The sequence below is a fragment of the Onychostoma macrolepis genome, chromosome 22 (genome assembly GCF_012432095.1).
Source record: "Onychostoma macrolepis isolate SWU-2019 chromosome 22, ASM1243209v1, whole genome shotgun sequence".
In the NCBI taxonomy this organism is placed as follows: Eukaryota; Metazoa; Chordata; class Actinopteri; order Cypriniformes; family Cyprinidae; genus Onychostoma; species Onychostoma macrolepis.
The window spans coordinates 23,538,888-23,683,066 of NC_081176.1; the positions used below are offsets into that span (position 1 = coordinate 23,538,888).

General features: G+C 36.2%; 9 protein-coding genes across 15 annotated transcripts in view; 8 read left to right on the plus strand and 1 right to left on the minus strand.

Moving 5' to 3' along the window:
• Positions 1-4,924: 4,924 nt before the first annotated feature.
• LOC131530030 (uncharacterized) lies at positions 4,925-10,631 on the plus strand. Of its 2 annotated transcripts, none has more exons than XM_058760079.1 (6): positions 4,925-5,003; positions 5,390-5,490; positions 6,375-6,719; positions 7,390-7,500; positions 8,250-8,375; positions 8,904-10,631. In XM_058760079.1, the coding sequence occupies exons 2-6, from the start codon at positions 5,448-5,450 to the stop codon at positions 8,915-8,917; spliced, it is 639 nt and encodes a 212-aa protein (XP_058616062.1). In that variant the 5' UTR covers positions 4,925-5,003; positions 5,390-5,447; the 3' UTR covers positions 8,918-10,631. The 2 variants fall into 2 exon arrangements, with proteins under 2 accessions (XP_058616062.1, XP_058616061.1); XM_058760078.1 differs by having other exon boundaries at positions 9,428-10,595.
• A 1,871-nt stretch (positions 10,632-12,502) lies between these two features.
• Positions 12,503-28,537, plus strand: wdr47b (WD repeat domain 47b). Its single transcript, XM_058760064.1, has 14 exons — positions 12,503-12,710; positions 14,096-14,265; positions 14,696-14,779; positions 14,866-14,950; positions 16,569-17,338; positions 19,015-19,120; positions 19,226-19,395; positions 22,117-22,344; positions 22,425-22,592; positions 22,973-23,142; positions 24,263-24,433; positions 24,517-24,648; positions 25,572-25,790; positions 26,819-28,537. The coding sequence occupies exons 2-14, from the start codon at positions 14,108-14,110 to the stop codon at positions 26,959-26,961; spliced, it is 2,604 nt and encodes an 867-aa protein (XP_058616047.1). The 5' UTR covers positions 12,503-12,710; positions 14,096-14,107; the 3' UTR covers positions 26,962-28,537.
• Positions 28,538-28,695: 158 nt separating this feature from the next.
• On the plus strand, positions 28,696-35,807 carry LOC131530024 (chloride channel CLIC-like protein 1). 3 transcript variants are annotated; one of them, XM_058760067.1, is made up of 11 exons: positions 28,696-28,902; positions 29,183-29,358; positions 30,029-30,148; positions 30,265-30,375; positions 30,463-30,687; positions 30,817-30,957; positions 31,090-31,189; positions 31,453-31,550; positions 33,365-33,511; positions 33,588-34,160; positions 34,916-35,807. In XM_058760067.1, the coding sequence occupies exons 2-11, from the start codon at positions 29,191-29,193 to the stop codon at positions 34,991-34,993; spliced, it is 1,761 nt and encodes a 586-aa protein (XP_058616050.1). In that variant the 5' UTR covers positions 28,696-28,902; positions 29,183-29,190; the 3' UTR covers positions 34,994-35,807. The 3 variants fall into 3 exon arrangements, with proteins under 3 accessions (XP_058616050.1, XP_058616051.1, XP_058616052.1); XM_058760068.1 differs by having other exon boundaries at positions 29,186-29,358; XM_058760069.1 differs by lacking the exon at positions 28,696-28,902 and having other exon boundaries at positions 28,911-29,358; positions 34,916-34,998; positions 35,393-35,807.
• A 7,025-nt stretch (positions 35,808-42,832) lies between these two features.
• Positions 42,833-53,830, plus strand: LOC131530028 (chloride channel CLIC-like protein 1). 2 transcript variants are annotated; one of them, XM_058760075.1, is made up of 11 exons: positions 42,833-42,881; positions 43,115-43,139; positions 43,273-43,442; positions 43,702-43,764; positions 43,963-44,073; positions 44,158-44,382; positions 44,760-44,900; positions 45,042-45,141; positions 45,343-45,440; positions 52,438-52,584; positions 52,661-53,830. In XM_058760075.1, the coding sequence occupies exons 3-11, from the start codon at positions 43,281-43,283 to the stop codon at positions 52,790-52,792; spliced, it is 1,179 nt and encodes a 392-aa protein (XP_058616058.1). In that variant the 5' UTR covers positions 42,833-42,881; positions 43,115-43,139; positions 43,273-43,280; the 3' UTR covers positions 52,793-53,830. The 2 variants fall into 2 exon arrangements, with proteins under 2 accessions (XP_058616058.1, XP_058616057.1); XM_058760074.1 differs by lacking the exons at positions 42,833-42,881; positions 43,115-43,139 and having other exon boundaries at positions 43,221-43,442.
• Positions 53,831-57,594: 3,764 nt separating this feature from the next.
• On the plus strand, positions 57,595-66,923 carry mcoln2 (mucolipin TRP cation channel 2). Its single transcript, XM_058760070.1, has 14 exons — positions 57,595-57,729; positions 58,804-58,963; positions 59,447-59,620; positions 59,982-60,135; positions 60,217-60,292; positions 60,381-60,477; positions 60,562-60,661; positions 60,778-60,890; positions 61,059-61,208; positions 62,857-62,958; positions 63,125-63,247; positions 63,854-64,060; positions 64,663-64,817; positions 66,130-66,923. The coding sequence occupies exons 1-14, from the start codon at positions 57,680-57,682 to the stop codon at positions 66,164-66,166; spliced, it is 1,698 nt and encodes a 565-aa protein (XP_058616053.1). The 5' UTR covers positions 57,595-57,679; the 3' UTR covers positions 66,167-66,923.
• A 738-nt stretch (positions 66,924-67,661) lies between these two features.
• Positions 67,662-78,452, plus strand: lpar3 (lysophosphatidic acid receptor 3). The gene is made up of 3 exons (XM_058760076.1): positions 67,662-67,809; positions 68,408-69,165; positions 74,324-78,452. The coding sequence occupies exons 2-3, from the start codon at positions 68,424-68,426 to the stop codon at positions 74,653-74,655; spliced, it is 1,074 nt and encodes a 357-aa protein (XP_058616059.1). The 5' UTR covers positions 67,662-67,809; positions 68,408-68,423; the 3' UTR covers positions 74,656-78,452.
• A 355-nt stretch (positions 78,453-78,807) lies between these two features.
• LOC131531017 (atrial natriuretic peptide receptor 1-like) lies at positions 78,808-99,702 on the plus strand. Its single transcript, XM_058761566.1, has 23 exons — positions 78,808-78,873; positions 80,057-80,153; positions 80,676-80,808; positions 80,990-81,113; positions 86,411-86,515; positions 87,260-87,362; positions 87,603-87,756; positions 89,082-89,149; positions 89,347-89,491; positions 90,052-90,138; positions 90,282-90,425; positions 90,514-90,635; positions 90,737-90,881; positions 91,533-91,581; positions 91,676-91,786; positions 91,971-92,090; positions 92,488-92,581; positions 94,341-94,428; positions 96,549-96,688; positions 96,781-96,933; positions 97,030-97,128; positions 97,367-97,458; positions 99,348-99,702. Exons 1-23 carry the CDS (start codon positions 78,835-78,837, stop codon positions 99,453-99,455), a joined length of 2,520 nt encoding a protein of 839 aa, XP_058617549.1. The 5' UTR covers positions 78,808-78,834; the 3' UTR covers positions 99,456-99,702.
• Positions 99,703-99,861: 159 nt separating this feature from the next.
• Positions 99,862-116,500, plus strand: LOC131530026 (afadin- and alpha-actinin-binding protein-like). 3 transcript variants are annotated; one of them, XM_058760071.1, is made up of 12 exons: positions 99,862-100,180; positions 102,184-102,330; positions 106,696-106,899; positions 106,973-107,083; positions 107,175-107,310; positions 109,064-109,139; positions 109,256-109,436; positions 109,547-109,694; positions 109,779-109,909; positions 112,363-112,536; positions 112,625-112,736; positions 112,831-116,500. In XM_058760071.1, the coding sequence occupies exons 2-12, from the start codon at positions 102,208-102,210 to the stop codon at positions 112,890-112,892; spliced, it is 1,458 nt and encodes a 485-aa protein (XP_058616054.1). In that variant the 5' UTR covers positions 99,862-100,180; positions 102,184-102,207; the 3' UTR covers positions 112,893-116,500. The 3 variants fall into 3 exon arrangements, with proteins under 3 accessions (XP_058616054.1, XP_058616055.1, XP_058616056.1); XM_058760072.1 differs by having other exon boundaries at positions 99,862-100,067; XM_058760073.1 differs by lacking the exon at positions 112,831-116,500 and having other exon boundaries at positions 112,625-112,744.
• A 25,231-nt stretch (positions 116,501-141,731) lies between these two features.
• The window catches only part of LOC131530021 (vitellogenin-like), a 6,726-nt gene continuing 4,278 nt past the window's right edge, over positions 141,732-144,179 (minus strand). Inside the window, exons 19-28 of the mRNA XM_058760063.1 lie at positions 143,958-144,143; positions 143,739-143,850; positions 143,448-143,637; positions 143,098-143,363; positions 142,958-143,002; positions 142,811-142,876; positions 142,516-142,722; positions 142,295-142,437; positions 142,064-142,202; positions 141,732-141,982 (exon numbers count right to left, since the gene is read on the minus strand). Coding sequence (XP_058616046.1) covers positions 141,863-141,982; positions 142,064-142,202; positions 142,295-142,437; positions 142,516-142,722; positions 142,811-142,876; positions 142,958-143,002; positions 143,098-143,363; positions 143,448-143,637; positions 143,739-143,850; positions 143,958-144,143 — 1,474 coding nt within the window. The 3' untranslated portion in view covers positions 141,732-141,862. The remainder of the gene's footprint in view (positions 141,983-142,063; positions 142,203-142,294; positions 142,438-142,515; positions 142,723-142,810; positions 142,877-142,957; positions 143,003-143,097; positions 143,364-143,447; positions 143,638-143,738; positions 143,851-143,957; positions 144,144-144,179) is intronic.

The window sequence follows — 144,179 nt, forward strand, 5'->3', positions numbered from 1 at the left end:
ACCACAACAGGAGGTTTAATCAGTGCACATGAAGAGGAAGAACTGAACGTGCATTTGGAACCAAAGTATGCTGAAGTTTGTGAAGGAGACTCAGTCACTATAAACTGGACTTTTCAGCCAAGTGGAAAGTACAAAGTGAGATGGCACTATAGACAGAATATTTTTGACTGCAACTGTGTAACTGACAGGATACTTGAAGAACAGCGTTTTTATACAGAAAATAATGACACTTGGGAAACCCTCAACATCAATTCCATTGCGACCAATGACAGCGGATGGTACTTCTGCAAAGTTACAAGAGACATTCCTGTTCTCGAAGAAAAATGCAGTAATGCAATACAAGTTCTGGTAACCAACACATGTAGGATCACAGCCTGCATAAACCCAAAAGTTATAGTTACAGGATTCGTGTCAATGCCTGTTTATTAATGATCAGAGTGTTTAATAGTTACATTTAATTACATTTAACATTTATTTTAATGTCTGTAATGCACAATGATTGCGTTTTTTTAATAAAGACTGAGATATACTTGCCCTTGCATTCTTTGTGATATATATACAGATCATGCAATCAAAAAGTATTACACTTATAGTTTCAGTTTGGGGATTATTGTGATGTTTTTATCAGCTGTTTGGACTCTAATTCTGACGGCACCCATTCACCGCAGTGAATCCATTGGTGAGGAAGTGATGTAATGCTAAATTTCTCCAAATCTGTTTAGATGAAAAAACAACAACAAAATCATGGCCTCAGGCTGAGTACATTTTCAGCAAATTTTCATTTTTGGGTGAACTATTCCTTTAAGGGTGGTATGTACTGTTTTGTTTGTTTGTTTGTTTAATCCATTATTTTACCAGTTACTAATCTTTTATGTTTCTATAATGCATTTTAAATATAATTAGCATTAGCATGAAGAGTTTATCACCTTACTTCACAATGCGGAGTTAAGTTATTTTCACTATAAAAAGTGATAAGTTGACTTAACTTAAAAACATTGAGGAAACCCGTTGCCTTAAAATTATTAAGTAACTAATCATTTTAAAAAAAAGTTAAGTGAACTTGACAATTCACTTAACTTACATTTTTTTAAGTTAAGTCAACTTATCACTTTTTACAGTGTACGTGAGACTTCAGATTCTGCTACAGGTAAATAACCTGAAGAATAACAAGTGCAGTAAGTGGCAAACTATTTGCAATGCATTCATAATTATGACAATACATTAAAATAACATATTAACAAATACCAGTTTGAGATATGAATTAGCATACAGGTAAAATAACTGAAAGCAGATGAAACTTGAAGTCTCGCACATTCAAGTTATAAATGGACGCACACTCTTAGTTTGAAAATATGGTTTCTAGTAGATCTCTTCTACAGGAAGAAGGCATCAGAAACTATTAATATAACACTTACATATATGCATGCCATGACCACACAGGAACCATCTAGACTTCAAAATCTTTAACCATCACGAGTGAACGAGAAAGCTTCAGGTGTTCTCCTTTAAAGACTCCAGGTGCTGCTGTTTTTGTTTGGAGTAGTTTGATAAAGTTGAATTAATCATTGACAGTAACTTCATCTTCTTGTTTGACTGTATTATTTAGACTCAGGGTGATTTATTATTCTGAACACATCTACCAACGTAGACATGGATCGATTCTGCAGTACAATCTTTCTTCTTTTCGTCAGAGGTAATTGAGATCCATGCAATTTTAAAAGTGTATTTATATACACACAGAGATATTTTGTGTTTAAACGTATTATTCAACTACTTTAACGTTAAATAGATGAAACCGTCATGTTCACAAGAAGCTCAAGATCATCAATATTACAATCATATGCTTACTGTTTGTGTTTAGCAGCAGATCATAAAATATCTATTCTTTTCATGACAACAACAGGTGCTTTGATCAGTAACACTCTTCAAGAGAAATGGCTGAACGTCCAGTTGGAACCAAAGTACATTAAAGTTTATGAAGGAGCTTCAGTCACAATCAACTGCACTTTTCAGCCGAGTGGAATGTACAAAGTGAGATGGTACTATAGCCAGACACCTATTTTAGACTGTAGATCAGCTTACAAGATACCTGAAGGACAGCGTTTTTTAAGAGAGAAAAATGAAGACTGGTCAACACTCAGCATTACTTTTATCAAAGCCAATGAGAGTGGATGGTACTTCTGCGAGGTTACACAAGATATTCCAACTCTCCTACAAAGCTGCAGTAATGGGATACAAGTTATGGTAATCAGCACAGCTTGCATAATCCCAAAAGACAATTAGTCCATCGGCTAAAGGTGGTGAAAGCACAGGGCTCACATCTCAACACATATTTAAGGATCAGAATTAATACATTTTTTGTACTGTGTGATATTTCATGGTTTATTTTGCTTTTTGACAGTTTGACAGAGAATTTCATTATTATTAGTAGTAGTAGTAGCAGTATTGTTTGCATATAAAACCTCAGTCCTTGTGTTACGTATCTCTGTGGAAAGTAGAAATGTGCTTTGCACACTTGCCTCAGCTCTTGCTGAATTTGTACAAGGACGATGACCACTTTTTCTCACTAATATTTACATTTACATTTAAGCCTGCTTATACTGTATGTAATGCATAATGTTTGCAAATGTGTTTTTAAAAATTTTTATTAAAGACTGAGATACACTCAATTCTTGCATTCTTTGTGATATACAGGTGCTGGTCATATAATTAGAATATCATCAAAAAGTTGATTTATTTCACTAATTCCATTCAAAAAGTGAAACTTGTATATTATATTCATTCATTACACACAGACTGATATATTTCAAATGTTTATTTCTTTTAATTTTGATGATTAGAGCTTACAGCTCATGAAAGTCAAAAATCAGCATCTCAAAATATTAGAATATTTACATTTGAGTTTGAATAAATGACCATCCCTACAGTACAAATTCCAGGTATCTCTTGTTCTTTGAAGCCACAATAATGGGGAAGACTGCTGACTTGGCAATGATCCAGAAGACGAACATTGACACCCTCCACAAAGAGGGTAAGTCACAGAAGGTCATTACTGAAAGGTGTGGCTGTTTACAGAGTGCTGTATCAAAGCATATTAAATGCAAAGTTGACTGGAAGGAAGAATTTGGGTAGGAAAAGGTGCACAAGCAACAGGGATGACCGCAAGCTTGAGAATACAGTCAAGCAAAGCTGATTCAAACACTTGGGAGAGCTTCACAAGCAGAGAACTGAAGCTGGAGTCAGTGCATCAAGAGTCACCACGCTCAGATGTCTTCAGGAAAAGGGCTACCAAGCCACTTCTGAACCAGAGACAACGTCAGAAGCATCTTAACTGGGCTGTGGAGAAAAGAACTGGACTGTTGCTCAGTGGTCCAAAGTCCTCTTTTCAGATGAAAGTAAATTTTACATTTCATTTGGAAATCAAGGTCCCAGAGTCTGAAGGAAGAGTGGAGAGGCACAGAATCCATGTTGCTTGAAGTCCAGTGTGAAGTTTCCACAGTCTGTGATGATTTGGGCTGCCATGTCATCTGCTGGTGTTGGTCCACTGTGTTTTCTGATGTCCACAGTCAACGCAGCCATCTACCAGGAAATTTTAGAGCACTTCATGCTTCCTTCTGTTGACAAGCTTTATGGAGATGCTGATTTCATTTTCCAGCAGGACTTGGCACCTGCCCACACTGCCAAAGGTACCAAAAGCTGGTTCAATGACCATAGTGTTACTGTGCTTGATTGGCCAGCAAACTCGCCTGACCTGAACCCCATAGAGAATCTGTGGAGTATTGTCAAGAGGAAGATGAGAGACACCAGACCCAACAATGCAGATGAGCTGAAGGCCACTATCAGAGCAACCTGGGCTCTCATAACACCTGAGCAGTGCCACAGACTGATCGACTCCATGCCACGCCGCATTGCTGCAGTAATTCAGGCAAAAGGAGCCCCAACTAAGTATTGAGTGCTGTACATGCTCATACTTTTCATTTTCATACTTTTCAGTTGGCCAAGATTTCTAAAAATCCTTTCTTTGTATTGGTCTTAAGTAATATTCTAATATTTTGAGATACTGATTTTTGACTTTCATGAGCTGTAAGATCTAATCATCAAAATGAAAAGAAATAAACATTTGAAATATATCAGTCTGTGTGTAATGAATGAATATAATATACAAGTTTCACTTTTTGAATGGAATCAGTGAAATAAATCAACTTTTTGATGATATTCTAATTATATGACCAGCACCTGTATATATACACAGATTATGTAATACAAACACATGCAAAATGTTTGGTCTGTGAAGAAAAAATGCCAGTGCTGCATTTTCTGTTTCAGTTTGATGCTTAGTTTGACTTTTAAACAGTGCTTTAGGCTTGCCTTTAAGTTTAATATTGAAACCACATCCAACCTACATCACAGTTCCCAGCAAGTCATGTATGAGATGTCAAAACAAAACTCCAATAAATGTACCAAATTTGGTACTCCAAATGCCTTGCATTACATATAAAATAATCAAGTCATAAATATTAGATACAATATATCAAGATGAAATATCGGTAAGTGTCATTTATTTGAATTATAAGTACAGGACAAACACAATCTAAGTGAAATATTTCCCCGAAATGTGTTTGTTGGGTTTCAAAGTACACAGAACTGGCTTAAAATATTCACTATAAATATCAATTGATTAAAAGTCATTGCACAAATGGTTCAGAAAAGTTCAATTAATTTTATGTGAAGCTATCCATCTAATGTAATGAAATATTTCGATGAAATACGACTGTGACTTTGTGGTCCAAAAGTGTTGAAATACATTCGATTTTTTAGCTGTGCTGTTTCTGCGTGTGAACAGAAAGTGTCTCTGGTGTTTTCCTGATACGTCTGATGTCAGGCGAGTGTTTTTGTGGTACTGATTTTCATTTCACGCTTTTGTCGCTGACCTGCTTTCACGCCTGTAAGCTTGAGAGTATTACTTCAAAGCAGCTCTCACATTTTCACCCACTTTAAGAGCGGTAAGCGTGTTGTTTACATCATTTTAAAACCATTACTTTTCCAGCTGCACATCTTTTGTTATATAATGCATTGTATCTTGTTTTTGTTATAGATTTCCATTTGTGAAAATCATTCTGCTTGCTTGAATAATATCTAATAGACCTAAGCTTCTACAGGAAGACAACTTATAATTCTTTTCATAAGCTATCAATAGATAGTTCTATTCATATACAGTATGCATGACCACACAGGAACCTGTCTAGATATCTCTGCCAGGCTTCAAGAGCTTTAGCTACCACCACGAGCGAGCGAGGAAGCTTCATGCGTCCTCATTTAAAGACACCAGGTGTTGTTTTCAATGAAGTTGGATCTATCATTTAAATTAGTCTTTTTTCTTCTTGTTTAGACCATTTTGCTCTGAGGGGGGTTTGTTATTCAAGACCCACTCTGTGGCCAACTTAGGCATGGATCGACCGTGCAGTATAATCGTTGTTCTTTTACTCACAGGTAAGTGAAATTCATGCTGTTTTAAAAGCCTAGTTTAAGAACAATGTTTGGATTTAGTCTACCACAAAGAGTTGTCAATATCTTGACACTTTATGACCAAAATATACCCTTGTCTAGTTGTCACAAAGGCTTTATCTCGGTAAATATTTGACTTTGAATCCAAGTCTGATTACACAAATGTGTGTTTCACTTATCAGTGCAATTTTATGTTAGTTTCAGCCATCTAGTTTAAAAAAAACCCTCTCTTAAATTGGCATAATTTTGTAAATTGCATGTTTTTTACATGTTACAACTATAATACATTTTTGCGGTTTCAAGAATTGTTTTGTGCTTCATGTTTAAATTTTGCTGAGAAGCTATTTAACAGCTTACACCATGTAATTTAATGGTAAATTCCCATTGTGACAACATGCCCCACTATTTACATACAAATTAAATTATCTGTAAGTTATTTCTTGGACACTAAATTGCATTTTCAATAAACCACACTTATTCAAGGCTTTATGATATTTGACAAAGAAATTGACTTTCAAAAATAAACATACCCTTTGAAATATTCACTGGACTAAAATAATAAGCCCTAAAATTGTTTGTTGAATAATTTGTATTTAAATAACTTGTAGTTGCATAGTTATGGACAAGTCATCGTAGTTATAGTGTAGTTATGGACAAACTATGTAAAAAGGACAAATAAAGTCATTGGATGATAGACCCAGAGTAGCTTGGATTGAGTGATTGAGTGAAGTTTAAATCCGCCAACTAGTAACAAGTAATGTTAAAAACTTCTTGCTTTTCACAACGTCAGTATTCTAATTATATATCTATTGTTTGTACTAAGCAACAGACAATAAATTATCTTTATTTTATTTTCATGACAACAACAGGTGCTTTGATCAGTAACACTCTTCAAGAGAAAAGCCTCAACGTCCAGTTGGAACCAAAGCAGATTCAAGTTTGTGAAGGAGCTTCAGTCGCAATCAACTGCACTTTTCAGCCGAGTGGAATGTACAAAGTGAGATGGTACTATAGCCAGACACCTATTTTAGACTGTAGATCAGCTTACAAGATACCTGAAGGACAGCGTTTTTTAAGAGAGAAAAATGAAGACTGGTCAACACTCAGCATTACTTTTATCAAAGCCAATGAGAGTGGATGGTACTTCTGCGAGGTTACACAAGATATTCCAACTCTCATACAAAGCTGCAGTAATGGGATACAAGTTATAGTCGGTGAGTAGAGAGGGACATTGCAATCTATGGTATACAATAACATTATAGAATATTTTATATCATGTATTCTACAAACACCTGCAATATATTGAGGTCCCAAAGTCTGAGACCACACTAAACATCTGGGAATCGAAATTGTATTTAAACCTGATAGTTAAAGGATTTTTGTAAAAATAAAAAAAAAAAACATATTAAAACATACAAAAAATATATTTAAGTTTCTGAACTAATTCTACATTACTAAACAGACAAGTATATCATGTGAACTCGCCAGCTGTAAAGTTCACGCAGTTTGAGTGCGGATGTCATTAAACAGACAAACCAAATTTATTCTGAAGATATTCTGAAAATTTAAAATTTAATATAGAATTGTTTTGCTGATAAAATAATTTGTAGAAAGTATTTTCATTAGTGGTTTCAGACAGTCACATCGCATTACACAGCACTGAATCACCTTATTGATTACAAATAGCTTCTATAAATATAAACTACTTTTAATAATAATCCAAAGAATCCACATTTTTTTGACAGTTTTCTTTTCTTCAACTTTCCAGCGTAAACCGTAATTTTAATTGCACATGTTTAGAATCCTTTATTGAAATGAATCCATGTAAAAACAGATTGTGTCACTATTGTAACAACATTCACCATTGATTTTTTGTCTTTATAGATGCACCCAGCACCAGCACCAGCACCAGAAACAGCACCAGAACCACAGAATCTCAGAATTGGACGCAAATTCAGACCACAGGAGATTTACCTACAACTTGCACGCCCAATGGTGAATCTAATAGTACATATTCTGCTTTTTACACTCAGTTATCCTAAAATACTCTGAATTCAACTCTTTGCATTTAAAATTTTTATTTAAAACTTTTTACATAAATGTATATTTTGGTCACATATTTGACCTCTGCAAGTACAGTAACCACAAAGTAATGAATTAGTACTTTACTACACCTACATGTATTAAATTGCAAGTGGTCAGTTTGTGGTTTCGTCTCAAATATTATAAACTTGTTCTCAAACAAAAGTCTTTAGGAAATGAAGTGTAATATACTAAAATTCAAAATGACATACTTTATAGCGAGTCCACTGGTTAAAATACTTTTTTTTTTTTTTTTTCTAATGTAATATTTTTTGTTATTACAAGTTATGATCCATGTTATCTAGCATAATTTGAGAATGACCGAAAGAGAATCATATGCTTCAATGGAAGCAAGAGCACTGCTCAAGGCAATGTCAGAAATTTGCTTATTTGATTAGAAATAAGAAAAAGTAAATTTTTAATTATAAGTAATAACATGTTTTTGTTTTACATTTTTTAAATCCTTTTTTTTTTAACATCCAGGTTTAAATTAAGTTTTGAATCCAAGACTTTCAGTCTTTTAGACCCCCCTGCACGAACGATAATACAATACATGTTTTCATGAATATACATCTAGCGTTAATACTGCAATAGAAGGAACCACATATTGGAAATAATAATCTAGTAATGTGCTATTTTTTGTATATTTTTGTGTGCTATAGTTACAACAATCCCCTCAACATCCTCGACATTTCCTCCGTGGTGGATATGGCTAGCGTTGGCAGTTGGATGCTTAGTACTTCTCGTGTTAATTGTTGTCATATGGATCATGTCACGCATACCTAAAGGTACATCTACAAATCTACGTTAATACTAAACTATTTTATTTAAAAAAATACATAATTTTGACCAAAGCTATAACATTGAGAACCTAAAGTTCATTGTCCGTCCCAGATGAAAGTTTTATACACTGAAAAAAAAAAATTACTAGTAAATTTTACAAATAATTTTTAAAAAATGGCAAGCAAGACATTGAATTGAACGTGGAATTTTGGAAGTAATTTTCTGTAAAACATACTCGTGTATGACTTGAATATTTTATTTATTTTTATTTTTTACAGTGTATGGCTAATTACACTGATGAGAATAATTTCAAATGCACTGTAAAAAAAAAAAAAAAAAATTGAGCCAACTTAAAATTTTAAGGTTTAAGATTTTAAAATTTTTGAGTTTTCTCAACTTGTCGTTTTAAGTTTATACAACAAAAATTTGAGAATCTCCCACAAAAATAAGTTGAGCAAACTCAAAAATCTGCTGAAGCTGGTAAAACATTTTTCTCTCAACAAAGTTCTCTCAACTTTTTTTTGTTTTTACAGTGTGGAGGACATAAGCATCATAAAGCATTACAATGTAACAGCACCATGACAATGTTCAAAGATTGTATATAACTTTACTCAAGCAACTCTCAAGTCAATACACATAATGCTAAAGCCTTGTGGTTCTGAATATTTACAGCCTATAATCAAATGTCTTTCTATAAACTGATGCAGGAATCAATATTATTTCTTGCTGTAATCAAAATTATGCCACAGCAATGCTTTAAAAGTCACACAGACTGACTAAGAAACAACAACGCATGCTCAGGAGTCTTTGTACAAGGTCAGACATTTCCTGGGTCGCAAACTAAGCGCTGAATGAGTGTGGGTGGTATGTGGTTAAGAGCTATGAGAGTGCGCTCCAGTTGATGACGATTAAACTGCTTCTCATTGTCTGTGGTTAGACTCGAGCAGATGGGTGCTGCATGCACAGAAAACCGTTTTCCTCCAGAACCTCAGTGTGGCCTGTGCTTTGTCCTGTTAACCATTTGATACAACACAACAGTAATGTTATGTGTTTTTAGAGACCATTTATGAGAACACCAAACCAATGGGCTCGAGCTACTGGAGGCGAAACCGGACTAAGATGGACATCTGCGACGTGCCTGCGTCCAAAAAAACTGACACCATTAAACCGCTAAGGAAGTACGACACCCTTTCAAGCAACAGAATCCGAAGGCCATAAGTCTTCCATATGAAAGAATTATCCTCTGAAAACTCATTAAATATATTAAATACCTTACTGTACACACATATTTAATTTTGTAATGTAGCATTTTCCGCTAGATGCGAAACTGTAAATATAAAGCTGTTTTTTTTTTCTTCAGAAAGAGATAGGCTACATGAGAAAACCTGATTTTTTTCCTTTAATGACTTTCAATTGTATCATACCGAAACATTCTGTGGTTACAAATAAATGTGAAAACCACCAAAAAGAAAAATCTTTTCCACTCACAATTAATAATACATTATCATTATTGTGACAGCACAAATAGTCCACCATGATTGGATAACAAACCACATACTGTGACAGCCGCAAATGAGGAAAGCAAATAAGGAATTGAGGTGTTTCATAGTTATGAATCATTAATTCTTATGTAGTCATTAAAGGAACTGGGATTTTTCTTTGAACGCATGTTATAACATAGGCCTACTGTAACTCACGTTAGTTATTGACATTAATCAGATCAGATGCCATCTGAAAACGAGGCTGTGAAGGATACAGTACGCACTATATGGTCATAACTTTAAACACTGTTCTATGGTGTTTTTGTCTACTGAAAGTTTTTGAACAATGATGTTGTTAAACAATAGGTGTATCTGTTGAACGCGCTGTACTTCTATCCCTCACAGCCTCGTAACAACAGTAGCTTTCCTCAGATCTTGAATATAACTTAAAGGAATCAAGAACTTTCAAACTGTGAACTCTATGTGAAAAAACAAGTGCATTCCATGACAAAGAATGCTGAAGTATTTTGAACAATAATAAAATTGTTTAAACTTCTGTACCGATTTCGATTCGAGTTCTTGCTGAGAGAGCGATAGGGCCCGCCCACACGCTCTTTTGATTGGCTGTAATTTATGATTGATTTTAATGCAATGAGAACGAGTCTGCTACTTATGCACTTAGGGTTGTTGTTGTTGACTTTTTTTCTTTTTTCTTTTTGTCTTCAGTATTAAAATCAATGTTTAAATACGTTTACATTTTGATGTTGATAATAATAAGGGATGTTTCTTGATAATCAAATCAGCAAATTATAATGATTTCTGAAGAGTCATGTGACACTGAGGACTAGCGTAATGATGCTAAAAGTTCAGCTTTGAAATCACTAGAATGATTTACATTTTAAAATACATGAAAATACAAAACAGTTATTTTAAATTGTATTAATATTTAACAATATTACTGTTTTTAATTGTATTTTTGATCAAATAAACTCATCCATTTAAAAAAATCTTACCATCCCCAAACCTTTTAACAGTAGTGTAAAAGATCGTTAGGTTGATGGTCATTAAGCAGCTACATAAAATGCAGAGGTAGGACAATTTTCAAAGAAACATTACACCGGTAGAAAGTGGGACACAGTCCTGCAGAGAACAACTCTGTCCCAGTTGCAGGTGCACCTAATGCATGAAAAAACAATGAAGGCCTTTGCCAAACAGGGTCATGCTCACTGATAGGAATTGATGGACACTTGGGTGCCCCAAAATATATCAGTTCACACGCTTCCTTCGTGACCTAGATTTAGCAAAAACTGAACAGCATGAAGACTCACAAAGATAGAATCAATTGCTGAACTGTAATTTGGACACTAATTCAATACTTTGTGAGATATTTGACATATACAGAATAAAATAGGCCTTAAAACTATTTTAAAAATTCACAAATGCTCACTGAAGGAGATGCTTTGCCTTCAGAAAAAGTTGACCTCATGAGGTTGACTATTAACATATAACAACCTTTGTTTTCTATTCATTTTCTTGCCTTTATCCAAATTTGAGAATGTATAAACATAACCCATATTTGTGTAACTTCACTACTTATAGCATTAAACATTAAATAAACATTAAATTAAAAAGAAAAATGTATACAATGTAAAGAAGAAGAAGAGAAAAAAGGTTCAGGGTTGCATTTAGTTTAAATCATACTGCAGAGGCTGGCAAGTCGGAGACCGAATGTTGGTTTGCAGTTAGCTAAATGTATAATTCCCATAAAAGTAAAGAAATGGTTTTAATCATTTTTACTTACAATAATCTAGATAGCAGTTTTGAATGGTTGAGCTGAGTCCAAAAAAAAAAAAAAAACCTCTGATGGATTTTGTTTAAAACTCACTACATTTGTTCCTAAAGGTTAATTTTATGTTAGAAGATAGTTTATAAACATGTATGTAATTCTCACAACAACTCAACTTTGCATTAGTTTACAGAGACATCTATTCAATGTACGTGTTTATATTTGGAAGACCTACTTTTTAGAATGTTTGCTCATCTGCAATACGCCTCTAAGTTGTTTCCTGTCCGATGTTACATAGACGTTTAGAACATGTTGTTAAGATGTTTATTTAAAACTGATTTTATAAAGACTTATTTCAGATGTTCATACGCAGCAGATGTTTTCCAGATGAAACGCTCTTTAACAAACATCTTGAAGACGTATGTGTGCTATTTAAAGTCATTTCAAATTAGCTTCTCTTTCAGCGCAACTATTCACCGATTAGGTCAGCAATGTTCTCATCGATGAGTTCCTGGTGAAATCAAAAACATGCTTTTGGATCAGTCTTGTGATTTCATAGTGCCATCAAGTGGTCATACAGCACAACAGCAGGGGTTTCTACTTTCTAAAAATAATGATAAAAAAAAAATCACACTACGATTATATATTGTTTCCTACGTTTTAAGGAATGTTAAATATTTTCAAATGAGGAAAAATAAAACATGTCCTATTTTGTCTTTTGTCTATTTTGTTCTGACCAAAATTATTTGAACCCACATAGGCTAATATCATAATTTAGATTCCCAAACTCATAATTTCTAAGAGAGCCTTTACAGTCCAATGATGACCAGCAATGCAGCGGCGCGCTGTGGGTGTGTCCGGAGCAGCGCGTCTCTCCGCCGGTAACCGGCGCTGCTGCTGCCGCTGCTGCCGCTGATGGAGAGAGGGAGACAGGCGGAAGGTGGGTGGGGACATCCGAGCCATTGTCGGGATAAACGCACCTCACGCTCGGGCGGCTGAACGCTGAGCTCGCGCTAATCCGCGCAGGAGAAGACTGAATAAACAATTCGGCTTTGGCCAAAGCTTGATTTAAGGTAAGGTTTTGGAAATGCTGCACGGATTTTTAACGTTGTCTTCCAAGCATGCAGAGAGTTAAAGCTTCATTGCGTTGCATTTGGGGCCAGACAGGACGTGCAGGCTGTTTATACATGTGAATGTCAGCGAAAATGACAGATTTGAGGTCGCATGCAGTGAAATAGGTCAGAAAATAAATTGGTCAGATCAGTAGCCTAATTAATGCCAATGCTGCTATCTCCATTGCACTAATGCACACTGAAATGCATGCTTCTCTTTGCTGACAGGACTGCATGGCACAAGTTGTCGCAGTACTTGCATGCAACTGTTTGTATGCATAATAAATCAAGTCTTTAAAAGGTTTCATTTTCTCTGAGTCACATGATTTATTCAAACGATGGTGCATTTGAAAGGGGCTTGAAATCAGTGACATGAATGAATGGTGCTTCACAATATTTGATGCTAATGCTTTGTTTATTATTATTATTATTATGTATTAGCTAAACAAGTACTGATTTACTAAATGACATTGCTCAGAAATCAGAACGGTTTGCTAAACCTAATTATTATTCATTTTTAGTATGGAGTTAAGGATAATTACTACAAGCGTGTTAATAACTCCTAAAACAGTCCTCCTGAAAATGTATTTATTGCATTTATTTATATATTATTTATTTTGTTTAATATACAGAGTTAATCTATCCCTAAACTTTAAACTTCATATTAATTATTTATAATGTTTAAATAAATGTATTTATTAAATTTATTTACAGTTCTTCAGTTTAAAATTTTGAGCTAATTATATTTTCTATCCCTTAATCCTAACCCTCACCTATTAATTAATTAATTTAAACATATTAATTACATTTATGAATTTATTATTTATTTTTTGATATACTTTAATAATTATATTTTTCTTAAATCCCACAGAATATTTATGTATTTGTTTGTTTTATGTATTTATTTACACATTATATGTTATCACTTTATTTATCTGTTTATTCATAATGTTTGAATAAATGTATTTTATGTAATTTAATATGCATCTCTCTCTCCACCCCTCTCTATCTCTCTCTCTCTCTCTCTCTCTCTCTATATATATATATATGTATGTGTGTATTTATAAATACTTTTTTTTGGACTATATATTATTAGTTAATGTTATTTTCTTTCCCTTAAGCCTCACTCCCACAGAATTATATTTATTTATTTGTTTTAGATTTTAATTGAGATGTTTTAAGTTAGTCTGGTCCTTCAATGTAGAACATTATCCTTGTGGGAATATTTGGTTCCCACAGTGTAGGCAAAACCACACACACACACACACACACACACACACACACACACACACACACAGCTCTTGCTGTCGTTGAGTACAGATAACCTTGTACCTCTGTCCCTTCAGGAATCTGACACCATGACTGCAGAGGAGATTATAAACATTAAAGAAGCAGAGATAATCAAGCTGATCCTGGACTTTCTGAACTCCAGAAAGCTCCACATCAGTATGCTGGCCCTGGAAAAAGAGAGCAGCATCATTAATGGGCTTTATTCAGATGATATGCTCTTCCTGAGGTCAGTAGTAAGCTGTGTCTTTGAAACCTAACAAACTAATGAATTCTCAGTGATTCTAATAGGCTACTGTTCAAAAGGTTGGACTCATTCATTTTTAGGTATAGGTTTTTGAAAGAAATTGATGTTAAGCAAAGCAGCATTTAATTGGTCCAAATTGCGGTAAAATGTAAATGATTATTATTATTATTATTTTAATTAAAAAGTATTTTTTGTTTTTCTACTTTTACTTACAGTAGCTATTTTAGTAGCCATTTACTGTAGTATATTTTGAAAAACTGTGTCATCCTTAATAAATGGTAGTGCTGCTTAATGAAGTCGTCAAGTATTGAGTACACTTGAATTTCTTTCAGTAACATAATTTTAATTTATGAAAGAATCTTGTTCAGTATTATTTAGAAAATGAACTCATTTTTGTTCTTTTTTTTCTTAGGCAACTTATATTAGACGGGCAATGGGAGGAAGTTTTGCAGTTCATCCAGCCTTTGGAGTGCCTGGATAAATTTGACAGAAAGAGGTAAGCACAGTCGGTTTTGAATCTTTTGCCAACATTCAGGTTTGTGTTGCTTGTTTCACAATCTTTTGGGCTTTTTAATCTTTAAGGTTTCGATATATCATCCTAAAACAGAAGTTTCTGGAAGCTCTGTGTGTAAACAACGCCATATCTGCGGCAGATGACCCTGAGAATGTGAGTGTTTGTAAGTGTGTGTGTGTGTGTGTGTGTGTGTGCAAAATGGCATCATGTTATTCTATAAAAGACCCACTTTGCATGTCTTTTATGTAAATTTAATACGTTAATTGTATATTGTATTAATATTAGTAGTAACAGTAGTAATGTTGTTACCTAGAAAATAGCCTTTAATTATTTAGTTAATTTAATTTAATTAATTGAAATTATTATTACTGTTGTTATAGTCATCATTGAAACTGATAAATACATAAATATTGTGTTTCATGCAAAATGTACATTATTATGATTATTATTATTTGGAATTCTACTTATTCCTTTTTGCATAAAAGAAGACAAGCATTATTTATTTATTGTTTGTTTGTTTATTAGTTGTGATGATGATAATAGTAAATTTGCATAAATTAAAATTTTATACAGATAGATAGATCATTTATAAATAAATAGATAATTGATAAATTATGCTAGTCTTTTATGCAACATGATCAACAAGAGTTTTCAATAGTATTATTATTTTTGTACCATAATATTTAATACAAATAAATAAATAAAGCTTATCTTTTGTGCAAAATAAAAGGCGTTTGTTTATTATTATTGTTATTATTATTTTTTTATAGCCTTTAATACTTAGTTGGAATAATAGTTGGAATAAATTACAATTTTATCCAAGCAAGCAAATAAATAAATAATGCTTGTTATTTATGCAAAATGGAAGAAGTGTGATTGTAACTTATGATTATTTTTGTTGTGCGTAACATGATAAATAAGTATCTGATACATACGTAAAGTACATAAATAATTCTCGTCTTATGCAAAATGGAAGTTTAATTGTATAAAATGGCCTTTAGTTCTTAGAATAAATCTTGAAAATGAATCTATGAAATAACATCTATGAAAATATAATTTAATACAGATGGATAGATAGATAGATAGATAGATAGATAGATAGATAGATAGATAGATTTTTTTAAAGATATTTTGGGCAATCTCACATTAAAGGGTTACTCAACCCCAAAATGAAAATTTTGTCATTAATCACTTACCCCCATGTTGTTCCAAACCCGTAAAAGCTTCTTTCGTCTTTGGAACACAATTTAAAATATTTTGGATAAAAAAATCGGGAGGCTTGTGACTGTCCCATTGACTGCCAAGTAAATAACACTGTCAATTATGTTTTGTACGTTTATTTACACTTTGATTTGAACGAAAACAGCATGTCCGTGTGGTGCGGCTGATACAGAACAGCGTACGCAGTTTGTGTGGCTCTAAAAGTATTCTCGTCGCTTCATTAAATCCAGCTTGAACCACTGATGGCAGATGGACTATTCTGACAATGTCTTTCATACTTTTCTGGGCCTCGACAGTGTTATTTACTTGGCAGTCAATGGGACAGTCACAAGCCTCCTGGTTTTCATCCAAAATATCTTAAATTGTGTTCCGAAGACGAACGAAGCTTTTACGGGTTTGGAGCGACATGGGGATAAGTGATTAATGGCAACATTTTCATCTTGGGGTGGAGTAACCCTTTAAACCTCATGAATCGTGACTCAAAATGTGTCAGAAAGAAGGTTTTATTCATGAACCATCCCATAATGACCGCTCTTTTTCCCATCTGCAGCTGGAGCTGACCATGCAAGATGCGGTGAAGTCCCTTCATTCCCTGGAAGAGCTCTGCCCAACCAAAGAAGACTACAGCAAACTCTGCCTGCTCCTCACGCTCCCGCGCCTCACCCACCACGCTGAATTCAAGGACTGGAACCCCAGCACGGCCCGTGTGCACTGCTTCGAGGAGGCCTGCTCCATGGTGGCCGAATTCATCCCTGCTGACCGCAAACTGAGCGAAGCTGGATTCAAAGCCAGCGGCGACCGTCTGTTCCAGCTCCTCATCAAGGGAATCCTGTACGAATGCTGCGTTGAGTTCTGCCAGAGCAAAGCCACTGGAGAGGAAATCAGCGAGGAGGAGGTTCTCCTCGCCGTCGACGTCCTGTGTGGGAACGGTTGCGAGGAACTGGACTTGAGTTTGTTGTCTTGGCTCCAAAACCTCTCGCCATCGGTCTTCTCTTGCGCGTTTGAGCAGAAGACCCTCAGCATCCAGGTAGACCGGCTCGTCAAACCGGTCCGGACTGGACATGCGGATCTTCTCACTCCTCTGCTCACCAAACTCTCGCCCTGCCCAGCATCGCCTCTGCGGCGGCCCCAATCGGCGGATACTTACATGTCCCGTTCTCTCAATCCCGCCCTAGACGGTCTGTCCCACGGCTTGGTGGGAAGAGAAAAGAAAAGCACGGAAGGTGACGGGAAAGTAACGGCCATGTCGCAGTCGTTCGCCAACTTTGGGTATCCTTCAGGAGGAAATGGAAGCAAAAACCCGCTGGATTCACCCGACAGGTGGGATAATTCACCCAAAATTACAGTTAGGTTATCATTTAATAATTCTGATGTCGATTCAAACTGGTATGACTTTCTGTGGAACACAAAAGAAGATATTTTGAAAATCTTTCTCAGTGTTTTTGTCAATGCTATAAAAGTCAATGAAGTTCATTGTTGTTGTTTTGGACTCCATTGACTTCCATTGTATAGTTCAAAACAGTTGAAAATGTTCTTAAATTTTGTGTTCTTTTGTGTTCCATGAGTTTGCAAAAATTAACCATGGTTTTATTATAATAAAAGTGTAGTAACCATGATTTTTGGCGCATTGATTTTGTATAACCACAGTTTTACTACAAATACCATGGTTAAACTACGGTTAGTGTAGCAAGACCATGGTTAATTTGTTGTTACCAAGGTTTAAATATATTAATCATGATTTTTTTTGTTTGTTTGTTTGTAATAAAACCAAGGGTAGACATCAGTCATAAACAAAACTGCACAAATCATTGTAAAGTATAAAATACTGTAGTAAAATCTAGCTTCTCAGAACTGGTTTCTGTGTTGGAAGGTGTTACTGCGAGCGGTGAAATGCAACATATGGTGGTCAAGCTTAACACTTCTAATCCTGTTAGATCCACTGAAATAAACCCTGGCAGCTTTACTAGTTAAGTCCAAACAAAATTCAGTGACAGTCAATATATTTTAGTGAACTTTTGTTGAATACTAGATTAAAAAGTGGCAGTAGAAACCATAATATTAATGTGCAGTTTTTGTCAAAAGGTAGAGATAATATTCTTAAAATTTTACTGTTTAAAAGTGTGGAGTTTTTTTTTAATGAAATAATAAATTAATACCTTTATTCAGCATTAATTTGATAGAAAGTGACAGTAAAGACATTTATAATGTTACAAAAAAAATGTATAGTTAAATGTTCTTTTGAACTTTCTATTCATTAAAGAAATTTGAAGTAAATTTCTTGGGTTTCCACAAAAATATGAAGCAGCACAACTGTTTCCAACATTGATAATAACAATAACAAATGTTTCTTAAGCATCAAATCGGTGTATTAAAATAATTTCTGAAGGATCATGTGACACTGAAGACTGGAGTAATGGTACTGCAAATTCAGCTTTTCATCACAGGAATAAATAAAATTTTAAAACGTATTAAAATAGAAAGCAGTTATTTTAAATTGTAATAATATTTCACAATATTACTGTTTTAACTGTATTTTTAATCAAATAAATACAGTCTTGGTAAGCATAAAAGACTTCTTACAAAAATATTTAAAAATCTTACTGGAACCAAGCTTTTAAATTATAATGTATATTGTATATTTAATTGTTCTTGCTTATTTCCTCTATTTTTTTACATTTGGATTACTTTTGCCGTCATCTAATGCTTATTTAAGGTTCATTTTATAATCTTAAATCTTTAACAATCTCATAATAAATATCTGTTTTCATACTTGTAGCATTTAAAATGATTTAATTTAGTTTTTAGTGTTTTATTTTCACTGTATTTAGATAAAACAATATGGAATTTCAATACTAGCCATTTATCAGTTATTGGACGGTACATAAAATGAACTATCAGCTTATCGTACGAGCCTGAATTTTATTATCCGTGCATCCACAGATATTAAGATGTTATCACGCTCATTTGTGTTGACTTGTGTTGTCCTGTTCCTCCAGAGCACCGGACGAGAAGATAAACGGCTCAGGAGGAGCGAACTCACTGCGTCCTCCACTGACTCCTGGCAGAGATGGTGGAGCCACGGGTTCAGCTGAGAAATCTGAGGTAAATAAAACCAGCTACATTTAGATTACATTGTGATTACATTTAGATTACATGTGCAAATGATGACAGAATCTTCATTGCTGGTGACTTTTGTTGTGTGTGCAGGAGCAGCTTCATGAGTTCCAGCGGCAGCGGCTGCGGGTGCAGCAGCATCTTGAGCAGAAGCAGCAGCAGAGGCAGCTGTACCATCAGATGCTGCTGGAGGGTGGAGTTCATCCCCCAGATCAGCCCACAGACACAGCCCAGCACAACCTCACACAGAAGTTCCTTAACAGGTCAGATCCAGACCTCTAAAATGCCCCAGAGGCATTTAGATGTTTTGGAAGTGCAGTGTTGTTGATTGATTATGTGGTTTCTGATGTCAAGGTGATGAGATTGGAAGTGCTGTAAATGCCTCTTGGACTGGAACTTGCTCACCACTAATTAACTGATTTGTTTCATTGTTTTTATCGATGTGCCATTAATTTCAGACAGGGTTAACAGAAATAGCATGTGCTCTATTCTATTCTTTTCTACTCTACTCTATTCTATTCTGTATTATTTTCTATATAGTGATAGAGATTAATCTGGAAATATTTGGCAGTTTTGAGACTATCTGCAAATTATTATATTATATTTACAACTTTTTTTGGTTCATCAATTTCCAGCAGTATTGTAAACTTATTATTAGGGATGCGCAATATTATCGGACCGATATCATAATCGGCCGATAATGGCTTTAAATGTAGAGTACAACGGGACTAAAGGTGCCCTGGGGTAAAAGGCGCCTTTGATATTATCTTCATCTAAACCACTAGATGGTACAAAAACACGGCGTAGCACTTTCCAAAACATTCGCTTTTCAAGATGCACGTGTATATTTGTCTGATCTTTGACGCGATCGCAGGCAGCATAGCAATGTTGATTCTGTGCTTACTTGATGTAATATTTTATGTTTTCTTCAATTTTATAGATTTAAGTAGCAAATGAGAATCACTAAAATTAATGCATATTGAGACAAAGGTCTTCTTTATGATTTTCAGTTTTGTTTAAGATAATTAAAGCAACAGTTTTTAATAATGAAAGAATATGTAAAAGTATTGTATTTGGGGTAAAAAGCGCCCCTGCTGTTGGGGCTAAAGGCGCACAGTAATTAAAGATAATTAAACGGATAATTAATAGATGGCTGACTTTTCCATTTGTTGACATGACATGGTTAGATTCAGATGGTAAATACCATATATAATGTTGGGTGTCCTTATTAGAGATAATCACCATGTTTAGAATGAAACCATCATATTTAAAAACATGATATTATTGGATCTCCTTCAATACTTTCAGAATCTTTACTTATTAAATTATTTTTTGTTTCTGTATTATAAAAAATATATTTTTTATATTAACATATTTTAATGACAGTATATTTATTGAACAAAATTAATTATTTTATTTTTCAAAATAAGCAGAAAATAGTAACTTTGCTAAAGTGATTGTTTTGAACAAGTAAAAACTTAAACATTATTTAATAAAACATTATTTTAGCTGAAGTATTTGTATCAATACTGTGTGCCTTTTACCCCCCTTGCCACCTCATACATTTATAAGATTTTTAAACAAATTAAACAACTTAAATGATTTATTTTCACACAAAATCTGTTGCTCCATTAATGTTCAATACAACGTATATATTTTTTCTCTGCAATTATACATTTTAGGCGCAGTGAATAGCACATTTTTTCTTAAGGTGGGCCTTTAGCCCCGTTGTACCCTACATATCGGCATCGGCCCGATATGAAAAATTATGCGGATATATCTTGCCGATAAGAGGAATACATTAACTCACATGTGTTCAGGGTGTGCTAGCGATTAGAAAGCTGTGATAGAGTGAACACTAATAGCTCGTGCAGCAGCAGCCTCCCCCGGGTCCTAATGCCTGCTCAGTAAGGAGTTTTAATTCAGTAGGGGGCGCTGTTGGCCTAATTTGAACAAAATTAAAGTAAAATACACAAAAAAACATTTAGACTGTGTTTCTGATTAAAGCAGTAATTGACGTCATAAAATCATGAGTGTTTTGATTTAAAGGTCAGAAGCTATATCTTACATGAATTTATGAAAATCACAAACACGACAATTTTATATATATACTGATTTATTCATTAATGTGTAATATATTATATTTTTAAACAAATTATGAGCTCTAAAGATTTTCAGAATTTTTACAACTCTTTTGCTTTTAGACCATCTACAAATGTTAAGTCTTAAAATAAAACATAAAGTTTACTATTGCATCTTTCTGGGGAAAAAAATGCAGCTATTGATATAGTTTATTTATAGTTATTTTCAAAGTTTCAATGTTCTGTCATTATAAAATAACTTCATTATTGTTTATTTAATTCTAACAAATAAGTTCTTGTTAAAAACTAACCAAAATTAAAAATAATTTGCTTATAATTTCCACACAGGAGAGACTTGGTGTTGTTTCCAAACAAAAGGAAATATATCAGTATCGGTATCGGCCAAAAAGAGTTGAAAAATATCGGCATATCAGATATCGGCAAAAATCCAATATCGTGCATCCCTACTTCTTATTGGCTCTCATTAAAGGGTTACTCCACCCCAAAATGAAAATGTGGTCATTAATCACTTACGCTCATGTCGTTCTAAACCTGCAAAAGCTTCGTTCGTCTTCGGAACACAATTTAAGATATTTTGGGTGAAAACCAGGAGGCTTGCGACTGTCCCATTGACTGCCAAGTAATTAACACTGTCAAGGCCCAGAAAAGTATGAAAGACATCGTCAAAATAGTCCATCTGCCATCAGTGGTTCAACTGTAATTTTACGAAGCTACGAGAATCCTTTTTGTGCGCAAAGAAAACAAAAATAACGACTTTATTCAACAATTTGTCTCCTAATAAAATATTATTTTATTAATATCAGCATTATATTAGGCCTTTAGTACCTTGATCTTGTACCTTGATATCACTATCAGCCATAGTTTTCTTGGTCATTCGTGTAGGTCCATTCAGAAACTGGAGGAGCTGAACGTGGGAATGGAGGACCTGGGTGAAGACGTCCAGGCTTTGGCCCAGCAGTGTAACGGTACGCCAGTGAGCGGAGCCGGTAAACAGACCCCAGAGACCGGCTCAAGCCAGAACAAGACTGCGGTGATCAGCAGCACCCCTCAGAAGGGAGGAGGCCGAGGCGTCCCATCTCTGGACGAGTCCCCAGTGCTGGTCAACCAGAGGTTTCTCACAACCTTCAACCCTAAAAAGATGAAATAACTCTGGTTTGTGAGCTGCTTCTAATGCTGATGTATCACGACAGTGTCTTTCAGGACGAGAAACCCAAATCCCCATTCGTTGCAGTGCAGACTCTGGAGGACACACAGGCTGTGCGCGCGGTCGCCTTCCACCCGTCCGGGGCCCTCTATGCAATCGGCTCCAACTCCAAAACACTGCGTGTCTGCACTTACCCACAATCCCTCAAAACCAGGTGTGTTCTTCTCAGTATTTCTCAGAATTTTGTGATATAAAGTATCAGTCTCCCCTCAGAAATGGACTTTATAATGAGAATAAAAGTCAGAATTGTGAAATATAAACTCACAATTGCAAGAAAAGTCAGAATTGCTAATTTATATCCCCCAAGTCTGACCAAGTCTATTACTCGCAATTGTGAGTTTATATCTCGCAATTCTGACTTTATATCTCGCAATTGCGAGTTTATATGCAACAATTCGGAGAAAAAAGTCAGAATTGCAAGATAAAAAGTCACTATTACCTTATTTATTTATTTTTTTATTCAATGGCAGAAATGGGCTTTCATACAAAACTGTCAGACAATATCTTCTAACATCCTCTTTTCTTCCTGTCTAGCGCTCAGGGTCCAGTAAAACAGCCTGAGATCTGCTTCAAGCGTATTAAACACCATAAAGGCTCTATTTACTGTGTGGCCTGGAGTCCCTGCGGGCAGCTTCTCGCCACGGGCTCCAATGACAAGTACGTCAAAGTTCTTCCATTCAATGCGGACACCTGCAATGCCACAGGTAACATGCCTTTCAAATAATGTCTGTCAAATACGTTTTGTGTAGTGTAAATATAGAATATTTTCTAACAGAATCATAAAGTGCATTGAAAGTAATTGTAACCTATGAAGATAAGTAAGGTCTTTTTTTTCTCTGAAAATAACTGTACATTATTCTTTATATCACTGCTAACTGCCAAATAATGGACAATAAATGCACATGAAATATGAAATATTGTATAATTATCTGTCTTTCTATAGCAATAACTGTGTATAACTATACAATACCATGTTAAGGTTTGAGTTGAGATATGATTTTTATAAGTATCTCAAGCTCATCAAGGCTGCATTTATATGATCAACAATACAGTAAAACAGTAATATTATAAAATATTAATACAATTTAAAATAAGTTTTCTTTGTGAATACAAATTTAAATGTAATTTATTCCAGTGATGGAAAGCTGAATTTTCGTCAGTGTCACATGATCCTTCATAAATCATTCTAATATGCTGATTTGCTGCTAAAGAAACATTGCTTATTATTATCTAATAATAAATATTATACATTTTATTAAATTATACTTTTGTTTTCAGGATTCCTTCCTATTTCTATAGCTCTAACTACGTTTAAGTATATTAAATAGGTGTAATAATAATAATGTAATATTTTATTTAATGTCTGTGACTACATCTTACAGTGCATTGTGAATCATTATATATTTTAAAATATTTAATTTACATTGTTGCATCTTTTTATTTATATGCAATTAATGTTATATATAATGATAATATTAGCATTATTAAACATTGTAGTAAAATTCAAAACCAATTCAGTGACAACAAATGTAAGTAATAAACAAAAATAAAAATATATAAATTATATTAAATATTATTTAAATATATTAAATTAATATAAATTCTGATATTAATATTAATATATTATTTATTCAATTAATATAATTTATACATTTTATTTAAAGTGTGTGACTTTATATATTGCATGGTTAACTATGGCAGTTAATGAAATATACTGTATAACTGATTTGTTGAAGCAGTGGTTAACAGGGTAGTGTGTGTGTGTGTGTGTGTGTGTGTGTGTGTGTGTGTGTGTGTGTGTGTGTGTGTGTGTTTGGACTGCAGGTCCAGATCTAGAGTTCAGCATGCATGATGGCACCATCAGAGACCTGGCGTTTATGGAGGGTCCCGAGAGCGGAGGGGCGATCCTGATCAGCGCTGGGGCTGGAGACTGTAACATCTACACCACTGACTGCCAGAGAGGACAAGGGCTGCACGCGCTCAGCGGACACACAGGTACACACACACTCTTCATGTATGTCCTCTGTGTCAATAACAGGATGTCATGTTGCGTTGTATGATCTGCCATGTTGTCGCAGGGCACATCCTGTCTCTGTACACGTGGAGCGGGTGGATGATCGCCTCCGGCTCTCAGGATAAGACGGTGAGGTTTTGGGACCTGCGTGTGCCCAGCTGTGTGAAGGTGGTTGGGACGGCCCTGCATGGAACAGGTGTGTTTTTCTTCTCAGCTCATCTATAAGCCTTTATTTAAGACATCAGTTTTTCCACATTTGTCCAATTTCCACATTTTTTTTTCATGACCTTCCAAGCTTTTTGTGATTGAGGGGATAAAGATGTCTAGAAATTGTTCAAACCAAATTTAGAGTGATTTGTGAATGAATCATTCAGACTATTTTGTAAATTACCAATTCATTGAAATTTAAAATTTTGTAGAAGAAGAAGAAGAAGAAGAAAGAATTATTATTTGATAAAAAATACAATTAAAATTACAAATAAGTATTTAGTTTTATTAAACACAATATTAAAATTCAAAACAAATTAAATGACAACAACCAATGTAAAACAAATAATAACAAAAACAATAATAATCAGAATAGTATTCATTTTATTATTATAGAATATTAATATTGAAAACCAATTCAGTGACAACCAATGCAAAAATTAAAATATATGATGATAATAATAATAATAATATCAATTGTTAGCATTAGTATTATCAAATAAAATATTAAAATAATAATTATATATAAATTATTAGATAATTAACAACAACAACAACAATAATAATAATAATAATAATAATAAAAATATTTTGTTATTAGTACTATTAAATACAAATAAATTAGTTGACAACAACCAATGCAAAAAGAATCAACACAATAACATAATACAGAAATAAAAATGTAAAAATATTTCTAGGCTAAAATTAATAACAATATGAATTATTATAATTACTAAACAATACTAATATTAAACAGTTCAGTGACAACAAGCAACAGCAATAAATAAATAAATAAACACATAACAACAACACTAACAATAATAATCAAAGGCCACCCATTATTTCATTTTGTTATTGAATCTGTCTTTGCACAGAGGTTTTGATCATATATATTATTGTGTCATGTGACAGGAAGTGCTGTGGCCTCGGTGGCAGTGGATCCCAGCGGGCGGCTCATGGCCACCGGATTGGAGGACTGTCGCTGCATGCTTTATGACATCAGAGGAGGTCGAAGCGTCCAGGCGTATCGGCCGCACACCAGCGACGTGCGTTCAGTGCGCTTTTCTCCTGGAGCCCACTATCTGCTCACCGGCTCCTACGACAACAAAGTCATGATCACTGATCTTCAAGGTAGGTCGTGCCACACATCATGTCATCATTATTTCTTCTTTCTCAGCCCTCTCTCCGCCCACCTGTCATAATCTAATCAATTCCTCTACAATTAGATTTTCACTCAAAATTACAGTAAATGTCATTTTACACAGAAATATGGCTTGTGAATGCAGTTTCATATTAGTTCTTTTTCAGTGAATTGGTTAATAATAATAACAATAATAATAAACTAATTAATTGACAAAACAGATATGACATAATATTCACAAGCCATAATCTGAAATGTGGCAAAAGAACAGTGGTATTTAATTGAATTTTATATTATTATTATTATTTACTATATTAATATTAAAAACCAACTATATAAATAATGTCAGTTATTTTCACAGAATTATTATTATTATTATTATTATATTTTTAAGAAAATGAAATACCTCTGTTCTTTTGCCACATTTCAGATTATAGCTTGTCATTTTTATATCTGTTTCATTTCAGTTAATTGTTTTATTATTATTATTATTTACTAAAGTAATTAATCAATTATTAAATAAATTAATTAAAATATTAATAAAAAATTATTTTAAACACCTCAATGTCACAGAATTAGCTTAGCAATATTTTAATATTGTGTGCATTAATAATAATAATAATTATCATTATTGTTATTATTATTTACTACATTAAAATTAATTAAAATATTAAAAACAATAAATAAATAATGCCAGTTATTTACATAATTAGCTTAGCAATGTTTTGATATTTGGTTTGTAGTAGTAGTAGTAGTAGTAGTAATAATAATAATTATTATTATTATTGTTGTTGTTGTTTTAATATTTTGTGTATAGTAATAATAATAATAATTATTATTATTATTATTATTATTATTATTTAACAACGATACATTTTGTTTTTATTGTTTTTGTTGTTTGTATTGGTTGTACAGTGGGAAAATTACAGTTATAATAATAATATTTAATTATTATTATAATTCCCATTGTACTTTTTATGTCACTTTATGCTAGTTAAATTCTCTTGTTTTTCTGCAGGGGATCTCACCAAAACGCTGCCGGTCACTGTGGTGGCTGAACACGCTGATAAAGTGATCCAGTGCCGCTGGCACACCAGAGACCTGTCCTTCCTGTCCTCCTCAGCCGATAAGACGGTCACACTGTGGGCACATCAGCCTTAACCACAGCAGAATCCAAACACAAGAGCACAGACAACACAGGAGTGAAAGAGTGTGTCTGTGTGTGTGTGTGTGTGTGTGTGTGTGTGTGTGTGTGTGTGTGTGTGTGTGTGTTTGTATTTCTTTGTAACTCACAGTACACTCACATAAGAAAAAAAACGACTGTTGATTCTCAGTCCTAGTCATGTCTACATCTGGAATTGCATGTCTACTGGAAGAAAAACAGCTTTATTGTCAAATATATTGCAGTTCAGAAAAAAAAACTAAAGACGTTCTTTCACTTACAAACACGAAAAAAGCCACGCGTAGCATTGCTTCTGTATTTTGCTATTTCAAGTGAACGAAACAGTCCTGAAAATGTGAGCTGAATTGTGCCTTGAGGTGATGTTCTCTGTAGTTACACTTCTTGAACTGAATGTCTTGTAAATATGAGCTTTTGTATAGGCTTAAATGCTAAGATCATTGTATAGCACACTGCACTACAGACTTCACTCATTCAACAACTGTTTATGCTGCATGAATAACCATGTCTTTATTTAACTAAATGTAAATGAAGCAACGCTCCGTAAATACTGAGGATACAAGTTTTGTGAAAGTCGTCTTCCTCAGTGTTGAACTGGTTTCATGCATTTTTAGGAATGCTTTTATTTTTTCGATTGTCATTTTCCTAACGCATATATTTATATGCATCACTTTTGCACATAAATTCAGCACCTTTTTGTGTTGATGCAGAGGACAGTTAGAGGACTCTCTCAATCACCTGATGTACAAAGTATGTATTAGTCATTTATTTGAACATGGAAATAAACACAGTTTTGAAACTATGGGATTTAGCCTGATGAACGCTTCACTGATTCTTCTACATTCATTTTTAAAACATTTTCATTTTGAAATTAATCTGTGATTGTCACTGTACTGCTGTGTACACAAATGTACCATTTCATTTATTTGATCAAAATTATATCGCTATAATATTTTAATCATCGATAATAACTGTTATTATTATTATTATTATATTGTGTTTATATTTCATAAATTAAAATTTATATAATCATAATTTCTGAAATATAAACTTAATATTATAATAATGAAAACAAAAAAAAAACAAATAATATATTTTCATTCAATGTACGAAATAAACACAAAGTAATAAACAACATATATGTGTGTGACCCTGGAGCACAAAACCAGTCTTAAGTCGCTGGGGTATATTTGTAGCAATAGCCAAAAATACATTGTATGGGTCAAAATTATCGATTTTTCTTTTATGCCAAAAATCATTAGGATATTAAGTAAAGATCATGTTCCATGAAGATATTTTGTAAATTTCTTACCGTAAATATATCAAAACTTAATTTTTGATTAGTAACATGCATTGATAAGAACTTCATTTGGACAACTTTAAAGGCGATTTTCTCAATATTTTTTTTTAATTTTTTTGCACCCTCAGATTCCAGATTTTCAAATAGTTGTATCTCAGCCAAATATCATAACAAACAATTTTCGAAAAATTGACACTTAAGACTGGTTTTGTGGTCCAGGGTCACATTTAGATTTTTTGATCAAAAAAGGAAAAACTTTTCATAAAAAAAAAAACAAACAACAAAAAAAAACTAACAAAAAACGAAGTCCTAACAATAGGAAAATGCTAAATAAAAACTGCATATACCTTTTTTTTTTTTTTAATACCACTATTATACGTTTTTTTTTTTTTTTAATACATTTTTCCTCTTTTTTTCTTTTTTGGCAATGATAACACTGCCCGCGTGAGGGCGATAAGTGCCATATGAAGTTATGGAGTTACTTCAACGAAGAAACGTCTTCTCAAATGACTGCACATAGATAGGACAACATAGAAGCCGTATTTGGCGGTTTGAACGATTACGGCTATAAATCTGGGTGTGTTTTTCTATGTGGCAGAACATGACAGCTCTCTTCCAACATGTAAGTTAAGGAAATGCTTGGTACCTAGTTGGATCTATTTTTAGTTATTCTATATTGTCATTATTTAGCCATCAATGTGTAACTTTTAGGAGGCCGATAGATTTTTAGTAACTGTTACATTTCATTTAGGGTAATGTAGGATAAACAGATGGTCTGGTTAACATATAATAAACAAAGTGTCCAAGAAAGCTGAATCTGAACTTTATATACACCATTTATAAGAATCGGATCAGTATTTGTTTTACCAGTACGTCTGAGTTCTCATTGTTTTCTGTTCCAGCAGAGATTATGAAGGTGCCAAGCTGGTCGTCGTTTGGGTTCTGGAGTTTGTGTATTTTTTGTAGTCTGTTTGTTATTGCAAATGCTAATATTCACGAGGATGATGATGCTTGGATCGATCCATATGACATGCTGAACTACGACCCAACGACAAAGCGCATGAGAAAACCCACAGAGGCAAGTTAAACACGTTAACCATTTAGTAACCATTAAGTTAAACCATTTGTCGGTTCTCTAATGTATTACAGTGCATGCAGAACATTTAAACCCCTCTTCTGTTTCTTAACATTGTTTTCAGTGGAAACAGACTGCATTCAAACTTAGCACTTGTACGTATTTTAAGGTTTTACAAACTTTTTAGTTAATACGAAATTTAAATAGTTCCTTCAAGTTCAGCCTCTAGGCTGTTACTTTCATTTTCAGAGCAAAAGTCCATATCGAGCTCGCGTAAACCTAAAATGAAATCTCTTTTAAATTATTTATCGAAAAACCTGTTTGTTACCTGTTGGTAACCTGAACCCGTTGCGAAATCTGCTTGTGGAAATCTTCAGCCCTCGCGCGATATTCCAAATCGGCTGAATTCCTATTGAAATTGCTGGTTTTAGCTCGCATACATTTGGAGAACAACAGTAAATGTAACTGAACGTTAACTCAGTTAAACGATTTCTTTTGCACAGTTCAATTCACCTGGCTTTAGCCAAGTCAACAACTCTCTGCCTCTCAACACAGTATACTTTGTCAACAAAGTGTGATTTCCTCTTTTATCACATTAAGTCTTGCAAGCAGTTTCATTTTTGCAGGAAACACAAATCTACATCATATTATAACTTTTGTTGTTGTTTTACAGTCTGCCAGTTACCCAAATGTTCCAACCAAGAGGAGGGAATTCAGCTCTGAATCCTGTGAAGCGCAGCAGTGTCCTGATGTGTCTGAGTGCACCAGTAAACTAGGGATTTTGCAAAAAGAGGTGAAAAATATGGAAATATACCTTTGTTTAGCAGGCCTCACTAACAAAATGTTACCTTGGTATGTTTTAAGTACTGAAGACTAGTGTTGTACAATTGCTGCCATCTCTTTTTTTAGTTTGATGAACAGAAAAAGAAGGGGACCATCACCTCTGTAAAGCCAGTATGTCTTCCAGTATTCAAGCGTTTTCTTACCAAGCTCCTTAAAGAAACTTCAAAACTTGGCCTGGTATGTGACTCTGTTTTCTCCAGGGAATTGACTTTTTAATCTACATTCGTGAAAGTTTTGCATCTTTTCCATTTTTAAAATCTTTAGCCTGATGATGGAAAGACATCCGTGCATTATGACGCTGAGGTGAAGCTGTCGAAGCAGTCGCTGGCGGAGATCCAGAAGCTTCTGAATGAAGAGAACGACTGGACCACTGGAGCCATGGATGAGGCTCTCAGTCAGATTCTGTTCAGATTCAAACTCCACAACCACAAAGCCTGGAAGTGGCGTTTCGAAGACACGTTTTATGTAGATGTCGATACCGCCCTGAAGGTCAGTTCTTGTAAAAGCATTCAAAGATAAATGATAAAATAACTGTTAAAATTATATTCAAAAGATTGGTCTTTTACAGCTATCTCAGAAATAATAACAAATTAATACGTGCTGTATTTTGTTCTACAGGTTTCTTTGATCGTTCTGATTGTTGTAGCCATAATCTGCACTGAGCTCTGGTCTGTGGTCTCCTGGTTGGTCCAGTTCTGGAGAATGTTTGCGGTTTGCTTTTTTATTAGCTTGATCTGGAACTGGTTCCATCTTTATATGGTAATTATTCTTGTGCTGTTGACTGTCTGTGACATGTTTGTTAAAGCAGTACCAAACAGATGACAGTGAAGGTGTGTTCACTGTATTGTACAATTAAGAGTTAAACTGGTTTAAATATTTCTCCTTGACTAGGTTGCCTTTGCAGAACACAAGAAGAACATTGTGGAGGTGGAGACCTTCAATGGCAAGTGCACTGGACTGAACCAACTGGACTGGAAGGACAGCTTATCAGGTGAGATGCTTAATGTAATAAGAATTTGTTAAAAACTTGAAAAATTTAATTATTTATTCACCTACATGTTATTCTAAACCTGTATCATGTGAAACTTCGAAATTTTGAAGAATCTTCTCAGACCTTTCAAGCTCCAAAAATATGATAGAAGTAACATTCTTCGAAATTCTGCTTTTGAGTCCCACTGAAAAGCCTACAGATTGTAAATGACATGAAGGTGAGTAAATGATTCAGAGATGAACAATTGTAACTCTTTGATTTAGAGTGGTACAGACGGACATGGACTCTTCAAGATGATCCTTGCAAAAAGTACTACGAGGTCCTGGTGGTGAACCCCATTTTGCTTGTGCCTCCAACAAAGGTTTGTATCTTTTCGTTTCTAACGACAGAAACTTGCGGTTGACTGATAATTTAATAGTGAAAATGTTCAATGTACAATAATCTGAACCTAAAGGCAAAAAAACAGTATGATGATCCATCTAGATTAAAAAAAACAGATACAGGTGCATCTCAATAAATTAGAATGTCGTGGAAAAGTTTAATTCAACTCAAATTGTGAAACTCGTGTATTAAATAAATTCAATGCACACAGACTGAAGTAGTTTAAGTCTTTGGTTCTTTTATTTGTGATTATTTTGGCTCCCATTTAACAAAAACACACCAATTCACTATCTCAACAAATTAGAATACTTCATAAGACCAATAAAAACAATTTTTTTAGTGATTTGTTGGCCTTCTGGAAAGTATGTTCATTTACTCAATACTTGGTAGGGGCTCCTTTTGCTTTAATTACTGCCTCAATTCGGCGTGGCATGGAGGTGATCAGTTTGTGGCACTGCTGAGGTGGTATGGAAGCCCAGGTTTCTTTGACAGTGGCCTTCAGCTCATCTGCATTTTTTGGTCCCTTGTTCCTCATTTTCCTCTTGACTGGTGAGTTTGCTGGCCAGTCAAGCACACCAACACCATGGTCATTTAACCAACTTTTGGTGCTTTTGGCAGTGTGGGCAGGTGCCTGCTGGAAAATAAAATCAGCATCTTTAAAAAGCTGGTCAGCAGAAGGAAGCATAAAGTGCTCCAAAATTTCTTGGTAAATTGGTGCAGTGACTTTGGTTTTCAAAAAACACAATGGACCAACACCAGCAGATGACATTGCACCCCAAATCATCACAGACTGTGGAAACTTAACACTGGACTTCAAGCAACTTGGGCTATGAGCCTCTCCACCTTTCCTCCAGACTCTAGGACCTTGGTTTCCAAATGAAATACAAAACTTGCTCTCATCTGAAAAGAGGACTTTGGACCACTGGGCAACAGTCCAGTTCTTCTTCTCCTTAGCCCAGGTAAGACGCCTCTGACGTTGTCTGTGGTTCAGGAGTGGCTTAACAAGAGGAATATAACAACTGTAGCCAAATTCTTTGACACGTCTGTGTGTGGTGGCTCTTGATGCCTTGACCCCAGCCTCAGTCCATTCCTTGTGAAGTTCACCCAAATTCTTGAATCGAGTTTGCTTGACAATCCTCATAAGGCTGCGGTTCTCTCGGTTGGTTCTGCATCTTTTTCTTCCACACTTTTTCCTTCCAATCAACTTTCTGTTAACATGCTTGGATACAGCACTCTGTGAACAGCCAGCTTCTTTGGCAATGAATGTTTGTGGCTTACCCTCCTTGTGAAAGGTGTCAATGATTGTCTTCTGGACAACTGTCAGATCAGCAGTCTTCCCCATGATTGTGTAGCCTAGTGAACCAAACTGAGAGACCATTTTGAAGGCTCAGGAAACCTTTGCAGGTGTTTTGAGTTAATTAGCTGATTGGCATGTCGCCATATTCTAATTTGTTGAGATAGTGAATTGGTGGGTTTTTTGTTAAATGTGAGCCAAAATCATCACAATTAAAAGAACCAAAGACGTACGTAAACTACTTCAGTCTGTGTGCATTGAATTTATTTAATACACAAGTTTTACAACTTAAGTTCAATTATTGAAATAAATGAACTTTTCCACGATATTCTAATTTATTGAGATGCACCTGTATGTCCACCTTGGACAACACTTCAGATAATATGTATCCAAATGAACACCATTAATGCATATACTTTTTTCCAGATATCTGATAAGCTGTTATGAGAGCTGTAACCAGAGATGAAATGTATTCATATTTTTGTTGGGTTTTATTCCAGGCTATCACCGTCACCATAACCAGTTTCATCACGGATCCCTTGAAGCAAATTGGGCAGGGAATTAGCGAGTTCCTCAGAGCCCTGCTGAAGGATCTTCCAGTTACTCTCCAGTTACCTGTGCTGCTTATCATTGCACTCGCCATCATTGTAAGAGTTGTGAACCACAAACATATTGTAGGATCATTTATTTGTTATCATGCTAAGTCAGCCTTGCTCCTCTCAGATGTTCATGTATGGAAGTGCTCAAGCAGCTATACATCAAGCAGTTCGCTTTCCCCGGCTCGGTGGGCGACGGGACCAGCCACCTCCTGCGGTAGGACGGCACCAAGCTCCTCAATTAAGGGAGCATGAGGAAGCTTGGGATAGAGGCGATGCTCCACAGCCACTACAGGACAACAGAAACAGAGTAAATCAAGCAGGAAACCAAGGTGACCAGGGCCTCAGGGCAGGAGATGCTCATGCCCCACAAAACAGGGAGGAGTACAGAAGCATGGGACTCCCACAGGAATTTTCCAGCGTTCCCAGAGGGACTCAGAGGGTAGAGACTGTGCGCGCTACAGGGAACATGTCCAGCGATGATGAGACTGATTTTCAGCAGCGGACAGAGGAGGTGGATCCTGGTACAAAGGAAAATGCAGAACCTGAAGTGAAAGCTGAGGAAAAGGAGAAAAATGCATCTACTGAGGACAAAAAGGAACAGAAAGACACACAGAGTCCAGACAGAAATGAGCCTGTAACCAATGTGCCTTCTGCTCAAACAGAGGTGAAAACACTTGGAGCTAATCAAGGGAATGGGGTAAGTGTTATTTTTTGAATCCCTCATTTAGATAATTTGCCCCCCAAAAAATGTTTTATATATATAAACAAATACAGTTACACTACCATGCAGAAATTTGTAGTCGGTATGTTTTTTTTTTTTTTATCTTCTTGAAAGAAGTCTTTTATGCTAATCTGTATTTATTTGATTAAATATACAGTAAAAAAAAAAAAGAGTAATGTGAAATATTATTACAATTTAAAATAACTGTCTATTTGAAAATATATTTTGTAAAATTTAATTTATTCCTGTGATGCATTTAAATGTGTTGCATTTTTATTAATTTTGTTGTTGTTGTTGTTGTTAATTTAAACATTGCAGCACTTTATGTGCACTAAAACGAGATCGGCTGCTCAAAATGACCTGAAGCTGCAGGTTACGTTTTGCAAGCTCAATATTGTATGTCTGTCATTACAGCTAATTATATGATAGTTGGTGTTGTATTAAATGGTCTGTGATTCTGTTGCATCTGTGTTAAGTTGTCTATTTGTCTGTTGTCAATAGTGCATGTACATTTGCATTATGCATTACATTGTGCTTGTACTGTAGGCTATATCCCATCAAGCCTGAAGCAATTTCATAGAATATTGCATGTCAAATACATAATATGCCATCTCTATCTACTAAACACTTTGCTCATACCCTCCACTATTGTATTTATATGTAATATATATGTAATGTGTTATGTTTATCCTGTATCATTTTGACCAGAAACCTGTGTTTTGTTTCTGCAGGGAGCATCAGCAGATCTTGCTGTCGAAGAAGGTGGTTATTCAAGCTTTAAAGCTCCAGTTCAAGAAACATATCATTAAAATGGTCTTTGAACTTTTTTGTATCAACATGGTTGTTTTTGGGTCATTCACTTTTAATTAAATGTTGGGAAAACTGATTATTTTTCCCCCCCTGAAATTTAAATATATTTTTGCCACTTTTTCTTTGTCTAATTTTTCTTTATTGTCTAATTTTGAAGTAAATCTCCTGAAGTATCATTCAGGTGTTATAAAGAGCCAATGAAAGGTGCAGGATTTTTGCTTACATTTAGCAGTCTCTATTCATTTTTATCATTGTTTTTGGACATTATACTGACACCTACTGGCCAGGATGTATGAGGTTTGTTTACTATCTGCTGCTGCTTCACACAAAATAGTTTATTTTATTTTCTCCATCTCATCACACACATTCATAATGAATATTCTTGGATTAAATCTTGTTTTTTTCCATCTGTGCATGTTGTAGGGTGTTTGAGCTGTTATGACTTATTGATGAGCTTGTTTCATCACCCCCCAACAGAGAATGGACATTTTTGCCAGTATTTCTAATTATACTCATACATTTTGGATCAGTTTGATAATGTTGACTCAGGCTACATTATTGTGTCAGTAATGTTTTGTTGTTATATTGTTTGATTTGCTTGTTTTGTTTACATGTATTTTTATGATTATGCTTTGTAAAGTGCCCTGAGCACTGTCTGAAAGCACTGTATAAATTAAATGTAATTAATATTATTATTGTTATTATTAACGCAGTCAATTTGCTTGACACAGCTGGAGATCATGTGATCTCAACACGGCGGTAACCCATAAGAGGGCAACCTGCTTTATGTAGAATAAAAGTCTTTGAAAGTGAGTGTGATTTTCTCAAAAGTGCTGTTCATTACTTTATGTAAACTTTTTGTACCTGGCTTTAAGGTGACCTTAGAAGTAATGCTCCAGCTTGGAAGCACTGCTAAAAAGTTAATGTTTAACTTACCTTGTCTACTTCACTCATTAAAAAGACACTTGCTGCATTAAACATAGCATGTGCTCTGTTTTTGTTTATTGAGACACCGTAGTTCTTCAGTTGACTCTTTGTGTCTCAGTGAGCAACTGAAAGAACTATTTATTTCGTACAGTGAGATCACATCCATCGGGAATCCATCCTGGTTGGTCGATGGGCGCTGTTGAATGAATGGCAACTGTGATGTCAAGGGTGAGGCTATCTGGTAATTTAGTGATCAAGGAATGCTTCTGGGTGGGAACTGCATTATGTCTTGGATAACAGGTTGCTTTTAATGAGGCAGTCGTGGCCTAATGGATAGAGAGTCGGACTTGTAACACAAGTCTCAGGTCCGGCAGGGATTGTAGGTGGGGGGAGTGAATGGCTCTCTCTACCTTCAATACCACGACTGAGGTGAGACCCTTGAGCAAGGCACCGAACCCCCAACTGCTCCCTGGGTGCCGCAGCATAAATGGCTGCCTACTGCTCTGGGTGTGTGTTCATGGTGTGTGTGTGTTGTGTGCACTTGGATGGGTTAAATGCAGAGATGAATTCCGAGTATGGGTCACCATACTTGGCTACACGTCATGACCTTTCCTTATTTGAGCAAAAGGTACGCAGTCACTGGTGAAATAGGAGTTGTTTGGAGGATCAGCTTTCTGGCTCTCAACTCTTTTAACTGTCATGCTCATCAATGCTTAGCTTAACAAGCATTCGGTTTGAAAGACATCGAGCTCACTCTCGATGGCAGTAGTTGTCTTCCAACATTTGGAGCCATACAAGTGTGATCTTGGTATTTGTATTTCATATGTATCTCCATATGGGTTTGAACATAGAATATGCTTGGTTTGCTTTGGTGATTCTGTTTATTTCTTGTAGTCACCATCAACTGTAATTTTGCTGCCAGTTAAGACAACCTGCTCCACTGTTTCAACTCTGGAGTTCATTTTCATTAGTGTACTTTTGCTGTTGACTTTGAGGCCAATGATTCTGTCTGTCTCTGAAGACTTTGACCTTCTGCTGTCTTGGTGTCTGCTTGAGAGAAACCAAATGTTGTCAGCATTGTTTTCCAACATCAACCAGGTTTTAAAACATCAATGTGAGTGTCCACTGGATTTCTTGATTTTTCCCTCATTGATTTACAGAATTAGACATTCAGACGTGCCAAAGTGAAAGGTAGTGATGAGAGGATGCAGCCTTGTTTAACAACAGTGTTTACCAGAAAAGCTTCAAATAACTGGTTCTGCTGGATGACACTGATTTGAAATTTTCTAATAATGATTTGGAAAAGGAAAGGAAAGGACGTGATGTGATGTGTGGCCAAGTATGGTGAAGTATGCTCATTTAACCCATCCAAGTGCACACACACAACAGTGAGTAGTGAGCAAACACACACACACACACACCCGGAGCAGTGGGCAGCCATTTATGCTGGGGGAAAAGTTGGGGGTTCGGTGCCTTTCTCAAGGGTCTCACCTCAGTCGTGGTATTGAGGGTGGAGAGAGCGCTGGACATTCACTCCCCCCACCTACAAGTCCGACTTTCTATCCATTAGGCATAAGTCCACAAATACATTGTAAAGTGTGCTGTTCATGAACAGCTGCTCCATTCATAGGATTGTTCAAGTATCTGTCATAGCACATCAATGCAGGATCTTCCTGTTCTAAACCTAGCCTGCTCTTGTCAAGAAATGGTATCTGCTTCAGTGGTTCATTGGATTGTACTGTTGTTTAACAACTCTTTGATTGTTCAGCTGATAAAAGACTTTGAACAGACTTTTGAAAAAAGAGTTGTGAAAATTACCTGATCTAGGACCTTTATACAGACAGCACATGCCATTTTAAGGATTGTAAGTCTATTCCTCACAGACTTGTTTTCACCAACGTTCCTTTTCTTTGGTATTTTAACTCTTGCACCAGTTTTCCACATGATGAGGATTTCATAGTTATCCCATATTTCTTGTAAGATGCCTAGAAGGATCTGTGGTGTTTCTTGACTGGGTGCTTTATCGTTTTTCAGCTTCTGAATAGATTCCTTAACTTCTCTAATGGTGATCGGGTCCATGTTGATCTGTAGATCTATAGAGGTTTGATATATTAAGGAGATCTAAAATGACTTGTCGACAACACAGCTTAATGCGCATTGTTTGATTTTGTAAATTTGATATCATGTTTTAATGTTTATAAATTATATGGGAATTTTCCCAAATACTCTGACAATGTGATCTCTCTATGGAATATGTGATTGTTGTCATACAGTGGTGGCCAAAATTCTTAAAACACTAGTATTTTCACCAGCTAAAAATGGTTTTAAGTCCATTATTTCTATCTTTTGCTGTAGTGTGTCAGTAGGAAATATCAGTTTACATTTCTAAACATTCATTTTGCCATTATTGTAATAATCAGTGAGATTTTTGTTTGCACAAGGAATCTGACAACAGCCAGTGCTCCACACAGAGATCAGATCTGATCATCATCCAGTCTGTCTGGAATGACATGAAGAAACAGAACAAACTGAGACAGACTAAATCTAGAAGAGCTGTGGCAATGTCTCCAAGATGCTTCAAGAGATCTACCTGCAAAGCAACCTGAAAAACTATTCGCAAGTGCACCTAGGGCAAAAGCTGCTTTAAATGTAAAGGATGGTCACACCAAATGTTGATTTAATTTAGTTAATAGAGGCTAACTGATAAAGAAAATCTATTTATGACATTATTTTTGACAGCATCCTCATTTTACAGCATTTTTACACAAGTGCCTAAAACTTTTAACAGTACTGTCTGTTATCTGCTATGGTTTCATCTTCGCTTCCTTCTCTTAAACAGTTTGCATTTCTTGACGCTAACAGTGCTACTGATACTTTCTGCTCCACTCTTAAATCTTGTTTAGACACTGCCTGCCCCTTGTCTTCCAGGCCAGCCCGTACCACCCCTTTGGCCCCTTGGCTCTCTGAGAACATCGTTCTAAGTTCAGGGCTGCTGAAAGGGTGTGGCGCAAATCAAAAAATCCTACTGAACTTAATGTGTATCAGTCACTCCTCTCTTCCTTCTCTGCTAATGTCTCCACTGCTAAAAGGACATACTATCATAACAAAATTAACAATTCATCTAACTCTCGCATGCTCTTTAAAACATTTTCCTCCCTCTTTTGTCCTCCTCCTCCCCCTCCTTCATCAACTCTAAGAGCTGACGACTTTGCCACGTTCTCCATTAATAAAATGAAAAACATCAGTGCACAGTTTCCCACACCACAATCTGTCAAGCACATCTTACCAGCAAACATACACTTGTTCACATCCTTCTCTCTCTGAGGCAGAAGTCTCCTAACTACTTTCTAATCATCCTACTACTTGTCCGCTTGATCCTATTCCATCTCATCTCCTCCAAACCATTTATCCTACAGTTGTACCTGCACTCACTCACATCATTAACTCATCCCTTCACACTGGTGTTTTTCCCTCAGCATTTAAACAGGCTCGTATATCCCCACTACTTTAGAAACCCACCCTTAACCCATCTCTATTAGAGAACTACAGACCGGTTTCCCTTCTTCCTTTCATTGCAAAAACACTTGAACGAGCTGTGTTCAACCAAGTCTCTGCCTTTCTCTCACAGAACAACCTCCTCGACAGCAACCAGTCTGGTTTCAGAAGTGGACATTCAACCGAGACTGCCTTGCTCTCAGTTGTTGAAGCCCTAAGCCTGGCAAGAACAGATTCCAAATCTTCTTTACTTATCTTGCTGGATCTGTCTGCTGCTTTTGACACGGTTAACCACCAGATCCTCCTGTCAACCCTATTGGCAAAGGGCATCTCAGGAACTGCACTCCAGTCTTTCCTATTTGAGTCTGGTTTGAGTCTTACCTATCAGATAGGTCCTTCAAGGTATCTTGGAGAGGTGAGGTGTCCAAGTCGCAACATCTAACTACTGGGGTGCCTCAGGGCTCAGTTCTTGGGCCACTTCTCTTTTCTGTCTACATGGCATCATTAGGTTCTGTCATTCAGAAACATGGCTTTTCATACCACTGGTATGCTGATGGCACTCATGATCCGACGATAGCTGCTCGCATCTCAGCTTGTCTAACAGACATTTCTTGCTGGATGAAGGACCATCACCTTCAACTCAACCTTGCCAAGACAGAACTGCTTGCGGTTCCATCAAACTCATCGTTTCATCACAATTTCACCTTCCAATTAGGCTCATCAACCATAACTCCTTCAAAAACAGCCAGAAACCTCGGAGTTATGATTGATGATCAGCTGGCTTTCTCAGACCACATTGCTAAAATTGCCCAGTACTGCAGATTTGCTTTATTCAACATCAAGAAGATCAGACCCTTTCTTTCGGAATATGCTTCACAACTCCTTGTTTAAGCTCTTGTTCTGTCCAGGCTGGACTATTGCAATGCTCTCTTGACAGGTCTTCCAGCCAGTTCTATCAAACCTTTACAATTAATCCAGAACACGGCAGCAAGATTAATTTTTAATGAGCCAAAAATAATGCATGTCACACCTCTGTTTATCAATTTGCACTGGCTACCAATAGCTGCTCGCATAAAATTCAAGGCACTGATGTTTGCCTACAAAACCACCACTAGCTCTGCACCCCTTTACATTTGATCATTTAGCAGACGCTTTTATCCAAAGCGACGTACAATATGAGAACAATAGAAGCAATGAGACCATCGAGAGTGCAGCAGTATACAAGTGCCATGACAAGTTTCAGTTAGCCCAGCACAGTACACGTAGCTAGGGTTTTTTTTTTTTTTTTTTTTTTTTTAATAGATAGAATAGGTAAGTGTTAGTATTAGTTGGTCAGATGCTGGTGAAAAAGATGCGTCTTTAGATGTTTCTTGAAAATGGATAAAGATTCATCTGTTCGAATTGTGATTGGGAGGTCATTCCACCAGCTGGGCACAGTCCAAGAAAAGGTCCTTGAGAGGGATTTGGTACCTCTTTGTGATGGCACCACAAGGCGTCGTTCACTTGCAGAACGCAAGCTTCTGGAGGGTGCATAAGTTTGAACTAGTGAGTTTAGATATATTGGTGCAGTGCTAGTTGTTGTCTTGTAGGCAAACATCAGTACCTTGAATTTGATGCGAGCGGCTATTGGTAGCCAGTGTAACGTGATGAAGAGAGGGGTAACGTGAGCTTTCTTTAGTTCATTAAAGACCACTCTGGCTGCTGCATTCTGGATCAGTTGCAGAGGCTTGATAGTACATGTGGGAAAGCCCGCCAAGAGAGCATTACAATAGTCCAGTCTGGAGAGAACAAGAGCTTGGACGAGGAGTTGTGCGGCATGCTCGGACAGTAAGGGTCTAATCTTCCTAATGTTGTATAAGGCGAATCTGCAGGAACGGGCCGTTGTAGCAATATGGTCTGTGAAGCTTTACCTGTGAAGCTTTACCTTTACCTAAATTCATTACTTCAGACGTATATGCCCTCTAGAAACTTGCGTTCTGCAAGTGAACGTCGCTTTATTGTGCCATCCCAAAGAGGCACAAAATCACTTTCACAGACTTTTAAGTTAAATGTTCCCTCCTGGAGGAATGACCTGCCCAACTCAATCCAAGTCCTTAGCCATCTTCAAGAATCAGCTAAAAATACATCTCTTCCATCTTTATTTGACCCTCTAACTCTAGGACTCTCTATTCTAATTCTATTCTTTAAAAAAAATCCCTTTTAGACTTGCACTCTATTCATTTACTGCTTGTTCTCTTTAAAAAACACTAGCTTTTCTAATCTTTTTGTATTCTATTTCTTTTTTTTATTATACAACTAACAAAAACAAAAAGGCCTCTATCACTACCTTAGTCTACTCTTTTTTTATTCTATCTGCTTTCTTTTTATTTATTATATAATTATAAAACAAAAAAGACAGCCTTGCTATGTGTACTGCGTTAAGCTAAATGAGACTTGTTATAGCACTTGCATATCATTGTTCTTTTGTTGATTTTGATTGCTTCCATCGTCCTCATTTGTAAGTCGCTTTGGCTAAAAGCATCTGCTAAATAGCTAAATGTAAATGTACTGTCGCTTTGCAGGTAGGTTTCTTGAAGCATTTTGGAGACGTTGGATTTAGTCTGTCTCAGTTTGTTCTGTTTCTTCATGTCATTCCAGACAGACTGGATGATGGTGAGATTAGATCTCTGTGTGGAGCACTGGCTGTTGTCAGACAAAAATCTCACTCGATTATTACAATTAATGGCAAAATGAATGTTTAGAAATGTGAACTTATATTTCCTACTGAAACACTACAGCAAAAGATAGAAATAACTGACTTAGCATTTTATGGCTGGTGAAATTACTAGTGTTCTAATAATTTTGGCCACCACTGTATTTATGAAAAAAAATCTAAAATAAGCCCTACATAAGTACATATCAATTTAAACATGTGCCTAAACTAGTATAGCAAGTTTCATCATGGCTGTCAGTGTACATTTGCAACATGTTGCAACCAGCTCAACATGTCGTCCCCTTAACACAATATTAATGTAAAAGCTTGCCTATATCATAACAAAATAGTCCTGTTTATTAGATTTATTTACAAAAAAAAAAAATATTATAAAAGCATATATTTAAAACTTTTGTTGGGGATTGTTTTATCGGTATTTGTTGTATGTATTTTGTTGGTGTACTTATATATGGATCATTTGGATGATTTGCAAATGTATTTGCTGTATTTTGTTATTTGTTTGAGATATATATATATATATATATATATATATATATATATATATATATACACATTTCGAAAGATGGTCTTTTGTATCTTTGTGATATTAGGTGTATTACGGTAATACGTGTTTCAATGAGCGCAGGTGTTTCTTGGTAGCACTTGGCACTGAGGAAGGGTTACCCGAAGACGTTCTGCACCTTTTTAAGATATATTTTTGTGACCTAAATGAGCAATAAATGAAATAAGCCGCTTTGGCTGAATCTGGACGAGTGAGGATCTCTTTCATCTTTATATTATCGAATATTTTGGATCTATTTACGCACCTTTTTATTTGCTTACTTTTTGGACGAGTGTTTGGCGTTACGACCTTTTCTAATTGTGGATCAAAAAAACAACAGAAATTAAATTACAACCAGTTTATTAGCAAACTGAATCACGAGAAGTGAGAACTGTTTTTTTTTCTTTCTTTCTTTTTTTTTTTTTTGCGTTTATGAATCAATAGGTGACAGTATCGTGATTCGTGACAGGTATGGTAGCTCTCTCCCATCATGTTTAGCCATCAATGTGTTTCCAAGAAAGCTGATTCTGAACTTTATATAGCTTACATCATATAACAATCGAGTTGTTTTACCAGTAAGTCTGTTTTCTCTTCTGTTCCAGCGGAGATTATGAAGGTGCCAGTCTGTTCATCGTTTGCATTCTGGAGTTTGTTTTGTAGTCTTTTTGTTATTGCAACTGCAAATATCGATGAGGAGGAGGATGCTTGGATTGATCCACATGACTTAATCAACTACGATCCAACGACAAAGCGCATGAGAAATCCTGCAATGGTAAAACGCCTGTTAAACCATATGGCAGTTTATTAGGCTAATGTATACGTGCTTGCAGGAGCCTCTTCTTTACATTTCTCCAGTGAAAATGGACTCCATTCAAACTTTGCATTGCAAATTATATTTAAGTATTTTAAGGTTTTATGAATTTTGTAATTTAAATAAAATTTAAAGGGATATTTCCTCCAAAAATGAGGAATCCAGCCAATGTTTAATCACTGTGTTGTTCTAATGCCGAATGACCTTATTTATTTTTCAGACCATGAAACAATGTCCTGATGCTTTAGAGTGGATCAATAAACTAGAGAGTTTGCAGAAAGAGGTGAAGAATATGTAAATACACCTGTGTTTAGTAGACCTCAATAACAAAATGGGACTGCAATGTTTTTTAGACATGGTACAATGAAATTGCCATGGTATTTTTGAAGACTAGTAGGATTGTAGGCTACCATTCAGCACTTTGAATAACTGAAAATATATTTTAATTATTATTATTTCTTGCTGCCATCTCTTTTTTTAGTTTGATGAACAGAAAAAGAAGGGGACCATCATCTCTATAAAGCCAGTATGTCTTCCAGTATTCAAGCGTTTTCTTACCAAGCTTCTTAAAGAAACCTCCAAACTTGGCCTGGTATGTGACTCCGTTTTCTCCAGGGAATTGAGTTAACATTACACTGGTTAAGGTTTTACAAATTTCCATTTTTAAAATCTTTAGCCTGATGATGGAAAGACATCCATGCATTATGACGCTGAGGTGAAGCTGTCGAAGCAGTCGCTGGCGGAGATCCAGAAGCTTCTGAATGAAGAGAACGACTGGACCACTGGAGCCATGGATGAGGCTCTCAGTCAGATTCTGTTCAGATTCAAACTCCACAACCACAAAGCCTGGAAGTGGCGTTTCGAAGACACATTTTATGTAGATGTCGATACCGCCCTGAAGGTCAGTTCTTGTAAAACCTTTCAGAGATAAAATTTTTTGTTTAAAATTATAATTTATTAATATTTGTACTGTCAAACGATTAATCGTATCCAAAATAAAAGTTTTTGTTTACATAATGTGTGTACTGTGTATACGTATAAATATATGCACATGCATGTATATATTTAAGAAAAATTGTATGTTTATGTATTAACTATTTATATATAATACAAATATATACATGTAAGTGGTTTCAAAATATATACTGCATGTGTGTGTATTTGCTTATACATAATATTCACAGTACACACACACACACCTAAACAAAAACTTTTATTTTGGATGCGATTAATCGTTTGACACCACTAAATTAATACGTGCTGTATTTTGTTCTACAGGTTTCTTTGATCGTTCTGATTGTTGTAGCCATAATCTGCACTGAGCTCTGGTCTGTGGTCTCCTGGTTGGTCCAGTTCAGGAGAATGTTTGCAGTTTGCTTTTTTATTAGCTCGATCTGGAACTGGTTCCATCTTTATCTGGTAATTATTCTTGTGCTGTTGACTGTCCGTGACATGTTTGTTAAAGCAGTACTGAACAGATGACAATGAAGAGTTGAAAGGTGTGTTCACTGTATTGTACAATTAAGAGTTAAACTGGTTTAAATATTTCTCCTTGACTAGGTTGCCTTTGCAGAACACAAGAAGAACATTGTGGAGGTGGAGACCTTCAATGCCAAATGCACTGGACTGAAACAAGTGGACTGGATGGATAATTTGGCAGGTGAGGTACTTAATGTTACACACATATTTGTCTTTCCAAACCAAATTTTAAGCTCCAAAAAGAACAAAAATGTATGAGAAAAGTAAAATGAAAAAGTAAAATCTTCCACTGAAGGGTCTACACATTTTAAATGACATGAAGATGAATAATTAAATGACAAATAATGATTTTGAGATGAACTGTTGTCACCATTTGATTTAGAGTGGTACAGACGGACATGGACTCTTCAAGATGATCCTTGCAAAAAGTACTATGAGGTCCTGGTGGTGAACCCCATTTTGCTTGTGCCTCCAACAAAGGTTTGTATCTTTTAGTTTCCAACAACAAATTTAAACTTGATCAACTTGCGTCTACCAGTTGAGTGATAATATGTATTATCTTCTTCACATATGTATGTGTATATATGTGTGCATATGTGTATGCATGTATGTATATATGTATATATATGTGTATGTGTATAGTAGAAACTTAATTTCCTGTAAAGCTGCTTTGCAAATAAACTTGAATTGAATTGAATTGAATTAATGGATACTGACTAATGACCTGATCATTTCAGTATGTTGAATTAAAATATTCAGTGAGAAATATAGTTTTTCCTCAATTGCTTACATATACAGGTGCTGGTCATATAATTAGAATATCATCAAAAAGTTGATTTATTTCACTAATTCCATTCAAAAAGTGAAACTTGTATATTATATTCATTCATTACACACAGACTGATATATTTCAAATGTTTATTTCTTTTAATTTTGATGATTAGAGCTTACAGCTCATGAAAGTCAAAAATCAGTATCTCAAAATATTAGAATATTTACATTTGAGTTTGAATAAATGACCATCCCTACATTATAAATTCTGGGTATCTCTTGTTCTTTGAAACCACAATAATGGGGAAGACTGCTGACATGGCAATGATCCAGAAGACAAACATTGACGCCCTCCACAAAGAGGGTAAGTCACAGAGGGTCATTACTGAAAGGTGTGGCTGTTTACAGAGTGCTGTATCAAAGCATATTAAATGCAAAGTTGACTGGAAGGAAGAATTTGGGTAGGAAAAGGTGCACAAGCAACAGGGATGACCGCAAGCTTGAGAATACAGTCAAGCAAAGCTGATTCAAACACTTGTGAGAGCTTCACAAGGAGAGAACTGAAGCTGGAGTCAGTGCATCAAGAGTCACCACGCTCAGATGTCTTCAGGAAAAGGGCTACCAAGCCACTTCTGAACCAGAGACAACGTCAGAAGCATCTTAACTGGGCTGTGGAGAAAAAGAACTGGACTGTTGCTCAGTGGTCCAAAGTCCTCTTTTCAGATGAAAGTAAATTTTACATTTCATTTGGAAATCAAGGTCCCAGAGTCTGAAGGAAGAGTGGAGAGGTACAGAATCCATGTTGCTTGAAGTCCAGTGTGAAGTTTTGACAGTCAGTGATGATTTGGGCTGCCATGTCATCTGCTGGTGTTGGTCCACTGTGTTTTCTGATGTCCACAGTCAACGCAGCCATCTACCAGGAAATTTTAGAGCACTTCATGCTTCCTTCTGTTGACAAGCTTTATGGAGATGCTGATTTCATTTTCCAGCAGGACTTGGCACCTGCCCACACTGCCAAAGGTACCAAAAGCTGGTTCAATGACCATAGTGTTATTGTGCTTGATTGGCCAGCAAACTCGCCTGACCTGAACCCCATAGAGAATCTGTGGAGTATTGTCAAGAGGAAGATGAGAGACACCAGACCCAACAATGCAGATGAGCTGAAGGCCACTATCAGAGCAACCTGGGCTCTCATAACACCTGAGCAGTGCCACAGACTGATCGACTCCATGCCACGCCGCGTTGCTGCAGTAATTCAGGCAAAAGGAGCCCCAACTAAGTATTGAGTGCTGTACATGCTCATACTTTTCATTTTCATACTTTTCAGTTGGCCAAGATTTCTAAAAAACCTTTCTTTGTATTGGTCTTAAGTAATATTCTAATATTTTGAGATACTGATTTTTGACTTTCGTGAGCTGTAAGCTCTAATCATCAAAATTAAAAGAAATAAACATTTGAAATATATCAGTCTGTGTGTAATGAATGAATATAATATATAAGTTTCACTTTTTGAATGTAATTAGTGAAATAAATAAACTTTTTGATGATATTCTAATTATATGACCAGCACATGTATTTGTCCACTCAGACATCACATTTTCAAAACTGTTAAAACACAGGCTGAAACTGAAGCTCAATGGCCAAAATGACTCATTTTGTTTGCAAAATGCTCCAACACTCACAAAACATAAAAAATATGCAACATAAGCAAATACATTCATCAAACACCACAACTTGTCAAATTAATTTCCTCTTTCAATCATTACACAATGGACAACAAAATACAAAACAGCTAATCAATATGAAATTACACTGTTCAGACTCAGAAGTGTTGAATATGGTTTAAGAAGAAGAAAAAAAAAGGAAACTTATGGGTGGGAATATCTAAAAAAATAAATAAGTTTAAATAGTCAGAACTTCACAATGGATGTTTTCCCTTGCAGTGCTGCAATGCTCTTACAGAAAAACCACATGAATTTCACATGTGCAAAAGCACATGTGGAAAACTTGTGAAATTCATGTGGTTTTTCTGTAAGGGTGCACCAATGGAAACACCTCTTTGCATGGCAAATCCATCAACAGCCCTCTTTCTTTAGGTGAAACCAGTCTTTCATTTAGTGCATCAAGAAATGTGAGGCATTCTGTATTGAACTGATAGTTTGTGGCAAAGGACACCATCATTGGAGATGGCAGCACACATGGTGATATTGGCACCCCTCTGACCTGGCACTGCAACAGTGACCCTCTGCCCAATAAACGTTCCTCCCACTTCTCCTTAAATTAATTTGTTATGTGCCCATTTAGCTTCAAGTACATTCTCTTTAAAAAATTACTCCAGTTGCATGTACAGTGGGGCAAAAAAGTATTTAGTCAGCCACCAATTGTGCAAGTTCTCCCACTTAAAAAGATGAGAGAGACCTGTAATTTTCATCATAGGTATACCTCAACTATGAAAAATCCAGAAAATCACATTGTAGGATTTTTAAAGAATTAATTGGTAAATTCCTCGGTAAAATAAGTATTTGGTCACCTACAAACAAGCAAGATTTCTGGCTCTCACAGACCTGTAACTTCTTCTTTAAGAGGCTCCTCTGTCCTCAACTCGTTACCTGTATTAATGGCATCTGTTTGAACTCGTTATCAGTATAAAAGACACCTGTCCACAACCTCAAACAGTCCAACTCCAAACTCCACCATGGCCAAGACCAAAGAGCTGTCAAAGGACACCAGAAACAAAACTGTAGACCTGCACCAGGCTGGGAAGACTGAATCTGCAATAGGTAAGCAGCTTGGTGTGAAGAAATCAACTGTGGAAGACATGTAGAAAATGGAAGACATACAAAACCACTGATAATCTCCCTCGATCTGGGGCTCCACGCAAGATCTCACCCCGTGGGGTCAAAATGATCACAAGAACTGTGAGCAAAAATCCCAGAACCACACGGGGGGACCTAGTGAATGACCTGCAGAGAGCTGGGACCAAAGTAACAAAGGCTACCATCAGTAACACACTGCGCCGCCAGGGACTCAAATCCTGCAGTGCCAGACGTGTCCCCCTGCTTAAGCCAGTACATGTCCGGGCCCGTCTGAAGTTTGCTAGAGAGCATTTGGATGATCATTGTGACAAAGCGCCTGTTTGTCACTGCTGAGGGAGCGGCACTGGCCTGAACACACACACACACACACACACACACACACACACATATACACTCCAATCACTCTCCATTCCCCCTCCCTTACCTGTTGTTTCCGCGTTCGGCAAAGCGAGTGCACGCGCTGAACCGATCGCCCACGGACATTTCTCCACATCACAGTTTCCACCGTCTCATACCCATTCGCCTCACACACACGTTATTTGCGTATTGTCTTTTGTCCTTGTGTTTCCGTTCGAGTGTTTGTTTGTTTGTCTGGAAGTAGTCGGTCTTCTGGCGGGTAAACGCTGCGTCGCCAAGCCGGGCAGACAGAGGGCGCCTGCTTTTAAAAGTACAGAGTGCGTCGCGCCGGCGCAGTGTCGCCAAAAGCCGGCAAAACCATTTTGTTTGTTTGTAACGGGGGTTATGTGTAAATTATGTGTTAATTATTTATGTATTTATGTGTTTATGTGTTTCAATAATGATGAATATGTGTAATTGAGTTATGACTGGTAGAGAAGTGTTATTCAATGATGGTTTATGTAATGAATGTTTGCAGTGTGGGGAATATAAAATGTTTTAACATACCTGAATACTTACTTTTTAGTGAGTGATGCCAAAGAAGGGGCGGAGTCTGGCCTATAAAAAGGGAGGCCAGACTCGCACTTAGGGGCTTGTTAACCAAGTCAGCGAGAGTGTTACAGTGGTACCTCAAGCAAACCCTTATTTTTTTTGTATATTGTGGATACGGTGTATAGTTGTAAAGACAGTTTTCAGCTTTATTTTCCTATTTTTTTTGTTTCTTTGGTACTTTGGTAAATTTTTGTGCACACCTGTATATAATCTTCACTGTGGACTGTCTGGATTATTGGCACTATAAATAAATTACACCCTGCACGGAAGTGCTGTGCGAGTGAGCCATCATTTTTTTATTTTCACGGACTTACGTTCCCTTTTCCCCTCCCCCTGAAGCGAGTCGGGGCACTTGCTTCATCACAATCATATGGTCAGATGAAACCAAAATAGAACTTTTTGGTAAAAACTCAACTTGTCGTGTTTGGAGGAGAAAGAATGCTGAGTTGCATCCAAAGAACACCATACCTACTGTGAAGCATGGGGGCGGAAACATCATGCTTTGGGGCTGTTTTTCTGCAAAGGGACCAGGACGACTGATCCGTGTAAACGAAAGAATGAATGGGGCCATGTATCGTGAGATTTTGAGTGAAAACCTCCTTCCATCAGCAAGGGCATTGAAGATGAAACGTGGCTGGGTCTTTCAGCATGACAATGATCCCAAACACACCGCCCGGGCAACGAAGGAGTGGCTTCTTAAGAAGCATTTCAAGTTCCTGGAGTGGCCTAGCCAGTCTCCAGATCTCAACCCCATCGAAAATCTTTGGAGGGAGTTGAAAGTCCGTGTTGCCCAGCAACAGCCCCAAAACATTACTGCTCTAGAGGAGATCTGCATGGAGGAATGGGCCAAAATACCAGCAACAGTGTGTGAAAACCTCGTGAAGACTTACAGAACACGTTTGACCTCTGTCATTGCCAACAAAGGGTATATAACAAAGTATTGAGATGAAATTTTGTTATTGACTAAATACTTATTTTCCACCATAATTTGCAAATAAATTCTTTAAAAATCCTACAATGTGATTTTTCTGGACTTTTTTTTTTCTCATTTTGTCTCTCATAGTTGAGGTATACCTATGATGAAAATTACAGGCCTCTCTCATCTTTTTAAGTGGGAGAACTTGCACAATTGGTGGCTGACTAAATACTTTTTTGCCCCACTGTAACTGTATCGTATAACAATGCATTACAATAAATTCAAACAGCATATTAAAGTTGACATTATGACAAACACATAAATGGGACTGATGAAACATCTGAAACAGTAATGCAACTCCTCCGCCATGTATGCCTTATCTTTCTCTGGCCCTTTGGCCTTTTTGATCCATACTTTCAAATAGCAGGACAGCGGTGGAATCTTTTGTAGAGGGATGAGGACTGATTGCTGATTGTGCAAACGAGTTTCACACAGGTGCATTAGAGATTCATAATTATGCAAGTACTTTCTATCAGCTGTGTTTTCCTTTTGTTCAACACAGTTAATACAATAGAGTTTGGGGTCTTTTAATGAGATCTGTGGTAACTGTTTTGAAAAAGGTTGTGAAAAATGTGTGAAACAAATGAAAATGTGTCAAGACATTTGCAAGAGAAGACTTCTGCTGTGCTAAGGTGATGATCAAGTGGATCCCAGTTTCATTAAGCATGTCTTAGCAAATGAGAAAAACTGTAAACTGAAACTAATTGCAAAAACAGGACTATAAACCATTTAGATCAATTTTAAAAAATCAAAACGAATAACACTTCAAATAACATGTATCCAAAATGAAAACAGGATAATTAATTTTTTCTTATTCTTAGTTTTCTTTTGTTTTTTTAAATCATTTTATGCAGCAAGGACGCGTTAAATTGTTTTGACAGTAGAGATGTTTATAATGTTAAAAAGATCCCTATTTCACATAAGTGCTTTCGATCTTTAAAAAAAAAATGTATGTCTGTTTTTACAAAAATATTAAGCAGCACAACTATTCTCAGAAATGATAATAAGAAATGTTTCTTGAGAAGCAAATCGGCATATTAGAATGACGTCTGAAGGATCATGTGACATTGAAGAAGCTAAAAATTCACAGGAATCAATTACATTTTTAAACAATTATTTTAAGTTGTAGTAATAAATCAATACATTACTGTATGTTTAAGCAAATAAATTCAACCTGAGTGAACAAAATATTTCCTTCAAAAACTCAAACTTCTGAACGATAGTGTATTACAAATATTTTAAGACAAAATAAATATTGTCCAATAAATAAAGTATGAGCAGTGGGTCATTAGCCAGCATTTGTCATAAATGCTCAGTTACATAATATAATTGTAACGTGGGAGTCATGACAACAGAGTTGGGGATCCAAATGCAAGGCTTTATTTACAAACGTGGTCAAAACAGGCAGGGTCGAACACCAGCAAACAGTATAACCCAAGGCAGAGGCAAGAGAGTAATCCACAAACAGGCAACGGTCAGGGCAGGCAGCAAACAATCAAAAAACAAGGAAACAATCCAAAGAACAAAAACACAGGGAAACTAGGAACAAGAAATTGCTATTCAATAATCAGTGTGAGAGTGTGAGTGTGTGTGCATCTTTTATGCTAGACAAGGAGAACACATGACAAAACCAACCAATGAGAACAAGACACATGCAGCCAAGGAACCAATCAGAACATAACGCACAGACAAGGGTAGCACATGACAAGATCACATGAGGGGCAAGGGACACATGGGAAATTGAGTCCGAGGTAGGGTGGCAAGAGTCTGGAATGGAGTGCCCTCTAGTGGACTTCATGGGCACTCCAGCTGGTGATCTTAACAACAATATTAATTTATTTATATTGTTTCTTTTTATATTGTATTGTTATTGTTTATCAGATATCTAATTGTTCCAAAATTGTTATGAGAGCTGTAACGAGAGATGAAATGCATTAATAATGCTTTTGTGGGGGCTTTATTCCAGGCTATCACAGTCACCATAACCAGTTTCATCACGGACCCCTTGAAGCAAATTGGGCAGGGCATTAATGAGTTCCTCAGAGCCCTGCTGAAGGACCTTCCAATCACTCTCCAGTTACCTGTGCTGTTTATCATTGCACTCGCCATCTTCGTAAGAGCTGTGAACAGCAAACATATTGTAGGATCTCTTATTTGTTGCCATTCTAAGGCATGTTTTCTCTTCTCAGGTGTTCATGTTTGAAGCTGCTCAAGCAGCTATACAACAAGCAGTTCGCTTGCTCCAACTCGGTTGGCAACCAAATCAGCCACCTCCTGCAGTAATACAGGGCCAAGCTCCTCAACTAGAAGAGCATGAGTAGGGATGGGCACCGAAACCCGGTTTTTAATGGGCCTCGGGGCTAAATTATAAAAGACCGGTGTATCGATAAGCTCTGAAGTTAACAACATTATCTTGCAAATCTCGCTAGAGTCGCCAGCTGTTTTTTTATGCAATAATATTCGGACATTAGAACATTTGTCTGTGATTGCATTGTTACTATTCGCAATTCATGAGGTAAAACTATTAAAAACTAGCCACGTTTCGTCTAGCGCAACTTCTTTCCCTTCACAGCGGTGCACATTCGTTTCTCCCCTAGAACCCAAACTTGACGTCAGAATAAGCGCAATCAGTGAATGTTGTAAAATGCAGTCTTTACTGTTGCTAAATTGTGGGACATGTTTGATAAAGCATTGAAAGCACATAATCTGTGTGAGAGATGCTGTTCTCCAGTCTGAACTGTGTGTGTGTACGTGCTCTAAAATGGACAAGCAAATTACAATTGGCAAAGGGAGCGATCTAATTTCCTCATAATCTTCAACTGGGATGTTCCCGTGATAACGTAGCATGGTGTGCGTCAGTAGATGTCGCTGTTTTAATGTCATATGTCTTTTTATTGTTGTTAGCATAACTGTTGCAAAGGAATATACATTTTATATTTTAAAACGTTTTTCAAGTTTTTTGCTATATAATATATAAAAACTAATATGTATACAACTCTTTAAAATATAAAATGTATTTTTTTTTTTAATGCCGGTGTCGGTCAGCGAATCTGCTGTGCTGCATGCCGTGCTGCGTTGTCATGGGAACATCCCAGCTGAAGATTATGATGAAATTAGATCGCTCTCTTTGCCAAGTGCATTTCAAACGACTAAATAATGGCTCGCACATGCCCTGTTCACTCCAAAGTTCCCACTCCAAGGGGATAGGGATGATCACTTCCATTTGGAATTTGCCCCGTGAACCGTACGGTTCCGTACGCGTACCGTGCCACCCCTATGTGTGTACTTTATTCTGCACTGGAAGATCCTATCATCAAGTCAAATTCTTTATGTGTGTACTTGGTAATAAAGCTCTTTCTGACTTCTGACTTCTTACAGTGCTTTTTTTCTTTACTTTTTTTTCAGTGAAAAAAGGCTCCGTTCAAACTTTGCATTGTAAAATGTCTTGGGCTACTCACGTAATCCACGATCTCTGAATAGGGAATGAAATGCAGCATAGCTGTGACGCAGTGGGAAAACCCTTTGGTGTGCCAATTGTCAGAAGCCCAAATGGAATCATGCCAACTCATTGGCTGATGGCACAGGCACCGCCCGACGTCACCACGTCGCCAAATCTAATACTAGTAAGCGCACCATCTGCTCATCGATAGAAGCTTGGCAGTTAACATGACATCTCGTTCCCTATTCGTTCCCTTTTTCATAGTTTCACGCAACACTGCATAGCTATGACGCAATGAGAACGATATACCACACCCGCCAAGCTAAGCGCTGCCATATCAGGCCTGATGCGAAACAGACCAGGTTAGCCACAAATGGCTGGTCAAGCAGAAAGAACCAGGAGCTGCATCTAAATCCAAACTATAAAACCTGATAAAAGTGTGAGGAGAGGACCATCCTGCTGCCACACAAATATCCGCCAGGGGAACTCTTCTAAAAAGAGTTTAAGAGGAGGCAATACTCCTGGTAGAATGAGCTTGAATGACTAGCGGTGAAGAGAGACTCTGCACCACATAATCAAGCGAGATGGCATCCCTCATTCAATGAGAAATACTAAGTTTTGATGCAGCGAGCCCTCTGCAGCCAGCACCAAAACACACCAACAAATGGGAGGACTTGTGCCACTGGCTAGAGTGGTCCACATAAAGCTTCAAAGCTCGAAAAGGGCAGAGCAGGTGAAGACAGCAAAAGGAGGAGGACAAAAGGAGTGAAGCATGACCACCTGTGAGCAAAATGATGTGGAGCGAAAAAAACCTTAGGGGCATAACCGGGTCTGGGCTGTAGGAAGGAACACTGACAGGGCTCGCTGGCCTGAAATGATGTCTAACTAGGGGGACTTTGTCCACATCCCTGCAAGCAGCAATAGCTGCAACATAAACTCTCAAGGTGGTAGCAACTACTCCAGCTCCGAACTTCTCCTGCAGAAACTCCAGCACTGAACCAATTGGGCAGCTGACTGGGTCTACTGCATGAGGCAAACACCACGACTCAAAAACCTTCCATTTGGAAGAATAAAGCCTCCTAGTAGAAGGAGCCCTAGTATTATCAATGGTCTCCTGAATGTCCGCAAGAAGACCAGAGGTCACGGCCATAGCTTCCAAATCTGAGGCCGAGGGTTCCAGATTCTGCCCTGCAGAATCTCCCATGGGGTGTGCTCTAGAAGGGAGACTAGTTCCAAAAACCACGTCTGGGACAGCCAGAATAGGTCTATCAACAGGAGGCTGAAGAAGCCGTGATTCACACATGAAGGAGAGACCTCTTCTATCACACCCTTGAGGAGGAGGAAGCGCTGCCATTTCTGTTGCATATGAGAAACATCAAACGACAAATGAAACAAAAGCGTGACGAAACCGTGATACTCATTTGAGCTGCGCAGCGCGGACCAGCTCGGACCAATAATTGAGCGCAGCGCAAGAAAACTGGTCTGAGCTCAAAGCAGCCTTACTCGGGAACCAATGCTGATCTCGAGACACTGTTACTGCACAGTGCTGTGAGATCCAGTGAGAAGCGTTTGAATTTGCAGCAGAATGAATAAAGATTGCTGCGAGATCTAGTGAGAAGCATTCAAATTTTGCACAGAATTCTGTTATAAACAGATCAGACAGCGCTGATGTAGAAAACCAGAAGTAGTAATGATAGCTATACCATGGTGTTGTGGCAGAAAGAGTCGTATGTTATTACATTATACATTTCAGGGTTTGTACAACCTTTTGAGAGAGAAATTCAAGCACTTTTCAATGACTTTCAAGTATTTCACACAACTATTTCCAGCACTTTAAAGCTCTAAAAATGATCAAATTTAAATGTTGATTTTTAATGGGATGACCAAAATATATTGTGTGGTAAAGAAAAACTTAAAATAAAATAAAATAAAATAAAAAGACATCAAATTACCACTATAACCACTAGATGGCAGCAGAGGAGCACTTATTGGCTTATTGATCATTCATTTCCCCTTTTTTGCTTTATATTTTGATATTATAAAATCACTAATATAAAATATCAAATCATCAAGAAATCAAATTTTGTCAAAGTTTTGCACTTTTCATGTGTATGAAGTAAGAAAATTCACAGTGCCTTGAAAAACAAACTTGTTCACTGAATCACTCAAAGTAAAGAGCATTCCTTTGAAAATCACTGAAGTTGTTGGTCACAAAAGAATAATGGTATTAATGAGAGTAGAATATATAATTTTTTTCCACATAAAAAATATATTTTGCTCGTTACTGTTTTGAATAAAAGTATATTTTGTATGCTTCCCAACTCAAGCGCAGTGCTTTACTGTCAAATGTGCATTACCAAGAAATAAATGTGTAATATTACTATTAACTGCACTTGTTAAAGCAAAACAATAGTATTTTTATGATTAAATGATCTTTGCTTTTATTAACCCCACACATAAGCTAAATCTGCTTCTTGTGCCACCAACTGTAGAACTTAATATATTTTTTGGTACTTTACACTGCTGAAAGACAGGGTCTTATTTGTCCAAATACTATTACTGTTTATGCACATTATACAGACACCTACTGGCCAGGATGTATGAAGTTTAATTAGCTGCTACTGTTTCACACAAAACTCCTTTTTCTTTTTCTTTTATTGTTATTATTATTTACGGTGGCCGAGAGAGCTCAACGCGCTGCAACTTCAGAAAACACACGCAGATAGAAAAAGCAGCAGCAAATCAAGAAAACATCTTCATCAATTTGACACCAGGTGCTGCAAATGCGCACAACACAAACAATTAAAGAAACGCACTGCAAATGCTCACAACACAACCAAATAAAGAATTTTATTTGCAGCGCGTTTCTTTTTTGGTTGTGTTGTGAGCATTTGCAGCGCGTGTGTTGTAAAATTGACGAAGTTTTCTTAATTTGCAGGTGTTTTTTTCTATTTGCAGCGTTGAGCTCTCTCGGCCACCGTAATTATATATATATATATATATATATATTATTTTTTTTAGTTTTCTCTCTCATTCATCATACATATTCATTATGAACAAATGTATTATTTTACCCAGTTAGACTCATTCATTCACACTCATTGTCATTCATTCACACTCACACTGTCATTAATATATTGTTATATTGTTTGGTTTGCTTGTTTTGTTTACGTGTACTTGCATGATTATGCTTTGACAAGTGCCTTGAGCTCTGTTGGAAAGCACTGTAACTTGACACAACTGTTTTTGACATATCAACATGGTGGAATCCTTAAGAGGGAGACCCACTCCGTGTAGAATAAAACATTTTCCTGGAAGACTAGTAATTCTGAAGTCCGCGTTGACTGTGAGTGTGATTTTACCTCAGAAGTGCTGTTCAAAAAACTTGCGCGTCACTTAAGAATGCTTCAGCTTGGAAGCATTGCCAAAAAGGACATATTTTACCTTGCCTTATTCATTTCACTCATTACAAGCATACTTGCTGTATTAAAATAGCGTGTGGTTTGTTTGTGTTTATATTGAGACTCTGTAGTTCCTCAATCGACTCTTTGTGCCGTTCCACAAGTCAGTGAGCAACTGAAAGAACGTTCTATTTCGTTTTACAGCGAGGCCACGCCCATCGGGAATCCTCCTCGCTTCTGATTGGTCGATGGGCGCTGTTGAACGTGTTCCAGCGGTGACGTCACGCGCGAGGTTATTTAGTAATTTAGCGATCAAGGAACGGAACGCTTGCGGCTGGAAACGCGTTTTGTCTTGGATAACAGGTGGCATGGAAATGTCTGATAGGTACTGCCAGGGCGCCAGAGTAGACGTGTCAAGGTAAGTTAGACAAGGTTTTACTTAATTCTTAATGTAAAATAATTATGCATGACAAATAAACAGTTAGAAATGCACAAGTAGCGTTAATTTAAGTTAGGTCTAATAAAATACACAACAGAAATGAAATACTCTGGCTCTGCAAACAGGTTAAAACTTGTAAACTTGCTTGTGTTTCCTTCGTGAATTAAATAAACACAGTATGTGTCAGTGCTGCTGAGCAGACAAGCACAGCCTTGGACTTGTACCTTTGGTAGTGTTTTTTTTAAGAGACATTTTTTTTTGCAATTATTCATAAAGGCTCAGTTAAAGTTTAAGAAATGCTTACTGAGCAACTAATTTTCCCTCCCTTTCCTTTTTTGTTCATTGACCCCTTCCATCTTCCTCATCCTAAAGAGCTCTGTCACATGGGTAATGTGTCACTCTAAGTTGATTTATCATCTGTTTGTACTCAAAATATATTTGTGTAACGTATCACAAATCACGCTTATCAGACTGTATTCATGAGAATATACAAGACCAAGTTTGGTCAATGGTAGACACACGTCTGAACAATAACTATTTACTGTAATTCTGTGCTGTTGTTGTTATTTAAATTTTTTAATTTTTTTTTATTATTGTTCCTCCCCTGCTAAATGCATAAATGTAATTATTGAAGATTCAGTATTTATTCAATATTACACAACAATAACAATTTGTTATTATGAATTTTATATTTTATGATTTATTATTGTTATTATTGGAGAATCAATGTTTATTATATTATATATAACAACAACAATAACAATTTACTTATTATTAAGAAGTAATAATAGGGTTTATTAAACACAATTTTTATTTTTCAATTTTTTTCACATTTTAGAATAATATTGAAGTAATTAAATGTACAAAATAAAACATCATGCAATGAAAAATAAAAATAAAAATTGAAACAAACCAAAACTAACATGTATTTGAGCTCCCCCCCCCCACAAACCCTTTTCCTAAACCTTACTAACCATCTGTTTCATATGTTTTAATACATTTCAAAATAATTCAAAATTCAATCCAAATCAGATAATGTATGTTTTGATACAGTGTCTCCACATCCATGGCCACTGATCCCATGACAGAAGAAATACTGAGAGATGACTTGCGGTTTTACTTCATGAGCCCTTGTGAGAAGTACAAAACCCGGCGACAGTTACCATGGAAATTAGCAGTGCAAATTTTGAAAATTTTCATGATTACACTTCAGGTATTTATTGGGTTATCTGTTTTTTTTTGTTTTTTTTTTTTAAATACTTTTGTAGCCCAGCTTAATATGCAAAGACTGCTAGTGTGATTGGGCTAAGTGTGATTTCCTGTTAAAAATGTGCCTCTTAGGTGTTATCAAAACATTTTTCTGTTTGTTTGAGAATCCCAACAAGCTTAGCACAGCAACAGTGGCTCAACCACTCAATTGTGGGGGGCGGGGTTTGTTTGGCCAATGGAAGGCAGGGGGAGTGGCCAGGAAACCTGTTTGAACACAGTTACTATTATTGACGTTTTATTTGGTGACTAGTGGGGCAGAAATTACACATTTCAGCATTATATGCAAACCCTTTCTGACTTCTTGAAAGATTTGTCATTATGTAATCATAATTGAATTTTCTAAAAGCTACAGTACACACTAAGCTGTAATGTTCCACCAGCCAGACTGAAAACATCAGTTTTTTGTTTTGTTTTGTTTTTTTCAAAGCTTATATTGTTTGGACTGAATAACCAGCTTGTGGTGTCCTACAAGGAGGAGAACCTCATGGCATTTAAGAGTTTGTTTCTGAAGGACTACAGTGGTGTGGATGAGGATGACTACAGCATTGCTGTCTACACCAAACAGAGTGTATATGATAGTTTACACTATGTTATAGATCAGGTTTGTATTCGTCTTTTATTTCTTGCTTTTTGTTCTCCACAACTTTTTCCTCCTCAGTTACTTTATTAGCATTACTTACACGTTACAGGCAATTTTGTTTGTCTTATACTGACACCTAGTGGTCAAATAAAAGCAAAAGCTTTCAGACTTATTTGTAAATTCTTTTTGTGTGAGAGAAAATGGCTGTTAATAGGAAGTTTAGTCTAATAACGTAAATGATATTTAGCTGGTCATGTGATTTCAAAACTGTCTGCTCCCATGTGAGTGGACGCAATTATGAACGCATTTATCGAAAGTGTTACTCTTTTCTTTAAGCGAGGAAAAAAGTTACAAATATAATATTTATCTATCTGTTCAACAGTATTCCCAATTAGGAAACCTGTCTGTGGGTCCTGTTAGTTACGCTGAAGAGAATGAAACGTTTTTGCCCTTGATCATCTGTAAGAAGAGCTACAAGAAAGGCAGCGTTGAACCATCTGAGGAAGCTTATGATATTGATGCCGAGCTTGAAACAGGTTACATGTTATTCAGAATATGTAAATATCAAATATTAATCATATGGTATTGCTGAAACTGAACTGTTTTTGTCTTTCCAGTTTGCTTGAGTCTTGATCCAGAGTCCACTAAAACATGGAGAATGAACACTTCATTTTTTGAGCTGGATTTTTATAGGTTTGTAAACCTAAACTGTATGACCAAATCATTTAAACAATACTCTTAATTTTCAAGTAATGCTGTCAATGTTTTGTTTGAAGTACAGGCTTGTCGATATTGAGATCACTTTCGCGCTCAAAGGAATCAATTTGCAAACTGTTCGTTCTCACGAGCTGCCAGACTGTTACACATTTTTTGTAACGGTAAGGTCCATTTTTGGGGATAAAAATCCATTTGCATCCATTTTAGCTTGTATTACTGAATAAATCCATTTTGATTTTTTGCAGATTCTCTTTGATAACAGTTGTCATAGCGGGAAGGTGAAATTGACCCTTGATTTTGACGCTGCTAGTTGTGTATGCAGAAACTGGAAGATTTCAGGAACTGGTCAGTGAAAAATCATCAACTATGAATGCTTATGGTCAATGATTAATTATAGTACGTTTTTAATGTTATGACGAAGGCATGTGCAATTTCGATGGTTCCGTTATTGTCTTTTTCAGCTCAGAAAAGCACTCACTACCTCCTGATCTTTGATGGCTTTGTTATTGTAGTCTGTCTGATCTCTGCAGTGCTCTGCACACGTTCCATTATACTCGCTGTGAGGTTACTTCAGGTAAACCTGCTTTAACGTCTGTCAGTATTACAGATATGTGAACATTTTTTAAATCTACATCAGTTATTTTTGATGTTCTGGCATAGTGACTCAATGTGAACTCATGCCATTCTGATAATTTTGTGGCCTGTCAGTGTTTCCTTCATGTGTCACTTCCTCTCTCTGCAGCGGTTTTCTAGCTTCTGTCTTGAGAATTATAATCAGAAAGTGTGTGAAGATGATCAGAGGGAGTTCTTGAATGGCTGGTACATCTTGGTGATTATCAGTGATGTTTTGGCCATCATTGGATCGATACTAAAAATGGAAATACAGGCTAAGGTGCTTTCTTTTTATGAAAACATTTTTGCTGATGCATTAGATATTTACACAATCTGAAAAATTGCAGAGGAAACTGTGGTTCCCTAAATTAAAAAAAAAAAAAATGCTGATTGTAACATGTTATTAGTCGGTCTATGAGAGAAATCCCTCCCACTCATAACAAAACAAAAAAAAAAATTCCCAATATAATGGTGATTCTCAATATATTTACATATTTTATTTAGTGCTGTCAAACGATTAATCGCATCCAAAATAAACGTTTTTGTTTACATAATATATGTGTGTGTACTTGTGTATATTTATTATGTATATATAAATACACACACATGCATGTATATATTTAAAATGTTATGTTAAAAATATGTTATGTTTATATATTACATATATTTATACATAATATAAAATACAAGAATATAAATATATAAATACATATACATGTAAATATTTTCAAAATATATGCTGTATGTGTGTGTATTTATATATACATAATAAATATACACAGTACACACATGTTATGTAAGCAAAAACTTTTATTTCGGAAGCGATTAATCGCGATTAATCGTTTGACAGCACTAATTTTATTTAATTCAACATATTAATAGCATATATTAAACACTTTATTACTATTTTTATATATATATATTTACATTTTGTTTATTGTTTAAAATTATTTATTGTGAAGTAATTGTGGAGGGAAAATATACTTATTTTTAATGAAAAGTGATTTTGAATGTGAAATATTAGTATTAGAAAAATAATTAATTAATTTATATTTTTGGTCATTTTAATTTTTTGAGAGAAATTGTGCTTAATTTGAACAGATATCATTTTATATTTGGAGGGAAATATTATAATTTTTAATTAATTCATTTAAATTTTATTTATGAATTTGTCCTTATTTTTGGTAAGGTAATCAAATGTACTTAATTAGAGGGACAATGTGCCTAATTTTCATTAAAATCATCAGATTTGACATTCTAAAGATAGTTGCAAAACAAACACTGTATACAGTTAATTTTTTTTATTGTTATGCATGTATTTATTTATTATATTAGTGTTTTTATTTTGTTCATTTTTTTTTTTGATAGGGTAATCTAAATTTGGAGGGAGAATGTGCTTAATTGTGTTAAGTTTCTAAAGTTAGTTGGAAATACACTTTATAAATGCAATTAAAAAAAATATTATTATTATTACAGTATGTTAGTGTTAGTGTTTTTGTTTTGTTTATTTAAATTATTTTTGGTAATCTAAATTTGGTGGGAACATGTGCTTAATTTTCATGAAAACAAGTTTATAAAGTTAGTTGGAAACAGAAACTATAAAATTAAACTTTATTGTCATGTATTGATTATATTAGTGTTTTTATTTCTTGTAATTATTTTTGAAAGGTAATTTAAATTTGTAGTAAAATGTACTAAATTATTTCTAAAGTTCACAGTTCATGTTCTTTTAAACAGCAGTTTTTCATGGCATTACGCAACTCTCTTACAGACACACACTGAGTAGTCTTTAGACTTTGGGCCTGTGCTGTAGGGTGATTTAAGGCATGACAATTAAACAGTTTTATGTAATGTTTACTTTGCACTCACATGGAAGAGCAAGTTTGGCCTACATTCAAAACACTAACAAAGTTCTTTTCTCCTCTCAGAGCATGACTAACTATGATGTCTGCAGCATCTTCCTGGGAACATCAACTCTAATGGTCTGGGTGGGCGTCATAAGGTATCTGGCATACTTCGAAAAATACAATGTAAGTCAAAATGCACAAAATCACATTAAGAAAATGAAAGTAAATGTACAGCAAGTTGGCCAAAGTGACGCACAAGTGTTTTATTGACCACTAGTCATATAACAGTATTAACTGCTTAAAGACTAATCATTTATTAGGGCCCTAAAATATTTTTATGACAACACAGGTGCTTATCCTCACTATGCGAGCAGCCTTACCAAAAGTCTTGCGCTTCTGCTGCTGCGCAGGAATGATCTACCTCGGCTACACCTTCTGTGGATGGATTGTTCTGGGACCCTACCATGAGAAGGTAAATAAAGTTGTCAAAAATAAATAAACAAACAAACTAGGTAAATGTTAGTGGTTTGTATTGTATACTATTGAAATATGGATGTACTGCAACATACTTCCTTGTTTTAATTTTGTAGTCTTTCTTATGTACAGTAGATGGCAGTATATGTTGAGTTATATTTATAAGAAGCCATCTATTGACTAAATAGAATAGAATAGAGCAGAACAGAATATAATACAATAGAATAGAATAATGGTACCTTTTGTATTTTAAAATAAAAATCATATATATATACACACACACACATACATATTACATGTTATATTTTGTATAACTTTATATATACCACACAATATATATTAATTTGATATACTATATATAATACATAATATCAATATAAGTTTTACACATTTTATATTATATAATTTATAAACATTTTAATTAAAACTTTACATCTATCTATCTAATCTGTATTCATATTTGCACACACACATAATTATATAGTGTTTTTAATGAATAAATAATGTATTTTTATACTGCCAGCTGTCAGTATTTCACACTGGTCTCATGCACACTTTCCCCACATGTTTTCTGCCATGCATTCACCGATATTCTGTGGGTCAGTTTGAAGGTCTGAGCCGTGTGGCAGAGTGCCTCTTCTCTCTAGTCAACGGGGACGACATGTTCCCTACATTTGCAGAGTTTAAGCAAAAGAACACAATGGTGTGGCTGTTCAGCCGAGCTTATCTCTACTCGTTCATCTCGCTCTTCATCTACATGGTGCTCAGTCTCTTCATCGCCCTCATCACAGATGCTTACGAGACCATTAAGGTACTATCAGCTTAACCTACTGTGACTAGTTTCCAGCATTACTTCATGGTTTAGTGTTTAGCACATGTTTCAACACATTGGACTGCAATGCTTACATGGATGCGAGTTTGAACCGGCTTACAAGCATCTCAAACTCTTGTTATCCCCCTTCATTCTATTATTTATATATATATATATATATATATATATATATATATCTTATTAGTTATATAATTTTTTTTTTGTTTGTTTGGGTTTTTAGTTTTGTGGTGTTCTGTTATTTTTTTTTTTCTTTGCTTTTGGTATATTTGTTTATTTTGTTTTTTGTGCGTTTGTTGTTTTGTTTGGGTTTTTAGTTCAGTTTTCTGTTTTTTTTGTTTGTATTTAGTTTTTCTTTTTTTCTTTTTGAAGAATTAATAATACAATTAATTGATAAATTGATTAATAAAATTAATATAAAATAAATAAATAGAGTCAGGACAACATCAGAATGAGTAAATGGTGGCATAATTTTCATTTCTAGATTAACTTTACTTGCAGGTTGAATAAAATTCAACAAATAGAAAGCTGTACAATACTGTACTTGTTTTTAGCGCTTCATATCAACTTCTCCTTTTTTCTAGGGTTACCAAACGACAGGCTTCCCCATGACAGAGGTCCAGCGGTTTCTGATGGTGCAGAAGGAGGGTTTCCCCCTCCAGGGGCAGGAGGGGGTCGGCACAGAGTGTGGTGAAGCCGAGTCCATCCACCCTTCAGTTATGCTGTGTTGCTGCAAAAGGTACAGTATATAATTGTAGACATCAGCTGCAGGGCAGCAGTGTTTCCTCCAGAGCTGAGGTCAGCCCACTATGGCATGAGAAATGGAATTAGTGGTGGGAGAGAAAGACGGACACACCCAGCAAAGTGCTGATTACAGAGAAATGTTCTCTGTGGGAAAAAAAATAAAAATTGAGAAGGCTTTCCCTTGCCTTGCAGGAACGATAAACAAACGAGAGTTTAGAAAAGAAAAAGTTGCCCCCATAATGATACCCATTATTGTTCTGAGCTTTTTTTCCCCTTTGGGGAATATTGCCAGAGCTTTTTGTCTTGTTAGTTTCTATCTGTTTTGGGTTGCAATGCGAGAAAACGTGAAACTGAACTCCGAATGGAGGACTCATTGTTTGCTTGAGTGTCAGATGCGATGGAAAGCCCGGCTATAATTTGATGCTGCGACTGAATATCAGGTTAAAAGCCACTTATGCTGCACTGACTGGATTTCAGCATGAATATTACAGTACTTTGGGATTAAATTGGGTTTTATGAGAATCTTCCATCATCTCTTCAGATTAGATCAACTGGTGTTCCTGCTCAACAAGTGGACCAGAATTATATTTCATTATCTTTCATTATCTGGCAGAAAGAGGAACTTGTTATTCCGTCTATATTGGCATTTTTTATCACCACTATTATACATTTTCAAAATTATTCTTTAAATAATTATTCTTTAAAACTATCTATCTATCTATCAATCTATCTATGTTTTTATCTTATTATTATTATTATTATTATTATTACTATTTTTTTGTAAGAAGTATATGCTCTCCAAGGCATGAAAATATTATATTTTCAAAAATATAAAGTCTTAGAGTAAAAACATTTAAAATTGTTAAATAGTAAAATTTAAATATTTTATATATTTACATTTAATTTATTTTTGTAACAACTGTAATCAATTTAATTCAATACTAATCCCAAACTATAGAATATAGCCAACTTTTTGCTTAACAAAAATACTTACAGGGACAGTTCGATTTGAGGAATTTACCCAGTTTGCAACGAAACTAACCTGCAAAGTTTTCAGGACTCAAAAGTTGAGTTTGTTTAGGAATGTTTTGTTTCACTTCCTTTGGAAATTGCAACCAACCACATTTATATAATGGCTGAAAGCTGTGCAACCAAAATCTGGACTTAAAAACCATCAGAATTTAAAATTGTACTGTAAGTTGGTTCAAAGACAACAGAAACTGTTTCTAAGGCTGGTTTCAGATCATCTATGTAAAAATATACAAAATGCCAACTCACAATATACCTAATTTGTGCTCTTTCTGCAGGGTTCCCAAAGACGACACCATCATTCTCATCAGTTGACCATTGCGACTGATTCAATGTTGAATCTACTGAAAACTGCAATGGATTTGCAGCTTAATAAGGGAAAGATTATGTGAACATGTTTACCGCTCCATGTGCATGGTTCATGTCCTACACAGGAAGCAAGATCTTCCTGTGAACATGCCAATTTCATTAGGAACCGGTAAGACCTACATTAGCAAACGGATAAATGCCAAATCATATCTGCCAAAGTGCACTACAATGCAATTAAGAGCAAAAAATGAGCGTTTTGTGGGTCAAATGGCAACCGCAGATGATGTTGGATGCATTTTGATGTGCAATCTGTAAAATTATCCCTGTTTAATGTTGGATAGTAGAGGAAATATCTTCTATGATATTATTTGTGTGGATTGTCTGTTCATGTTTTACATTAGAGAGTCGCTTCAAATTACACATTTGTGTTGATTTTTATATCAGCCCTTTGGTATGTTACCTCAAAGGTGTTAAGAAATATTTCAAAGATAAAGTGTCTTAATATTGTGCTTCAGATATCTGAAGTGTGTAAGGAATGACTGTAATGCGTATGTGCAACAGCGGAGTTCTAAAAATGCATTGCTCACTCAGCCGAGGCAACTTTTGTCTTGGTGGAGACGATCATGATATGAATCACGGCTCATTATCATCATCATCCCACAATTAACAGGGAAGGCAGACAAGTTCCTACGTGACTTGCTTTGTAAGCAATTGCTCACTGGGAGAAAGACCTTGGGTGAGGGAATGTAAGATAATAAAAATTATTTTGTATTTGCAAACTACAAGAGGCCCTTTGTGTGTGTGCTTTTTTTTGGGGGGGGGTTGCTTTGTTATTCAAAGCATTAAAATTAGATGATATGCTAAAATGCACTCTAGAAACTCGGTAACATGTTTTTAGGGGTTGTTTAAAGAGAGAGTTTTGAAAAAGGTGCTTTCTTGTTTTTAGAATGGAGGCTTCACTTCTTGTTTCTATAAGAAATGAAACTCAATCCTGAAATCTGTGATTTACCTGGTCTACCTGCCCCAACACTGATTTACTTTTATTTTATTGTTCATGGCATAGGCTACAATTAAACTTTTTTTTCTTTTCAGACCATCATCTACATTATATTTACAACCAGCCTATGTATTTAGGAGACTAAATCTCAATGTTTTATTGATCGAAATCTCCATATTTGGTAATGTTCAATGTTGTGGTTCCTCCTTTATCTCACACACCTGAGTAAAATTGCGTAACTTTACGAAATAGACGCTGACAAAGAAAAAGCCACTCATAAACATGTCATTTATCTACCAATGACACATTCATTGGTTTCGTTTGAAACTTAAACTGGTAAACCGTATACTTACACACTTAATTACCTGAGTTTTTCGGCTCGTGGTGAGATGAACTGCAAATTTTGCCTTATTTACTTTTCATAACGTTTTTATTTATTTTTATGAACTATTGAAAGCAGCAGCATAGGTTCGGTGACCACGCCCACAATTACAGTCTATCCCTCCCGCTCTCCTCCCTAAAACTCTCAAGATCAAACTTCCTCAGATATTTGGCTCAGAGTCGCCTTGTGTTTGTGGAGTCACGCCGGATTTGCGCGATACTTTGGACCGCTAATGGAGAGTGAACTGAGAACCTGACGAGTCTGTCACTGGTGAGAGCTTTATATATCACTTGGAATGGGTTTCTAAGGATAATATCGCCAAAACTTGATTTCACGTGAGATTTTGATTGACTTGGTTCGTTTTGGTAGTATCCCGCGGTATAATGTGCATGTAAATCTATTTGAAACAGCATTTTATGGCTCAGACTAAATTAGACACTACACTACCTGTCATAAACTGTTTAGAAATGTAAAAAAGATTAAAATGCCACAGTAAAAATTTAACATTTGAACTAAACATGTTATCCTTTAAAACATAATACATGTAATTTTATTCTAAAACACTGCAAAAATGTTTTGGGTGTAAAAAGCATAAACTATTTTACCTAAGTTTATAGTGTACTTTTATTTGGATTTTATTCAGAAAGTCAGTCTATCCATTATTAATTATGTACATTTGAGTGTTTATGTTGCATTCTTTGTTGTTTAGTTTATTACATTTTGTCATGTGTGTTACCCTGCTGGCGTTTTTGTCTTTTTGAATTATGTGTTTTCAGATAAATGACTCGTATGAAAAACAAACTGAAATAATTGAAGCTTTATAGTCCCAGACAATACACTTATGTGTTGTTTTTCTTTCCGGTTATAGTGGTTTTTATCCAAAGATGGCCAGTTCTAACGTTTGCTACCATGATCAGCCCATGGGCTTTTTCTACAACAACAGCAACATAACCTCAGATGAATGGGACCAAACACAGCTCATCCTGGTTCAGGTCGCTGGATCCATCTGCTGTTGCTTCATCCTAGTGGCCAATGCCATGATCATTGCGGCGGTGGTGACAAACAGAAGGTTTCACTACCCCTTCTACTATCTCCTCGCCAACCTTGCCGCCTCGGACTTTCTTGCCGGCATCGCTTACGTGTATCTCATGTTCAATACAGGGAAAATATCTCGTGATCTCACTGTTCAAGGCTACTTCTTTCGGCAGGGTTTGCTGGACACAAGTCTCTCTGCATCCCTGACCAACCTCCTGGTGATCGCCCTCGAACGTTACATCTCCATCATGAACTGGAAGGTTCACAGTAACCTCACCAAACGTCGGGTGACCCTGTTGATTGCCCTTGTGTGGGGTATATCGATATTCATGGGGGCCGTTCCTAGTTTGGGATGGAACTGTATCTGCACTCCGAACCTGTGCTCTAAACTGGCACCCATCTTTAGCCGGAGCTACCTGATCTTCTGGTCTGTGTCCAACCTGGTGCTCTTCCTCATCATGGTGGGCATATACTTGAGGATTTACATCTATGTGATGAGAAAGACTGTTGTCCTGAAGGCGCACACTTCTGGATCTATAAATCGAAAGAGGACGCCTGTCAAGCTCATCAAAACTGTGATGACCGTACTTGGTAAGTTCTGGAGATGTTCCTTTAGGTCTTGTCTTGCGCAATGGCTAGTTCACCCAAAAAACTTAAAATGTTCATGTCTTTCCAGACCTGTTTCAGTTTCTTTCTTTGTAACACAAAGAAGATATTTTGAAAGTCAATAGATTCGACAATAAAGTCAGTATGGTAGTGCCATATTTAATTTTTGACAGGAAAAAAAAAAAGCCCACCAATTATTTCATCCAAAACTAAAAATTAATTGTTTTTGGCAATTTCTGTTATACTATTAATGAACTGAAATTTTGGCAGTTTCAGACTTTTCCAATCGCAGAAATTTTGGTGCATCACCACAAACTGAAACTGAAACGGTGACATTTGATTCAAGCTTCTTCAAGGAAGTTAACATGTCAGCTGTGTGGTATAGTAGCAGTTAGTTAGTTCAACTTAAATATCGAAAGGCATCTTGTTTCTGAAGACCTTCACTACAACTACTTTAATTTATCACCAGAAAACACAACACCCTGAAAAAATTACCCAACTGCCCAAATTGAATCACCCAAACTAATTAAATTTGGGCAGTTGGGTAATATTCCTTGTGGTTCATCACTACTGATGACATAATGTTGAGTAAATGATTACAGAGTTTTCTTTCCTTCTTTTTTTTTGTTGTTGTTGAACTGTCTCTTACTATAGTAATACTAGATTACTATAAACAGCCTGACAAAATGGGAAGTGAATTCATTGCACAAATGCAGCACGTTGAACCACCGCATGCATTCTAGACTGTGATATGTATCAGACTGTATCATCACTCCTCAGTCACTCAAAGTTCAATGGCAATTACAGGATATGTTGGTTTATAGTTTTCCCACAAGCCTCCATAGCTCTGATGAGCTGTCCAAAGTCCACGCCTTTAGTCTGTAAGCATGATAAACGCTCCCAGACCGCTGAATATGTTAATTGAGCTCTCAATGGAGGCTTGTGGGGTCTCAAATGTTTCTTGCCAAACTTGTAACCCACTCAAGTGTGGGTGATATGGGACAGGGTGGGTAAATATTTCTGCAAATTTATTACAGACATGACAAATATTTAGATTGGAAGGATGTGATCTCATATCCTGTTAACCACGGGCAGGCATCTACTACATATACATATTTTTTGTAGATGTTAAACCTGATTGAGGGAGATGTAGACGAGAAGCTGAAAAGTTAACATACAATGAGATGCAAGAGTTAACAATGAAACACAAAACTCGAAACCTCCCACCCTTGCATTAGGTGATTGCTATCAGAAGTTCAAAGGTTGAATTTCTTTTTGTTGAAATTGTCTTTTTTTATGAATTGCGTGTTCAAACTATCTATCAGACATTTTGTCTGCAAACAGGCCAATGATAAATAAGAGTGTGTGTGTCTGTGTGATAAAGGGAAGGAAACCTCTTTTAAAATTTAAAGGAAAATACATTTGTATTTGTATTTATGTTGGTTTTAAAAACATACCATTTTTAGGAAAGGTTTACATTTAATAACTCTAAAAAAAAAAAAAAAAAGCCATGTGGTGTAACTATGAAGAAAAAAGTAGTAATACATATCACACCTTGAACACCATGTGAGTGTACACACCTTCATTATTTTTTAAAAGGTTTTAATGTAATTTAAGTTAAATCATATTTTAATATCATATCATAAATTAATTGATAACTAATTACTTCTCAGAGTTGCACCACATGACATTTTATAACCTGAACTAACATTCTGATATTTTAAGAAATTTAAAATATCTTAAGAGACTTTAAAATATTAAAATATCTCATGATTTTTATTTTATTTAATTTTTTAAATATATAAATAGGCAGTGAAGCATCTGAAGAATAATAAAAGATTGTGAGAATTGTCATTATTAAAACAATTTCTGATATTTTTGTATTGCTTTTTGACTTTATAGTCAAGTTTGACTTGACTCAAAAATTGCAAGTATGCTTTTTATTGGAAATGATGTATTCAATTCAGCATATTTTATATGTATCTTTAATAATAGATCTGGACCAAAAAATAAGCCTTATGTCATTTACATTAACATTTTTCAAGAATTGTTGTTTATAGACCCTGTTGAAAACCACCAGCTAGACAAGCACCAAACCAGTACTCACCATCACAAAGCTGGTTTATACTCGTCTAAGCAGGCCTTTTTGGAGAAATTCAGTAATCTTGTCAGACCATGTTGCAGAGAAGAAAAGCTGGTTTTATACCAGTTTTAGGAGTATCTATTACTGCTTCAAGTTGCAGATAGGGCCAAAGTGGAGGAGTCGTCTGTTCACTGCACAACAGGCTTCCTCCAGGCCTGTATAATTATCTTGCACAAGGTCGCTCTTTACACTGCCTGGCATCTGAATCAAACCATCAGCACGAGTGGCTTGTGGCCTTGGAGAAAAAGAGCATGAAACTCATACTAGATGCATGTCTGTCTTTCACGCCAATTGCTCACATGTGTGAAAATCCGTTGTTGGCCGGATTAGATCACTTTGTTTTCAGGAGGGATTGTTTTTGAAGTTAAAGAGAATGTGTCTGGGAGACTTTGTACAGTATAATGAAGATATGTGAAGATTCACAGCCCAATACTCATCAGTTATTTGTTGAATGAACTGCAGATAAAAGCAGATGCCTGGGTTTCAGAAGTACGCTGCATTCTTTGTTTGTTGTCTTGTGGCATGTTTGGTGGAAAATTACAAGCGTCGCAGGATAATTTAATGTAAAAAAAAAAAAATTTAATAAATAAAAAATTCCCCCATTAAAAAATCTGTTGAGAACTTTCTACAAAAACAAACACTGCCTTATAATATGACGCAATCACAGTCAGTAAGAAAATGTGTGATGTTTAATGTACAGTTATGAGAAGCAATAAAATTTCACAGAGGTCGGGGCTACCCGGTGTATAAAAAGAAATACTAGAAGTGGTCCTGGTTAGTTAAAACATACACTCAGAATTAATATATTTACATAGAATTACTAGATTGTATATTTATTAACCACCTCAATTAACTACCTTATTAGAATATTTATGCGATCAAAACATTAATTTAATAATCAACATCCATACAGTTGTTTATTTTTAACTGCTTCCTACAGAGTTATTGTGAAGGAAGATATGAGATTGGGGGAAGAAATAAATATATTTATATATAAAGGCTTCTGCAGTCTTTCCAAAAAAGTTGCCCAGATAAACTTTGTTCATCCACAAAACCTTCACATTCCCCCATGAAATTTTGCTTGCTTGCAAAACCTTTGTTTCCCCAAGAAACTTTTTGTTCGCAAAACCTTTGCATTCCCCAAGAAATTTGCACTCACAAAACCATTGCGTTTACCAAGCAACTTTGCGTTCACTCACAAAACCTTTTGCGTTTCTTAAGAAACTTTGCTCTTGCTCTCAAAACTTTGTTCCCACAAGGAACTTTGTGTTCTCTCACAAATCCTTTGCATTTGCCAAGAAATTTTGCACTCACTTGCAAAACATTCCTCTGAGAAACAGATTGCAAAATGCTCAAACGTTTTGCGAGCGAACACTACTTTGTTTAAGATTGGTTGTTGCTTAACTCTGCGTAACATTTCGTAACTGCGATAACTCGTTGTAGCAAAAAAAAAAAATATATATATACATATATATTTATTTTTTTTTTTTACAAATGAGTTTTAAAAAAATAATTGTTTATGCCTGAATGCTGTTCCATCTATAGCAGTGCTGCCATTATATGGTCCATTACAAAATTTAAAAACTTTCAAGGCCTTCTTTTAAAATAGTTGTGGCCCCTTTGAGGCTCTGTGGCCCTGCGGTATCCAACCCTCTCACCGCTTCTGTTCGTTATGCCATGTAATGAATGCATATATGCAAAGGGCTTTTACAACACTGTGCACATCTGCAGAAAACATGGTGCTCTTTCCTCCTCTACAACTGTTTAATACGATTAAAGGGAAAGGGTGTTCACTTAAATGGCGAACTTTCTAGAAACCACAAAGGAACCCCCATTTGATGAGGTTTAGTCATAACGTTAGTATGTCCTTCTAGTAAGCATTACTGGAGCCAAATAGACACATTAATCACACTTTTAACCTTACAAAACACTTTTAATCAGTAAGTGTCATGTTTTACAGTAAAACATCTAAACTTCTTTAAAACAAGTTTTAGAAACAAATCAAATTTGTCAGTATTTCTTAAGAATTTTTTAAAATATTTTCTACTGTTAAAAAGTACTGATTAAGAAAATGATTTTTAGTTGTGAAACAGGAGGTGGGTTTTGTGCGGTTCTTTCAGGAGAAGCTCCGGCATCTGAAAACAACCATCTCCTTTGTTCATTTTAGTGTTTATGAGTGTTTTCTAATCTTGAAAGACGTGCCGGTACATGTTCTTCACCTGAGATCTGTCCTGTTTGTCCGAGCTTGTTTTGCGGTGCAGGCAGGATTTCATATGAACTTGAAAGAATTAAGGTGAACTATGACTAAAAGCAGCTTTGTTGCTGTGAGTCACTCTATCAAGGCTCAAAAAAGGGTTATTGAACATGTTGGGACAGAAATGCAATCTCTAAGTGTAGTTAAAACAAACAAAATCACTCCTGCATCTACATCAGTGCAAAATGCAATATGTGTAAAAGGTTAATCTTAGAGGTGCAGCAGCAGCCATGTTTTTTTTTGTTTTTTTTTGGGAGATGAGACAAATTGTGGAACCTGCTTGCCACTGGGAACCAATGGCAACTTTCCCTGTTTTCATTTCCTTAAAAAAAAAAAAAAAAAAAAAAAATAGAAATATCAGCACCTTGCACCTTGAACACAAGGCTTGTAAGGTTAAACTGTCAATAATATATAACATTATGTATATATTTATATGTACACACAAACATGTTTAAATAAACATAAAAATGTATGTGTAATGTACGTTTATACATTTTTATAAGTATACTTTTTAAAGATAGAAAATATTTCTTACATGCTCACAGCAGCATGTTGTGGATGTATTGGCAGTAGCAAGTCTCGGTGCTTGCTCTGCCGCAGCAGCGTAGCAGATCTATTCCGCCAAAACCAAATACATTAACATTGTCATGTACATTACCATGCCAATCCCTCCGAGAGTTGTCATGACAGAAATATGGTTTTATCATTAAAAACAATTAAACCTAAATGTTTGTTTGTCTCTTTAGGAGCGTTTGTGATCTGTTGGACTCCTGGACTTGTGGTTCTGCTTCTGGATGGACTCAAGTGCGAACAATGCAATGTCCTGAAATTCAAACGCTGGCTGCTGCTCCTCGCCGTCCTCAACTCTGTCATGAACCCGATCATCTACTCCTACAGAGACGAGGAAATGTGGACCACCATCAAGAACCTGATGCGTTGCGTTTGCAGTGGGACGAGGCGGCAGAGGTCGTCCAAGGCCAACATTCAACGTGGCTCTGGTCGGGAGACAACCAGTAGCCTGAAAGAGAATACAGCAGAGGACAGCAAGGTCTCCACGCAGGAGATGCTGAAGTCTTGAAGGTGGGCCGGACTCATTTTTGACTCTGTGAAGACCATTTTTATCACCCTGATGTGCCATTGCTCCTGAACTCTCCTGAGGTGTGCTCTCAGAGACGAAAAGTTAGAGCAGAACTCAAAAGGAGTTTAATGACAGTACAAAGCAATGCACTCATTTTTACCATTTTCAGTGATAGTCGCCCTCATTAACGCCTGCGTGCAGCATGTCTGAGCATGTGCACTACCTGCCACACCACACATCTCCCACAGCAATGCACTTGTAAAGTTTCACTTTACCTCATTAATTCAGCTTTTGACCATTTCTCAAGATCCAAAACAGATTTCATTAGTACACTGTACTGTCGTAAAATGTGTGTGAATCTCTTAATTATTTTCTAAGTATCCTGTACTGTTTAAAATTAGTCTTTTTTTTTTTTTTATCTTAAAATGGATATGTAGTATGTAGATCATATGTAGACTTGATGTAGATATTAATGTAAGCATTTGAAAGATTTCATATGCATTTCATAGTCTTCATGTGTGAGAATAATTTTTACTGTGTATAGTCGAATATTATAATTATAATTATGTATTACATGATTAAGTGGTCAATTATGCCCATGTAAATACATATCGGTATCGCTAATTTGTTTTTGTGGTTTCATGTGTAAAAGATTCCCATTATTCAATATTACACAATTCAAATTCTATAAAATTTAGCTTATTTCATATATATGCACTCACTCACTGTGAGGGGGAGAAAGTAAAACAAAAAATTCTCTAAATATGAAAAATTAATTGGTCATGTTAACGGTGCGTTTCCACTACAGTGTCAAATCTGCGCTCAGTGTCGCTTGCAACGCTACAACGCCACTGCTTTGGGGCGTGTCAAATTTAGGACAGAGCACGCCTCTAAAAAAGATGTTTACACCCTGTTTGTGTTTCATCTTTCTCTTTTCACAGCCATTGGTTGTCGCCCAGGTTTTTTCACTCGATATTTGCATAAAGTCGGAGGAATGCTCAAACGTTTTGACGCTCTCGGCCGCTCTCCACGTTTTCTCTGCGCCGCTTTCAATCCCATAATGCACGGCACAAGCGTTTAAGCTCAACTTCCATAGGAATCAATTGAAAATGCTCGCTCCGCCGTGCTCGCTACGTGCCAGTGGAAACGCACTGTAACTGCAGTTACAATGTAAATGAGATTATCTGTATATATATATATATATGTAATTTCATTGTGTTCTTGAACTAAAATACAATGATATTTAAGAAAAATTAAACATGTTTTTTTGTATGATTTTTATGGAAGTTTTTTTTGTTGTTACTTTTTTACTAAATTGTGACTGTATTTCACAGAGCAGTGTGCTATTGTAACTAAAACTAACTATACAAATATTTTTCACTAATTAAAATAAAGCTGAACTAAAATAAAATATTAGATAAAAACATAAACTTAACCCTAAATGAAAATTAGAGTGGGCCTACTAAAACTGAAATAGAAAGTAATTTAAGCTAAATAGAAATATCTAATATAAACAATGCTGCTAAATTAAACAAAATGACTAAAACTTAAACTAAACTGAAAATAACAAAAATAAAATCAATTTCAACACTGGTTGAGGCATCAGATTTCAAAATGTAACTACTTCCTTTTTTCCTGAGGCTAAAAAACGACATTTCATAGCTTAACTTGATAAAAATTTAAGTAAATTCCTTATTCCTCTGGTTAACATCATTGGATCCTTATCTAAATTTTCATCCTAACAACCCCTCCCAATGTGCTTTAAGCTCGTAGGCTGAAATCTAAACTGCTAGGTCAGGGGTAGCCTACAGAATAAACCCTTTCTTCAGGTTTTGAAAAGGGCGAGATATTCCCCGTCTTGTGCAATTCTGATGCAACAAGCTGCTGCAGATCGCCTCACCTGAGCTCCAGTCATGCTCCTGGAGTTGCGACACTGCTTAATTACAGCATGACGAAACTACAACCGTGCTTCAGATTGTATATCCTGGGAAACCAGCTTTTCCTGTTGATACTTGGGCAAAAACGTTCTCAATGGCCACCTGCAGGTCCTCATGTTGGGTGTAGAGAGTGTCACGTATTCCAGCATAAACAGGATGATTTATTCTTCCAGTGTGGGCACTGATTTCATAAAGATAAACCACATTGGAATCATGTCACTTTGCTACCATAAACAGGAAATGTACACAAGGTCTATCCTGAGGCTTTTGTTTTATACGCGATGCGATAAGATTCCAGCAATTCCAGTAATTTGTCTGTCCACATGAGATGCGACAAAATCAATCAAAAATCACAGCCAATCAGAGGAGCGTGTGGGCGAAGTCTTCCTCTGAGAGCGTGCTTCACTCGCAATGAAATTGGATTAATCAAATTCATAAATATTAATCCATTTTAACATTATTAAAAATACACATGGAGTGGCTGATACAATCTGAATACACATTTTTTTTTGTTCACATTGCATTCACAGTTTGAACGTTTAAGTTTCTTCCTTTATTTTCAAGATACGAGATAAATTAATCGTTTTCAGTTGGGCTATAAAGACTGCACAAAATGATATTCAGACTTACATTAGAGAAATTTGACATTAAATAAAAGCAATCAGTATCTGGCTGAGATTGGCATTGTTTGTATGCAAGCTGTTATTCCAGCCGCGTTGTCGCAGAAATGTAATTTCTGAATCGCTCGTTGCAAACCTAGCCCTTACAAAAATTAGCCATGGTTTTATTGTAGCAAAAGTGTAGTAACCATGGTTTTTTGGCTTATTGATTTCCATTTGTATAACCACAGTATTACTACAAATACCATAGTTAAATATGGTTAGCTGTAAAAAAATAAAAAAAGTTGAGCGAACTTAAAATTTTTTTTACCAGCTTCAGCAGATTTTTGAGTTTGTTGTATAAACTTAAAATGACAAGTTGAGATAACTCAAAAATCTGCTGAAGCTGGTTGCCTTAATTTTAAGTTGGCTCAACTTTTTTTTTTTTTTTACAGTGTGGTTAATTTGTGGTTACCAAGGTTTAAGTATAGTAACCATGGTTTTTTTGGAAAAGGTGCTTTTATCGCATGTTGCTGAAGTAAGTTGCTGAATGTTGCTGAAGTAACAGCACTGAAATGTATGAAAAGCAACCAAATAAGTTTACATTTAAACGTGCCCCCTTCGATGATGAACTGTTTTTGCCCATACAGTGAAAGTCAGTGGAGTCCAATTTGGCCGGTCCAGTTGAGCCGCATCTTCTGCAGAATGTTTGTCGTCATCCACCCTAGTGCTACTCATGAAACTCGAATGATTTTTTTCATGAAATATAAAGAGTTATCAGAAAGTGAAAACTGTTCTTTTAATCAAAATGCAGTCACAATTTTGTTTAAAGTACATAGTTAATCATGTTTTAAAGTCCATTTGCTTGTTAAAAAAAAAGTACTATAATGTTTCACAATTGGATTTGTTTTTATATAATTTGCATTCAAAAATTGTTATTCAAAGACATTTTTTCAAAGGATTCAGTGAGAGTCTAGTTTATCAAAGCTGCATTTATTTGATCAAATGTAAAGTAAAACAGTGCTAAAAATGCAGCTTAATATTTTTTGTGGAAAATGTGCATTTTTTTCTTATATTTCACATTATATCTGAAATAAAATAAAGGGTCATTATATCCATTTTGATCAATGTAATGCATTCTTGCTCAATAAAAAAAAAAAAAAAACTGACCCCAGACTTTCCAACGATACTGTCGATGCTGTCATTTTTTTGTATGGCTGCACTATAATTTAGTGAATAAAAAATGAAAATAAAAAAAAACCCAGACAATAGTGGCCTCTGTTTATTTATTTATTTTTTTTAAAGAGCTAAATTTTCATCCCACCAGCTGATATTCACACTGATTACAAGCAAATATCTCATTTGACAGTATCAGACTGCATTTAAAATAAGTTGTTTTTATATTGGTTTTTGCATATGTGCCGACTACAAGTGGAGGCTGAAGGTGAGTTGGATCTCCTTGGGAGAGTGAAGGGGCAGAAAGCCACTGTGTTTATGATTAGCGCCAGCTCTCTGGCTGATTGAATAATTACCGGGCTATTGAGGCAACAAGGAAAGAAAGAAAGACAAAATAGAGGACAAGAGGCAGCCCCTTCTTACTAAGTCAGTCTGCACTGTGCATCCAAACCGACAAGCAAGACAATATGGGTCTGTGGGAAACCTGCTCTGTCCTTTTCCTTGTGGTAAGTGTATGATTTTATGACTTTATTTGGGATTTCTCAATATTTTCACGATGCTGGGGATTTATTTGATCATTTGGGATGGGTTTAAAAACATGATGGTGTTTCGTTTTTTAAGATACCCTGTTTTACAGTGATGGTGTAATCAGCTTCACTGCCAAAAAGCTGTCAGTGAATGGACTGGATCAGACATTGTCACCATGGCTTTTGTGTCTATGTCAGAAACACTTGTGGTCAGAATAAGGCAGTGAACGACAGACCTGTGAATTCACTTTATTTGCAATATATGCAATTTATTTATATGCAATTTATTTATTTACTTTCCCCCCCAGCATGTGGCTTGTTTTAAGTATTTATTTATTTATTTTATTTTTTTATTCCCATAATGTATGTGGAACATATTAACATATTTAAACCAAATAAATAATTATGTTATGTTTTTAAGTTATGTCCCAGCATGTATGTGGCACATATTAGCACTTGTTTAAATCAATTATTTAATTTAACTTAATTTTTTAAATTTTATTTATGTATTTATTTTTTATTGCCAAGCATATACATGGTACATATTAACACTTTTTGAAAAAAACACTAATTGCTTTTAAATTTTATTTCATGAAATTAATTTTATTTTATTTTACTTTATTTTTCCCAGCATGTACATGGTGCATATTAACACTTTTTAAAAACAATTAAATAGCTTAGTTAAGTTTAGTTTTTTTTGTTTTGTTTTCCCAGCATGTTCTTGGTACATATTAACACTCGTGTAAAGAAATTAAATATTAATTTAATTTAACTTTCTATATATACATAACTTTTTTATTATTTTTTTCCCAGCATGCACACGATGAAATAATATTTTGTTTTATATCCCAAAATGTATGTACATATTAGTGCTTGTTTAAAGCAATTAAATAATCATTTAATTTCATCACAAAAACTAGTTTAATTCAATTGAAAATTAAATTTTATTTTAATGTATTTTATTTTCATTTCTAACATGGCTATGCCAACTCTTTTACTAGCTGGATCAAATTTAGCAATATTACAGGTCAAAAGTATCCTACTTGATTTCAGTTTAAGGTGATTCAGGAAGTAAGACTGGTAAACATCCATTAGAGTTAGCATATGTTATCTTGGATAAAAACACCAATCCCGAATAACCATGATAATGAACTGGTTTCAGATTCTGACTGCTGAAGGCTGGCATGATCTGGACAACACTGAATATGACTGCTGGCCCATAGTAGAACCAAACGATTACAACATGATTAGCTGTGGCGGTAAGTGCTGCTTTTTAAGTAAATGCATCTAATTGGTCACATTCAGTAGCTTCCATTGTTGTTGCTAATTCCCTAAAGGGACAGTTCATCCAAAAATGTTTTTTTTTTGTCACTCATGCCGATCCAAAACAGCATGGCTTGAATATTTAAAAAAATATGGTCCAATTCATGAACAAACCGATTCGATTTTTTTGTGAATTGTTGATTCACTTCAAAACAAACCAAAACTGGCCTGAATGCTTCAGTTTTGAATCTGAGGGTGAATAAATAATGGCAACATTTTTTGGTGAACTCTCCCTTTAAGAATTGAAGACGAGGCCTTGAATGTACAAGTCAACAACTTAAAGGAAGTTTCCTAATCAGTAGGCCAACAATATAAGTGTTGTTTATTTGAAAGTTGATTTAAACTGAGTGTGTACCATCACAGGGGCATTTCCTTAAAGAAGACAAACATTTGCTTTGGTAGATCACTTGGAGATGTCCCTTAAATGCTTCACACCCACTTGTACTATGTTTTCACAGGCTTAGAAATGGCTTGGGTTCAACGTCCACCAGAAAAGGTCACGGATGGGGAGGAGTTCAACGTTACCTACTCTGTCACTGCCTCGGATTCCTTTTATGAATACGCCGTTAAAAACAAGATTTTCCAGTTCAGGTGAGCACACAATGCCGGCCTTCTCAAATGTGATTTATTGTGTGTAGAAAACACTTTTTATTTCACTGAATGTTCAACATACCACGTGAGATTTTCTCAAACCTGATATCATGTTCACAATGAATGAAATGTTGGCTTCACGTAACATCGGTTACACTATACGCTTCACTTTCTCCCACAGCAATGCCTCAGAGGCCAAAAGATTCTGCCTCGAGCACGAATGTCCCGCAAACTGGAACAACGCCAATGAAGACAACTGCTGCGTTTACCACGCCAACATTCACTCCTGTCCTCTTGCGCTCATGGTCAGTGCTGTTATGGTCGGTGTGAAGCCAATAGAAAGTGCTCTTGGATTTTGTCACAGTGCTGCTGAAATCTTTGAAATAAAAACTAGGTTAAACATGGCACATTTTGGCATGACATCAGAGACCTCAAAATGACAGTACTGAAGTATGAAGTATACCAGTTATCATTGTCGTAAATGCCCTGTGGTGGTTGCATGTATGAGCATGGGTGTGAGTCTGAATGTTTCTAAACTACTTATGCTTGGGGGACAAATTTGCTGAAATGATGTAGGCTAAATCTCAATCATGTTTTTATTTCAAATGTGGTTACAAAAAACAACAACAACAAACAATTAGCAGGTGAATTGAAATGAAATGGAATAATATAATTGAGTTTAATTAAATGCATTATTATATAAAAAATGTAATTAAAAGAATGGATAAAATCTAAATTAAATAATATAATTGAACTTAAATTCATTATTATTTAAAAATAAAAATAAAATCTAAATAAAATTAAATATTGAATTAAACTTGTTACTAAAAGAAATAAATCTAAATTAAATTACATTAAATATAATTGAATATACAGTGATTAAATTGTTTATAACTTAACTTAAAAATCTAAATTAAATAATATAATTGAATTTAATCAAATTGTTATTTAAATAAAAATGAAATAAAATTAGTTAAAATAAACTTAATTTATTCCTGTGATGCAAAGCTGAATTTTCAGCATCATTGCTCCAGTCTTCAGTGTCACATGATCCTTCAGAAATCATTCTAATATACTGATTTGCTGCTCAAGAAACATTTAAGATTATTATCATTGTTGAAAAATGATGCTTTTTATTCTTCGATGAACAGAACAATGTTTATTTAAAATATATAATTTTGTTACATTTGCCAAAAACTGAGTGTCTATTTACACTAACTCCGCCCACCAACGTGTGATTGGGAAAGTTAACATTACAAAAGACGGCTGTCAATCATCAGCTTTAGTGGTGCAGATTGTAAAGCTGTAGTGTTTTTGACGCGATCGACCCAAACTTTTGCCGAACTGTTTTTTTTTCTTCATTTTCAAATCTCATATAACATCGGAAAGGCAATTATTTTCAAAAAAAATGAAGGAAATAATCAAGTTGAAAATAAAGTATTGGGTAGGGTTAGGGTAGGTGTAGGGAGGGCTTTATTGTCCCAATAAGGTGGCATGACATCCATTTAATAATTTGAATTAAAATTATAATTTACACTCAAAACGCTATTATTGCATACTGTTTTATAATGTACTACAATACTGACGTGCACATAACTGCCACTATATGCAATAAGTAAGAAATCCTGCTAGTGTAAATAGAATCTATAGCTATTTGCATTGTGTAAATGGCATATTGCTATTACTACTATTTTCACTTAGTGTAAATAGCCTCTATCGCTAAGAAAATATGCTATTTTCACTTAGTGTAAATAGCATCTAATTGCTATTTACACTTAGTGCAAATAGCCGCTGCCAAAAAAAACAAACAAAAAAAAACATTTACTGTCACTTTGGAGCTATTTAATGCATCCTTGCTGAACAAAAGTATTAATTTCTTTTAAAAAACAATTACTGATCCTATTCTTTTGAACAGTAGTATAATTTTGGTTTAAATAAGCTTTATAACGTTCTAATTTTTGGTTTACAGTGCATCTGGAAAGTATTCACAGTGCTTTACTTTTTCCACATTTTGTTGTTACAGCCTTATTCCAAAATGGATTAAATTCATATCATATATACTTTATTTGTCCCCTTAAGGGAAATTTGTTTTGGACAATACAGGAAAAACTGCATAACAAAAGTACCCACATCAATAACATAAGCAATCACACAGTCACGTCCCTTGAGCTAGAATTTAACAGCCTTATGGCCATAAAGGCCAAATTCATTATTTTCCTCAAAATTTTACAAACAATACCCCATAATGACAACGTGAAAGAAGTTTGTTTGAAATCTTTGCAAATTAAAAAAATTAAAAATAAATTTAAAAAAATAAAAATCACATGTACATAATATTCACAGCCTTTGGTCAATACTTTATTGAAGCACCTTTGGCACCAATTACAGCCTCACATCTTTTTGGGTATGATGCGACAAGCTTTGCTCATCAGCATTTGGCAATTCTTCTGCCATTCTTCTCCTCATCTCTTCTCCTCTCAAGCTCTGTCATGTTGGAGGGGGGCAGACACACATTTTCAGGTTTCTCCAGAATTATTTGATTGGGTTCAATCCCAGGCTGTGTCTGGGCCACTCAAGCTGTGTGTTTAGGGTCATTGTCCTGCTGGAAGGTGAACCTTCTGCCCAGTCAGATGTTCTGAATGCTCTGGACTGGGTTTCATTAAAGCTATCTCAATATTTTGGTGCACTAAGCTTTTCTTCTACTCTGATGAGTCCCTCAGTCCCTGCCGCTGAAAAACAGCCCCACGGCATGAGGCTGTTACCAGCACACTTTACTTTTGGGACGGTACTCTGCAGGTGATGAGCAGAGCTGGTTTCCTTCAAACATGATGTTTACTGAGGTTCATCAGACCAGATAATCTTGTTTCTCAGAGTCTGATGGTCTTTAGGTGCTTTTTTGCAAATTCAAAGTGGGTTTCTCCCATCTGCACATATTGTATGATCATGGAGCTCAACTAGAGTGACCATCAGGTTCTTGGTCACCTGTCTAGACAAGGCCCTTCTCCATCAATTGCTTAGTTTAGCCAGGAGGCCAGCTAGGAAGAGTCCTGGTTGTTTCAAACTTCTTCTATTAAGGGTAACAAAGACTATATGCTTCTGTGAACCTTCAATGCTGCTGAAATTTTTGGTACCCTTCCCCAGACCTGTGCCTCGATGCAATCATGTCTCGGAGATCTATAGACAATCAAGTTGTGGAAACATCTCAAGGATGATCAGTGGAAACAGGATGCACCTGAGCTGAATTTTGAGTGTCATGGCAAAGGCTGTGAATACTTATGTACGTGTTTTTTTGTTTGTTTTTTTTGTTTTTATAAATTTGCAAAGATTTCAAACAAAACCTCTTTCACGTTGTTATTATGGGTTATTGTTTAATTTTGAGAAAAAATAATGAATTTAATCAATTTTGGAATAAGACTGTAACATACAACCTGAATTCCTGAAATTTTGGGATGTTTTTTAAAATTTGAATAAAACGAAAACTAAAAGACTTTCAAATCAATAGAACATAGATAACATAACAAATGTTTAAACTGAGAAATTGTACAATTGTATGCACAAAATGAGTTCAAATTTGTTGCCTGCTGCAGGTCTCAAAATAGCTGGTGCGGGGGCATGTTTACAATGGTGTAGCATGTCCTCTTCTTTTCGAAACAGTTTGAAGACATCTGGTCATCGAGGTTATGAGTTTTAGTGATGGAATTTGGTCCCATTCTTGCCTGATATAGGTTTCCAGCTGCTGAAGAGTTCGTGGTCGTCTTTGACGTATTTTTCGTTTAATGATACGCCAAATGTTCTCTATAGGTGAAAGATCTGGACCGCAGGCAGGCCAATTCAGTACCTGGACTCTTATACTAGGAAGCCATGCTGTTGTAATAGCTGCAGTATGTGGTTTTGCATTGTCCTCCTGAAATACACGTCATCTGGAGGGGAGCATATGTTGCTCTAAAACATTTATATACCTTTCAGCATTCATAGTGCCTTCCAAAACATGCAAGCTGCCCATACCGTATGCGCTTATGCACCCCCATACCATCAGAGATGCTGGCTTTTGAACTGAACGCTGATAACGCACTGGAAGGTCTCCCTCCTCTTTAGCCCGAAGGATACGGCATCCGTGATTTCCAACAAGAATGTCAAATTTGGACTCGTCTGACCATAGAACACCTTTCCACTTTGAAACAGAATCATGCCGATGAGTGATGCAGTGTCGTCTGAGGGCCCAAAGACCACGGGCATCCAACAAAGGTCTTCGGCCTTGTCCCTTACGCACAGAGATTTCTCCAGTTTCTCTGAATCTTTTAATGATGTTATGCACTGTAGATGATGAGATTTGCAAAGCCTTTGACATTGAGGAAGGTTGTTTTTAAAGTATTCCACAATCTTTTTATGCAATCTTACTGTTTGCAATGTTTGAAATATTGGAAAAAATATATAAGTATTAGGGTGAGGTAATATGAATGTATATCTAAAGGGAACTGACTGTCTTAACAAAAGTTCAGTGGACTTTTCTTTTCCTTAAACCTCCATATAATGCAAGTTAAAATAGTGTTTATAAGCGCAGCACTGCTTTGCGTACAGAGGTAACCAAGGAAATGGTATATCAATGCTGTTCTGTAATTGCCACCTGCCGTCAGAGAGTGAATTTGCGTTCTCATTCAGCCATCTGCTGTTTTGTGCAGACTTGTTTTATGCAGCATAATTTCACAAAAATAAAGACACCATTATATTTTTGCTTTAAATCTTGATTTATTTATTCTTGTTTGTAATTCAAATGCAGTGTTTGCCTATAATTTCAAATGGTTACAAATACTTTTATTGTTTTTTTATTAAGTATGTTTAGTTGTTGTAGAAGTAACTGTTTCATGGCCGGTAAAAAAATATTTATGGCCAGTAAAATTTCTCAAGTCACCGGCCATTGATGGGCGTGGCAAAAAGAGAATTAACATTTTTCTGGTCACGTGATCTCAACGAACTGATCCATGTCAAATAAAAACTACTTTATTTAGAACACTTCAAAAACTTTTTTGAGAAAGGAGGAGGCATCAAATTTGAAATGAGCTCATTTAGTGGATAAAAGTGTAAAATTTCTACTTTTAAACATTTGTTATATTCTCTATGTTGTATTGTGAATAAAATATTGGCTCATGTGATTTGAAAGTCTTTTAGTTTTCATTTTATTCAAATTTAAAAAACGTCCCAACATTTCCGGAATTTGGGTTGTACCAAAATGTGGAAAAAGTGAAGCGCTGTGAATACTTTCTGGATGCACTGTATACTGTATAAGCTTTATATAATATATAAAAACATCTGAAGGACCCTATATATAGCTACGTAAGTGTGTAAATGTATGGCTCTTTGTGTGTGTGTGTGTGTGTGTGTGTGTGTGTGTGTGTATAAGAGAGTGCAGAAAGGGGCGGAAGCTCATCAGTGAGAAGAGTGTCAGCCTTGATGAGCACTTATTCAGGTTCTATTTAAACTGATGCCATTAATTGTACAGTGTGGAAAGCTGTTATTATAATTTGTGACAGTCAATATTAGCCTTGATTGCTCCACAACCCATTAAACCCTTAACAGTCAGATGATTGTATTTTTGTCTGTTTAGAGAGGTGGAGGGATTTGTGGTCCCTGGATTCCAGATGATGGCGAAATTGTAACCCACACGGTATCCAAAGCTGGCAAGATGAGCCAACTGCTCTGGACATCAAAGGTTACAAGCAAATTCATTTTTAATTTAATTTAATTTAATTTTGTTTAATTTTATTTTATTAGTGCTGTCAAACGATTAATCGCATCCAAAATAAAAGTTTTTGTTTACATATGTATGTGTACTGTGTATATTTATTATGTGTATATATAAATACACACACATATACAATATATTTAGAAAATATTTACATGTATTTACATGTATATACTGTATTTATATTTATATAATTTATATTATATATAAATATATTTAATATAGAAATATAAAATATTTTTCTTATATATATATGCGTGTGTGTTTATATATACACAATACACACACACATGTTCGTTTTTGTGAAAAGTGGGGACATACCATAGGCGTAGTGGTTTTTATACTGTACTTACTGTATGTGCTCTACACCAATCCTACACCTAAACCTACCCCTTACAGGAGACTGTGCATTTCAAATTTCCCCCAAAAAACCTCACTCTGTATGATTTATAAACGTTTTGAAAAGTGGGGACATGGGTCAATGTCCTGAAAAGTCACCTTCACCTTGTAATACCTATGTCATACCTTTGTCATTATACAAATCTATGTCCTGACTTTTCACAAAAACATGCGCGCGCACACACACATGAATGCAATTAATCGCGATTAATCGTTTGACAGCACTAAATTGTATTTTTATTTACTTTATATATTTTTAAATTTTTATTTAATTTAATTTTATAAATGGTGATTTTAATAATTTTTACCCAGGTGGTGCTGGTCCATTTAGGAGTTACATCAGTCATTGCTCATATCAAAGTGGGACAGATGCATGCAGCACTAGAGTCCAAGGTGTTAGTAGTCAGCGCTCAAGGTTAGTATAACTTGTTAAACGCTTTAGGGATTTACGGAAAAGATATCTTCAAACAATTGGTACATCAAGGATATAGATGTTATTCAAAATAAACCTTGTGTTTGATTAAGCAAGGTTAATTGTTGACATATCCTAATACTGGTGTAGGAAATCATTGGTGTCTTATGAGAACAAAATTAAGCTTCGTCTAGGGATGTTTGTCTAGGTTATGTTGCACTTTCGTTTGTACTTGTGTGTCAGTGTGTGGCGATGACATCTGTGAGCTGGAGGAGAGCTGTCTGACGTGTCCCGCTGACTGTGGGGTTTGTCCTATGCCCACATCCATCAAAGTGGCCATTGGGCTTCCTGTGGCCTTGTTCTGCAGTGGTTTCATCTTGACGCTGGTGGTGAGAATGTCAGTTCAGTACTTGACAAATATTTGCAGATGATAAAATGGGACAAGAAACTTACACTGAAGGAAGGAATAGATTAAATGGATACTCTTTTGATTTGAACCAAGTAAGCAATCAACTCGCGTCTCAGCAGTCACGTTAGCAACATGCATAGCAATGCTCTAGCAATCACCAACAATACCCTATATGGGTTTTTCACAGGGAAGTGCCACTCACATTTTCAAAGAACCTCCAAAGAGACATAGTAATGATAAAGATACGAGATTTGAAAAGGAAAAAAAAAAAAAAAATAGATGAAAATGCTTCTGCATTCACTTGCAAAACTGTTGTGTTCTTATGAGAAACCTTGCATTTGTTTGCAAATTCTTTGCGTTTTCTTGCAAAAGTACTGTTCTCTCGTGAAACTTTGTTCTTTTACAAAAACAAAATGCATTTCTTTGAGAAGCTTTGCATTCACTTGCAAAACTTTTGCGTTCTTATGAAAAACTTTGCGTTCAGTTGCAAAACCTGCCCAGCAGGCACAGGACGTCAATATAACGTCAGGTTGACGTCTGGCAGACGTTGCATTTTGTTTGAGAATGAAAATCGGGTTGACGTTGACTTAACATTGGATTTTGGTTACACAACCTAAAAACAACAAATATCAACGTCAGCTGACGATGGTATTGAATATCAAATTAACATTGACCTGAGATGTTGAATTGACACTGAATCTTGGTCTCCTGACATCGCAACCGAAATTTAACCAAATATCATCATCTTATGACATTGTGTGCCTGCTGGGTGTGTTCCTCCGTGAAACTATGCGTTTACTTGGAAAACTTTTAAGTTCTCCTGAAAAATGTTTCATTTGCTCTCAATACTTTTGCGTTCCCCCAAGAGACTTTGTGTTTGCTTGCAAAACTGTTGTGTTTCTCAAAGAAACCATTTGCAATTTAGGTACATGGAAAACTTTTAATTTCTCCTGAGAAACTTTTCATTCACTCTCAGTACTTTTGCGTTTCCCGAAGAAACTTTGCATTTATTTTGTTATTATTTGCAACACTTTTGTGTTTCCCCAATGAAACGTTGCGATCACTTGCAAAACTTTTGCATTTCCCCAAGAAACTTTGTGTTTACTTTTGGTTTTGCTTGCAACATCTTTGTGTTTCCCCTAAGAAAATTTGTGTTTGCTTCCGTCTCATATTGTTTTCTATCACCACGTTCCTTTAGTGGCTAAAAAAACAGTCAGTAATGTATTATTCTGGCTAAGTTGTTACATTTGTTACAAACCATATTACTTGTGTTTTCCCATTATGAGTTGTTTTTTGTTTTGTTTTTTCCCTAGTGGCTGCAATACCAAAAACAGAAAATGTTTTGGGATGAGAGCTGGATCGTCAACTACAATAATATCATGTTTGGTAAGAGGTTTTAGTCTCATCCACTGTTACATTAAAAACATCATTGTTTGTATTATTTTATATGACAAAACAATTCCTAGTCAATTACATTTTTTTCTTACTGAACATCCTGTTTAATGCCAAAATAGAATTGGTTTCCTTGGTTATTAAATACTTTAGTATTTATGCTAGAATTGTTTTTGGGCCTTACAGGTAAAGTGTGCTACACAGGTTTTTGTAGCACCACAAGTCTTCAGACTGTAAAGAGGAACTCCAGTGTGAGTAGAGTCACAGATGTGACGGTCTGCACTGCAGTTAACACCAACTTCAAATCACGCTTCATTCAGGCCGGCATCTAGTGAGTGTTTCCAGTGATACTGCCTCTTGGGTATCTCTACTAATGCATTTTCTAAAACGAATGGTCTTGTCTTTGTTTGGTTTTGTCTATTTTTGTTTGTCGTCTTGTATTTTGTCTTGTCTTTGATTTGTTCTGTCCTTTTTTGTCTTGTCTTTGTTTTGTTTTTGTTTGTCTTGTCTTTTTGTTTACATTTTTGTCTTTGCTTTTTCATTTGCTTTTTTTTGTCTTGTTTTTTGTCCTTATGTCTTTTTTTTGTTTTGTCGTTTTTTGTCTTGTCTTTGTTTTGTATTTTTTTGTTTGTCTTTTCTTGTCTTGTTGTCTTTGTTTTTATGTTTTGCCTTTGTTTAGTTTTGTCTTAGATTTGTCTTTTTTGTTTGTCTTGTTTTTTTTTGTCTTTGCTTTTATATCTTGTCATTGTTTTGATTTTTGATTTTGTTTTTTGGTTTGTCTTGTTTTGTTTTTGTCTTTATCTTGTCTTTCTTGTTTTTGTTTTTTTGTGTGTTGTGTTGTCTTATATGTTAACTTTTTGTTTTGTTTTGTGTTTTCTTTTGTTTTTACAGCGATGGAAGGACTGTAGCTGTAAAACACATCCAGAAGAAACACTTTACTCTCACCAAAACAATCAGAAAAGAGGTCAAAGAGGTCAGGTGAGTAGATGTTGCATATGAAACTACACTGAAATCAGATGTACTTTTACTTGGACAAGTGACTTGTCCAGGTTTTTGTGATGGGTAATTTAAGGCAAATATTTGGAGAAGGAATAAAGACTGTTACTGTTTCTTTTTACCAGGGTGCTTGATCACCCAAACCTCTCCAAGTTCTTAGGAGGCTGCACTGAAGTTCCTTTCATAAGCATTATCACTGAATACTGTCCAAAGGGAAGCCTGGCAGATGTGCTGTTGAACGAGGATGTCCCCATCAATTGGGGTTTTCGGTAAATCTGTCTTGTGGCATTGTGGGAAAGCTCTTTAAAAGCTTCGTGATGGTACTTCATAAATAAAATTAACACTTAACGTTTACAGATTGTCTTTTGCTACTGATATTGCTCGAGGAATGGCTTACCTGCATCAGCACAAAATGTTCCACGGCCGTCTTCATTCACGCAACTGTGTGATTGATGACCGGTGGGTCTGCAAAATATCAGGTACATCATTTTAGATTTTCTAGAGGCACACTTCTTAGACATATTACAACATGAGAAAAATCTGAAATCTGAAATATGACATATAATATTTAATGATACAGATTACGGGCTGATGGCCTACAGAAAGGAGGACTTTGAGGACATGAGCACCAATTTCAAATGTCAAAACGTCTATCGCATTTACTGCGCACCTGAAGTACTGCTGAGAATCAGCAGTAGTTTCACAGCCGCGGCTGATGTGTACAGGTTGGAGAAATGCTTAAACCTTTTGTATTTTTAACCACCTATTTAAATTTTGATATTTTTTAGCAAATAAATACATATCTGAAATATTCTAAAGTTAAATTAAAAATCTTTAATATTTCTCAGTGAATCTGCTAAAATATTGATAAGAAATTAAAATATTTAAAATGCACATATTCACTTCTCTGTTCAATTAATTAAAATAAACAAATAAATGAATAAATACTCTGTCAAAAGTTTGGAATTAAGTTTTTTATTTTTTTATTTATTATTTATTTATTTATTTATAGTATTGTGAAATATTATTACAATTTAAAATAACTGATTTCTTTTTGAATATATTTTAAATGTAAGTTATTACATTTGATATAAAGCTGAATTTTTAGCATCATTACTCCAGTTTTCAGTGTCAAAAAAAAAAAAAAAAAAATTACAAATAAATAAAAAGCCATTAAACTAGAAAATGTTATTAAAGTTATTAAAGTCATGTGAAAATGTGCATCATGACAGGAATAACCCCGTTCTTTTCTTCAGATACATTAAAATGTTTTGTATATTTTATAGATGCATCCCAGAGCAGCGGTTTGTTCTCAAACAAAACTCAGTCTCTAAGAAGCATGAAACAAACATTTATCTTTTCTTTCTTTTCTCAAGCTACTCTATTATCTTGGTGGAAATCGCTACTCGCAGTGACCTCATTTCAGTAAGTATTCAAGGATCAGGAAGGTGTTGGGGTTTTTAGACTGTTTTTTTAGTGTATGAGGTGATGATAAGAAGTGCAATTGTTGTTTCATGAGCAGGAACAGGCAGATTCAGTGAAGCTTGATGTCATGTGGCGCCCATCGCTTCCCAGACTGAAGGCTGGGAAATCAGACAATGATTGCCCAGATCCTGATGATTACTGTGAGGTTTGTATGGACGTAATTGATGCATGCTATTTACTCAAGCACATTTCCTCTTGCAGCACGTTTAGTTGAAGATCAATTACTTCAATGAATTGCCATTGATGCAAATGTTTACCATACATGATTAAAAGATGATAACTGTGGATAAATGAAAAGCACTCAGTGTTCGTAGTCAAATTTCACGCAGCTGATAAAGAGATGCTGGAACCACAATGTGACCATGAGGCCGACGTTTGAGCAGGTGAAAAAGATTCTCGATAAAATGAACCCGCACAAGGTCAGCCCTGTGGATATGATGATGAACCTGGTATGTATCTCGTCTAATCAAAGTCTTTCTTTTACAGTTATTTAAATAATACAATTATTGAAAGCATAATAAGCATACAGTGACTGGACACAGAATAATTTGAGTGATTATATGCACCAGGTATTTATTTAATAGTATAATAATAGTATAAATTGTTACTTGACAGAATGCAAATAGCATATATATATATATATATATATATATATATATATATATATATATATACTTACATACATACACACACATTTTGTTCTTATACATATTGAATATTGTGTGTGTGTGTGTATATATATATATATACACACACACACACACACACACACCACACTCTAAAAAATGCTGGGTTAAATACAACCCAGCGATCGATATATATATATATACATTGTTTTTTTTCTAGATGGAAAAGTACAGTAAACATTTGGAATCCATTGTAGCCGAGAGAACACAGGATCTTCTTCAGGAGAAGCAGAAGACCGACCGTTTACTCTACAGTATGGAAGTGTATTTGAAGTGACAGTGTGAAAAGTGTTTATGACCTATCAAAGTTCAATATTCATAATCATTATTACATTAAAAAACACATTAAAACGTTACACATTAAAAAATACATTAAAAAGACACTCAATAAATGTTGTCCAAATGAAACTTGTATATTATATTCATTCATTACACACAGACTGATATTTCAAATGTTTATTTCTTTTAATTTTGATGATTAGAGCTTACAGCTCATGAAAATCAAAAATCAGTATATCAAAATATTAGAATATTACTTAAGACCAATACAAAGAAAGGATTTTTAGAAATCTTGGCCAACTGAAAAGTATGAAAATGAAAAGTATGAGCATGTACAGCACTCAATACTTAGTTGGGGCTCCTTTTGCCTGAATTACTGCAGCAATGCGGCGTGGCATGGAGTCGATCAGTCTGTGGCACTGCTCAGGTGTTATGAGAGCCCAGGTTGCTCTGATAGTGGCCTTCAACTCATCTGCATTGTTGGGTCTGGTGTCTCTCATCTTCCTCTTGTCAATACCCCATAGATTCTCTATGGGGTTCAGGTCAGGCGAGTTTGCTGGCCAATCAAGCACAGTAACACTATGGTCATTGAACCAGCTTTTGGTACCTTTGGCAGTGTGGGCAGGTGCCAAGTCCTGCTGGAAAATAAAATCAGCATCTCCATAAAGCTTGTCAACAGAAGGAAGCATGAAGTGCTCTAAAATTTCCTGGTAGATGGCTGCGTTGACTGTGGACTTGGAAAACACAGTGGACCAACACCAGCAGATGACATGGCAGCCCAAATCATCACAGACTGTGGAAACTTCACACTGGACTTCAAGCAACATGGATTCTGTGCCTCTCCACTCTTCCTTCAGACTCTGGGACCTTGATTTCCAAATGAAATGTAAAATTTACTTTCATCTGAAAAGAGGACTTTGGACCACTGAGCAACAGTCCAGTTCTTTTTCTCCACAGCCCAGTTAAGATGCTTCTGACGTTGTCTCTGGTTCAGAAGTGGCTTGGTAGCCCTTTTCCTGAAGACGTCTGAGCGTGGTGACTCTTGATGCACTGACTCCAGCTTCAGTTCTCTCCTTGTGAAGCTCTCCCAAGTGTTTGAATCGGCTTTGCTTGACTGTATTCTCAAGCTTGCGGTCATCCCTGTTGCTTGTGCACCTTTTCCTACCCAAATTCTTCCTTCCAGTCAACTTTGCATTTAATATGCTTTGATACAGCACTCTGTAAACAGCCACACCTTTCAGTAATGACCCTCTGTGACTTACCCTCTTTGTGGAGGGCGTCAATGTTCGTCTTCTGGATCATTATCAAGTCAGCAGTCTTCTCCATTATTGTGGTTTCAAAGAACAAGAGATACCCAGAATTTATACTGTAGGGATGGTCATTTATTCAAACTCAAATGTAAATATTCTAATATTTTGAGATACTGATTTTTGACTTTCATGAGCTGTAAGCTCTAATCATCAAAATCAAAAGAAATAAACATTTGAAATATATCAGTCTGTGTGTAATGAATGAATATAATATACAAGTTTCACTTTTGAATGGAATTAGTGAAATAAATCAACTTTTGATGATATTCTAATTATATGACCAGCACCTGTGTATGTATATATGTATGTGTATATATATATATATATATATATATATATATATATATATATATATATATATACATATATATATTTACATATGATTAATATATTTTTATTAATATATTATTTCTATTGGTGACAGGCATGTTACCAAAACCAGTGGCTGACGATCTTCGTCAGGGACATACATCAGAAGCACAAAGTTACTCCAATGCCACTGTATATTTCAGGCAAGCATGAAAATGATTGATATATTTGTAATAAATATTTGCTTTGCAAGTGATATTTGGTTACATAATATAATATTATATAATAGGTTAATAAGTACAGTAACTCAATACTTAGTTGGGGCTCCTTTTGCCTGAATTACTGCAGCAATGCGGCGTGGCATGGAGTCGATCAGTCTGTGGCACTGCTCAGGTGTTATGAGAGCCCAGGTTGCTCTGATAGTGGCCTTCAACTCATCTGCATTGTTGGGTCTGGTGTCTCTCATCTTCCTCTTGTCAATACCCCATAGATTCTCTATGGGGTTCAGGTCAAGCGAGTTTGCTGGCCAATCAAGCACAGTAACACTATGGTCATTGAACCAGCTTTTGGTACCTTTGGCAGTGTGGGCAGGTGCCAAGTCCTGCTGGAAAATGAAATCAGCATCTCCATAAAGCTTGTCAACAGAAGGAAGCATGAAGTGCTCTAAAATTTCCTGGTAGATGGCTGCGTTGACTGTGGACTTGGAAAACACAGTGGACCAACACCAGCAGATGACATGGCAGCCCAAATCATCACAGACTGTGGAAACTTCACACTGGACTTCAAGCAACATGGATTCTGTGCCTCTCCACTCTTCCTTCAGACTCTGGGACCTTGATTTCCAAATGAAATGTAAAATTTACTTTCATCTGAAAAGAGGACTTTGGACCACTGAGCAACAGTCCAGTTCTTTTTCTCCACAGCCCAGTTAAGATGCTTCTGACGTTGTCTCTGGTTCAGAAGTGGCTTGGTAGCCCTTTTCCTGAAGACGTCTGAGCGTGGTGACTCTTGATGCACTGACTCCAGCTTCAGTTCTCTCCTTGTGAAGCTCTCCCAAGTGTTTGAATCGGCTTTGCTTGACTGTATTCTCAAGCTTGCGGTCATCCCTGTTGCTTGTGCACCTTTTCCTACCCAAATTCTTCCTTCCAGTCAACTTTGCATTTAATATGCTTTGATACAGCACTCTGTAAACAGCCACACCTTTCAGTAATGACCCTCTGTGACTTACCCTCTTTGTGGAGGGCGTCAATGTTCGTCTTCTGGATCATTATCAAGTCAGCAGTCTTCTCCATTATTGTGGTTTCAAAGAACAAGAGATACCCAGAATTTATACTGTAGGGATGGTCATTTATTCAAACGCAAATGTAAATATTGTAATATTTTGAGATACAGATTTTTGACTTTCATGAGCTGTAAGCTCTAATCATCAAAATCAAAAGAAATAAACATTTGAAATATATCAGTCTGTGTGTAATGAATGAATATAATATACAAGTTTCACTTTTGAATGGAATTAGTGAAATAAATCAACTTTTGATGATATTCTAATTATATGACCAGCACCTGTGTATGTATATATGTATGTGTATATATATATATATATATATATATATATATATATATATATATATATATATATATATATATTTACATATGATTAATATATTTTTATTAATATATTATTTCTATTGGTGACAGGCATGTTACCAAAACCAGTGGCTGACGATCTTCGTCAGGGACATACATCAGAAGCACAAAGTTACTCCAATGCCACTGTATATTTCAGGCAAGCATGAAAATGATTGATATATTTGTAATAAATATTTGCTTTGCAAGTGATATTTGGTTACATAATATAATATTATATAATAGGTTAATAAGTACAGTAACTTTATATCTTTCATGCTCACTAAGGTTGGATTCACAGTGAAAATAGTAATCTATTTAAAATAACTGATCGATCTAAATGATCGATTTTAAATAGAACATTTTTGTAATTTTTTTTTTTTAGTTTTTTGTTATGTCTTTACTGTCACTTTTGATAATTTGAATGCATTATGCTGAATAAAAGTATCGCATTCTTGGAAAAAAATAAAATAAATAACTGACCCCAAATTTTTGAACTATGTATTGTTTCATACACAAAAAAGGGTTTAAAATTGTACCTTTTGGGGTACAACAGCTTGTCGCTGGAGCAGTACCCTTAAAAGGACATATTTGTACCTGTTTTACCCCTAATAGGTACCATTTTAAACCCTTTTTTTTCTGTGTGTGAATTATTATCTCAAATATTAATGAATTAATTTGTGTTTCTATTGGCCAGTGACATAGTGGGCTTCACCCAGCTGTCCGGCTCCAGCACCCCTCACCAGGTTGTGGATTTCCTCAACAAGCTTTACACCACATTTGATGACATCATCGACAACTACGATGTGTACAAAGTGGAAACTATAGGAGATGCTTGTGAGTGCGGTTACAGAGATCCAGCTGCCTTTGTTCGCCACACTTTTGCATCTAATTACACATAAATCAATGGAAAACCTCTCCCTCTTTAGATATGGTGGTCTCGGGAGTACCGAAAGAGAACGGGATCAATCACGCTGGGGAAATCGCCAGCATGGCGCTGGACTTGATCAGTGTCTGTCACACGTTTAAAATCCCACACAAACCCACCACACAGCTGAAGATACGAGCTGGCATTCATTCAGGTCAATATAGCTTCAATATAGCTTCAGTCCTTCATCTGTCCTGTACTTAGCATCAAGCTACGTCCTTTGAATGAGATGTATTTTATGTTATCTTAGGTCCCGTAGTAGCTGGCGTGGTTGGTACAAAAATGCCACGGTACTGCTTATTTGGTGACACTGTAAACACAGCGTCCCGTATGGAGTCCACCAGTGAAGGTATTTGGGCAAACGCAGCTGTTTGCACAGAGTCAATTAGTAACTGATCCTGTCCGCCATTTCTAGAGGAGTGGAATCTTGTAAATATTTGCACTGATTTATTGGTTAAAATGTAATAAAACTGAATGTTGGATCCAAATATTTCCCTTTCTTGAACTTCTGTAAAGCTCAAACGAAGCTAAAGCTTTCTATCGCATGTGCTTTTCTATGTTTAATCGTTGTTTTATGATGTTGACAGCTTTAAAGATCCAGTGCAGTGGCCCTACAGCAGATCTTCTACACACACTTGGTGGATATGTGTTGATGTGTCGTGGGTCTCTCAATGTGAAGGTAAAGCCTGAGATACACTGCACGATTTTAGCAATCCTATAAGATCATTTCATGTCACACTGTGCGACATGGATCTAATAAACTTGGCTACGACATCGACATGTGTGTAGACTGTACGGTGTTGACACCCATTCGCTCATACACTAAGCAGTTTTATGTTTTAGTGCCGTGTTGCGTTGATTTCATGTCGCATTTGTATTGGCTGGTCAACAGCAAACACACTGTGCGATGATCATGCTGTATCGTAGGCTATCTTTGGTCACAAAAGACTGTGACAATGGCCATCTTTGAACCTCTCTCACTGTACGACACAGGACCGATTAGGAGCCACGATCACAGAAATCGCCAATCTTTCGCCAATTGTGCAGTGTGTTTTGGGTTTAAGATGGTCAGTTCATTGTTTATACAGCAATTGTCTGTGCATGCAAAGAAGCCACCCACAGAGCTATTATTTTGCCTGTCATAAATTTAGCTTGGCAAAATAGTTCTGTTACTCACTATGGTTGCCATGGATAACTTCTCAATTCTCACAAACTCTGCATACCACAAATGAAATGGATGGACAATATATTTAAATGTTTTTGCATTGTCTTGCAAAACTATTGCGTTCCCCCTAGAAACTTTGCTTGCAAATCTTTTGTGTTGGAAATAATATGAGGTGGAAGGAAAAACTATATTTCACTGCTTTTGTGAGCGAAGTTTCTGAGGGAAAATGCACTAGTCTTGTGAGTGAAACAAAGTGAAAGTGACTGAAGGTCCTTTTAAGCAAAGTCATGTTACTTAGCGGCCATCTTTGAAAAGCCTCTTGGGTGTTTATTTCAGTCATGCAAGTATAGGAGACACAATACTTTTTAATAATGCACTAGTTTTGTGAGCAAATGCAAATTTTCTGTGGGCAATGCCAAAGTTTTGCAAGCAAACGCAATGATTTTGAAGAAAAGTTACTTTTTTGACAATGCTGAAGTTTTGCGAGCGCATGGAAATTTTCTCAGGGGGACACAATAGTTTTGAAAGCTAATGCTAAGTTTGGGTAATGTAATAATTTTTGCAAGAGAATGCAGCATTTCTTGAGGAAACATAACACTTTTTTGACATATCACAAATATTTGGTGAGAGATTATCAGAGGAACTCAATATTTTGCGAGAGAACACATTTTTCTGAGGGTTAGCCCATGCAAAAATTATGTTAGCAAATTCAGCGTTTCTTGAGGAAGAGCAACACTCTTTAAACAAACTCAAACTTTTTCTGGGGAATGTGATATTTTTGTGTGAGAATGCACATTTTCTCAGGGTTATGTAATTTTTTTCAAAAATGCAAACGTTTCACGAGAAAAATTGCTAAGTTTCTCTATATATTTGTGAGAGAACGCAAAAACGTTTTTTTTTTTTTAACATTGTATGAACTCTTGAAAATATGTAATTGCTAATGAGTACAGTGAGCGCTTCAAGGAGACATATTTGTTGAAATGATTTGTGTGGTCTTCCTCTATTATTTATTTGTAGTATTTATAATGTTTTTATTATCATAATATTTTATATTATTTATAATACGTTTTATCTTCTTATTCAGAAACTGATCTGGTATATTACAGACCTTTCTACCAAATCAATCTGCTATTGATCTTTTTCTTCCTGAGATGATGGTATGGTCTCCTGAGGCTGATCTGCAGACCTCAGCGCAGCTGTGATTTATCTCAATTAGGACTTGGCCTCAGCTGGCTTTTGTGTTTTCACTTAAGTGATGTCTGTTCATTATGCACAAGTGAATACACACCTCTGCTCTGTCGCTCTCCCCCCTCTTTCTATCTTTTGTATGATGCTGTCCTTCAGAGTATTGTGTTTAAGATACACCGGAGGAGATTTACTAATTGTGACTTTTTGTTGAACAGGGGAAAGGCGAAATGACAACTTGGTGGCTGGAGGCAAAAATAAGCCCCACAGACCCTTTGTTCAGTGAAGACGAACCTTTGGGTCTTCCTGTTCCTGTTAGCAGTTAACTTATGTGCTACAGTCATGACAGAAACCTTAACCAAGAAATAGACATGTTTAGCAGATATGCGAGCTGACTTAAGTGTATACTAAGATTGTTACATTTTAATGCTGCTATGTTGAAATATTGCTGCTGTTATTGATTCGTGTATTAGACAAGATGTTGTATATGTTGTGTTTGGAAGATTTAAAAATGTCTTTGTCATATGAAGGGCAAATGTGTTCGTAGAGACAACTTTTCATTAAATATTTATGGTTTATCTTCAGTGCATTGTTTGTATAGAGTAGATATGCTGGAATAAAATGTCCAAACTGATTTGTCTGATGTAAATGTTCTTATAAATATGTAGTTTTGCAGTGATAGACTATATTTTAGCACTAGTTACTAAACTATCACTATATCACAATAAATTACATAACTTTATTACTGTACTAACCTATAGTGTTTAGCTCCTGCATGGACTGCGACGACGCCTATTGGTGGATATTCTGCGGGGGTGCATGAGTTAAGCCAATGACACGCCCTCGTTTTCGTTGCATGGCAACGCATTCGCTTGTGAGTGTTTTCGTTCAAGGTTGTGCTGCAGAAGGCGCCTGCATCAATGTAACGACGTGCCACAGTAAGATACTTTATTACGCAAATTATCTGGAAAATATGTATCAATCCGTGTCGAATGTCGGGAAATGAAGCTGGCAAACCTCACGAGTGCTCTTGAATGCCAAAAGATACGCAGTAAGTGAACCGCTGATGGTTTGCAACTTAAAGTCCTCATTTGTTAACCACGACATCTGTATGTTATTCTGAAACGCTTTTATGGCGCATAATCATCATGCAATTTTGTGTAATTTCGGCGTCCTAGTGCAGAAATCCTTCTATTCACCTTAACCTACTTTAGATCTGATCATGGAGTGCTCTTGGTGTGTACTAGCTTTTCATGGATTTTTATATTAAGTCGTTTAGTGGAATAAGCATTCTGTCTCATCACATATATTTAGAATGAATTAAAGTTAATTAATTTTTTTTTTTCATTCATGCATTCATTCATTTATTTATTTATTGTATAGTTGTATAGTTTCATTGGAGTCTGCAATCTGCATGCACTGTCCTTTGGTAAACTGTCATATCAAATGTAATATAGTAAAACACCTGCAAAAAATAAATATGATACTAATATTAATACGGTACATTGTGCCCTATTTTTACTTTCTTTTCTTTTTTTAAATTAATTTTTATTTTTTATTTTCCCTCCACAGTCATGGAAATATCAGGGAATGAAATTTACATTTACATTTAGTTATTTAGCAGACAGTTTTATCCAAAAGGACTTACAAATGAGGACAATAGAAGCAATTTAGGGTTTTATTAAATGTTTTATAGTTTCCCATTCATGTAATAGTAAAATCTTATTTTTGAAAACAGTGGAAATAGCTATACACTATTAAAATAGAGTTTTTTTAAAATTGGCATTGATGGTTCCATGAAGAACCTTTAACATCCATGGAACATTTCCATTCCACAAAAAGTCTTTATAGTTGAAAAAGGTTCTTTTAGATTTTTTAAATGTTCTTCACACTAAGAACAGTTCTTTTAATTTTATGAACTGTTCACTGAAAGGTTATTAGGGGAACCAAAATGGTTCCTCTATGGCATCACAGCAAAAATAAATAAATAAATATAAAATAAAAAATGTGAAACTTTATTTTTAAGAGTGAAAAAGATATGGCTTGTGCATTATATTCCAAGTCTTTTGAAATCATAATATGATAATTTTGTGTGTCTTAATATGCTTCTGTATTATACGGTCTTAATATGCTTCTCTTTAACACATCATGTCACATTAGGTGTCACCATCATTAGTTCTCACATGCTTCATCACCAAAATGTTCGGAACTCAAACCTGATTTTTGGCACTATACTGTATTTTACTGTAGGGAATTTTGGTGTAGGGAACAATTTTAAATTCTTATCCTAAATTTCCATCTGTTTTTTAAAGAAATCTATCGCTGGGCTTCATAATTCAGACTTTGAATGTTGTGCAAAAGTCATATGGGCTACACTTTTAGGGTTTTCATTTAGTTAATTTCATTTAGTTTTTTCAATCAGCTATTAACAAGCCATTAACTATGACTTTTGCTTTAATAAACTCCTGATTTTCTGCTTATTAATAGTTAGTAAGGTAGTTGTTTAGGTATTGGGTGGGATTGGGGATGTAGAATATGGTCATGCAGAATATGTGCTTTATAAGTACTAATAAAGCGCCAATATGGTAATAATAGGCATGCTAATAAGAAACTATGTAACCCTAACCCTATGTAGTGAGAATTGGTCCCTAAACTAAAGTGTTACTGTTTTTTATCCTTGACAAATGTGGTAACAGCAGGTTTGGAGTGCTAAGGCTGAGTAAATAACAACATTATTTCTGGGCAAATCAGTTGCATTTGGCATATTATTCAAGTTTTCAGCACATAGGTGAGGAAAGTACGAGATTTTAGCCGGCGCTCCAGATAACCAAAGTCTCGTGAGGAAAGGGAAAGATTAGGCGACTCAAAATACTGTGGAAAGTTATTTTAAGGACAGGTTCCCCTCCTAACCTAATTTAGAGCAGTATTCGCATTCACTCAGAACCAGTACCGCATGTACATGAGACAAATCTTTACAATTAATAGTGCATTTTCTGACTATGCATTATTTTAAACAGCTAAATATTTATGTCTATGTTTCTCATTCTTTTCTAGAACATATAGGCATTATTGAATAGAATGTCTCCTTCAAGACTCTACACGGCATCGGTCATGCCTCCTCTGCCTTTAAGCTCTTTCAATGTCTCAAGCAATTTCTGCACGGAAGAAAATATCTCTGAGTGCATTCTATACATCAATCAGGTAGGCACAATTTTTTTTCTTTTTTGCAACTTGTCTTTTGAGTTTGAAGAAGAAGAATCTAGTTGAAGAATCTACAACCCGAGAACGTAGAGAACATACAGTGAGGAAAATAAGTATTTGAACACCCTGCTATTTTGCAAGTTCTCCCACTTAGAAATCATGGAGGGGTCTGAAATTGTCATCGTAGGTGCATGTCCACTGTGAGAGACATAATCTAAAAAAAAAAATCCAGAAATCACAATGTATGATTTTTTAACTATTTATTTGTATGATACAGCTGCAAATAAGTATTTGAACACCTGTCTATCAGCTAGAATTCTGACCCTCAAAGACCTGTTAGTCTGCCTTTAAAATGTCCACCTCCACCCCATTTATTATCCTAAATTAGATGCACCTGTTTGAGGTCGTTAGCTGCATAAAGACACCTGTCCACCCCATACAATCAGTAAGAATCCAACTACTAACATGGCCAAGACCAAAGAGCTGTCCAAAGACACTAGAGACAAAATTGTACACCTCCATAAGGCTGGAAAGGGCTACGGGAAATTGCCAAGCAGCTTGGTGAAAAAGGTCCACTGTTGGAGCAATCATTAGAAAATGGAAGAAGCTAAACATGACTGTCAATCTCCCTCGGACTGGGGCTCCATGCAAGATCTCACCTCGTGGGGTCTCAATGATCCTAAGAAAGGTGAGAAATCAGCCCAGAACTACACGGGAGGAGCTGGTCAATGACCTGAAAAGAGCTGGGACCACCGTTTCCAAGGTTACTGTTGGTAATACACTAAGATGTCATGGTTTGAAATCACGCATGGCACGGAAGGTTCCCCTGCTTAAACCAGCACATGTCCAGGCCCGACTTAAGTTTGCCAATGACCATTTGGATGATCCAGAGGAGTCATGGGAGAAAGTCATGTGGTCAGATGAGACCAAAATAGAACTTTTGGTCATAATTCCACTAAACGTGTTTGGAGGAAGAAGAATGATGAGTACCATCCCAAGAACACCATCCCTACTGTGAAGCATGGGGTGGTAGCATCATGCTTTGGGGTGTTTTTCTGCACATGGGACAGGGCGACTGCACTGTATTAAGGAGAGGATGACCGGGGCCATGTATTGCGAGATTTTGGGGAACAACCTCCTTCCCTCAGTTAGAGCATTGAAGATGGGTCGAGGCTGGGTCTTCCAACATGACAATGACCAAGCACACAGCCAGGATAACCAAGGAGTGGCTCTGTAAGAAGCATATCAAGGTTCTGGCGTGGCCTAGCCAGTCTCCAGACCTAAACCCAATAGAGAATCTTTGGAGGAGCTCAAACTCCGTGTTTCTCAGCGACAGGCCAGAAACCTGACTGATCTAGAGAAGATCTGTGTGGAGGTGGGCCAAAATCCCTCCTGCAGTGTGTGCAAACCTGGTGAAAAACTACAGGAAACGTTTGACCTCTGTAATTGCAAACAAAGGCTACTGTACCAAATATTAACATTGATTTTCTCAGGTGTTCAAATACTTATTTGCAGCTGTGTCATACAAATAAATAGTTAAAAAATCATACATTGTGATTTCTGGATTTTTTTTTTAGATTATGTCTCTCACAGTGGACATGCACCTACGATGACAATTTAAGACCCTCCATGATTTCTAAGTGGGAGAACTTGCAAAATAGCAGGGTGTTCAAATACTTATTTTCCTCACTGTAAATGTTTAAACTGAGAAATTTTACACTTTTATCCACTAAATGAGCTCATTTCAAATTTGATGCCTGCTACAGGTCTCAAAAAACTTGGCACGGGGGCAACAAAGGGCTGAAAAAGCAAGAAATTTTGAAAATATTCAGCTGGGAGAACATCTAGCAACTAATTAAGTTTCTTGACATCATGTCTGTAACATGATTAGCTATAAAAGGGATGTCTTAGAGAGGCAGAGTCTCTCAGAAGTAAAGATGGGCAAAGGCTCTCCAATCTGTGAAAGAGTGTGTAAAAAGATTGTGGAATACTTTAAAAACAACGCTCCTCAACATCAAATTGCAAAGGCTTTGCAAATCTCATCGTCTACAGTGCACAACATCATCAAAAGATTCAGAGAAACTGGAGAAAACTCTGTGCGTAAAGGACAAGGCCGAAGACCTTTGTTGGATGGCCGTGGTCTTCGGGCCCTCAGACGACGCTGCATCACTCGTCGGCATGATTCTGTCATTGACTTTACTAAATGGGCCCAGGAATACTTCCAGAAACCACTGTCGGTAAAAACAATCCGCCGTGCCATCTGCAGATGACAACTAAAGCTCTGTCATGCAAAAAGGAAGCCATATGTGAACATGGTCCAGAAGCACCGTCGTGTCCTGTGGGCCAAGGCTCATTTAAAATGGACTGTTTCAAAGTGGAAAAGTGTTCTATGGTCAGGGGTGCAAACTTGTCATTTTTCGGCGAAATTCGCCGTTTTCACCTTGAAATAGGTCATTCACATGAATCGTGTAGATCTGTAAAAAAAAAAAAAAAAATGGGGGGGTTGGTTCGTATCTGCGAGTCATCTGTGTCACGTCACCTGTGGTGTTTTTTTCCTCTGTTGTCAAAGGAATGGACCCGCCCTACTCTGCCTCTGATTAGCTTACCGTAATGTTCTCTCCCTCATCCAACCAATCTCACTCCTGAAGCCTAACTTTTAGACGCTGCAGGCAACTGTCCATATTTCCAGAGGCTACGTAAAATGTGAAGGAACAAGCTAACGGCAAGCAACTTAATTTTGAAGTAATTGGGCTATGCTGGTGGTTAGATTAGCCTGTTTGTAGCTAGCTAAATTAAGTTCACTGTAGAGCGGGACGGAATGTGTTTGTATCTGCTGTAAACTATGGTGTTCCAGTATAAATGGTGATTACCGCGTGAGGCTGCTGTTTTTTTATTTATTTTTTATTTATTTATTTATTTATTTTTTTTGCGTGAGGCTGCTGTTGCAATAGCTATGAAGATTGTAAGTTACGTTATTGCTACATTAGTTCGCTACCCTTTGCAAAATGCTCCTCAGTCTCGACCTTAACATTTGTCTCACATATCAGTAAGTTATTACTCTGACATGAAGTCGATTTGAGAACTGTTCGACCTACAAATAAAGCATACCGTTTAATGTACAGTAATATTAGTATCACTCAAGTGGAGGCAGCGCTAAGCTAGGGCTGGACAATAATTCAATATAAATATGTATCGCGATATAATTTTTTTCAATAACGGTGATATGATTTTTAAACACATTTCCGATATACATTACCAGTGTTTACCATACATTGATTTATTTGTGGCGTTTGACTTCGTTGAATAAACATGAGCACTGCACGTTTCAAAAAGCGGGTGATTTATATGAATGTATCTCTGAAGGGAACATACTGTCTTCAGAACAGTTTTGATGGCACTTTCATTTTATCTGATAAAGTAGCGTTCATGAGCGCAGCTGCTTAGATTACAGCCGTTATCTGGGAAACCGCTGGTTCTGCCGCTCTCAAAGCACCTCCTACTGGTTGGTTTGTCACCTTTTTCACCCCTGACGAGTTTTCACCCCTGATGGTCAGACGAGTCCAAATTTGACATTCTTGTTGGAAATCACGGACGCCGTGTCCTCCAGGCTAAACAGAGGGGAGACCTTCCAGCGTGTTATCAGCGTTCAGTTCAAAAGCCAGCATCTCTGATGGTATGGGGGTGTATAAGTGTATACTGTATGGGCAGCTTGCATGTTTTGGAAGGCACTATGAATGCTGAAAGGTATATAAAGGTTTTAGAGCAACATATGCTCCCCTCCAGATGGTGTTTATTTCAGCAGGACAATGCAAAACCACATACTGCAGCTATTACAACAGCATGGCTTCGTAGTAGAAGAGTCCGGGTGCTGAATTGGCCTGCCTGCAGTCCAGATCATTCACCTATAGAAAACATTTGGTGCATCATTAAACGAAAAATACGTCAAAGGCGACCACAAACTCTTCAGCAGCTGGAAACCAGAATGGGACCAAATTCCAACACCAAAACTTCAGAAACTCATAACCTCGATGCCCAGACGTCTTCAAACTGTTTTGAAAAGAAGAGGAGATGCTACACCATGGTAAACATGCCCCTGTCCCAACTATTTTGAGACCTGTAACAGGCATCAAATTTGAAATGAGCTCATTTTGTGCATAAAATTGTAAAATTTCTCAGTTTAAACATTTGTTATGTTATCTATGTTCTATTGTGAATAAAATATTGTCTCATGTGATTTGAAATTATTTTAGTTTTCATTTTATTCAAATTTAAAAAACGTCCCAACATTTCCGGAATTCAGGTTGTAAACAAGAACAAACTTGAATCTCGTATTGTTAATGGACTTGCCACTCTTTACATTCACAGGAGTTTTCGTCCCTGTGCTTTCCACCAATTTCCCAAAACTCAGACAGTATTCGTGATCTGGATGCTGTAGTTGCCCTAAACAACATATATGACTTGCTTCAGCTACACCGTCGTGCTGTTGGAATGATGGAGGACCTGGAGGTGGAGCAGCTCAAGTCCAGCAGTGACCTCCACTACCAACATCTCACCAACTCCAGGCTAAAGGTTTGGTCTTTTTTTTTTAATCACACATTTTATTTTACTTTTTATTTTACTATGAATTTTCACTGTTTTGTAGGACCAGCTTGAACTTTCGAAAAAGGAAAACATTCGCTTGCATGAGCGAGAGCGTCACCTGGAAACAAATTTAAAGACTTTGCAAAACTGCCTAAAAGATTCAAAAGAAGAGGTATGAAAAATGAACAAGAAAGCTGTGATGTCATGTACTGTTTTTTTTTGTTTTTGTTTTGTTTTATCAAATATGCTTTTTACTTGAATAGGTACAAAGGCTGCAGGGTATCATTGCAAGTCGTGCCACACAATACAACCATGACATTAAGAGAAGAGAAAGGGAGCACAACAGAGTAAAGGAGCGCCTCAATCAACTACTCATTGCCAAAAAGGAAAATAAACAAGGTAATATGTATTACTTAAAGGGGTCATGACATGAGAAATCAAATTTGCCTTGATCTTTTGGCATATAAGAGGTGTTCGTACCATTAAAACATCCTGGAAATTTCATATCTTAAAGCGTCGTCCTCATTATAAACAAAGCATTTATTTAGTCAAGCTCCAAAAACGGCTCATTTTGGATCTGAGGTGCAAGCTGACGTCACCCGAGCACAAACATTTGCATAAACACTGCCTCCAGAGCAACGCATCGATGAATAGTCATCTTCTCACCATAAGCCCCGCCCACTGGCATTCTGGTGCTTAAAGGTTTACTGCACCCCAAAATGAAAATTTTGTCATTAATCACTTACCCCCATGCTGTTCCAAACCCGTAAAAGCTTCGTTCGTCTTCGGAACACAAGATATTTTGGATGAAAACCTGGAGGCTGTCCCATTGACTGCCAAGTAAGTACCACTGTCGAGGCCCAGAAAGTATGAAATACATCATCAGAATAGTCCATCTGCCATCAGTGGTTCAATCTGGATTTAATGAAGCGACGAGAAAACTTTTTCTGCGCAAAGAAAACAAAAACAACGACTTTATTCAACAATTCAATGGCGTAGCGCCATTTTGGAGAATATCTGCTGGATGCAAATAGTGTACGCTGTTCTGTGTGATTAATGACAAAATTTTCATTTTGGGGTGGAGTAACCCTTTAATGACTTGATACTTGATTACACTGAATGCAAGTGTCGTGTCGTGTTGCGTCGTGTCAAAAGCAAATAGAAATTACATTCACTGCCGCTATCATGTCTACATTGGATACAGTATACAGATGCATGTTCACTTTCTGACATGGTCCACTCACTTGGGTCTGTTGTTAATAGGACAAATGAAGTGAAAGAATGTTCGCTTTGACACGTTTGGTTTAAACAGCGCATTCACATCTTTGTACAGATATCAGAAGGATCCTAGCGTAAGGAACAAGTGTATAGTTTATTTTTTGGTTTGATCGGAGCATTTTGTATTGTGAATGATGCACAGTGTTGTATTGTGAAGATGAAGCGGTACCAGATCTGACTGCAGCTGCCTCACAAACCATAGGTAAATTATTTCATAATGCTTTGTCTGGAAATGACAATGAATTTATTTTGATCATTCTGTCAAAACACTCAAATGCAATAGCGAGGAGGCATTGATACTGTTTCCTATGCAATGACGTTAACCAATCAAAACAGGTCGTTTCAGACAGAGGGTCTGATTATTTTGTGCACAAAACTTTATTGACATTATAAGTAAACATCAAGGAACATATTAAAATAATAAAAAATCCATGTCATGACCCCTGTAAAATACCTCTTAATAGAATAACAAACTGAATATACTGTGTTATTGGCATCTGTAAGACTTATACAGTAAAATAGTAATATTGTGAAAAAATAATACAATTTAAAATAACTTTTCTGTTTTAATATATTTTAAAAAGAACACTGAATTTTCAGCATTAGGCTTCAGTGTCACACGATACTTCAAAAATCATTCTAATATCATTCTAATAATAATACATTTTGTCTTTGGACTTTGATAATTATAAAGTTCACAGGAATAGCGTTCATGTGAATTTGCTCATGCTGATATACACTCAAAATCAGTGAAGTTCACTCACAACTTCATTTGCATAAAGAAACAATTCACCCAAAAATGAAAATTTGTAATTATTTAGTGGCCCTAATGTCATTTGAAAATCTTTTGAAAATAATTTTTGCTTTGTGTCAGGAATGGAAGTTTTGAATTATGTTGGAAGGTCGGATGGTAGGAGATGTCTTTGGAAAACTGGAAAAACTGAATCCAGGTAAAATACATAATCATTTTGGTTGTTTGTTGGTGTTTTAATCATTATATTTATAGTTCCCCTTCACTATAATATCATATGACAACTTTAGACATTTGTTATGTTTTTTTTTTTAGACATGAGGGAGATATGTACAAAACTCTTCTCAATGAATTTGATAACCGTCAGAGGGAGCTAATGGTGGAAAACATAGAGCTGAAGAAGGTGCTTCAGCAAATGAAACGAGAAATGGTGGGGGTTTTAAATTCAAAGAAGTTAAGCCAAAAGGAAGAGAAGCAAAGCAATGATATGGATCAGGTACAGTATGACTGTCATGTCCATAACAACCAGTTTACACTAAAAACTTCATGATACAGTTTGTGTTTGCTAATGGTATTTTGAAAAAAAAAAAAAAAATCATATTTCAGTCGACTCTGCAGACAAATTCTGATGACGATGAACATTTGAAAGGACCTCTTGATATGTCATGTGATCATGCTCGGGAGAAACTCACCAACAGCATTCGTCAGCAGTGGAGGAAACTCAAGCACCATGTTGAGAGATTAGACAGCCAAGGTAGAGGATACCATTCATTATTAGACACACAAACTTATTGTAAAAATAAAAATACAGTGAAAGGTGTTGTATTTTGTGTTGAAGCATTCATGGTGCAAGATGGAGACAGTGAAGAGATGATCTACAAACAACTCCATGAAGAGGAGATGGAGAGGCTCAAAATAGAAATCCAGCAGTGCAAAGAGTTTATTCAGACTCAACAGCAACTTCTCCAAGTAAGTAGAGGCACAGTTTCCTTAAGTCAGTGTCATTGATGCTTAAAGGGATGGTTCACCCAAAAATGAAAATTCGATCATTAATTACCTCCGTTCATCTTCGTACACAAATTAAGATATTTTTTATGAAATCCAAGAGCTCTCTGAGGGTACTACCACAGTGGTTCAACTGCAATTTTATGAAGCTACGAGAATACTTTTTATGTGCAAAGAAAACAAAAATAATGACTTTATTTAACAATTTCTTCTCTTTTGGGACAGACTGCTGCCATTATCGAGAGTACCGTGATGCATGCGCGTGCTACTGCTGACATAGAACATGCAAGGGAGGCAGTGTCTCCTCAAAAAAAAAATGGATGAGAAAATAATTGTTATTACAAAAATTAAACAATGCAAATTTGACTAAATATGACATTAAAAGTCTAAAAGTCACTCGTTTTTATAAAGTAACACTGTCCAACAGCAACACCCACAGGTAAAGTTACTGCGGAGGCTTGCCTCCCTTCATCCCATTGACTTACAGCAGAGACCCCATAGCATGCCGTGGGTTTAGTGGGGGGTAATTGAGAGTGAATGGGGGAAAGTCACGTGAGAGGAAGCAATGCCTCCATGACGCTATAATAAGATATGATTGGTTCATGCGATAAATTCCGCCTATTGTTTTCATGCGAGCTCTGGCTGAATGAAGAAAATGATGGCGTAATTGACTAAATATAAAGTAAGTAAACAATTCACTCGCTTAAGCCGGGCTCACACTACAGGAGTTTTAACATCCTAACCGATTATGAAATCTGGTTGCAGCACACACATAAGGAGAATCTTTGCAGATTATCTTACCTCAAATCTTAAACATGCACACACTACAAAATTTGAAATTCGTGGCGCATCACACACTACAAGATATTATTAAGATTATCATGCCAGAGGGAGCGCCTCACGTGATCTCACGCAGCAGCTTGTCAGCAATGTTTACATAATAGCTAGCGTACTAGCAGCTTTCACTCACCCGGTATGTTCACCCCAACGCTTCTCTTTCTCCTTATCGGTTGTGATACGTGTTCGACACATTATACAGACAATCGTGTTACTACAAAACTTCAAGAAGCAGTTTCCTCCGTCTCCACTATTAAACGGAGCCGTACAGCAGCTGTTTTGCGGTCTCGCATTGGCTGTTATAAGTGCTGATGTAATCATATAGCCATCATCACCCCGATTTTAATCCTAAATATCAAACATGTTTGATATGATCGGGGCGGCCCCGATTTGTGTGCTAGAGGATCAGGAGGTGCAAAGTTCTATCGGTGAACGCCTCACATTACCAGATAATCCACGCCGAACATTGGGACCGATTGAGGTGCTCAACAAGATGGGGAAAGGGGGAAATCGGGGCTAAATCGGTCAAAAAATCCTGTAGTGTGAGCCAGGCATTACATAGCACTGCTTTGTGTCACGTCTAAATAAAACTTGAAATGGCCTGAAAACATGATGACTGTCAATTAGTGAGTATTCAGCTTGATGAAATGAAAGATTTATCTTTGTGTCTATGACAGTGTTTACAGCTTTCATGACGATGACCCGAAAATAAGTTGACTATTAAAAAGAACAGCTTAACATCAGTTCACAAATAAACTCTTTGCCTTGTTGGCAGAGGCTATTTACACTAACTCCATCCACCAACGTAAGATTACTACAAAAGACGATAGTTTAGTAACAGCTCCAGTGCTGTAGATGGTAAAGCGTCTATGGTTTGACGCAATCGATTAGATTGAAATGGTTCGATTCCACCTTTTGCCAAACTTTTTTTCCCTCCGTTTTTAAATCTCATATCACATCGGGTAGTTGTAGGGATGGCTTATATTGTCCCAGTATGGTAGCATCCATTTAATAATTTGAATTAAAAATATAATTTACACTCAATATTTTATTATTGCATAATGTTTTATAATGTACTACAATACGAAGGTGCAGATAATTTCCACTATTTAAAATAAGTAGTATAAATACCTTGACATTTTTGGGTGAACCATCACTTTAAAATCACAAGCAAACACAAGTAGAGATGCTTTCCTACACTCTTAAAAATAACGGTTGCAAAAGGGGTTTTGCCATAGAAGAACCATTTCTGGTTCACCAAAGAACCTCTCAGTGAACAGTTCATAAAATAACCATTTTTTCTTATTGTGAAAAAAATATTTGAATAATCAAAAAACAACGGCAACAGCTGACTGAGTACAGTATATCACTTCCAAGATCCAACAATGTTCAATCAGCAAAAGCAAGCGCTGACCAATGCCAGCAGACACCAATAGGGGTAACACATGGATCAGACAAAATCCAACGAACGTGTCTGTTGCCATTTGTTGGTGTTTGTCTGTGTAGTTTGAATTGGCCTGAAGAGTGTAGACCAGCTTCACCAGAGCAAGAGAATATGAATATTGTTTGACTTTTTGCAGCAACAGCTCAACACTCCCTGTGATGAGGAGACTGCAGCTGTTCTGAATGATTCTTACATGCTGGAAGAGAAGGAACGCTTGAAAGAAGAGTGGAAAGTGTTTGAAGAACAGAGGAAAAACTTTGAAATGGAAAGGAGAAATTTCACAGAGGCTGCCATCAGATTGGGCCACGAGGTTTTGGCTTATAATTGGTTTTAGCGTACTTCTGAATTCAGCTCTTAATTTATCTTGATTTTAATCACATTTTTCTTTTTCTCTTCAGAGGAAGTGTTTTGAGGATGATCGTGCAATGTGGCTCAAACATCAGTTTCTTAACACAACATTTGCAGACCAGATGAAACCACAAAGTCGCATGGCTGATGAATTTTCAAAGCGTGAGTAATTAGTTTATCCTTTTTACTATCTTAATTTCTCATTGAAATAAAACTAATCTTGATGAATTTTTTCCAAATTTCCTGATTTTGTCAGATTCTGGTCGTGAAGAGAAGCTCATTTCAATTTCTGGTAAAGTGAGCAAATCTCATCTGTAGTCTCATCCATGGAAATGCTTGCAAATGAACCTACTTTTCTTCCAACACCAGAGGAGAGATACCGGGAACCAATATGAATGTGAATGAAGTCTGCAAGTATCTTTATGAAGAACTTTCAGCATATGGACATGAATATTAAAGGTGCCATAGAATGCATTTATACAATATTTTAAATTGTTCTCTGATATCTACATAGAAGGTATGTGGCTTAGGTAAGGGCAAAAAATCTCCAGAAACGGTTTTACATGTCCATTTACAACCCTTGGATTTGTCCCTAGAATGAAATGGTCTATTATTACCTTATTTGGAAGGGTCATGAATAATAATGTTGAGCTCTGCTCTGATTGGCTGTTTCACAGTGCGGCGCAATGTTGAGCTCTGCTCTGATTGGCTTGTTTCACAGTGCTGCTCATTTCAGTAGCTCACACAGCAGGAAGGAAACACAGGGAAAATGTATATTTCAATACTCTCTCTCACAGTTATATCGTTGGGTAATTATACTGTAAATAAAACGAGGGCATCAGGGAGCCGCTATTAATATGCGGGGCATTGAAACTGCTTTCGAATGCTTGATCGCTTTTTAGTTTCACTTTCACTTTCGAGATTCACGATCGCACGTACTCTGTTTATACTATGGAGCGGCAGTACTTACCACACATTTTACAAGATCAGATGCTTGTCAGTGGTGCTCAGGATCTGTAAATCATTCGCCATCATCCTCATTCATCTCTCCTTACTCTGTTTATGTAGTAAGTGAAATCTTATGTACTGTAATGTAATAGGCTACCGCTAGCAATACGCTAATCATGTCCCTTTAGTGGCTCGCGTTATTTTATTAGAACGCGTTATTTGCTTTCCGTGTCTTTCTGAATACAGACAAGTCAAGTCAAGTCACTATCATTTGTATAGCGCTTTTAACAATGCAAATAGTGTCAAAGCAGCTTTACATCAGCTTGATATAAACTTAGGTGGCTTTATATCAGCTTTACAGTATTTAGACGGGGAAATAGTTTGTCGACACCAACCCACCAACCCATCCGTGCGCTTCACATCCCCTGCACAGCCTGGAACATAACATTTATTTCCATGATCTACCATTTTCACTGTTATCCTTGCTTGTTTCTTCACAATACCTGCAGAACTTCTGATGGTTCGACTGGCGGCTGGCCTAGAACATGGGTGGGTATATGCAAATGTTGGGAGCATACATATTAGTGATCCCGACTGTAACGTCACAGTCGGTGTTATGTTCTGATTAGCCTATTTTTCAGTGGTCTTTTGCATTCACGAGATTTACATAAGGAGGAGGAAACAATGGTGTTTGAGGCTCATGGTGTGTCATTTCCATGTACAGAACTGTTATTATTCAACGATGCCAAGGTAAATACAGTTTTCCATTCTATGGCACCTTTAAAGGGGTGGTTGATTGTGATTTCACTTTTTTTAACTTTAGTTAGTGTGTAATGTTGCTGTTTGAGCATAAACATTATCTGCAAAGTTACGACGCTGAAAGTTCAATGCAAACAGAGATATCTTTTTAAATTATGGCAGTTTAATGCCTACAAAAATGGCTTGTAGGGACAACAGTGAACTTCTTCCCGGGTTGGTGACATCACAATCCCAGACATTTACATAAACCCCGCTCCCGGGAACATGCGACAAAGGGGGCAGGCCATGTTGCGCTGCTTTAGAGAAGAGGAATAGTTGCTGCCATGCCGTCAAAACTAGGGGTGTACGAAAAAATCTATTCACTGTATATGAATTGCAAAAAATATGAAACGGATTCACAAGTTTCAAAATCAATCTTCTAAAGCAGCGGTTCTTAATCCTGTTCCTTGCTTCCCCTTGCTCTGCACACGCTCTGCATTTCTCTCTCTCTCTCTCACCTGATTCAGCTCATCAGCTCCATCAATGACCTGTGTTCCAATTATACACTTTGTGTATAGACAGACAGACATTTTTCACATAGCTACGAGAAGCGTTAAACATGGACGCGCACACAGTTACTGTGGTAGCGAGCAATACTTGCTGGCAAACACTTCTTTTACAAAATAAAATTTGCTTTAAAGAAATGCTACAATGCAATCATGTATTCTGCTGTATTAAAGCTTTAATCGGGATAAAACCATATATTAAAAGCTAACATAAGCAGTAGCACTTACAAATAACGTATCTTGAAGTATGAGACAACAATAAACAAACAAAAAAACATGCCATTCTGAAATGTCCTGTAAGAGCCGTGCTTGCACAGGTTCAGCACAATCTTCTTCACTAATATTATCTGGGTCTCAGTCGGGCTCAAATTGATAAGCAATATTGAAACGCCATTGTTTACAATACAACTGGAGTGCATTCTGAGGTGAGGGGTGTGACATTTCTTGACGTGCACTAGGCAGTTGAGTGAATCACAACACAATAAGACAGCTAACCAATCTGAGCTCATTGTGTATTTCAAAATCATCAGAGCATTCATAGGAGAAGGGACAGAGCATTGTAAAATAAAAGGTAAATTATGTGAAAAATAAGGCCTTTAAAAAAAAAAAAACAAGCATTAAGACATGTCAGACTGCACCCCATAAACACAATCAAGCCTACAAACAAAGCAGTCAACCACCCCTTTAAGCAGAATTGTGTGTCAATTTATGATAGGATTGTAAGAGTAAAGACTACTGAATATTATAAGCCTCTGAATTTTTTTCGTTTTAAAAGCATTGTTTAAATATCATCATATAGATTGATTATTGATCATCATCAATATCTTTTTGAAACATTTTGCATTTTTATTTAGAAATTCCATATTCATATTGTGTTTTGCTAAAAGAAATTAACTCTTTATATTTCTAGTTTTTGATATGTTGTAGTTCTATTAGTTACAGCTTTTATGGCTTGCCCACAGTTCATTTTTAGTAACTTATTTTTTGTTACTGAATATACTGTATATTATGGTCCCTTCAATCTAAGTTGTAAAGAATAATGCATTTTAATCTAGATCAAATAGTTTGTCCACTGATTGCATTGTGTATTTGCATTTGAACCTACATTTCACATATTTTTAGATTTTTTTGTAAATTATCACTGTAGACCAATGTGCACCATCATTGTTTATATGAACTCCTAAACCACAAAGTTTTCTTGTTGCATGTGGATAGAGTGCTTAATATAGTCATATATTAATTAATATAGTCAACTTATCATACTTAAATATGCTAAGAACTGATTCTAAAATGAATGTATTTTAGATGTAAAACATACTAAGAAATGAGCTTATAAAGTTGCAGTGCTATGGAATAAGACACAGTGTTTCAAAATGCTTTATTCAGTATTTATTCAAATAAAGAAAGTAACTCGTGGAATAATAACAGTTTCTTATTTAAAAAAACAAAAACAGGGTAATAGTACCCCTGTTGTCACAGGGTTCTAAATGCAAAGAAACATTTAACGTTTTCACATATGATGTTTTATTAAAAAGGTTTGGAGGAGCACGGTCAGATAACCAATTCAGCTTAACTAGCACTATGTGTATATATATATTAGGGGTATAACGGTTTACAAAATTCACGATTCGGTTCGATACAATACAGTGGTGTCACAGTTCGGTACATTTTCGATACAGCAAAAAGAAAGAAAAATCAAGGAAATTTCTCTGGCATTTCTTTCTGCAGTTTTTTACAATTTTTTTTATTTGTTAAAATTAATTTTTTACTTTAATCAATGATGGAGCTATACTTGACCCATCTTCTGGTGTGTCTTCTTAGCAGCATATAAAACAAATATAGCTCTGGTTTGAAGTATTCCAGCTGATGTAGCTTATTGTCATGTAGCCAACTAATCTTTTCTAATAAGTTTAAATTGTTTTTTACCTTTTATGGGCATTTTTTACCTTTATAAAGCCATTTTTTTTTCTAAAAGTGTGCATCACCTTTTGAGTCATTTTTTTTTAAATACATTTAATCAGTCAATAAGACCATTGGGCTGTTACCAAGCAAATTAAGTCAGTATTGACAAAATTCATCTTTGCAATGCAGAGGAAATTTAGATTTAGATGCCTTTACACACTGTTTAATGCAGCTCAGAGGGACATGTAATGCTTTAACCTGCAGTTACAAATGCATAAATATGTCATTCATTAAGTCATCTGATCATAGTCATGTGACCAACAACTCTCTATAGTTTTACACATTTACAAAGACAACAATTTACACACTCAGTGAATCAGATGACTTAATGAATGACATTGCTTTCACCTGTGCTAAGCTGCTTGTTTGCTCTCCCTGAATAAGGCATGTGCAAAACATGTTGGAGAGTTTTTAGACTTTTTGGATGTAGCCATTTAATAATAAAGGCTTTTTAATTCTCAAGAGTGCCATGGTCATTCTGAAGTATTTTTTGATGGACTGTGATAAACCCTAGACCAGAGAGCACCTTGACCGTACAACACCTGGGATCCCGAGACACACTCTCTATCATTGGATTTTGCATCAATAATGTTTTGATATTTTAAACATAAAATGTTGACAACTGATGTCTGAAATTACAAAAATTAAAAGATACTTTAAATGTGAAATTAAAACTGCCAGCAAGTGGCAGCAAGTCACTGTTAATAAGTGAGTCATTGCGATTGATTTTTGTTGGAATTGTTAGTCTCTTAATTAACTTCTTGCTTGATCATCATTTGTAATCATGCAGATTTTTGGAGAGAAAAAATGGCAATCTTCTTTGACATTGATTAACTATATGAAATTATGTAAATATATACATTTTCTGCCCCCATATCTTGAATTTTGTGATCATTCTAAATTAATTTTAAAAGACTGAATCATGCAGTGAAAGAACGCACACTAAAATGCGCACGCGCACTAATCTCATCTAATAGGATAATATGCTGTTTAGGATTACTCCAACAAATCGTTAGGTTTGTAATGCGTACCGAACCGAAAGCCTCGTACCGAACGGTTCAATACGAATACATCTATCGTTACACCCCTAATAATAATAATAATAATAATAATAATAATATATATATATATATATATATATATATATATATATATATATATATATATATATATATATATATATATATATATATATATATATATATACACAGTGGCAAGTTCTCCCACTTAAAAAGATGAGAGAGGCCTGTAATTTTCATCATAGGTATACCTCAACTATGAGAGACAAAATGAGAAAAAAAATCCAGAAAATCACATTGTAGGATTTTTAAAGAATTAATTGGTAAATTCCTTGGTAAAATAAATATTTGGTCACCTACAAACAAGCAAGATTTCTGGCTCTCATAGACCTGTAACTTCTTCTTTAAGAGGCTCCTCTGTCCTCCACTCGTTACCTGTATTAATGGCATCTGTTTAAACTTGTTATCAGTATAAAAGACACCTGTCCACAACCTCAAACAGTCCAACTCCAAATTCCACCATGGCCAAGACCAAAGAGCTGTCAAAGGACACCAGAAACAAAATTGTAGACCTGCACCAGGCTGGGAAGACTGAATCTGCAATGGGTAAGCAGCTTGGTGTGAAGAAATCAACTGTGGGAGCAATTATTAGAAAATGGAAGACATACAAAACCACTGATAATCTCCCTCGATCTGGGGCTCCACGCAAGATCTCACCCCGTGGGGTCAAAATGATCACAAGAACTGTGAGCAAAAATCCCAGAACCACACGGGGGGACCTAGTGAATGACCTGCAGAGAGCTGGGACCAAAGTAACAAAGGCTACCATCAGTAACACACTGCGCCGCCAGGGACTCAAATCCTGCAGTGCCAGACGTGTCCCCCTGCTTAAGCCAGTACATGTCCGGGCCCGTCTGAAGTTTTCTAGAGAGCATTTGGATGATCCAAAAGAGGATTGGGAGAATGTCATATGGTCAGATGAAACCAAAATAGAACTGTTTGGTTAAAAACTCAACTTGTCATGTTTGGAGGAGAAAGAATGCTGAGTTGCATCCAAAGAACACCATACCTACTGTGAAGCATGGGGGTGGAAACATCATGCTTTGGGGCTGTTTTTCTGCAAAGGGACCAGGACGACTGATCCGTGTAAACGAAAGAATGAATGGGGCCATGTATCGTGAGATTTTGAGTGAAAACCTCCTTCCATCAGCAAGGGCATTGAAGATGAAACGTGGCTGGGTCTTTCAGCATGACAATGATCCCAAACACACCGCCCGGGCAACGAAGGAGTGGCTTCGTAAGAAGCATTTCAAGGTCCTGGAGTGGCCTAGCCAGTCTCCAGATCTCAACCCCATCGAAAATCTTTGGAGGGAGTTGAAAGTCCGTGTTGCCCAGCGACAGCCCCAAAACATTACTGCTCTAGAGGAGATCTGCATGGAGGAATGGGCCAAAATACCACCAACAGTGTGTGAAAACCTTGTGAAGACTTACAGAAAACGTTTGACCTCTGTCATTGCCAACAAAGGGTATATAACAAAGTATTGAGATTAAATTTTGTTATTGACCAAATACTTATTTTCCACCGTAATTTGCAAATAAATTCTTTAAAAATCCTACAATGTGATTTTCTGGATTTTTTTTTCTCATTTTGTCTCTCATAGTTGAGGTATACCTATGATGAAAATTACAGGCCTCTCTCATCTTTTTAAGTGGGAGAACTTGCACAATTGGTGGCTGACTAAATACTTTTTTGCCCCACTGTATATATATATATATATATATATATTTTGTGTATATACACACAACAGTTCTTTCTGGTCCTCGAATCTGATTGGTTAATAAGAGTGTGATATTAGAGTCCAAAAGAACTCCAACAGACGTTTCACCGTTTCTATCACTCCATTTGCCGAAGTTGCCGTATTTCTCACAGCAAGTGTCATGGCGGATGCCCAAATCCACTATAATTTTAAAGATAATACTGTTTTGTGTCATGGAATGTAGCTTTAAGAGTTTTTTAGGTGAGAATGTACTTGTTTGGACTTAAAATATGCGGTTTGTTAATAAAGATAACGTCTGTTTGAACGTGCTTTGACGTTTTCAGAGATGTGAGCTCCAGGGTGTCAGCGGCCACTCAGCGCTCATAAACCCACCGAGAGCACCTTACCTCGGCCAGATCTTCTGGAATTTGGCTCTGATGTCTCAACAGGTGCAAAAATTTTAATATCTGAAAAAAGTTCATTTTCTTTTGTAACTTATTTCAAAAAGTGAAACTTTAATATATTCTAGATTCATTACATGTAAAATAAAACATTTCAAAAGTTTGTTTTCATTAGAGCATATAGCTCATGAAGGTCAAAAATCCAGTCTCTCAAAATATTACAATATTTCCTAAGATGAATCAAAAAAAGATTTGCAAAACAGAAAAGTTCCAGTTCTTTAAAATATATTGATTTATGCACTCAATACTTGGTTGGGGCTCCTTTAGCTCAAACTCCTGCATCAGTGAGGTGTGGCATGGAAGCGATCAGCCTGAGGCACTGCTGAGGCACTATTGAGCCTTCAGCTCATCTGTATTGTTGGATCGACTGTTTCTCATCTTTCTTTTGAAAATATCCCATAGATTCCAGGCATGTTGGCTGGCCAATCAAGCACAGTAATATCATGGTCAGCAAACCACTTGGAAATGGTTTTGGTACTGTGGACAGGCCTGCTGGAAAAGAAAATCAGCATCTCCATAAAGCTTGTCAGCAGATGGAAGCATAAAGTGCTCCAAAATCTCCTAGTAGACGGCTGCATTGACTTTAGACTTGATAAAGCACAATGGACCAACACCAGCAGACGTCACGGCACCCCAAATCAGCTGTCAGGTTTTCACACGGACAGCTGTCATTGTAAGACGGTTAGCAACTCAGTTTGTCCAAGTGAGCACCTTTTCCTACTTAATTTCTTCCTTCCAGTCAACTTTGTATTTAATATGCTTTGATACAGCACTCTGTGAACAGCCACCCCTTTCAGTAATGACCTACTGTGACTTACCCTCTTTGCGGAGGGTGTCAAAGATTGTCTTCTGGACCATTGCCAAGTCAGTAGTCTTCCCCATTATTGTGGTTTCAAAGAACAAGAGATACCCGGAATTTATACTGTAGGGATGGTCATTTATTGAAACTCAAATGTAAATATTCTAATATTTTGAGATACTGATTTTTGATTTTCATGAGCTGTAAGCTCTAATCATCAAAATTAAAACAAAAAAAAAACTTTTGAAATGTTTTACTTTACATGTAATGAATCTAGAATATATGAAAATTTCACTTTTTGAAATAAGTTACAAAAGAAAATGAACTTTTTCACGATATTCAAATTTTTTGAGATGCACCTGTATAGTGGTTAAACATGAGATATCATTCCTTTTGGGTAAATTTTGCATGCAGTCTTTGGTCTCATTAAACTGTTATTTGTTCCAGAGCAAATACTTTTTGCTGAGGGCAAAATCTCATCACGTTATTTTATGTAACTCCAATGTATATATAGAACTGCCTTTGTACTTTTGACTGAATTGCCTAGAAACATTTATGATGGATGTTGTTGTTGTTTATTAAACATTATTATTCAATAAATTATATTTTATAAACATAGTAACATTTAAAATTGGGAAACAGTGGGTGTATGTGTGTGTGTTTGTGATGATGATTTTAGTGACATGTTCTGCCATTAGATGGCGATAAGAGACTGTTTTACGATTCAGCAGTAAAGACTTTTAGTTTGAAAGAGAATGAAGTACTTTTAAACGAGGAAGTTATTTTTACTTTCAACACCTTGTACACAGCCAACAAATGTACTGAGCAGCACTGTCATCGTAAATCGTCCTGAACAGGTAAAAGTATAGTATGACAAAGAGAGCATCCCTTTCCTCAGTAGACATTCAAACTAATGTGTTATTGTGAAAATGAGATTGAGCCAAAAAATGAACGCTGTATCAGATGAAGGTGATCACACTCACTTAGTCCATCTCGCTCTCATAATACTATACTCTGCATAATACACAGATTTTAATGTAGCAATACAGTAAGCTTTCAATAAAGTAACTCAAAGTTCCTTCATTACTAGTTCTAAAACAATGTTTTGGAATTAGTAACAGAGGCTTGGGCTCAACTGTTAAACTGTCAATTTTAGATTTGAATCTGTGGTGGGAGGTAGTTCTGTGCAAAAGAGGGCTTTTAAAGACACTCTGTTATTGTTTCTTATGTAACTACACACTTGTGCCTACGGTCGAATAACAGCCGTGATATAAATCCATATCTCATGTCTACTTGTGTGATATTGCTCATATATACAGCCAACTCACCTCTGTCCCATGACAAGTGTTTTCCGGCATCCCAACTCCTCACTCTTAACTATTCTCATCCCAGTTTAGGGATATTGGAGTTCTCTGGGTTCAGGCTATATTCTGAGTTCGGAGACCTCCCTCGGGATAGCATGCCAAATATGCTTACTATTTGGTCAATCCAATTATATGTAAGTGCAAACTCGTGAAATTTAAAGTTAAAACTTAGTTTTAGTCAAATAGTTTTATATTTTATGTTTTCATTTTCAAAACCGAATGATGCCATACCTTTCTTTTCGTTGATGCACACGCATTAGCATTGGCGCACGTGAGGTAAACTTGCTCAAACAACGACTACTTGCTCACTTGGACAAACTGAGTTGCTAACCGTCTTACAATGACAGCTGTCAGTGTGAAAACCTTGTAGTCTCAGCCTCAGACATCATGTCCACGAACCGCTGGCTGAAAACCAGATCCACACCACACACTTACTCTGCGTTCCATTTGGAAGGGCTCATCCCTGTGCTGTAATCCTTTCAAAGCTCTCATTCTGGAGGGTAAACCCTTTGAAGGGATTAGGGCATAGGAAACTGAATGGAATGCAGGGTGTGAGTCCAAACAACTTCCTAGTGCAAAGGATCTCATGGCGGCCCGAAGTGTCCATCAGTTGTACCCTTCGAAATCCTTCATTCCGAAGGACCCTTTGAAGTGGCCAGTTTTGGGCACTTAGGATTGGTATGGCTCATCAATATGGCGGCCATGATTGTTTTCACACCAAAGTGCCCTTTGGAGGGTGATAGAAAAATGGTGACGTGTTCAATACTTAATTTACCGTTGTATAAGTAAGTATATTTCTAAAGGTGCTGTTGACTTGAAATTTTCACTGGATGTTGGTAACAACCAAAGTAATGCATACATACAAAGAAAACAAAACAAATAAGTTCCGAAATGAAGTTATGTGTAATAAAATGGAATGGCACAGGGAAAAAGTATTGAACACATGAAGAAAAGGAGGTTCAAAAAGGCATGGAAAGCCAGGACACCAGCTGAAATCTATCAGTAATTAGAAAGCAATCATACCCCTTGTCAGTGGAAATTAATATTAGCTGGTTCAGTCCCAACACCTACAGTACCAGGAGGATGAAGATGAAACAAGGGTAGATATTTTAGCAAGACAATGATCCCAAACACAGCCCCAAGGAAACTCAATTGGTGAGATGGCCCAGCCAATCACCTGACTTGAATCCAGTAGAAAATAAGAACTAAAGATCAGAGTTCATAGAAGAGGCCCACAGAACCTTCGAGATATGACGACTGTGTGGAAGAATAGGCCAAAATCACACCTGAACAATGCATGCCACTAGTTTCTCCAGGAGGCCTCTTGAAGCTGTCGTTACCAACAAAGGCGATGTATGACGTATTACACAAATTTCAGTAGTTACAATTTTTTTCCTTGCGTCATTCCATTTTATTACACATTGCTTAATTTCTTAATTTCTATTTGTTTTGTTTTCTTTGTATGTATGGATTACTTTGGTTGTTACCAACATATGGTGAAAATATCATGTCAACAGTACCTTTAGAAATATATTTACTGAGAAAAAAGGTGACATGTTCAATACTTAATTTACCCGTTGTATCCCATTTGGAATGCACCGCCAGCTAGAAACTTTGGATTTCCGGGAGACATGTGTGTCGCGTTCTTTAACGTTACCTGGAAACAAAAAGATGCCGTGATGTCAAACCCCCTCATGGAAGAAGCCGTCATGTTTACAACTGTGATGATGAGTGCTTATCACGATCAACTAAACGCCAGATATTCAAAAGTATGTGAAATATTTAAAGTTCGCGGCACAGAATCTTTAAAATATGTTCAAGAGTTTTACACAAAGGTCTGTTATTGTGGCGATATTTCCACTATGACTTGGCACGAAACAAAATGTGTTTGGTTGCTTTACTTGTCAGTCATATGGCCTCTTGGGCGGGCCTTGGCCATTCAAAGCAGCCAAGGTTCCCAAGACTAAAAACCTTGTCCCAAATTGTTTTTGATAAATTTAAACACAGAAGTACCACCTCTCATCGAGGAGCCAGTGTTGCCAATTAAGCAATTTTGTAGCTAGATTTAGCTACTTCCCCACCCCTTTTGAGACTGTTTTCAAAAGTTTAGGGAGAAATATAACTATAGCAGCTAGCTGGACAAACCTTATCTAAGTTCTCATTTGCCCACTGATCTATATTCATCTTTATATAGATCAGTGAATTTGCCATTATGATGTCATCTAGTGGCATTTAGCTACCAGTTTTAGCTACTTTCAATTGAAAGCAGTTGGCAAAAGTGGGACTTAAATATGCCATAGAGGGATATTAGATTTTAAAATAAATTAAGCTGTTTTATGTTATGACATGGCTTTTTAAGAAGTGTTTTTTTTTTTGTTTAGTTGTCTTTTGAGTGACGCTGATGAAAAGACGGCCTGTTTTCTGGACATTGATGTAATCTGCAGAATTTACACTTCAATTATGAGACTACAGTGTTTCCCATATATTGATTCATTTGTGGCGGCCCGCCACAATATCAAAACTGACCGCTACAAATAGATTTTCCAATAGGCTTTGACTTCGTTGAATAAACATGAGCACTGATGCGGGTGTTTTTATATCACTTTATTTCTGAAGGAAACCGACTGACCTCAGAAAATTTTGGATGTCATTTTAATTTCTTCTTGCATGTAATGTCTGATAAAGCAGCGTTTGTGAGCAGAGCTCTGCTTTGTGTAGAGCAGGAGAGTCAAATTCAGTTCCTGGAGGGCCGTAGCCCTGCAGAGTTTTGTTCCAACACACAAACCATCTAGTTTTCAAATAAGCCTGAATGACTTAACTGGATCAGGTGTGTTTAATTAGGGTTGCATCTAAACAGTGCAGGGCTCCGGCCCACCAGGAATTGAATTTTGCTGTGCTGCACGCGCTGAATTAAAGTGACAGTGCTTTTTTCGCGGTAAAAATTATCATGGATTGACACGGAAATGTAGTAATTTCATAATAAATAGATATAAATACATAAATAGATCTAAATAGGCTTTTTGGCTAGGTTTAAAACACAGAAAAGTGCACTTTTAGATAAACAAGCCAACATATGCTCTTGTGTCTTGTGGAGGTAGAAAAACAAAGTTCTTTAAGACCCGCGGGACTGTTTGTAATAAAGATTTAAATGTAAAAGGCACGAGAACCGACTGTTTCTGTCAGTGGTAAGTTTTAAATTTAAAATATTTGCGATAGCCTAACACAAGAAAAGTAGGCTATGCTGTGTTTAAATGTGTTTCCACTTGCTTGAGCATCTATAGCCAAATGCATTTAATACGTTGTTTATATTAACTGAGTTTAAACGTGAATGTGTCTATGAAAATTGTGTAACTGTACTGTGATAACAGAGGATCACAAGCTGAAAAAGCACTTTCAGTATTAGGCTAATAACGTTTGGATTTGAAATCAAAATAATGGATAAATGCTGTGTTTGTGGCATGGATCAGGGGCCTCATTTATAAAACAATGTAGATTTCATCTTAAAAGTGTATGTACGCAAAAAAGCTAGATTTTGAACCTGCCCAAAAATCACTTTATAAATCCCGGTCAGGGGAAGATTGTGTATATGTGCATCTCCACCCCGTCTCCTCCCCCAAAATAACCATATATGGAGCTTACAACGCCTGGTTTTACTATGTATAATCCCATCTGCATACCATTTCCATGCATATTCCCATCCACATGATACCATGTTTAACACCGTCAAAGGTACAAGATATTAAGGAAATATGAGAATGCCATTTGTGCCATACATTAAATTTTATTGCTAAAAATCATCATTGTTATGTTTTAGAATAAATATATCAAAAAATATATATAAAAACAAAACTGTTTAAAATAGTTATCAGATAGCCTAAGTATTTTAGAATAGAGTTGATCTCATTCTTTTACACTGGCCAAATAGTATTTCAATTGTTTTAAACAATTCAAATGCAGTTTTGCTGATAAGGCGAATATCTTTTAGCTATTTTTAGTGGAAACAGATAGGCCTATATTTATTGCAGTGTAGCCTAAATACAATTGTCTGACTTTGCGCGTCACTGACAAAGTAGCTATTGTAAAAAGGAAATCTTACCGTTTTCTTCAAGTTGAATCCTTCAAATACAGTGGTATTTTTCATAATGTTGTGGAGATACCTTCACACGTCATTAACACCTTCCTGCAGCTGCGGTTGTACAGTAAGCTATAATCATTAGACCTATTCAAACCGAACAATGGACCGTTTGACCACCAAATCCAGCAGTGTCCGCCATAATATTGTGGTAAGTATGCATCATTGATCACTGTTCTCGCAAAAAAATAAAAAAATAAATAAAATTCTCATTGCATGAGATCTGCAGTTTAGTTTAAATATGAATTATTGTGCACCTATAGCACTCCTTGCTGTCATTAAAAGAGGAAAAGTCATCAAGTGCATCCATTACAAATTTGTCTAAATTCATATGATTTTGGTTTAACTTTTGCATAATAAATTTATAATTTCAGTGCTTATCTCCATTAATAAGAGAGGAATATTTAATGTAAATGTGATATACACATTTACATTAAATATTCCTCTCTTATTAATGAAAACAGTTTAAAATCGTTGTTTGCTTCATTAATTTTCTCACTCCAGGAAAAAGACCTTGTACGCATGGGTCAGAGTTTGCATGTAGGTGTGCAAATTTTCCTGTCAAGTTTGTTTTTATAAATTCCACCTTTTGCATAGGAAGTGGTGTATGCCTCTTTCAGGGCAGGTTTTGTGTGTACGCAACGGTTATAAATGAGGCCCCAGGAGCAGACTGCAAACGTGTCCTGTGTGAAAGCACAATGAGTCCGTGCTGCTTCTGCACCGCATACGTAGTGCACATGGACCGCATACGCACTGCAAAAAGAGTATGTGTGAAACAGGCCTTGTTCTGAGGCTGTCACGAAACCATGAAGATCAGTGGATTGCTTGCAAGGTTTATATTAATCTGGATCACTCTTTCACTTACTTACTGCCCTGTGGTGTCAATTTTGCGGTACACGGCAGCAGAGTTGTTTCAACTTCACTCCTGCTTCTCTGAACTTCTATTGGCTTTACATCTGCATCTGGATATTGTCCGTCAACCTCGTCAGAAATATATTCATCGAGGGTCCTGACGGAACTACAGCACTGACAATACTAAACCAATTCGGTCCTTTTGGCCTTCATATCCTCGTTGTACAAGGAAATCTACACGGACTACAGATCACAGTGTGCTAATCAGCCTAGCCAGGTCAGTTAACAACAATAACGACAAATCAAAGCTTTCCTTTGGACTACTTAACATTCAATCTCTTTCTTATAAAGGCCCCCTGGTTTATGACCTTCTCTCTGACAGTAAGTTTGACTTTCTTTGTCTAACTGAGACTTGGCAACAGCCTGACGATTTCCTATAGCTTAAATCAATCTATCTTCCGAGATACAGGTGCATCTCAATAAATTAGAATGTCGTGGAAAAGTTCATTTATTTCAGTAATTCAACTCAAATTGTGAAACTCGAGTGTGTCTGTTTTACACTCTTGATATTTTAGAGTGTCACCCCTTTACTGCTGTGTACTCTTTTTCTGCATCATGAATTATTTGTAGATTTTACACACAAAAAATTCTCTGTATTTTCGTGTTTTTCCATATTTCCCATTTATTTCAAATGGCGGTAATTTTTGACCGCGAACAACACAAGTGCGGCTATATTTTTTAAGGCCATTTAGCTTTTTCGAATCAAGTCCACAATTTAAAAAAAATAAAAATATGTTGTGTGTGTGTGTGGTCACATAGTGACTGCTATAAAAATCACCAAGTTTCATACCATTCTGATGAAGTAGGGTAAACGTACCTATTAAGCTCACCAAAATCTACATTGAGACATTTTTAGTGCACAAGATATTGGTTTCAGTACAGACAATTATGTTAAAATAAAATATTAATCTCTCACACAAAAACATTTAATTTTATTTTAAATGACAAAAGCATTTCAATTAAGATATACATCATTAAATTCAAAAAGTCTGGCTGTGCTTAATGGGTACATTTTTGTACCCATTAAGCACACCCCTGTTCCCATTAAGCTCACATCATGTTTTATTAAAATATTTTGGTTATTTTAAGGAACATTTTTAGAGAATAATTGTAAAAAAAAAAAAATTTTTGAAGGTACAAAATTAATCACAAAAAAACAGAAGACTACAATCAAGCAACAAGGCATTCAAGTTGATCAGTTATATATTCATAAATAAGTGTCATCTAAGCACATTGCAACATCTAGACTAGTGTAGGGTTTGATACATAAATATAATTTTAATTTAGCTCAAAGGGAATCATTTATGATTTTATAGGTAATTTGAACAGAATCACTGTTCTGCGGCGGATCACTGAGTCGGCAGCGATTCACCGAACGAGCCGTATAACATCAACTCTGCACTGGATATTAAAATCCAAAATATAGTGAAAACACTATTAATAAGCACAGTAACAAGATCGGCAGATTAAGACATTAACTTGTAAGCACAAAACACAAGATACTTCTCTTTTGAATATAAATAAGACTTTATTTATATAAACCTAAGACATAAGCTAATCTAACATGAACACACGCATTCACACATTCACAGGTTGCAGAAAGAGAGAAAGGATGAGTTTAGAGAATGAAAATGTGATATCCCAAGTTTATAGCAATATGTGCTATCACATAGACCTGAACAAACCATCAATCACTTATTTAACCCTCGCACTGAGTTTCGCAATGAGGCTAAATTTTATATTAAATGCACCAGTTCAGTTAGAATCTGGAGTTGTTTTACTTGCGTTGCCTTGTGTTACAGGGATTCCCTTCTGTCGTCGTAGTTGTAGGAAAGGGGTTTTCCCGAGTTGGTGATTGGCTGGAAGTTCAGTAGTCTTTGAAGTGATGTCTTGGGAAGCCAATGGTTGGGCGTTGGCTGAGGATGGTCGTGGAGTCCGTTGCTGGTTGAAGTTTGAAGCGGGGGCAGTCGGAGCTGGACTTTGCGGCAAACTTAACTTTTGAACACTAGACTCAACGGAAAGAAAAGAAACTAAAGTAAAAGAATAAATTGAGTAACGAGACTAGGTGGTTTTTCTCTCATCGTGGTGTTAAGTAGCAACTGGCCTGTAGGCCAGAGCACGCTCAAAGAGCGCTAAAACAGCGTCAAAACGCGGTGGCGAGAAGAAGAAGGGAAGAAGGGATGTTGTCCTGAGGTTTTAAACTCGGCTTCTGGACACATCCCATCTGGTGTCTTGACCAATTAGATAGGCTATTATCTTAGCTAGGGTTGTTCCTTCCATCATAAATCAGCATGTTATCAGTCACATGGTCTGAATTTTACACACTCTTGCAAAGTATAATTTTGGATGTGATTTCTATAACCAGAATATGATACATTTGACAAAGAATCAGTTGGAAGAAACGTTTCAAGCTAGAAATGTCAAACTCATACATACCAAACACGACTAACCTTAAAGTCATTCAATAGTTATTAGAAAGACATACATAATATGTGCTTAAAACATGATAGTCTAATGTGTGGTTACATACATAATATAGTGGTATGCCTAGAAAAGTTCCTTTTAGGATGATTTTATATGCATATGAAAAAGAAAGTCTCTGTGTAGATCTGTGGGGACCAAAAGACATGTTCTTTGGACAGAAGGATTTCCGTCTGGTTCTTTGTCTTGTATGTGTGGGGGAAAAGTCAATCTAAAGAAGCTTGTGATTTCTCTCGTGGAACACATGTGATGGCCATCTCTTTGACCATTAATCTTGATTATTTACCCCAAATTTGACGATCTCCTTCCTGCGTTGAACACTTATCAATAAGTGTTCTTTTGTCTTAATGTTGCAAACTGTTCTGGAAGAGGCTTGTTGGTTAGGCTTGCTCCAGAGGTCGGAGATAGGCATCTTTACGACGTTGTCATGTTCTCCTGGAATTTCGGCTCCTCATGTTTCGATGTCCTGATCGAATCTTAGTTTTGTCTGACTCGTTCTGATGCTACACTAGTCCACGTTCAGCAAAGTAACACATTAAAAAATCAAATAAAACAAACCAATAAAACATTTATTTCATGGGGATGAACACAGAAACTAGCCTCATTATGAAACCTCTTATTAATGGATGTCAACTTATCTATTTTCTCTTAAGGCTGGAATACACTACATGATTTTTGCCCTGATTTTCCACTGATTTACAGTCTGGAGAAGTTGATGCAAGATCAGAGCCAGTCTGCAGATTTGAGTTGACAGAATCCATAGAAAATTTATTAACTTAACTTAAATTGACAACCATCAGTTAATATTTAAAGTCCGTTTATGAAGTATTTACATAGACGTTCAATGTGGAAGAGCTTAAAAAGAGCACACTGAGCTTAATGTGAGCGGCAACAATTTTTAATAAATTTAATGTAATATTAATTAAAATGACAGGATTTTGCTAAATAAATAGTCCAGGCCATGTATTAAGTTACTATTATTAACAATATCTATGAAATTATACTCTTTCTTATTGATGTCACACTGAAGCTGTGTGATTTTCATAGTAGTGCACCCTTAAGCTCACCTTAAAATAATATGAAATCTTAAAAAATTACAGAAGTGTAAAACGACAGACCAGCAATAAACTGTAAATTTATAATATTATGGATGTAAAAGTACAAGCCTGTAATGCCTGTGATGTAATATGTTAGCGTAGCACACATTCTTATTGTATACTGTATGTTTCTGTATACAGCTAGTCAGCTAACTGTGTTCTGTAGCATATGTGCTGTGTTGCTAAAACTATCTTTTGGATCTTCCAAAGAAGATTTAGGAAATCTTTGGATTTCCTAAATCCAAGTTCCAGGTTATAATATGCAAAAGTCTGAACATTAATCTCTTAATTTTACAACAAGTAGTGAAACTTACCCAAAATAAAGGCTTAAACATCTAAAAAAAGCACATTTAAGGGGCTCCTCTTTTGGTGAAAGTTTTTAGACAGCTTTCAAAATGGCCGCCAGACAGTGTGAACACATGGAGACCCGTATCTCAGTGTGCAATGATCTGACTGACTTGAAATTACAGGAGGTATATAGTAACAAACATATCAATTGGTTAAGACATCAAGTAGGATAATAAATTATTTTTCTTTTTATAATCTGATCTCAAAAATGGAAGTGTGCTTAATGGGTACGTGAGCTTAATAGGTACGTTTACCCTAGCAATTTTTAAAAATTCGAAACATTTATTTATTTATTTTTTCGGTCTGAAATGACCGAACAGCACCAGAGGGTTAATGAGAGTATGACAACCAGAAAATGAACATTCATGAATTACAATATAAATTCCAAAGGGGGAGGGGGAGGGAGAGGGGGCATAGACTGTAAAAAAGATGGACGACGCATCTCCACTTCCTTCCACTATAGAAAAGTGAAGCGAATACATCTCAGTATGGCCGCTGCCATCTTGAGTAAATGACGTCATTTGGAGCCCGAGTCTGCGCAGTAGAGATTCGTTTGGAGCCCGAGTCTGCGCAGTAGAGTCGTGAGGTGGAGCCGTGGAATCAAACTCCCGCCCAAACTCCCACAGACCCAATCAACCATAACGACACGCCCCGTTTTTATAGCATCAAATTACTAGCTAAAATCAAACGTATCACAAAAATGAACAATTGAACACATATCAGCGTGATGATAACTACCTTACATGACCAAAACCATATTTCGGAAAATTGTATTGGAAGTGTAATTAATTTTTTCATTTTGACTGAAGTCCCATTCGTTTACATGGAGAGGGCGGGGTTTGTGACCTGTACTGCAGCCAGCCACCAGGGGGCGATCAAAGAGCCCACAGCTTCACTTTTAAGGACAAGTTAGACACACCCTGGAGAGGGAGAGAGGGAGAGGGAGACATTGACATTGAGAGAGTCTTTATTTATACATTACTAAAATTGTTTAAAAGAACATTCCACAAAACAAATTGTAAATATCCAAACCCAAAAACAAAATGTAACATTCATTTACACACATTCTCAAAAGATATTTACTTTAAAACCCCCAAAAACATCAGGATCACATAAAAACCAATCCACTCCCCAGAAATGATAAAAAGACATCACATTGTTTGTAAGGTTATAAAAAGCGTATTCCAAAGTTAGTCTCCTTTTAACAAAACAATTAACCATAATAACAGGATCTGTTTCACCCCCCTTCGCTTCCACTCTATTTTTCCTAGTACACCAGATCGCTAACTTGGTAATTCCATACAAAAAAATTTAAAATAATCACTTTATGCTTTTTTTTCACAGAATATTTTGGACCATAAATGAACAAATTGAGACCAAAATAACCCAACATCCTCAAACTCCAACATTTCACAGACTCCAAAATATTTTTTAGACGAGAACATTGCATAAACACATGGAAAATGGTCTCAAATTCACCACAAAAAGGACATCCCTCTCCTATCAAAGGATCTAACCGTGCTATGTGTCTGTTCGTAGCTAATATCCCATGTACAATTCGCCACTGAAGATCCCCTACTCTTTTTTTCAATGGGTCTTTTGTACAGGGACTGCCAGCTTCCTTTCGGGGAAGAGCCTGATTCCAAAACTGAAGTCCATTTACTTTCTTTCAAGTCTTTAAAACTTTTATAATTGCCGTTTTTCACACATATTCTGTACATGATTTCCTTGTTAAAGTTCTGAAAAAGCCCACCTCTGGAATTTTTAATGACAATATATTCCCAGGAACTTCCTCCCAATCGTCATCCTTTAAAACAATTTTAAAGTCAGGGAATCCATATGGCTCTTTACAAGTCTTAACGGTAGTAACATTTATAAAATCTCTCACTGATCTTGGGAGCACCGATTCTAGTTCATCAATCAATCGTTGAGTGGTACGTACAGATCTGAACCCAACTTTGTCAGCCAGTTCTTTTGCCTCCATCCATCCACATCCTCTTCTGAGATCACTTAACTTGGATATTCCAGCCGAAGTCAGTGCAACTCTGATAGCATCAGATGACAAAAAAATAGTAGATAAAAGATCATTAAAAAATAAGGGTTCTTCAAAGATCCATACATCAGGACTCTCCCATTCTCTCGAGAGAGTAAAAGTCTGCCATAGTTCCAAAATACCAATATAAAAAGGTGCAAGACCTCCAAGCAAAGTTCCTTTTAATTGCATTACAAATAATTGTTTATCCAGGCCCATTCTTCCAGTCTTACGTAAAAGGGCACATGCAACATCCATCCAAACATGTGGCTGATGATAAAGAAGACGTTGAACAGCCATTAAGCGAAAAAGTTGCCAATCTTGCCTTTATATCAATAAGCCCCTGTCCACCTTCATGCACTGGCAAAAAAAGTATAGCTGGCTTTAGCCAATGCTGTCCTGACCAAAAAAAGTCCACCAGCATTTTCTGTATTTCTCTGATCAAATTGAAAGGTGGATCAAGGACCATAAACTTATGCCAGAGTGTTGAAGCAATCAAATTATTGGAAATCAGTACTCTTCCCCTATACGACAACTGGGGTAGCAACCATTTCCATTTAGACAACTTAGCACGGACTTTTTCCACTAACCCCTCCCAATTTTTCTTTCTAAAGTCATCACTGCCCATATATACCCCTAAATATTTAAATCCTGTTTTATTCCATTTAATATTTTTTGGGAGTTTAGGCAAGGAAATATTATTAGATCCAAACCATAAGGCTTCTGTTTTTTCCCAGTTAAGTTTGGCTGAAGAAAATTTTCCATACACTTCTAAACTTTCTTCTAAATGTTTAACATCTTCTGTATTTTGGATTATCACAGTAACATCATCTGCATATGCAGAGAGTATAATAGGTTCTTTCCTTAAAGCTCCTGTTATAACTATACCATTTAATTTTTTCCGCATCAAACAAAGTAATGGTTCAATTGCCAAACTATAAAGTTGTCCTGACATTGGACATCCTTGTCGAATGCCTTTTCCAATTTTTACTGGAACACTCAAACCACCTCCCACTTTTATCAAACATGTAGCATCATGATACAACACTTTTACCCAGGACAAAACAATTTCTCCAAAACCATAACATTTAAGAACATGGTACAAGTATTGGTGATCTACACGATCAAAGGCCTTCTCTTGATCTAGGGAAACAATACCAAAATCAACATTGTACACCTTAGTATATTTTAAAATATCCCTCATTAAAAACAAATTGTCATAAATAGATCTCTTAGGTATACAATAAGATTGATCCTCAAATATTAGCTTCTCCAACACAGTTTTAAGTCTATTACCAATACACTTAGAGAATATCTTATAATCAGTGGTAAGAACAGACACAGGCCTCCAATTTTTTAGCATACACAGATCTCCTTTTTTTGGAATTAGAGAGAGAACAGCTCGCTGACAACTTTTAGGGAGTGTCTTCAAATTTAAACTTTCCTTTAAAACACAAAAAAAGTCTTGTCCAATTTATTTCCAAAAAAATTTATAAAACTCTGCCGGTAGTCCATCAATGCCTGGTGCTTTTCCTGTACCAAGCTTATTAACGGCTTCAGTCACTTCTCCAAAGGAAAAACCACATTCTAAGATTTGTGCATCTTGTTTGTCCAATACTGGCAGATCTGTAAAAAGTTCACTTGAAGGGCAAAGAACAGTCTCTTCTTTTGCATATAAATTAGTATAAAAGTCCACTGCAAGTCTTCTCATCTCTTGAGGATCTGAGGTAATTGTCCCATTTGATTTACTAAGGCCATGCATAAAGTTTGGATGAATATGTTTTTTCTCCAAATTAAAGAAAAAAGTCGTTGGAGCATCCATATCTTGCACTGATAAAAACGTGATCTAACTAAGGCTGCTTTTACTCTCTCTTGTAACATTTCCTTTAATTCTTGCCTTTTAACATTTAATCGTTCTTGCAAAGAAGAATCATTTTGATTTTGATTCAACATGCTATTTTGAATTCCACAAATATCTTGTTCTAAAAGCCATAGTCCATGCTTGAATTTATTTTGCGTTTGCAACAAAAAATCCTGACATAAAAGTTTAATTTGAACTTTTCCCACTTCCCACCACTGAAGCAGATTTTCAAAATCACTTTTCTGGGCAGCCCAATAATTCCAAAACAATTTAAAATGTTCACAAAAATTATGATCTAACAGGAGTTTGATGTTAAATCTCCAATAATAAAACTGAGGAGTTGTTTTGACAATGATATATATAAAGTAACAAGATGATGGTCTGAAATAACATTTGGAATTATTTGTGCATTCACAGCTCTATTACACACTGCTTTCTTCATATAGAATCTGTATAAACGAGCAGCACTAATGTTATTCTCTGTTACTCTAACCCAAGTATACTGCTTCACCCCTTCATTCTTCTCTCTCCAAATATCAACAAGCTCTGATTGTTTCATGACATTTTTTAAAGAAAAAGCAGATAAAGGGTGAGGCTCTTCTCCATTCCTGTCACTAACAAAATCTGTAGTGCAGTTCCAATCTCCTCCCACAATTAAAAAATCATCTTGATCACAATCACATATAACATTCTTAAGCTTCTGAAAAAGGTTAATTCTATTACTTCCTACTGTAGGAGCATATATATTAATAAAAACAAAAACTCTATTTTTTTATCTCTACTTTTAGAACAAAGAAGACGTCCTTTCTCAACTTCATGTTTAGATAAAATATTGATCTTTATCTTTGACGAAAAAAGTATTGCCACCCCTGCACTTACATTGGTGCCATGACTTAAACTACATTCTCCATCCCACCACAAACCCCAGTCAGTTTCATTTCTTTCGTCGCTATGTGTTTCTTGTAGAAACATAACATTAATTTCTTTAGGTTCAATATATTCCTTCATCAAAGCCAGCTTACTTCCATCTCTAGCCCCATTTATGTTCAAAGACCCTACTCTTAGGATATCCATAAAAAGAAAACAGGGTAAAAGATTAAACAAAACCAGAGATGAAAAAAGTAACTCAAAGATACAGACACCCATGTGGTTCCTATTCTATTTTGCCTCTTTTATTCCGACCTTTAGTCCGGACATTTCTTAAGCTTTTCCTTATTGCTGTTAAATATTTCTTTAACCTAAATCTCTTCTGTTGTGACAATACTTCAATACTACAGTCTCTACGTATTTTTTTCACTGATTCTACAAATTTATTCAAATCAGGAAAAAACTCAGCAAGTTCAACACTTTTTCCTTTTGTTTCATCTAAGAAAGTATTAATCTGTTCAACAGTATACAGGTCTCCTTCATAGTCCTTATCCATATCACCATCAATACACGATTCATCATCTCTAATGCTACCCTCAGTGACTTCAGACATCCCATCTACTTCATCATCGCTACTCGCAACATTCCTCTTATTCAAAAGGACTTCACATACTGGACCTTCACTACTCTGAGCACTTCCAGCACTGATACCACCGCCACTTGGTTTTTCATCATCATTTACAACATGAACCGCTTGTCTTACCTCAGTGTTGATCTCTTTTTGAATGTTCACCAGATCAGATTCCACATTGACCGTATCTGCCAGCACAACATCCTCAGTCGCTGCATTATTTTCCACGACTCTCTGTAGGCCTTGATTTTCGTCAACGCATGATTTTAGACAACACATGTCTTAGCGCGGTGTTCTTACATCCGAGCGTAATCGTTTTCACTCCACCTGTAATTTTTCCGAACCTAGATAGCTCTTTTACGATTACATCATTGCCAATAAACGGCGGTACGTTTGAAACAGTAACTTTCATAGCCGGAGCAGATAAAGGTGTTACGGGCACGTAAGTTTCCTTAACCCAAATTCCGTTTTCAATCATAGTCTTCACTAAATTTTCATCTTTCAAGAACACCACAACCGCCTTATTCATTCTCGAGGCAGAGTTTATATTTTCGTGACCAATTTTTTCCGCAACTGCTAGAAGCACATCTTCGATTGTTGCACCTAATTCTGGCACACACCTGAAACCATTTCGGAGAGAGAGAGGCGACGCTCCCCTCTCAGGGGTAGACGTCATTGTAACCTCAAAAACTCTCTACTTTCTATTCAGTGAACACTAATACTTTTGCTAAAAAGTGCCCAAAGATAGATAAGAAAAAATAAAATAAAAAAGGAAGGGAAAAAAACGGTTAACTCAAAAAAAAAATCCGAAAAAACCGTGCGCTCTCCCACATGCAACCCAATGCTCTACTCACTCCCAGCATGCACCAGAGAGAGAGAGACTTTTTTTTTTGACTTTTTAAAGCAATTTATTCTACATTTACAAACTTTTTAACATCTAACAAACAAACATTTTTATCAAAACATTACCATTTAAAAACGAGCTCTTCACCTTCTATAAATATCAAACTTTTGTTTACACACCATTTCTTCTCAAAACTAAGCAGATTGCAATTCATTTTATTAAATTCATATTCTAATCTTACCCTTGATTCAACCAAAGCTATGAATAAATTAACCATGTTAACCTCTTGTTCTTCCATTTCCATTTTATAAGCCTTCCAAATGGCTAACTTTGCTTGACCAACCAAAAAATTAGAAAACGTACAAATTTCCCACTTATCGCGAGAATATTTGCACCCAAAAATAAACACTGTTTTCGAAAAAATTATCCCTAACCTACTCAAACATCTACCCACAACATCAAAAAGCGGAGATAATTTACAACATTCACAAAAAACATGAAAAACCGTGTCAAGTTCATTACACAAAGTACAGAAAGAAGAATCTGAAAATTCACATTTAAACAAAAAAACTCTTGTTGGTAATGCACAATGCAAAATGCGCCACTGTAAATCCCCAGACCTTTTGGTAAGGGATTTTATACAATAACCGCCATGAAGGTGATTTATTCACTGTCACTGAAAGATGAGATCTCCATTTTGTATCTCTCCTCTCTTAACTGTCCAACAAAAAAAGACTTCACACAAATGTTATATACATTTTGTTTGTTCACTATAGAAAAAGGAAGGCTTTGTAAACCTTTAAAAGAGAGCAACAAGTTCACATTATCATCATTATCATTTCCATTTCCATTTTGGTCTACCTGTGGAGTTATAAACACTTCTGGAAAAGGAACTTCTGAATAATTATTGCCAGACATAAAATTGGTTATATATTCCCACAAAGTAGGGAAAGATGTTTTCAAATTCTTTAATATATTTCCAACAATTCTCTCTGATCTACCTCCAATCTTTGTAGTAAAATGTTGTACTGAAATCCACTCTCTATTCGTTAAATAAATCAAATCTCCAACTTTAGTTACACCAGCTAAACTAAAGCTAGAAATATCAAATCCAGACATAATAAATGTATGGAAAAACCAAGGATTGTGAAAAAGTGGTTCATTAAAGCCAAAATGTTCTTTTCGCTCCAGCTTAAAATAACTCCAAGCTTCAAACACAGATCCATAAAACTTGATCATAAACATATCCTTTACAACATTTTCTGAGATGAGAAACATTTTTTTTATCAAAAACCATCTTGTTTTTTCCCCGTAGAATGGCAAGACCAAAGCTAATCCACGGTACAGAGTCAGAAGAATAAAGCAGTTTTTGGGCAGTCTGCAACCTCATGGTTTTCACCTTAGAGGCTAGATGAATTAATCCTTGACCGCCCTCAATCACAGGAAGACAAAGTACCCCTGGGGGAAGCCAATAATGGCCCCCAAAAATCAACAAAGGCTTTTTGAAGTTGTGCTAACAACTCTTTCGGAGGGTCTAACACTGTTAGACGATGCCACAACATTGAGGCGGCTAGATTGTTCACTACTAACACTCTGCCTCTGTAAGAAAGCTGGGCTTGAATCCATTTCCATCTCTGGAGCTTTCCTGTCACTTTTTCTAGAAGTCCTTCCCAATTCTTTTTCATGAAGTGTTCAGACCCAAAGAACAGTCCAAGTATCTTAACACCTTCTTTATTCCAAAGGCACTGATGTGGAAGTTGCGGTGGATTCTGATTCAACCAATGACCTAATAATAAAGTGTCCGTTTTTTCAGAAGAAGCACTCTCATAGATGTTGAGGCATGAAATTAGATGTTTAACATCATCTTCAGATCTAATGATCACTGTAATGTCGTCAGCATAAGCTGTTATTTTCACTGATGGAGTATTTGAGAGGCTAGATGATGGAACCGTCAATCCTTGCAGCTTCTCTCTCAACATCCTCAACATCGGTTCAATGGAAATTGTGTACAAGAGACCAGATAAACTACATCCCTGTCTCACTCCTCTATGTACAGAAAAAGGTCTGGTCAGAAATCCATTAATTTTCAGCATACTATACACATCCTTATACAGACGTCTTATCCATGAAATAAACTGTTTTCCAAAGCCAAAGCCATCAAGTGTTTTGAACAAATATTCATGGTCAACCAAAGTTTAAGGATGCCATGATGCGGACTATTAAAAAAAAGAGACTAAAGAGACTTTTTCAAACCTTCTTTACATTATGGTTTACCATATTTTTTACCTTTGTTATTATTTTCTTCAAGCGATAACGCTTCTGTCTACTTAATTCTTCGAAGGTTGCTTTGTTCATTGTAGATTTACATGACACTAAAAAGCGCTTCAAATCAGGGAAAAAAGTCTCAATTTTTGGTTTGCGCACTCCCTTAGTGCCATCTAGAAAGTCATTAATTTGCTTTACTGTGTACAATTTAGAGCCAAGAGACTCAGCATCCTCTACCTCAGAAAGACTATCTATACTCTCAAGATCATTATCTGAATCATTTTCAGAATGGGCATACTCTGAACTCACAGTGGACATCTGGCTATAGTTTTCCTCAACTACCTCTCCTTCACCTTCTATCACTGTTTGGTCGTTTCCTGACTGTTTATCATCTTCAATTATCGTCAGAGCCGAATTTACTCCACTAGGCCTACTACTAGCCAGATTTACAATCTCCTCACCCGTATCATGATTTTCTACGTCTCTTACATCAGTGTTTTCTTTAGGTGCCGTTTCAACGACAGGAACAAGAGTATTATTTTGTCCAGCGTGTTGCTCAATTGTTTGCGAATTAGACGGCTTTTCTGATTGTTTATTTGGACATGTTTGTCTAACATGCCCATGTTCTCCGCACGAAAAACACTGCATGTAATCCGAACTAATAAAGATTATATAATCTTTGCCTTCATTTGTAAGTTTCACAGCCAAATTGAGCGGATCTTGTTGTTCATTCAATATCATGTACGTAAAGCGTCTAAAAGACATTACGTGCTTGATATTCGGATTTTTCAGACCCAACGGAATCAGTTTTATAGGTGCCGTTAATCTGCCATTTCTTTCAAGAACGCCTTGGATAGCTTCGTTCTTAATGAACGGAGGAACGTTCGATAGTACAATTTTCTTTGATGGACTCGATAACGGCAGTACTGGCACAAACGTATCGTTAATGGGGCTGAGGTGTTCTGTCCTTGCAGCTACCATCTTCCAGTCCCAGAGCTGTTGGTTACCAAAGTGTTTGTTACCAAAGTGTTTGTTGATTCCTTTACCTGTAGTGTTAAGGTATAGTTGTTAAAAGTGTCAGTAGCAGAGTGTTTTCAGTTGGGTTTTTTTGTAACCGTTTAAGTGGAAAACATTTGTAGGGAGGTGGATGCCATATACTTTAGAAGTTACTTTTTTTTTCTCCTGTGTTTGAGTTAGAGAGGAAGACAGGGAAGTATCTCTGTATTTTATTTCACTTTTCTTTTGATCGGCAAGTTATTTCTTAAAACCTTATTTAGAGGAACTTTTTGTTGTTTTGGCCTTTTCCCCTCCTGAAGCCTTTTAAGTATTTTTCCACATTCTGTTAAATAAAATACCTTTTGGGTTATTTCCTTAAAACTGGTGTTACTAAGCATTCTTGCGTACCTGCCCTGGGACTTGGAGACGGCAGTTCTCTCAGCCTCTCCCCATTACTTTGTTACACCCTTGTTACCCCTAGACTCCTTAAAGGGGCTCGTAACACCTATCCTCTGAGGATACCTGCAATCAGTGTTACAAGTACCCCAGGCACATCGTTTTAACACTTTTGTAGCGAAAACACCATCAAACAGGTAAGAGCTTGGATCTTCCAATGTTTCTCTATGGTACTGAAACCTGATGTCTGAGTTGCGGTCCCGTGCAACTGACACTCAACTGCCATTGGCTCATCTGTGTTCAAGGGAGGAGCTTACCGATAGGTCAATTGTGCAAAGGAGATTTTTGGATTTTATATCTTCATTTAAATAAAAATGTTCAAGATCAACACTTCCCGTGTTAAGGTAAACCTAGGGTTTCTTGCTTTCTCATGGTTCTTTAAAATACCGGTTCATGTTTTGGATTTTTTTTGTGGTGGTCTGAGAAGAACTACCATCCTTCTTGTAATTGTTCTTGCTCTAGTATCTAGTATGTGTACCAATTTATTAGAATGTGGAACATAATTATTATTTAATTATTTCAAGTTTCTCAAAAATGCCATTCCACCTGTACATTCGCATTATTTAACAATCAGTAAACGATGCTGGAAATTACTGTGAAGTAAAAACAATTGGCAACTCATTAACTTGCAGGGTGTTTATTAGTGTCGTTGCATCACAGCAGTGGTAAAATTCAATTAAACTGTCAAAAACCAATCAATTACATGTGAATACAGCTCACATTTTCTTGAATATAAAACAATTCTTCACATCTTATTCTTCCTCGGTATGTTTCTTGTCCCAGGAGATATCATCGATTCGAATGGAAAGAGATCCATCTGGATTGATGGGAACGCCGAAGGGGAGAGGCATACGCATTCTTGACAGTGTCATCTAGAGCAGGAGGAAGAAACTTAATTAGTTGTGTTTTTTATCTTTCTGTGAGAGTCATCATTTGAAGGAAAACTATTTCACCTCTGGAAACTTGACGAAGACATTCATGGACGTCTGAGTTGGCAAGGCTGCAGTAAGTTCAATCTCTTTCGCTTTGTTCTTTGCACTTTCAAGACGGAATCCCGCCTCGCAAGCCACCATAGGAATGTGTTTGGACATTCTAATTTTGACAGGATACACAGAAGAGTAGAGAATTAAACCAGTGCCATTTTCTACACTACACATTTGTTGTTCTGTGCTGATGAATATTACTTTTTAGCATAGGTGGTGACAGTAACCGGCAGCCTGTCCCATTCCAGCTCTAAACGCACAGCAGGGAATTCACCCAGTACACCAGCCTCAGCTTTAGCAGTGACTGCATACTGCCGGCACTCTGGACCCCAAGCAAACTTGGTCTGAAAAACAGATTTATGCTTAAATCTGAGAAGAATGTATTATATAATATATATTTTTAATCACACTTCCAGTCTTACAGTGACTTTGTGCTTGCTCCGCAGAACACTATCAATACAGATTTTCTGGTTGTCATTTTCATCAATGGAAGTAGCAACAAGCTGCACTCTTGCGGTTGATTTGTCAAAGTAAGCACCAAGTTGGTAGCCCAGCGGCTTTTGGCCAGCTGGCACAGCACGTGCAAAGACAGTACAAAGAGGTGGAGCTTCTTTTCCGAGGAAATTAACCTGTAAGCATAAACCATACAAATATTAAATGTCATATTTTAATTGGAGTTTTGTGTTATGACCAAACAAATGACACTAATTGATCCACCTGTCTCTGGATACGCTCAGTACTTCCACTGCTATCTATCTTTGAGGCACTATGGGGTGGCAAATGCTGCAAGCAAAATAAGGTTATAAACATAAGTGTCTGATCTGAATAAACTATATTGTTGACAAAATTATTTTCAGTAGTTACCCTGTTCCTGCGGAATTTCCTGAAATGTTCCATGATGGTGGCAGTCTGAAAATCAATAAAATATTCAGTGCAAATGAATATACAGATTTATGACACATACATTGGCGATTTAACCAACACATGACATTCCTTGTCCTCACCTCAGTTGTGCGAGACCTGTACCTGGCGGAGCTTGAACTGCTGTCGCTGAGGGATTGACTGCTGATGCTGCTGCTGCTGCTGCTGCTGCTTTTGCTTTCAGAAGAGTTGGTCTGGTTTCTATCTTCAGCTTCCAGGATTTTCTTCAGTTTAAACAGGAAATCCTTTCCTTCTTGAGTCTGCTCATCAATGATACTGATTTGACTCCCGCCATCATCAGGACCACATCGGACTTCAAGCTCCAGTTTTTCAACTGTAGGACCTTCAGCTAAAGCCAAAACAACAAACCCTTAATTATCATTTTATCTGAAATCCTTGAGTTTCATGAATGTAATAGTTTCTCTAAATATACCTCTTGCGACTGTAGCACGGGCTGAGTGGTGTCCAATTATGTAGAACAGAGGAGCATTTTTTATAAAAGCAGCATTGTGAGAGTGCACCTCAATGCAGCCCTTGATTTCAATGTATGGGACAGCAAAACAGAGAGTCTTGTCAAATGGAGCAGGAGCTTTCAAAGGAACCCTATCTTGATTCTCAGATGACTGGAAAGAAAAATCAAGTATTATAATGAGTCTTACAACATGAAGCAAACGAATACTCAGCATACTAACACATATGCATTGTGTGTGTGTTCAGAGTTTACCCAATTATCAGCAGGTGTCTGGGAATTCTGCCCAAACACCTCAGGTACTAAAGGAACAGTCCTCTCAGCAGTGGGAGCTTCAATGTTTCTGACCACAGCAAAAGTCTCAAAGCTGTTGGAACAAGAAGAAAGTGACTTGCATTTCACTTTTCAGAAACAATATGAATTAATAATTGATTCAAAATGTTTGCTACACTGGCATCACTAAGATTTCATTACCTCACATCAGCGATATGTTCAGGAACCTCAACAGGCAGAGCCTCCACCTTGTAGATGCCCTTGAGAATGTCTACTCTTACAGCCACTTTTCCAGGAGCAATTGTATGCATCTTTCCTCTCATCATAACAGCAGCTTGGATCAAGGCAGTGTTCACTCCCATCACAGCAAAGGTCTGGAGAGCAATACTGAAAGAATAAAGGAGATTGTTTGTAGAGCGATTG

Coding starts and splice junctions, on each gene's coding strand:
- LOC131530028 (XM_058760075.1), top strand. CDS start 43,281: ATGAAGGTGCCAGTCTGTTCATCGTTTGCATTCTGGAGTTTGTTTTGT. Junction 44,383..44,759: donor ATGTCGATACCGCCCTGAAG/GTCAGTTCTTGT, acceptor TTTGTTCTACAG/GTTTCTTTGATCGTTCTGAT. Junction 45,142..45,342: donor CTGGATGGATAATTTGGCAG/GTGAGGTACTTA, acceptor CATTTGATTTAG/AGTGGTACAGACGGACATGG.
- LOC131530030 (XM_058760078.1), top strand. CDS start 5,448: ATGGATCGACCGTGCAGTATAATCGTTGTTCTTTTACTCACAG. Junction 6,720..7,389: donor TGGGATACAAGTTATAGTCG/GTGAGTAGAGAG, acceptor TTGTCTTTATAG/ATGCACCCAGCACCAGCACC. Junction 7,501..8,249: donor TACAACTTGCACGCCCAATG/GTGAATCTAATA, acceptor TGTGTGCTATAG/TTACAACAATCCCCTCAACA.
- mcoln2 (XM_058760070.1), top strand. CDS start 57,680: ATGGAAATGTCTGATAGGTACTGCCAGGGCGCCAGAGTAGACGTGTCA. Junction 60,293..60,380: donor TTTGAGCTGGATTTTTATAG/GTTTGTAAACCT, acceptor TTTGAAGTACAG/GCTTGTCGATATTGAGATCA. Junction 61,209..62,856: donor AAATGGAAATACAGGCTAAG/GTGCTTTCTTTT, acceptor TTCTCCTCTCAG/AGCATGACTAACTATGATGT.
- wdr47b (XM_058760064.1), top strand. CDS start 14,108: ATGACTGCAGAGGAGATTATAAACATTAAAGAAGCAGAGATAATCAAG. Junction 23,143..24,262: donor GGACACCTGCAATGCCACAG/GTAACATGCCTT, acceptor TTTGGACTGCAG/GTCCAGATCTAGAGTTCAGC. Junction 24,434..24,516: donor CGCGCTCAGCGGACACACAG/GTACACACACAC, acceptor ATGTTGTCGCAG/GGCACATCCTGTCTCTGTAC.
- lpar3 (XM_058760076.1), top strand. CDS start 68,424: ATGGCCAGTTCTAACGTTTGCTACCATGATCAGCCCATGGGCTTTTTC. Junction 69,166..74,323: donor AACTGTGATGACCGTACTTG/GTAAGTTCTGGA, acceptor TTGTCTCTTTAG/GAGCGTTTGTGATCTGTTGG.
- LOC131530024 (XM_058760067.1), top strand. CDS start 29,191: ATGAAGGTGCCAAGCTGGTCGTCGTTTGGGTTCTGGAGTTTGTGTATT. Junction 31,551..33,364: donor TGCTTGTGCCTCCAACAAAG/GTTTGTATCTTT, acceptor GTTTTATTCCAG/GCTATCACCGTCACCATAAC. Junction 34,161..34,915: donor GAGCTAATCAAGGGAATGGG/GTAAGTGTTATT, acceptor TTGTTTCTGCAG/GGAGCATCAGCAGATCTTGC.
- LOC131531017 (XM_058761566.1), top strand. CDS start 78,835: ATGGGTCTGTGGGAAACCTGCTCTGTCCTTTTCCTTGTG. Junction 81,114..86,410: donor CCTGTCCTCTTGCGCTCATG/GTCAGTGCTGTT, acceptor TTGTCTGTTTAG/AGAGGTGGAGGGATTTGTGG. Junction 91,582..91,675: donor CTCGCAGTGACCTCATTTCA/GTAAGTATTCAA, acceptor TTGTTTCATGAG/CAGGAACAGGCAGATTCAGT.
- LOC131530026 (XM_058760071.1), top strand. CDS start 102,208: ATGTCTCCTTCAAGACTCTACACGGCATCGGTCATGCCTCCTCTGCCT. Junction 107,311..109,063: donor CAAAAAGGAAAATAAACAAG/GTAATATGTATT, acceptor GCTTTGTGTCAG/GAATGGAAGTTTTGAATTAT. Junction 109,695..109,778: donor TGAGAGATTAGACAGCCAAG/GTAGAGGATACC, acceptor TTTGTGTTGAAG/CATTCATGGTGCAAGATGGA.